This window comes from Vitis riparia, chromosome 11 (genome assembly GCF_004353265.1).
Source record: "Vitis riparia cultivar Riparia Gloire de Montpellier isolate 1030 chromosome 11, EGFV_Vit.rip_1.0, whole genome shotgun sequence".
NCBI classification, from domain to species: Eukaryota; Viridiplantae; Streptophyta; class Magnoliopsida; order Vitales; family Vitaceae; genus Vitis; species Vitis riparia.
Genome location: NC_048441.1, coordinates 6,585,121 through 6,695,047, shown reverse-complemented (window position 1 = coordinate 6,695,047; position 109,927 = coordinate 6,585,121). Strand labels below are relative to the sequence as shown.

General features: G+C 36.7%; 2 protein-coding genes and 2 long non-coding RNA genes across 9 annotated transcripts; 2 read left to right on the top strand and 2 right to left on the bottom strand.

The window, feature by feature from the left end:
- Window positions 1–37,075: 37,075 nt before the first annotated feature.
- LOC117925082 lies at window positions 37,076–40,766 on the bottom strand. Its single transcript, XR_004652938.1, has 2 exons — window positions 40,664–40,766; window positions 37,076–37,418 (listed from the first exon to the last, which is right to left on the bottom strand). It is a non-coding gene; the product is annotated as an uncharacterized LOC117925082 (long non-coding RNA).
- A 10,194-nt stretch (window positions 40,767–50,960) lies between these two features.
- LOC117925079 lies at window positions 50,961–72,466 on the bottom strand. Of its 3 annotated transcripts, XR_004652935.1 has the most exons (4): window positions 71,929–72,463; window positions 68,859–68,980; window positions 68,661–68,742; window positions 68,342–68,539 (listed from the first exon to the last, which is right to left on the bottom strand). XR_004652935.1 is itself a non-coding variant. In XM_034843910.1 (2 exons), exons 1-2 carry the CDS (start codon window positions 72,302–72,304, stop codon window positions 69,502–69,504), a joined length of 486 nt encoding a protein of 161 aa, XP_034699801.1. In that variant the 5' UTR covers window positions 72,305–72,466; the 3' UTR covers window positions 69,042–69,501. The 3 variants fall into 3 exon arrangements, 1 of the variants encoding a protein (XP_034699801.1); XR_004652936.1 differs by lacking the exons at window positions 68,342–68,539; window positions 68,661–68,742; window positions 68,859–68,980; window positions 71,929–72,463 and adding exons at window positions 50,961–55,054; window positions 63,589–63,729; window positions 65,603–65,900; XM_034843910.1 differs by lacking the exons at window positions 68,342–68,539; window positions 68,661–68,742; window positions 68,859–68,980 and adding an exon at window positions 69,042–69,611 and having other exon boundaries at window positions 71,929–72,466.
- A 1,232-nt stretch (window positions 72,467–73,698) lies between these two features.
- On the top strand, window positions 73,699–75,342 carry LOC117925081. The gene is made up of 3 exons (XR_004652937.1): window positions 73,699–73,876; window positions 74,008–74,069; window positions 75,059–75,342. It is a non-coding gene; the product is annotated as an uncharacterized LOC117925081 (long non-coding RNA).
- A 4,709-nt stretch (window positions 75,343–80,051) lies between these two features.
- LOC117925080 (prefoldin subunit 1-like) lies at window positions 80,052–99,992 on the top strand. Of its 4 annotated transcripts, XM_034843915.1 has the most exons (7): window positions 80,052–80,146; window positions 80,452–80,505; window positions 94,811–94,917; window positions 97,761–97,866; window positions 98,676–98,682; window positions 98,792–98,876; window positions 99,727–99,992. In XM_034843915.1, exons 4-7 carry the CDS (start codon window positions 97,773–97,775, stop codon window positions 99,838–99,840), a joined length of 300 nt encoding a protein of 99 aa, XP_034699806.1. In that variant the 5' UTR covers window positions 80,052–80,146; window positions 80,452–80,505; window positions 94,811–94,917; window positions 97,761–97,772; the 3' UTR covers window positions 99,841–99,992. The 4 variants fall into 4 exon arrangements, with proteins under 4 accessions (XP_034699806.1, XP_034699807.1, XP_034699803.1 ...); XM_034843916.1 differs by lacking the exon at window positions 94,811–94,917 and having other exon boundaries at window positions 80,452–80,501; XM_034843912.1 differs by lacking the exon at window positions 94,811–94,917.
- The last annotated feature ends 9,935 nt before the right edge of the window (window positions 99,993–109,927 follow it).

Genomic DNA, 109,927 nt, shown 5'->3' with positions numbered 1-109,927 from the left:
CATGTGGGGTCCACTTAGGGTAGATGAAGTGCTCTAGATGCAATTCCCGAGGTAGAGGAGGCGAAACATCAAAATGGCAGTGGGTGAATTTGAAATTGGTGTCATTTTGAAGTGGATTTCGAATTCATAAGTTGAATAGATGCAATTCCTGAGGTAGAGGAGGTGGAACATCAAAGTGGCAGTGGGTGAATTTGAAATTGGTGTCATTTCGAAGTGGATTTAATTCATAAGTTGAATTTCGAAATCATAAGTTGAATTTCGAAATCATTTCGAAATGACTCTCCAGCTTGGTGCAGTTGTCTTCCAATGGCCATAACTTCTTCATTTTAGCTCCGATTTACACACCGTTTGAAGCGTTGGACTCCTGACTTCCCAAGATTCAAAATTATATATAGTATGTATACAATGGAATCCAGAAAGTTCTCTAAATTTGTCCTCAAAGTCAGAGTATATAATGCCATCAGATTTTTGAGTTTTAAATTTCCATGCAGTTGAATCTTGCTTCATGCCTCATTTCCCATGTTTTCTTGCCTTCTTTCTTACTCCATAATGGTCATTTATCATATGCAAAACTCATGATATCCTCATTTTGCCTTTCCTTACGGTCCATGAGTCTTGACTCACTTATTTTCTCATTTAGCCCTTTCTTGATCTTTCAAAATTTAAAGTGATTCAACTGGCACCATATTTTGGCTCTAATCAACCGTCACAGTTGATCAGTTCACAACCACTGTGGCTTCTATTCAAGAGGTCATAGATAGTCTTAGTCAGAAGGTCAACAATCAGCAGGGTATACACCCATCCCCATCTTCCGAACCATTAGTGCCACAGGCCTCGCCTTTCATGCTATATGGTCAGTCTGAGGTTGCTCCACCCTCTATAGCACATACCACAGTCTCTAAGGATGTACATGCTCTCATAGATCGTCTCAAGCAGTAGATCAGGCATATCAAGATGTTAGATAGTTTAGTCACTTGGGATGATTATGATGGGATACTAGTGGCCAGTTTACCAGCCGAGTTCAGGATGTCGGAGATAGACAGATATACTGGCATCAACTATCCTCGCATTCATATCAAAATATATAGCACCATTATGAGGGCCTATGGATTGGATGAGACCCAATTAATTGTTCTATTCCCATTATCTTTGAGTGGCGCAACCCAACGTTGGTATGCATCATTAGATTCCTCTCACCACAAGACTTGGGAGGACTTAGCTCAGGATTTTATACTACAATTCACTTTTAATATTGTCATAGATGTATCAAGGAGGGAGTTAGACACATTGAGACAGGGGTTTGATGAGTTAGTTTCTTCTTTCATCTCCCGTTGGAGGGAGAAGTTTGTTCAGGTTATTGACCGACCTTTTGAGAGAGAGCAAATACGGATGGTTGTGAGGAGATTACAACCTAAGATTGCCAACATGTGATTGGAGTACCTTTTACAGAGTTTGGATCTTTGGTCATGGTCCTTTTCAATGTAAAGGACGGTCTTGCGAGAGTCTTGTCCCCGACAAACCTGAAAATTCCACCCTTACCCTTATAGAAGGTAGGGAAAGGAGCAGAGATCAAATGTAAAAACGAGAATAAGAAAATTACCTCTTAAGACATAATGTCATTAAAAAGAAATTAAATTATTCTGATACGAAACTAATGAAATGCAATGGACAACGTCACATCAAGCTTTCAAACAAACAAAGAAATCAAGTGACTACCAACTACTCCAACAATTTCCAGGTAAGGATCACTGTCATTTACTCTATTAAAACCTACAAGTCAAGGAATTTCATTAAACCCGTTTTCAATGCCACAATGTTGAAATCTTTGTAGGTGGGGTTTCATGATTTCGTGGCATTGACATGAATCTTGCCATATGATTTGGTACAAAACCAGACTGTTGATGAGATGATCTTATTTTCTACACTTGGACCCCAGATTGAAAACTAGGAGACCTGCTTCTAAGGCCGATGAGAACATTTAATACTTGGACAGTTAATCCCTTTGGAGCTAGCCTGTGCAGCTATCACCTATACTTGAAGCCATAACACCCAATGCTTCAAAGACCATATTGCCATCCATAAAAGCATGAGCATCATGAATTGCATCCATAGAACCTAGAGTTGCATCCATAGAATCAAGATTTGCATCCATAGAACCAAGAGTTGCATCCATCTTGTTAGAATCTGAAGCTGAAATGCCCAAATTTGATGCCAAAACAGATTCCAAGGTGCACTTGGCTTTTCTGGTTCTAGGACTCAGACCTCAAATTCATTTACAGAGTAACTCCGGTGTGGTTCATCAGAGCTCAAATTAAGATAGTGCATTTTAGCAATTGTTTAAAATCCTAATAACACAATCCATGCTCGACATGTTTTTCTCACAATCAATTTCGGAATCCACTCAATTCTTTTCAAATGTTCTTTTATTATTATTGTTTTTGTTGATGATGCCTTTAAGAGGAAAAACAAGATAAATTAACAAAAAAAAAAAAAAAAACTTAGTTTAAAGGGCATAAACCAAGTAAACACAATTTATACAAGATGCAACAAAAACAAGAAAAAACTACCTAACATTCTAATCTACCACTCAAAGCCTATCTACAAAAACAACAAACAAGAGCACATTTCCTACTTCCCCATTATACTATAAAAACGAGGCTTAAAAAAAGAGTTCTTTGCTCCAAAAATCAACTTCTTAATCTCTTCAACAATGGTAACATTTTGCACCATCCAAACATTCCTAAATAAGCATAGGAATCAAGCCCCTAACTATTTTGCCACTATAACCAATAAAAACACATTGCCAACTTTGTAAAACTTCCTTAACTGCTTGAGGTAGCACCTAAGCCACTTTAATTAAATAGAAAAAGAGGGATCAATATGTGGTTTGCAGACTCGACTACTTGCTTGCAAAGGAAATAGTAATTAACTAAATCCAACATCTCATAATCAATAAATCAAGGGTAAATTTTCTTTCACATTACCTCTCAACAAGAAGCTAACCTTAGTTTGCACTACTTTTTAATATAACTTTCACTAACTTGAATTTTGAAAAAAAAATCTTACTTATTTTTCAACATTTTCTTAGACATTAATAAATTTTATTTTATTTTAATTTTAAAGTTAATGATTCTTTAGATCTATTAATCAATTCTCATCATTGTTTTTCTAATTTTAGGAATTTTATCATATTTTGGATTTTAGAGAGCTAACTGGACCATTGAAGTAATCTCATGGGAACATCATAAGTGCACACTCTAGGAATCATCTCCACCATTGATCTTAGGATGTCCAAAACAATGATGTTGTTAGAGGAAACCCCATCAATCGTGCAACATGGGTTGCAAAATATCCAAGTGCCACAAATTCACCTTCTTTGCCAAGGAGCAAAACCAAGTTAGATCCATGGTACTATCCAAAATACATTTCTTGCAAACTATTGATGCTAAACTTTCATATTGATTCTATGCCTACAGTAGCTAACTTTCACAAACACTTATCACATGTTACTGAAGAATGAAGTTCCCTCAAGACACTGATGAACCTTATGTAGGGGAACAAAGAATATCCATGTTGTTGCCAAACAACTTAAGTATTACTTTGCAAGAAATAGTTTTCTTTTGTTTCAATTTTCTCATAAACCATACAAATTATAAGATTTTCAAGTTCGGCATGTGATTTGTTTTTCTACCTATGCAATTGCATGGCTAGATTTATCAATTCAAGTATTAACAACCATTTAAAAGCTTAAAGGAACAATAATTTAATTTCAAGCAAGATGTGAACTTAATCCCTATTATAATGCACACTAATCATTATTCACTTCCTCCTTTGTTTCATCTCCTGATTTCCAAACAATATCTTTCAACAAAGTTGAGAGGTAAGAACTACTACACATAAGACAAATTCAGTGAATGATTGAATTTATAATATTTAGAGAAAAATGGACTACTTTCCTAACATGGAAAAAAAATATTGTGCCAAGGGTGTCAATTCCCTAGGAAATCAATTTAAAATTGGTCTTACACTAAATTTAAGGTCCTTATATCTAGGAGACTCTCATATAGGGATCTAGTTACTTTTGGAATAAATTAGTGACAGCTAGTAGAAGCTTATTTTAGCACAAACATCACTACATTTTATTACTAGATTGTTTACTATGGTGAAGTTTTCTTCCTCAATCATGCTTATCGTTTATAGCTAACGCTCTTAGGCCAATTGAATAACAACTTCCCCAATTTCACTATCCCCACAATTTTGCACCAATGTTCCTCCTGGTCTAATGGAGAGAGACTTGAGAAGAGAAGCAACATTTTTTCAAAGAGAAGCAGAATTGGAAGTCAAGAAGCTTTTGATTCCAAGGGATCTCTAAAATGATTGCATTTTTTCTATATATTGCTTATCAATCTGCTCAGACTGGTCCCTACAGCGGGTTCTTAGTTAAGTTTCAACATCAATACATTTTATAGCACATGCTTTTACATATAAAGGGCATGGGTATAGTATCAAACCAAATATTGGACATCAATATGCCCCAGATAAAAATTCAACAACCATTCTCATTTAATATGACAATTCAATTGAGATGGTATTTACATACTTTGTGAAATTCCAGAGTATCTCCCTTAGATTTTCGAAACTCAACCATGTTTTGGACCCGCATTTTTCATATGCGTCCCCACTCATCGACAAGACTCGCTTTTTAATTGGTGAAAAATTAGTTTTGGAAAAGTCAGAGTCACCACTTTTTTTATTATTTTTTTTAAAATAAATAAAACCCTAAAGAAGTGACTCCAAAGTATAGGAAAAGCATGGCTTCGAAAAGCCCGAGTCTTGGTTTGAGGATCAAGTTACCTGTAAGGAAGGTACCTCAAATAGGTAACACCCCTCTAAGCCCTAAAGAGGTCTCTACTGGCTAGGTCGAAGGAAATGTGACAATTAATCAATTGATTGAAGGTACCTAAATAGACTAAGGTGATTTCAAGATCCTATCAACACTAGCATGCCAAATAAGAAATCAAATCACAATCATAAAAGAAGAGTTGGGATGTGTACTCGGACTGCTTCTTAAGCGCTATCATAAGACATCAAAGTTATGCACTCTTTGAGGAGCTTTCCCTAGAGAATGAGTAACTAAACCTTTTAGTTCCTTGGAGTTAAGGTTGCCGGGAAAGGTTCCAAGTGCAAGAATCAGAAGCTTTGTGGTTTCAGCTATGAATGAAGAGAAAGTGTGTCCCATTAATGGTTTCTATGTTTTTAGTTAACTTAAAACGCCTTGGAGTCACCTGGGCCAACACTTGGTAAGGCAAGTGATCTCTAACCATGGAGATGCACTAGTTTACCCCTTGCAAGCCTCTGGGAGGTGACTTGAAGGTAGGATTTTCTAGAATTGCCAACACTTGGTAAGCTTTTGGACTCTAAGGAGACATCCATTAGTTATCTCTTGCGAGCTTGTGAAAGGAAGTCCAAGGTTAAAGATCACCTTGAATGGTAAAGGCTAAGTGAGAGGCTCGAACCATTGCAAGTTGCATCAGTGAGAGAATTAAAGCTGAAATCCAATTGAGGGATGCATTTGTGCAGCACCTGTTAGAGAATTGACTTTATGTTAATTCTCTAATGCGAGGAAGTGAACCAACTGACCGAAGCTATGCTATTGCATGAGGAACCTCCCTTGTAAACTTGAATCTCCAAGGAATGATTTTCTTCTTAAGTAATTTCCATCACTTGCTGTGTCATTAGTCTAAGTCTAAACCTTTTTCAACCAAAGTTATTGTTTTATTTCTTAAACTAACCTTGAAAAGAAACAGCACCAATTCACTTTGAATTGGTATCATTTTCAGCTTGGAAACCCTTCCCAGTGAACGATCCTAGAGCCACTATGCTATAGTAGCTTTTTCTTTGCTACCCTAGTTCATGGTGTTATAGGTTATAAATTTTGTTGATTACTCCCACCATCAAGGAGCACCAGCTGGACACGAATCAGCTGAGACACCAATTAGGCATGAATCAAATGGCGCCGTTGCCGGGGAAGGTGTCAAGTTATAGTGATACTATTTCAGAGTACTTGTGATTTTCATCACAAGTGAGGTAAAGTTTCTTTAGATTTTAAATTCAGCTTAGTTTTATTTTGTATTTGTAGCCCTGTTTTCTTTTGTTGTCCTTTGTTTTCATTTTAATTTCAGATAGATACTAGTTGTATATGCCAAAGTGGATACGTGGCAGTGGAGGAAGGCTTTTTAAAAGTGATACACCTCATACTAAGGAATTGGAATTGAGCTTGAATATCATGGAAACTACACCTGAAGATCAGCATAGTCACCAAGGTTGTCAAGACAATCTTAATGAATTTAGATCAATGAGGGACTGCATGCATCCACCTCGTATGAGTGCACCATCATGTATAGTGCCTCCTACAGAGCAGCTAGTGATCAGACCATATATTGTTCCACTTCTACCAACTTTCCATGAGATGGAAAGTGAGAATCCCTATGCACATATTAAGGAATTTGAAGATGTTTATAATACATTCCAAGAGGGAGGAGCTTCAATTGATTTGATGAGGCTTAAGTTATTTCCTTTTACTTTAAAGGATAAAGCCAAAATTTGGCTTAATTCTTTAAGGCCAAGGAGTATCCGTACTTGGACTGATTTACAAGCTGAATTCCTTAAGAAATTCTTTCCCACTCATAGAACAAATGGCTTGAAAAGGAAAATTTCAAACTTCTCAGCTCAAGAGAATGAGAAATTCTATGAGTGCTGGGAAAGATATATGGAAGCTATAAATGCTTGTCCTCACCATGGCTTTGATACTTGGCTATTGGTGAGCTATTTTTATGATGGGATGTCATCCTCAATGAAGCAACTTCTGGAAACAATGTGTGGAGGAGATTTCATGAGCAAAAATCCAGAGGAAGCTATGGATTTCTTGAATTATGTAGCTGAATTTTCAAGGGGATGGGATGAACCAACCAAAGGAGAAGTGGGAAAGATGAAATCTCAACTTAGTGCTTTCAATGCTAAGGCTGGGATGTATACCTTGAAAGAGGAGGATGATACGAAAGCAAAGTTTGCAGCTGTGACAAGAAGATTGGAGGAGTTGGAACTCAAAAAGATGCATGAAGTGCAAGCTGTTGCTGAAGCACCAGTGCAAATGAAGCTTTGTCCTAATTGTCAATCCTATGAACATTTGGTGGAGGAATGCCATACAATTTCAGCTGAAAGGGAAATGTTTGGAGAGCAAGCGAATGTTGTTGGACAATTCAAGCCCAATAACAATGCGCCCTATGGAAATACTTACAACTCAAGTTGGAGGAATCATCCAAATTTTTCGTAGAAGCCTAGAGCACCTCAGTACCAACAGCCAGATCAACCATCTCAACAATCTTCAAGTCTTGAACAAGCCATTTTGAATCTCAGCAAGGTAGTGGGAGATTTTGTTGGAGAGCAAAAAGCCATCAATGCTCAACTCAATCAAAGAATTGACAGAGTAGAGAATACTCTGAACAAAAGGATGGATGGAATGCAAAATGATATAACTCAAAGGATAGATAATCTCCAATACTCAATATCAAGGCTCACAAATTTGAATACAGTCCAAGAAAAGGGAAGATTTCCTTCTCAACCTCACCAAAACCCCAAGGCTATCCATGAAGTGGAAAGCCATGAGGAAGAATCATCACAGATGAAAGATGTCAAAGCCTTGATCACTCTAAGGAGTGGTAAGAAAATTGAGCAGCCACCACCTAAGCCACCTGTTGAAGAGGAAGAAACAAGGAAGGAGGAGGAAATGGGAGACAAAAAGGGAAAGATCAGTGAAAAGAAAGAGGACAGTGAGTCAACAATGAATGCAAATCCAGAGAAGGAACTTCTGAAGGAAGAAATGCTGAAGAAATCAACTTCTCCACCTTTTCCTCAAGCATTGCATGGGAAGAAGGGGATTAGAAATGCAGCTGAAATTCTTGAAGTATTGAGACAAGTTAAAGTCAATATCCCACTATTGGATATGATTAAGCAAGTTCCAACATATGCAAAATTCCTAAAGGACTTGTGTACTATCAAAAGAGGGTTGACTGTAAATAAGAAAGCCTTCTTGACTGAGCAAGTAAGTGCAATCTTACAATGTAAGTCTCCTTTGAAGTACAAAGATCCGGGAAGTCCTACCATTTCAGTCATGATTGGAGGAAAAGTGGTGGATAAAGCTTTATTAGACTTGGGAGCTAGTGTGAATTTGCTTCCATATACTGTCTACAAGCAATTGGGACTTGGTGAGTTGAAGCCAACAACAATCACTCTATCTCTAGCAGATAGATCAGTAAAAATTCCCAGAGGAGTAATTGAGGATGTCTTGGTTCAAGTTGATAATTTCTACTATCCAGTGGATTTTATTGTTCTTGATACGGATCCTACTGTAAAGGAAGCTAATTTAGTTCCTATCATCCTGGGAAGGCCATTCCTTGCTACCTCAAATGCAATCATCAACTGTAGGAATGGGCTCATGCAACTCACTTTTGGCAATATGATACTTGATCTCAACATTTTTTATATGTCTAAAAAGCAAATCACTCTGGAAGAAGAAGAGGGTCCAGAGGAAGTGTGTATTATTGACACTCTGGTAGAGGAGCACTGCAATAAGAATATGCAAGATAAGCTGAATGAAAGTTTTACGGATTGTGAGGAAGGTTTGTCTGAACCTCATAATGAGCTAGCTACTTTACAAAGTTGGAGGAGGATAGAAGAGATTCTACCTTTCTTCAATGAAGAAGAGAGAGCAGATGCTGAAAAAGAGGTCCCAAAACTCAATTTGAAGCCTCTACCTGCAGAGCTGAAATACACATTCCTTGAAGACAATAATCAATGTCCTGTTGTAATATCTTCATCTCTGACCAGTGATCAAGAGAAGTGTTTACTGGAAGTTCTCAAGAGATGTAAGAAAGCTATAGGATGGCAAATATCTGATTTGAAGGGCATTAGTCCTTTAATCTGCACGCATCATATATATATGAAGGAGGAAGCTAAGCCAATTCGTCAACTTCAAAGAAGATTGAATCCTCATTTACAAGAGGTTGTGCGAGCTGAGGTGCTGAAGCTACTTCAAGCAGGTCTTATCTACCCTATATCTGATAGCTCTTGGGTGAGTCCTACTCAAGTGGTCCCAAAGAAGTCAGGGATTACTGTGGTTCAGAATGAAGAAGGAGAAGAAATCACTACGCGCCTCACTACAGGGTAGAGGGTGTGTATTGATTATAGAAAGTTGAATGCAGTAACCAGGAAAGATCATTTTCCATTGCCATTTATCGATCAAGTGTTGGAGAGAGTCTCTGGCCATCCGTTCTACTGTTTTTTGGACGGGTATTCAGGGTATTTTCAAATTGAGATTGCTGTGGAAGATCAGGAAAAGACCACTTTTACATGCCCATTTGGAACATATGCTTACAGAAGAATGCCTTTTGGTTTATGCAATGCACCTGCAACATTTCAAAGGTGTATGTTGAGTATCTTCAGTGATATGGTGGAGCGAATTATGGAAGTTTTCATGGATGACATCACCGTATATGGAGGTACATTTGAGGAATGTTTAGTCAATTTGGAAGCAGTTCTTCACAGATGCATTGAAAAAGACTTGGTGCTCAATTGGGAGAAATGTCATTTTATGGTATGTCAAGGAATTGTCCTTGGTCATATCATTTCAGAAAAGGGCATTGAAGTTGATAAAGCAAAGGTGGAGCTCATTTCCAAATTGCCATCCCCAACAACTGTAAAAGGAATAAGGCAGTTCCTTGGCCATGCAGGGTTCTATAGGAGGTTTATCAAAGATTTTTCAAAGCTTTCAAAACCTCTTTGTGAGCTGTTAGCTAAGGATGCTAAGTTTATATGGGATGAGAGATGTCAAGATAGCTTTGATCAACTGAAAAAAATTTTAACAACAACTCCAATAGTGAGGGCCCCTAACTGGCAATTACCTTTCGAACTAATGTATGATGCCAGTGACTTTGCTATAGGAGTTGTGCTTGGTCAAAGAGAAGATGGGAAGCCCTATGTGATCTACTATGCAAGCAAAACATTGAATGAAGCCCAGAGGAACTACACAACTACAGAGAAAGAATTGCTAGCTGTGGTATTTGCCTTAGACAAATTTCGTGCTTATTTAGTAGGGTCTTTCATCATTGTTTTTACTGACCATTCAGCCTTGAAGTATTTATTGACAAAGCAAGATGCAAAAGCAAGGTTGATAAGATGGATTCTTTTGTTACAAGAATTCGATCTCCAAATCAGAGATAAGAAAGGAGTGGAGAATGTGGTAGCTGACCACCTCTCAAGGTTAGCTATAGCACATAATTCTCATGCCTTGCCTATTAATGATGACTTTCCTGAGGAATCACTTATGTTTCTAGTCAAAACTCCTTGGTATGCTCACATTGCGAATTATCTAATAACTGGTGAAATTCCAAGTGAGTGGAATGCACAAGACAGGAAGCACTTCTTTGCAAAAATTCATGCTTATTATTGGGAAGAGCCTTTCCTTTTTAAATATTGTGCAGATCAGATCATAAGGAAATGTGTGCCTGAGGAAGAGCAACAGGGAATTCTAAACCATTGTCATGAGAATGCATGTGGAGGCCACTTTGCCTCTCAGAAAACAGCTATGAAGGTGTTGCAATCAGGGTTTACTTGGCCATCTCTGTTCAAAGATGCCCACATCATGTGTAGAAGTTGTGATAGATGCCAAAGGCCTGACAAGCTGACAAAAAGAAATCAAATGCCTATGAACCCCATTCTAATAGTTGAACTATTTGATGTATGGGGGATTGACTTCATGGGACCTTTTCCAATGTCATTTGGTAATTCTTACATTTTGGTGGGGGTGGATTATGTTTCTAAATGGGTTAAGGCAGTCCCCTGTAAACAAAATGATCATAGAGTGGTTCTCAAGTTTTTGAAAGAGAACATTTTTGCAAGATTCGGAGTGCCCAAAGCTATAATCAGTGATGGAGGTTCTCATTTTTGCAACAAGCCTTTTGAAAGTTTGTTAGCCAAGTATGGAGTGAAGCATAAGGTAGCTACACCTTATCATCCATAGACTTCAGGGCAAGTTGAGCTAGCAAACAGGGAGATAAAGAACATATTGATGAAAGTGGTGAGTACAAGCAGAAAAGATTGGTCTATTAAGCTTCATGACTCATTATGGGCATATAGAACAACTTATAAGACTATTCTTGGCATGTCCCCCTATCGTCTTGTCTATGGAAAAGCATGTCATCTCCCTGTGGAAGTTGAATACAAAGCTTGGTGGGCAATTAAAAAGTTGAATATGGACTTGATCAAAGCAGGAGCAAAGAGGAGCCTAGACCTTAATGAGATGGAGGAATTAAGAAATGATGCTTACATCAACTCCAAAGTTGCAAAACAGAGGATGAAGAGGTGGCATGATCAATTGATTTCTAACAAGGAATTCCAAAAAGGCCAAAAAGTTTTACTCTATGACACAAGACTCCATATCTTTCCTGGAAAGCTCAAGTCAAGATGGATAGGTCCATTCATTATCCATCAAGTACATGTCAATGGGGTAGTGGAATTATTGAATTCCAATGGCAAGGACACTTTTAAAGTTAATGGATATCGTCTCAAGCCATTCATGGAGTCGTTCAAACCAGATAAGGAGGAGATCAACCTCCTTGAGCCTCAAAAAGCCTAAGCAAATAAGGGTTTGATGGACTTGGTTTTACCAAAGTCCAAAATTTTTGTAAATTTTGTAAATTTTAAAGTTTTATCTCTACTTTTGATCTTAGTTTTTGATCTTAAATTGTGTGTTTTTATGTAATTTCATCTTTTTGAATGATCCCAGGTGGGAGAGAATGTAAAGGAAGAAATCGGGAAAAATCGAAGCGAAAACAGAGCAAAAACAGAGCAAAAACAGGGGAGGAAAAGAGCTCTGCGAGATTTCGTAGCCAAAGAGGATTTCTCTGCGAAAACGGCCATTTGTTGCGAAATCAGTTCGCAACACTTTTGAGTCCTCTGCGAAAGTTTTCGCAGTTGCGAATCCAAGAATGGCACACGAGTGCCATTTCGCAGCACAGGAGCCCCCATTTCGCAGCTGCGAAGTGGGCTGCGAACCTCTAAGGTGTGAAAAACCCTAATTCCGCAGCAATATCTCCATTCCGAAGGGTGTTTCGCAACTGCGAAACCGATTTTTGGCACACGAGCGTCATTCCGCAGTACATTGACTCCAATTTCGCATCTGCGAAGTGAGCTACGAAAGTGATTTTCTCCTGCGAAACTCCCAATTTTGCTGCGAAACCCAAAATGACCTTTCATATTTTGTTATTCTTTATAAATACCGGTCATTTGAGTTGTGAAAGCATTTCAAAAAAGGGGAAAAGTCACAGCAATCGTCTGTTCGCCTCCTCTCCATAGCCCGACGCCGCTAGCACCTCCGGTCGTCCCTTCCGATTATCACCGCCGCCCAAACCTCGTCAGTTCGTAATGGCACGAACCAGAGGCGCTAAGTTTTCCTCTCCGTCTAGCCGAAAACCAGCGTCGCGCGAGGCACCTGTGCAAGCTTCAACCTCTGAGCCTCCACGGCCAGAAGTTGCTTCGCCTCCTCAGAAGCTCGCTCCAAAGAAGCGCTCAGCCAAGCCCGTAGTTCAGACGCCTTCGGCGAAACGCTACCTTACCAGGTCAGGGGGCCGTCCTCTACAAAAACGAGCTAGAGTGGAAAGCTCGGAACCCATCGACTTGACAGGGCAGTCCCCTATTCCATCTCTAGAGCCATCTCTGGTGCCATCTCCGACACCGCCGGCGAAGCCTCAAACAAGCCAGCCGCCACCTTCTGAGCCCCAAATTCCGTCTGGACCAGCTCCTGAAGCAATAATCAGGCGTCCAATGCTCACTCAGCCACCAATTGAAGGCAATTTGGACTGCAGAGGTCGGCCATTCCATTCTGAGCTGTGTTTTGACACAGCCGCCTTCCAATTGCGACCAGAGCTTGAAAGGTCATTCCAATTGCTGCGCAGATATCGAATGGAGCAGCTTCTGACCCCACGAGACTTCTTTTACCCTAGAATAGCATTGGATTTTTATCAATCCATGACTACTCAACAGGTCAGAGATCCAACCTTAATTCATTTTACCATTGATGGTAGACATGGCATCTTGGGAGCTCGTCATATAGCTGAGGCCCTGTATATCCCATACGAGCCCAACCATTTTGATGATTTCTGAGCATGGGCTAGCCCTTCTTAGCTGGAGATGGTGCATATCCTGTCCAAGGGAGCTTCCAGAAATCCTCATCTGTTGAGGGGGGAACTTTCTCCAAGGATGTTCCTCATTGATGCACTTTTGCGTCATAATATTTATCCCCTCCAGCATTGGACCCAGAGAAGAGGAGTTTTGTTGGAGGCTTTGTTCAGAATTTCCGAGGGGTACTTTTTGGCCCTCACCACTTAATCATGGCAGCCCTTCTCTACTTTGAAGAGAAGGTGCATAAGAAGAAGTTGCCAAGAGCTGATGCCATTCCACTTCTCTTCCCGAGGCTGCTTTGTCAAATTCTTGAGCATCTGGGATATCCAGCAGAGCCTCAGCTGGAGCGCAAGAGGATATGTAGAGAGGTTTTTACTTTCGAAAAATGGAGCAACATGACAGCTTATAGGATGGAGCAGCCAGAGCTTCCACAGCCAGCTCAGATTCCAGCTGCTAGGAGAGCATCTCCACGTCTTATACCTGAGGGTATACTTGTTGCCTCTCCTTCCATAGCCAGAGCCTCTCCAGTCCCTCCAGTTGCTCCAGCTTCAGCACAGCCTTCCACATCAGTCGAGCCAAGGATGGCCATCCCTATTTCTGAGTATAGGGATTTATGCCAGGCATTGCAGACCTTGACAGCCTCCCAGAGCAGCCTTGCTCAGGAGATGGCAGCCTTGAGAGCTCGCCAGGAGCAGATGATGACCACTCAGGCTCAGCATACTACTATCTTGAGGCAGCTTCAGCATCATCTTGGACTCCCAGCAGCTGATGAGCATCTCACTCCTACCACTGTAGAGCCACACTCTCAGGCACCTCCTGAGCCAGCTGAAGAGGCAGAGCCATCTGCCTAAGGCCATCAGCTCTAGCATCACCCTCCTATCTGAATATATATATATATATATATATAATATATATATATATATATATTATATTTCCCTTGTGTATTTCGTTTTAGTTAGTCATATATGAAATCCCCCACATTTTGATATCTTATATGGGATTACTTGGATTACTTGTATTACTTCTTTTCCAACTGTACTCAAATGATTAAAGTAATACAAAGTCTAGTTTTTTTTGTTAACTCTTAGCATAAATTTATTCTTATTTTCTTTACTCACACCTTTTATTCTTTTTGAAACATGTGGTTTCTCCAATCAATATTCGAAATTGATATCACTCAGGAGGTACCACTTCCTCCCTTTAATTTCAATCACCCATATCACATTGAGGACAATGCTCAGCTCGGTTGGGGGGGGGGGGGGAGAAATGAGGAAGGAAGTTTGCAAAGTTGAAGGAAGTATGCTAAGTTATTTTGATATTTTAGCCTTGTCTAGTAAAGTAGTTGTAGTTTTTTGCTTGTTACTTTAATCTCCATGGTTTATGAGGAAAAATTTTCAAATTAAAATAGGAGAAGCTGAATTTTTGCTTTTCATCTAACTTAGAGTTTGGATTATGCTTGCTAAAGTGGTTCAATTGTTGAAACTTCTATTGAATTCAAGTTTAGTCCTTCCACTTTAAGCTATCCACACACTGTCCACAATAGATTCCGATTATAAGATGAAAAACTATTTCCCTTTTGACTTAGAAAATTTTGGGACTTGGTACCTTTGACCTCATTTTAATGATATTGAGACACCTTATGAAAGGCCAATGAGCCTTTGAAAAAAAAGAGATAAAATAAAATGTTTGCTTGCCTTGAAACCCGAGCAATGTTTGAAGGGTATATGGTGAAAACCTTTAAAACCTGGTGCCCTAAGCTTTAATTGGTTGGGAGTCACCGGCCTCAATGCTCGTTACAAGGGTGGATAGGTGGAGTTAGCATATGGTAGGCAAAAAGGGTATATGAAAAAGTTTGGGGTAAAATCCGAGGAGTTAGTGGTTGAAAGATCTTTAAAACTTGATGCCCTAAACCTTAATTGGTTGGGAGTCATCGATGGAACCCCATTACATGGACAAAACAGAAAAGAATGGCCCTTAAGCCTTTTACCTTAAAAAAAAAAAAAAAAAAAAAAAAAAAAGAAGTGTTCTCTGTCTATTGAATTTGGTCAGTTTGCTAAGTGTTGAAAAGAGATAGGTTGGGGGGAGAGATTAGTTTAGCATGATATATTCGGAAACTATCATCTTACACTTAGATTTTTGTGGAAGAATAAAGTTTGGTTCTTTGGAAGTGAAAATGATTTTAAAACTTCAATTTGCATAATGCATTCCCTTGATCAATGGTATTTAGCAAAGTTTTTGTTAACTCTTGTTGAAATTTGAGGTTATATTCCTTTAATGTTCCATGTGAGAGTTTTTCAGTCATGCCACTTAAATATTCTTTGGAAGTGATTAGCATGATGTTGTAAATTATGGTATTTTTATTTTATTTTTTTTTCTCCTTCATTGCTAAGGGACTAGCAATATGTCAGTTGGGGGGAGTGATTACTACTCAAAAAGTGCTATTTGATAGCTTGTAATTAATCCTTTTAAACACTTTTGAGTAGTAGTTATTGCCTTTTAACCCAATTAACATGTTAAGGCCTCTTGCAATCAATTCTAATCAAATTGCCTTAAGTTTTGGTGTTTTGATAGCTTTTGATCACCAAAGCAATATGAGATTGAGGAGAGTTATTAGGAATCCTTGGCAAAGCAATGGGAAGCTTAGAGGCATGAAGAACCAAAGCTTTGAAGCCCTTTGCCATAAGCAAAGTTGAAATGCAAGGAGGGGAAGCAAAGATAATCCAGTCATGAAGCATTCTTGATGACAGTCATTTCAGCCACTTTTGGAGCACTTCCTGAAGTCCAAATTATGCATGCTATATGTCATTTGAAAGCTTAGGAAGTCAACAATTCAATGCTTCAAACCGTGTACAATTTGGAGCTGAAATGAGGAAGTTACAGCCTTTGGAAGACAACTGCTCCAAGTTGAAGGAAGGATTCAGAAAAGTGCTGCAAAATCACCCTTTTGTTGCGGAACGATTTCGCAGCCTTTTTGCACAGTGCTATGGATTTCCCCTGAAGTTTCACGACGCAATGGAAGCCAAACACCACAAGATGAAAGCCAACTTCGCAGCGCTGCGGAGCCAGCCTTTTGCTGCGAAGTGATTTCGCAGCTCTTCTTGTTTGTCTGCGAAATTTCGTAGACCTCTTTTTCTCTTGCGAAACGGTCCTTAGTGCTTCCCGATATTTGTAACCGACACTTGGAGATATTTTTCATCAGATTTTTGTTGTCTAAATCCCGAAATTCTCCTTGTATCCCACCTATTATAGGATTCCTTAGCTTTTAAGTTAGGAAAATGGCTAAATATCCATGTAATAGCTGTTAATGTAATTTTGGTATAAATATAGCCCGAGGAGCTTGTTCTGAGGGTGTTGAACCTTTTGTAAGTTTCAAAGAAAGTAATATACAGAGCTTGAGCTTTACCTTACCTTCTCACTTTGATTGTATTTTTTATTTAATAAGTTATGCACTCTCTGAGGAGCTTTCCCCAGAGAATAAGTAACTAAACCTTTTAGTTCCTTGGAGTTAAGGTTGCCGAGAAAGGTTCCAAGTGCAAGAATCAGAAGCTTTGTGGTTTCGGCTATGAATGAAGAGAAAGTGTGTCCCATGAATGGTTTCTACGTTTTTAGTTAACTTAAAACGCCTAGGAGTCACCTGGGCCAACACTTGGTAAGGCAAGTGATCTTTAACCATGGAGATGCACTAGTTTACCCCTTGTGAGCCTCTGGGAGGTGACTTGAAGGTAGGATTTTCTAGAATTGCCAACACTTGGTAAGCTTTTGGACTCTAAGGAGACATCCATTAGTTATCTCTTGCGAGCTTGTGAAAGGAAGTCCAAGGTTAAAGATTACCTTGAATGGTAAAGGCTAAGTGAGTGGCTCGAACCATTGCAAGTTGCATCAGTGAGAGAATTAAAGCTGAAATCCAATTGAGGGATGCATTTGTACAGCACCTGTTAGAGAATTGACTTTATGTTAATTCTCTAATGCGAGGAAGTGAACCAACTGACCGAAGCTATGCTATTGCATGAGGAACCTCCCCTGTAAACCTGAATCTCCAAGAAATGCTTTTCTTCTTAAGTAATTTCCATCACTTGCTGTGTCATTAGTCTAAGTCTAAACCTTTTTCAACCAAAGTTATTGTTTTATTTCTTAAACTAACCTTGAAAAGAAACAACACCAATTCACTTTAAATTGGTATCATTTTCAGCTTGGAAACCCTTCCCAATGAACGATCCTAGAGCCACTATGCTATAGTAGCTTTTTCTTTGCTACCCTAGTTCATGGTGTTATAGGTTCTAAATTTTGTTGATTACTCCCGCCATCAAGGAGCACCAGCTGGACACGAATCAGCTGAGACACCAATTAGGCATGAATCAGCTACCTTATGCTTCACTCCATACTTGGCTAATAAACTTTCAAAAGGCTTGTTGCAAAAATGAGAACCTCCATCACTGATTATAGCTTTGGGCACCCCGAATCTTGCAAAAATGTTCTCTTTCAGAAACTTGAGAACCACTCTATGATCATTTTGTTTACAGGGGACTGCCTCAACCCATTTAGAAACATAATCCACCCCCACCAAGATATAGGAATTACCAAAAGACATTGGAAAAGGTCCTATGAAGTCAATGCCCCATACATCAAATAGCTCAACTATTAGAATGGGGTTCATAGGCATTTGATTTCTTTTTGTCAGCTTTCCAAGCCTTTGGCATCTATCACAACTTCTACACATGATGTGGGCATCTTTGAACAGAGATGGCCAAGTAAACCCTGATTGCAACACCTTCACAGCTGTTTTCTGAGAGGCAAAGTGGCCTCCACATGCATTCTCATGACAATGGTTTAGAATTCCCTGTTGCTCTTCTTCAGGCACACACTTCCTTATGATCTGATCTGCACAATATTTAAAAAGGAAAGGCTCTTCCCAATAATAAGCATGAATTTTTGCAAAGAAGTGCTTCCTGTCCTGTGCATTCCACTCTCTTGGAATTTCACCAGTAACTAGATAATTAGCAATGTGAGCATACCAAGGAGTTTTGACTAGAAACATAAGTGATTCCTCAGGAAAATCATCATTAATAGGCAAGGCATGAGAATTATGTGCTATAGCTAACCTTGAGAGGTGGTCAGCTACCACATTCTCCACTCCTTTCTTATCTCTGATTTGGAGATCGAATTCTTGTAACAAAAGAATCCATCTTATCAACCTTGCTTTTGCATCTTGCTTTGTCAATAAATACTTCAAGGCTGAATGGTCAGTAAAAACAATGATGAAAGACCCTACCAGATAAGCACGAAATTTGTCCAAGGCAAATACCACAGCTAACAATTCTTTCTCTGTAGTTGTGTAGTTCCTTTGGGCTTCGTTCAATGTTTTGCTTGCATAGTAGATCACATAGGGCTTCTCATCTTCTCTTTGACTAAGCACAGCTCCTATAGCAAAGTCACTGGCATCACACATTAATTCAAAAGGTAATTGCCAGTTAGGGGCCCTCACTATTGGAGTTGTTGTTAAAAATTTCTTCAGTTGGTCAAAGCTATTTTGACATCTTTCATCCCATATAAACTTAGCATCCTTAGCTAACAGTTCACAAAGAGGTTTTGAAAGCTTTGAAAAATCTTTGATAAACCTCCTATAGAAGCCTGCATGGCCAAGGAACTGCCTTACTCCTTTTACAGTTGTAGGGGATGGCAATTTGGAAATGAGCTCCACCTTTGCTTTATCAACTTCAATGCCCTTTTCGGAGATGATATGGCCAAGGACAATTCCTTGACGTACCATAAAATGGCATTTCTCCCAATTGAGTACCAAGTCTTTTTCAATGCATCTGTGAAGAACCATTTCCAAATTGACTAAGCATTCCTCGAATGTACCTCCATATACGGTGATGTCATCCATGAAAACCTCCATAATTCGTTCCACCATATCACTGAAGATACTCAACATACACCTTTGGAATGTTGTAGGTGCATTGCATAAACCAAAAGACATTCTTCTATAAGCATATGTTCCAAATGGACATGTAAAAGTGGTATTTTCCTGATCTTCCACAGCAATCTCATTTGAAAATACCCTGAATACCCGTCTAAAAAACAGTAGAACGGATGGCCAGAGACTCTCTCCAACACTTGATCGATAAATGGCAGTGAAAAATGATCTTTCCTGGTTACTGCATTCAACTTTCTATAATCAATACACACCCTCCACCCTGAAGTGAGGCGCGTAGTGATTTCTTCTCCTTCTTCATTCTGAACCACAGTAATCCTTGACTTCTTTGGTACCACTTGAGTAGGACTCACCCAAGAGCTATCAGATATAGGGTAGATAATACCTGCTTGAAGTAGCTTCAGCACCTCAGCTCGCACAACCTCTTGTAAATGAGGATTCAATCTTCTTTGAAGTTGACGAATTGGCTTAGCTTCCTCCTCCATATATATATGATGCGTGCAGACTAAAGGACTAATGCCTTTCAAATTAGATATTTGCCATCCTATAGCTTTCTTACACCTCTTGAGAACTTCCAGTAAACACTTCTCTTGATGACTGGTCAGAGATGAAGATATTACGACAGGACATTGATTATTTTCTTCAAGGTATGTATATTTCAGCTCCACGGGTAGAGGCTTCAAATTGAGTTTTGGGTTCTCTTTTTCAGCATCTGCTCCCTCTTCTTTATTGAACAAAGGTAGAATCTCTTCTATCCTCCTCCAACTTTGTAAAGTAGCTAGCACATTAGGGGGTTCAGACAAACCTTCCTCACAATCCGCAAAACTTTCATTCAGCTTGTCTTGCATATTCTGATTGTAGTGCTCCTCTACCAAAGTGTCAATAATACACACTTCCTTTGGACCCTCTTCTTCTTCCGGAGTGATTTGCTTTTTAGACATATAAAAAATGTTGAGATCAAGTGTCATATTGCCAAAAGTGAGTTGCATGAGGCCATTCCTACAGTTGATGATTGCATTTGAGGTAGCAAGGAATGGCCTTCCTAGGATGATAGGAACTAAATTAGCTTCCTTTATAGTGGGGTCCGTATCTAGAACAATAAAATCCACCGGATAGTAGAAATTATCAACTTGAACCTAGTCATCCTCAATTACTCCTCTAGGAATTTTTACTGATCTATCTGCTAGAGATAGAGTGATTGCTGTTGGCTTCAACTCACCAAGTCCCAATGGCTTGTAGACAGTATATGGAAGCAAATTCACACTAGCTCCCAAGTCTAATAAAGCTTTCTCTACTACCTTTCCTCCAATCATGACTGAAATGGTAGGACTTCCCGGATCTTTGTACTTCAAAGGAGACTTACGTTGTAAGATTGCACTTACTTGCTCAGTCAAGAAGGCTTTCTTATTTACAGTCAACCCTCTTTTGATAGTACACAAGTCCTTTAGGAATTTTGCATATGTTGGAAATTGCTTAATCATATCCAACAGTGGGATATTGACTTTAACTTGTCTCAATACTTCAAGAATTTCAGCTGCATTTCTAATCCCCTTATTCCCATGCAATGCTTGAGGAAAAGGTGGAGAAGTTGATTTCTTCAGCATTTCTTCCTTCAGAAATTCCTTTTCTGGATTTGCATTCATTGTTGACTCATTGTCTTTTTTCTTTTCACTGATCTCTCCCCTTTTGTCTTCCATTTCCTCCCCCTTCATTGTCTCTTCCTCTTCAACAGGTGGCTTAGGTGGTGGCTGCTCAATTTTTTTACCACTCCTTTGAGTGATCAAGGCTTTGACATCTTTCATCTGTGATGATTCTCCCTCATGGCTTTCCAGTTCATGGACACCCTTAGGGTTTTGGTGGGGTTGAGAAGGAAATCTTCCCTTTTCTTGCACTGTATTCAAATTTGTAAGCCTTGATATTGAGTATTGGAGATTATCTATCCTTTGAGTTATATCATTTTGCATTCCATCCATCCTTTTGTTCAGAGCATTCTCTATTCTGTCAATTCTTTGATTAAGTTGAGCATTGATGGTTTTTTGTTCTCCAACAAAATCTCCCACTACCTTGCTGAGATTCAAAATGGCTTGTTCAAGACTTGAAGATTGTTGAGATGGTTGATCTGGCTGTTGGTACTGAGGTGCTCTAGGCTTCCATGAAAAATTTGGATGATTCCTCCAACTTGAGTTGTAAGTATTTCCATAGGGTGCATTGTTATTGGACTTAAATTGTCCAACAACATTGGCTTGCTCTCCAAACATTTCCCTTTCAGCTGAAATTGTAGGGCATTCCTCCACCAAGTGTTCATATGATTGACAATTAGGACATAGCTTCACTTGCACTGGTGCTTCAACAACAGCTTGCACTTCATGCATCTTTTTCAATTCCAGATCCTCCAATCTTCTTGTCACAGCTGCAAACTTTGCTTTCGTATCATCCTCTTCTTTCAAGGTATACATCCCAGCCTTAGCATTGAAAGCACTAAGTTGAGATTTCATCTTTCCCACTTCTCCTTTGATCGGTTTATCCCATCCCCTTGAAACTTCAGCTACATAATTCAAGAAATCCATAGCTTCCTCCGGATTTTTGCTCATGAAATCTCCTCCACACATTGTTTCCAGGAGTTGCTTCATTGAGGACGACATCCCATCATAAAAATAGCTCACCAATAGCCAAGTATCAAAGCCATGGTGAGGACAAACATTTATAGCTTCCATATATCTTTCCCAACACTCATAGAATTTCTCATTCTCTTTAGCTGAGAAGTTTGAAATTTGCCTTTTCAAGCCATTTGTTCTATGAGTGGGAAAAAATTTCTTAAGGAATTCAGCTTGTAAGTCAGTCCAAGTACGGATACTCCTCGGCCTTAAAGAATTAAGCCAAATTTTGGCTTTATCCTTTAAAGTAAAAGGAAATAACTTAAGCCTCATCAAATCAATTGAAGCTCCTCCCTCTTGGAATGTATTACAAACATCTTCAAATTCCTTGATATGTGCATAGGGATTCTCACTTTCCATCTCATGGAAAGTTGGTAGAAGTGGAACAATATACGGTCTGATCACTAGCTGCTCTGTAGGAGGCACTATACATGATGGTGCACTCATACGAGGTGGATGCATACGGTCCCTCATTGATCTAAATTCATTGAGATTGTCTTGACGACCTTGGTGACTATGCTGATCTTCAGGTGTAGTTTCCATGATATTCAAGCTCAATTCCAATTCCTTAGTATGAGGTGTATCACTTTTAACAAGCCTTCCTCCACTGCCTCGTATCCACTTTGGCATAAACAACTAGTATCTATCTGTAACTAAAATGAAAATAAAGGACAACAAAAGAAAACAGGGCTACAAAAACAAAATAAAACTAAGCTGAATTTAAAAGCTAAATTTAGATTATGAGTCAGTAAAAAAAAAAAAAAAAGAGAATTAATAAAGCTAAAGAAACTTTACCAAACTTGTGATGAAAATCATAAGTACTCTGAAATAGTATCACTATAGACTTGACACCTTCCCCGGCAACGGCGCCATTTGATTCATGCCTAATTGGTGTCTCAGCTGATTCGTGTCCAGCTGGTGCTCCTTGATGGCGGGAGTAATCAACAAAATTTATAACCTATAACACCATGAACTAGGGTAGCAAAGAAAAAGCTACTATAGCATAGTGGCTATAGGATCGTTCACTGGGAAGGGTTTCCAAGCTGAAAATGATACCAATTCAAAGTGAATTGGTGCTGTTTCATTTTAAGATTAGCTTAAGAAATAAAACACAAACTTTGGTTGAAAAATGTTTGGACTTAGATTAACAACACAACAAGTGATGGAAATTACTTAAGAATAAAAGCATTCCTTGGAGATTCAGGTTTACAGGGGAGGTTCCTCATGCAATAGCATAGCTCCGGTCAGTTGGTTCAATTCCTCACATTAGAGAATTAACATAAAGTCAATTCTATAACAGGTGCTGCACAAATGCATCCCTCAATTGGATTTCAGCTTTAATTCTCTCACTGATGCAACTTGCAATGGTTCGAACCTCTCACTTAGCCTTTACCATTCAAGGTGATCTTTAACCTTGGACTTCCTTTCACAAGCTTGCAAGAGATAACTAATGGATGTCTTTTTAGAGTCCAAAAGCTTACCAAGTGTTGGCAATTCTAGAAAATCCTACCTTCAAGTCACCTCCCAGAGGCTCGCAAGGGGTAAACTAGTGCATCTCCATGGTTAGAGATCACTTGCCTTACCAAGTGTTGGCCCAGTGATTACAACTCAAAAAGTGCTATTTCATAGCTTGTAATTAACTCTTTTAAACACTTTTGAGTAGTAGTTATTGCCTTTTAACCCAATTAACATGTTAAGGACCCGTGCAATCAATTCTAATCAAATTGTGTTAAGTTTTGGTGTTTTGATAGCTTTTTTATCACCAAAGCAATCCAAGATTGAGGAGAGTTATTTGGAATCCATGGCAAAGCAATGGAAAGAGCAGAAGCATGAAGAACCAAAACTTTGAAGTCCTTTTCCATAAGCAAATCCGGAATGCAAGGAGGAGAAGCAAAGAGGAGAAAAGCAAAGAGGAAAACAGAGTGAAGAAAACAGAGGACAACAACTGCAGTCTTCCTTCGCACTTTTGGAGCACTTCCCGAAGTCCATTTTCTACATGCTATATACCATTTCAAAGCTCAGGAAGTCAAGAATCCAATGCTTCAAACGGTGTGCGATTCGGAGTTGAAATGAGGAAGTTACAGCCATTGGAATCCAATCACTCCAAGCTGAAGGAAGAATTTTGCACGGTTGCGAAATCACCCTTTTGTTGCGAAATGATTTCGCAGCCTTTTTGCACATTGCTGTGGAATTCCCCCTGAAGTTTCACGACACATTGGAAGCCAAACACCGCAAGCTGAAAGACCACTTCGCAGCAGTGCGAAATCAGCCGTTTGCTGCGAAGTAATTTCGCAGCCCTTTTTGTGTGTCTACGAAATCTCGCAGACCTCGTTTTTACATGCGAAATGGTCCTTAGTGCTTCCCGATATTTGTGACCGACACTTTGAGATATTTTTCTTCAGATTTTTGTGTCTAAATTTCCATTTGCTCCTTGTATTTAACCACTCATGTAATTCCTTAGCTAGGAAGTATCCAAGGAAGGGTAAATTACCTTCCTATATAAACTCTCTTGTAAACACTAAAAAGGGGGGAGACTCTCGGGGAGCTTTTTCCAGAGGATCCATCATAGATATATATCATATATGTAATCGACGGATAGAGCACTTGCTCTGTTTCTTCTTTATATTCTTGTTTTCTCGTTCTTTTTCTTTCTAGCCAACCAAACTCTGAGGGTTTTTTCTCAGAGGATGAGAGACTAAGCTCATTGTCTCTTGGAGTGAAGAAAGTCGGGTAAGTTTTCTCATGCATAAATTGTAAGTTTTGTTGTTTTAGTTTTTAATGAAGAGAAAGTGTGACCCGTTAATGGTTTTTATCTTTTTAGTTAACTTAAAACGTCTTTAAATCACCTGGGCCAACACTTGGTAAGGCAAGTGATCTCCGTCCATGGAGATTCACTAGTTTACCCCTTGCGAGCCTCTGGGAGGTGACTTGAAGGTAGGATTTTCTAGAATTGCCAACACTTGGTAAGCTTTTGGACTCCAAGGAGACATCCATTAGTTATCTCTTGCAAGCTTTTGACGGATAATCCAAGGTTAAAGATCACCTTGAATGGCAAGTGCTAGGTGAGAGGCATGAGCCATTGCAAGGTGCATCAGTGAGAGGGATTTAGTGTTTGAACCCATTAATGGGAAGCATCTGTACAACACCGGTTGGAGAAGGAACTATATGTTAATTTTCTAATGCGAGGAAAAGAAACAAGTGACCGGAACTCCCTTTTTGTAGGAGGAATCTGAGCCTAGTGATCTAAACTCCAAGAAACACTTTTCTTTGTAAGTAAAATTAGTTACTATTTTTGGTTAGTTTAAAACCAATCTTTGTTCAAACATCTTTATATTTTCTTTTAAAGCTAACCTTGAAATGAAAATGCACCAATTCAACTTTGAATTAATATCAATTGTGAAGTGAAAACCCATCCCAGTGAACGATCCTAGAGCCACTATGCTATAGTAGCTTTATCTTTGCTACCCTAGTATATGGTGTAATAGGTTATAAATTTTGTTGATTAATCCCTCAATCAAGGAGCACCAGCTGGACACGAATCAGCTGAGACATCAATTAGGCATGAATCACCCAGGTGACTCCAAGGCGTTTTAAGTTAACTAAAAACATAGAAACCATTCATGGGACTCACTTTCTCTTCATTCATAGCTGAAACCACAAAGCTTCTGATTCTTGTACTTGGAACCTTTCCCGACAACCTTAACTCCAAGGAACTAAAAGGTTTAGTTACTCATTCTCTAGGGAAAATTCCTCAGAGAGTGCATAACTAAGTAAATGAAAAAAATACAATCAAAGTGAGAAGGTAAGGTAGAGCTCAAGCTCTGTATTTACTTCCTTTGAAACTTTTACAAAAGGTTCATCACCCTCAGAACAGGCTCCTCGGGCTCTATTTATATCAAAATTACAATAATAGCTATTACATGGATATTTAGCCATTTTCCTAACTTAAAAGCTAAGGAATCCTATAATTGGTGGCTTACAAGGAGAATTTGGGGATTTAGGCAACAAAAATCTGAAGAAAAATATCTCCAAGTGTCGGTTACAAATATCAGGAAGCACTAAGGACCATTTCGCAGGTGAAAATGAGGTCTGCGAAATTTCGCAGACGAACAAAAAGGGCTACGAAATCACTTCGCAGCAAATGGCTGATTCCGCAGCCTTGCGAAGTTGGCTTTCATCTTGTGGTGTTTGGCTTCCATCGCGTCGTGAAACTTTAGGGGAAATCCATAGCACTGTGCAAAAAGGCTACGAAATCATTTCGCAACAAAAGGGTGATTTCGTAGCACTTTGCTGAATCCTTCCTTCAACTTGGAGCAGTTGTCTTCCAAAGGCTGTAACTTCCTCATTTCAGCTCCAAATCATACACGGTTTGAAGCATTGGATTGTTGACTTCCTAAGCTTTCAAATGACATATAGCATGCATAAATTGGACATCAGGAAGTGCTCCAAAAGTGGCTGAAATGACTGTCATCAAGAATGCTTCATGGCTGGATTCTCTTTGCTTCCCCTCCTTGCATTTCAACTTTGCTTATGACAAAAGTGCTTCAAAGCTTTGGTTCTTTATGCTTCTGCTCTTTCCATTGCTTTGCCAAGGATTCCAAACAACTCTCTTCAATCTCATATTGCTTTGGTGATAAAAAAACTATCAAAACACCAAAACTTAACACAATTTGATTAGAATTGATTGCAAGAGGCCTTAACATGTTAATTGGGTTAAAAGGCAATAACTACTACTCAAAAGTGTTTAAAATGATTAATTACAAGCTATCAAATAGCACTTTTTGAGTAGTAATCAATTTCCTTTCAATGATATTATGCCTTAAGAGTTAATTTTCTTATTCCAGTTTTTACATTTGATATCTACTCCTTTCGCTACCTTCTATAAGCGTAAGGGTAAAATTTTCAGGTTTCACGAGGAAAAGAGAAGTTTATTGGGAAATACTTGTAAGGTAAGTTTCCTCCGTATCCCCTATTCTCCTCCATTTCGCATTGTTCTTCATTCTTCTCCTTTATGTTTGAGTGTTATTTGTTGACCGCATGTGTGTAGTAGAGAATTAATTTTCAATCCTTTTATTTCTTTGTTTTTTTTCTAAAGCTTGACATTGTGTTTTCTATTCCTCATTTCTTTAGTTTCGTATCAAAATAATTTGATTTACTTTCAAGGACATTGTGATTTTAACATTTGACATCTACTCCTTTCTCTACCTTGCTTTAAGCGTAAGGGTAGAATTTTAAGATTTCCCGTGGTGAACAGAAGTTTATTGGGAATTGGTTCTTGGATAAGTTTCCTCTGTATTCCTTATTCTCTCAAATTTTTCACTGTTTTTCATTTTTATCTTTTATGCTTTTGTGTTATACGTCTACTGTATGTGTGTACTAGAAAATTAATTTTGAATCCGCTAATTTCTTTGTTTGTTTTTTATCTTGATGTTGCGTTGTTTATTCCTTATTTCTTTAGTTTCGTATCAGCAGAATATGATTTCTTTTCAACGATATTGTGCCTTAAGAGTTAATTTTTTTATTCCTTGTTTCTACATTTGATCTCTTCTCCTTTTGCTACCTTCTATAAGCTTAAGGGTAGAATTTCAAGGTTCCTAGAGGAAAAGAGAAGTTTATCGGGAAATACTTGTCAGGTAAATTTCCTTCGTATCCCCTATTCTACCCCATTTCGCATTGTTCTTCATTCTTCTCTTTTATGTTTGAGTGTTATTTGTTGACCGCTTGTGTGTAGTAGAGAATTAATTTTCAATCCTTTGATTTCTTTGTTTTTTTTTAAAAGCTTGATGCTGTGTTTTCTATTCCTCATTTCTTTAGTTTTGTATCAGAATAATTTGATTTACTTTCAAGGACATTGTGGTTTTAACATTTGATATCTACTCCTTTCTCGACCTTCATTTAAGCGAAAAGTTAGAATTTTTAGGTTTCCTGTGGTGAAGAGAAGTTTATTGGGAATTAGTTCTTGGATAAGTTTCCTTCGTATTCCCTATTCTCTCAAATTTTGCACTGTTTTCATTTTTATCTTTTATGTTTTTGTGTTATACGTCTACTGTATGTGTGTACTAGAAATTTAATTTTGAATCCGTTAATTTCTTTATTTGTTTTTTATCTTGATGTTGTGTTCTCTATTCCTCATTTCTTTAGTTTCGTATCAGCAAAATTTGATTTCCTTTAACCGATATTGTGCATTAAGAGTTAATTTTCTTATTCTCATTTATACATTTGATCTCTACTCCTTTCGCTACATTCTATAAGCGTAAGGGTAGAATTTTCAGGTTTCCCGAGGAAAAGAGAAGTTTGTTTGCAAATACTTGTCAGGTAAGTTTTCTCCGTATCCCCTATTCTCTTCCATTTCGTATTGTTCTTCATTCTTCTCTTTTATATTGAGTGTTATTTGTTGACTGTCTGTATGTAGTACAGAATGAATTTTCAATCCTTTGATTTCATTGCTTTTTTTTAGAGCTCTATGTTGTGTTTTCTATTATTCATTTCTTTAGTTTCGTATCAGAATAATTTGATTTACTTTCAAGGACATTGTGGTTTTAACATTTGATCTCTACTTCTTTCTCTACCTATCTTTAAGCGTAATGGTAGAATTTTCAGGTTTCCCGTGGTGAAGAGAAGTTTATTGGGAATTAGTTCTTGGATAAGTTTCCTCCATATTCCATTTTCTCTCAAATTTTGCGATGTTCTTCATATTTATCTTTTATGTTTTCGTGTTATACGTCTACTGTATGTGTATACCAAAAAATTAATTTTGAATCCGTTAATTTCTTTGTTTGTTTTTTATCTTGATGTTGCATTGTCTATTCCTCATTTCTTTAATTTTGTATCAACATAATTTGATTTCCTTTCAACGATATTGTGTCTTAAGAGTTAATTTTCTTATTCTCGTTTCTACATTTGATCTCTACTCCTTTCGCTACCTTCTATAAGCGTAATGGTAGAATTTTTAGGTTTCTTGAGGAAAAGAGAAGTTTATTGGGAAATACTTGTAAAGTAAGTTTCCTCCGTATCCCCTATTCTCCTCCATTTCACATTGTTCTTCATTCTTTTCTTTTATATTTGAGTGTTATTTGTGTACCGCATGTGTGTAGTAGAGAATTAATTTTCAATCCTTTGATTTCTTTGTTCTTTTTTTTTAAAGCTTGATATTGTGTTTTCTATTCCTCATTTCTTTAGTTTTGTATTAGAATAATTTGATTTACTTTCAATAACATTGTGGTTTTAACATTTGATATCTACTCCTTTCTCTACCTTGCTTTAAGCGTAAGGGTAGAATTTTAAGGTTTCCCATGGTGAAAAGAAGATTATTGGGAATTGGTTCTTGGATAAGTTTCTTTCGTATTCCCTATTCTCTCAAATTTTGCACTGTTTTTCATTTTTATCTTTTATGTTTTTGTGTTATACGTCTACTGTATGTGTGTACTAGAAAATTAATTTTGAATCCGTTAATTTCTTTGTTTGTATTTGATCTTGATGTTGCGTTGTCTATTCCTCATTTCTTTAATTTTGTATCAGCATAATTTGAGTTCCTTTCAACAATATTGTACCTTGAGAGTTAATTTTCTTATTCTCGTTTTTACATATGATCTCTACTCCTTTCGCTACCTTCTATAAGAGTAAGGGTAGAATTTTCAAGTTTCCTAAAACTTGTCAGGTAAGTTTCCTCCGTATCCCTTATTCTCCTCCATTTCGCATTGTTCTTCATTCTTCTCTTTTATATTTGAGTGTTATTTGTTGACTGCCTGTATGTAGTACAGAATGAATTTTCAATCCTTTAATTTCATTGCTTTTTTTTAGAGCTCTATGTTTTGTTTTCTATTATTCATTTCTTTAGTTTCGTATCAAAATAATTTTATTTACTCTCAAGGACATTGTGGTTTTAACATTTGATCTATTCTCCTTTCTCTACCTTGATTTAAGCATAAGGGTAGAGTTTTCAAGTTTCCCATGGTCAAGAGAAGTTTATTAGGAATTAGTTCTTCGGTAAGTTTCCTCCATATTCCCTATTCTCTCAAATTTTGCATTGTTCCTCATATTTATCTTTTCGTGTTATATGTTTACTGTAAGTGTGTATTAGATAATTAATTTTATATCCATTAATTTCTTTGTTAGTTTTTTATCTTGATGTTGCATTGTCTATTCCTCATTTCTTTAGTTTCGTATCCGTATAATTTTATTTCCTTTCTACAATATTGTGCCATATGAGTTAATTTTCTTAATCTCGTTTTTACATTTGATCTGTACTCCTTTTGCTACCCTTCTATAAGCGTAAGGGTAGAACTTTTAGGTTTTCCTAGGAAAATAAAAGTTTATTTGGAAATACTTGTCATGTAAGTTTCCTCTACATCCCTTATTCTCCTCCATTTGGTATTGTTGTTCATTCTTCTCTTTTATGTTTAAGTGATATTTGTTGACCGCATGTATGTAGTCAATTAATTTTCAATCCTTTGATTTCTTTGTTTTTTGTAAGAGCTTGATGTTGTGTTTTCTATTCCTCATTTCTTTAGTTTCGTATCAAAATAATTTGATTTACTTTCAAGGATATTGTGGTTTTCACATTTGATCTGTACACCTTTCTCTACCTTTCTTTAAGCATTAGGGTAGCATTTTCAGGTTTCCCGTGATAAAGAGAAGTTTATTGGGAATTAGTTCTTGTATAAGTTTCCTCTGTATTCCCTATTCTCTCAAATTTTACACTGTCTACTGTATGAGTGTACTAGAAAATTACTTTTGAATCCGTTAAAAAAACAAAGAAAGGTTATAGAACTAATTCACAATAAACTTCTCTTGACCTCGGGAAACCTGAAAATTCTATCCTTATGCTTAAATCAACGTAGAAAAATGAGAAGAGATCAAATGTTAGAACCACAATGTCCTTGAGAGTAAATTAAATTCGAATACGAAACTAAAGATATGAGCAATAGAAAACACAACATCAAGCTTTTAAAAAAAAAAACAAAGAAATCAAAGGATTGAAAATTAATTCTCTACTACATACATGCGGTCAAAAAATAACACTCAAACATAAAAGACAAGAATAAAAAACAATGCAATTAAAGAGAATAGGGGATACGGAGGAAACTTACCTGACAAGGATTTCTAAATAAGCTTATCTTTTCCTCGGGACACTTGAAAATTCTACCCTTACGCTTATAGAAAGTAGCGAAAAGAGTAGAGATAAAATGTAAAAACGAGAATAAGAAAATTAACTCTCAAGAGACAATATCGTTGAAATGAAATTAAATTATGCTGATACGAAACTAAAAAAATGAGGAATAGATAACGCAACATCAAGATAAAAAAAACAAAGAAATTAACGGATTCAAAAATAATTTTCTAATACACACATACAGTAGACGTATAACACGAAACCATAAAAGATAACAATGAAAAACAGTGCAAAATTTGAGAGAATAGGGAATACAGAGGAAACTTATCCAAGAACCAATTCCCAATAAACTTTTGTTCACCACGGGAAACCTTAAAATTCTACCCTTACGCTTAAAGCAAGGTAGAGAAAGGAGTAGATATCAAGTGTTAAAACCATAATGTCCTTGAAAGTAAATCAAATTATTCTGATATGAAACTAAAGAAATGAGAAATAGAAAACACAAGATCAAGCTTTAAAAAAAACACAAAGAAATCAAAGGATTGAAAATTAATTCTCTACTACACACATGTGGTCAACAAATAACACTCAAACATAAAAGAGAAGAATGAAGAACAATGCGAAATGGAGGAGAATAGGGGATACATAGGAAACTTACCTGACAAGTATTTCCCCATAAACTTCTTTTTTCCTCGAGAAACCTGAAAATTCTACCTTTACGCTTATAGAAGGTAGCAAAAGGAGTAGAGATCAAATGTAATAATGAGAATAAGAAAATTAACTCTTAAGGCTCAATATTGTTAAAAGGAAATCAAATTCTGCTGATACGAAACTAAAAAAATGAGGAACAGACAACGCAACATCAAGATAAAAAACAAACAAAGAAATTAACGGATTCAAAATTAATATTCTAGAACACACATATAGTAGACATATAACACGAAAACATAAAAGATAAATAAGAAGAACAACGCAAAATTTGAGAGAATATGGAATATGGAGAAAACTTATCGAATAACTAATTCCCAATAAACTTCTCTTGACCAGGGGAAACCTGAAAATTCTACCCTTACGCTTAAAGCAAGGTAGAGAAAGGAATAAAGATCAAATTTTCAAACCACAATGTACTTGAAAATAAATAAAATTATTTTGATAAGAAACTAAAGAAATGAGAAATAGAAAACACAACATAGAGCTATAAAAAAAACAATGAAATCAAAGGATTGAAAATTCATTATCCACTAGATACACGCAGTCTCAAACATAAAAGAGAAGAATGAAGAACAATGCGAAATGGTGGAGAATAGGGGATACAGAGAAAACTTTCTTGACAAATATTTCCAAACAAACGACTCTTTTCCTTGGGAAACAAACGACGCTTATAGAATGTAGCGAAAGGAGTAGAGATCAAAAGTAAAAACGAGAATAAGAAAATAAATTCTTAAAGCGCAATATAGTCTAAAGGAAATCAAATTATGCAAATACGAAACTAAAGAAATGAGGAATAGACAACGCAAGATCAAGATAAAAAACAACCAAAGAAATTAACGGATTCAAAATTAATTTTCTAGTACACAGATATAGTAGACATATAACATGAAAACATACAAGATAAATATGAAGAACAGTGCAAAATTTGAGAGAATAGGGAATACGAAGGAAACTTATCCAAGAACTAATTCCCAATAAACTTTCTTTCACCACGGGAAACCTGAAAATTCTACCCTTATGCTTAAAGCAAGGTACAGAAATGATTAGAGAACAAATGTTAAAACCACAATGTCCTTGAAAGTAAATAAAATTATTTTGATAAGAAACTAAAGAAATGAGTAATAGAAAACACAACATAGAGCTCTAAAAAAAACAAAGAAATCAAATGATTGAAAATTCATTCTCTACTACATACACATAGTCAACAAATAACACTCAAACAAAAAAGAGAAGAATGAAGAACAATGCGAAATGGAGGAGAATAGGGGATACGAAGAAAACTTACTCGACAAGTATTTCCAAAAAAACTACTCTTTTCCTCTGGAAACCTGAAAATTCTACTTTCACGCTAACCTGACAAGTAAGTGTGTACTACAAAATTAATTTTGAATCCGTTAATTTCTTTGTTTGTTTTTTATCTTGATCTTACGTTGTCTATTTCTCATTTCTTTAGTTTCGTATCTGCATAATTTGATTTTCTTTCAACGATATTGTGCCTTAAGAGTTAATTTTCTTATTCTCGTTTTTACATTTGATCTCTATTCCTTTCACTACATTCTATAAGCGTAAGGGTAGAATTTTTAGGTTTCCCGAGGAAAAGAGAAGTTTGTTTGGAAATACTTGCAAGGTAAGTTTTCTCCGTATCCCCTATTCTCCTCCATTCTGCATTGTTTTTCATTCTTCTCTTTAATGTTTAAGTGTTATTTGTTGAATTCGTGTATGTAGTAGAGAATGAATTTTCAATCTTATGATTTCATTGTTTTTTTTTTTTATAACTCTATGTTGTGTTTTCTATTACTCATTTCTTTACTTTCTTATTAAAGTAATTGTATTTACTTGCAAGCACATTGTGGTTTTAACATTTGATGTCTACTCCTTTCTCTACCTTGCTTTAAGTGTAATGGTAGAATTTTCAGGTATCCCGTGGTGAAGAGAAGTTTATTGGGAAGTAGTTATTAGATAAGTTTCCTCCGTATTCCCTATTCTCTCAAATTTTGCATAGTTCTTCATTTTTATCTTTTATGTTTTCGTGTTTTATGTCTACTGTATGTGTGTACTAGGAAATTAATTTTGAATCCATTAATTTCTTTGTTTGTTTTTTATCTTGATGTTGTGTTGTCTATTCCTCATTTCTTTAGTTTCGTATCAGCAAAATTTGATTTCCTTTAACCGATGTTGTGCATGAAGAGTTAATTTCTTATTCTCGTTTTTACATTTCATCTCTACTCTTTTCGCTACATTCTATAAGCATAAGGGTAGAATTTTTAGGTTTTCTGAGGAAAAAAGAAGTTTGTTTGGAAATACTTGTCAAGTAAGTTTTCTCTATATCCCCTATTCTCCTCCATTTCGCATTGTTCTTCATTCTTCTATTTTATATTTGAGTGTTATTTGTTGACTGTCTGTATGTAGTACAGAATGAATTTCAATCCTTTGATTTCATTGCTTTTTTTTAGAGCTCTACGTTTTGTTTTCTATTATTCATTTCTTTAGTTTCAAGTCAAAATAATTTTATTCACTCTCAAGGACATTGTGGTTTTAACATTTCATCTCTTCTCCTTTCTCTACCTTGCTTTAAGCGTAAGGGTAGAATTTTCAGGTTTCCCGTGGCCAAGAGAAGTTTATTGGGAATTAGTTCTTCAGTAAGTTTCCTCCATATTTCGTATTTTCTATAGTTTTGAACTGTTCTTCATATTTATCTTTTCGTGTTATATGTCTACTGTATGTGTGTACTAGAAAATTAATTCTAAATCCGTTAATTTCTTTGTCTATTTTTTATCTTGATGTTGCGTTTTTTATTCCTCATTTCTTTAGTTTCGTATCAGCGTAATTTGATTTCCTTTCAACAATATTGCGCAAGAGTTAATTTTCTTATTCTCGTTTTTACATTTGATCTCTACTCCTTTCACTACATTCTATAAGCGTAAGGGTAGAATTTTAAGGTTTCCCAAGGAAAAGAGAAGTTTCTTTGGAAATACTTGTCAGGTAAGTTTTCTCTGTATCCCTTATTCCCCACCACTTCGCATTGTTCTTCATTCTTCTCTTTTATGTTTGAGTGTTATTTGTTCACTGCGTGTATCTAGTAGAGAATTAATTTTCAATCCTTTGATCTCATTGTTTTTTTTTATAGCTCTATGTTGTGTTTTCTATTCCTCATTTCTTTAGTTTTGTATCAAAATAATTTTAGTTACTTTCAAGTACATTGTGGTTTTAAAATTTGATCTCTACTCCTTTCTCTACCTTGCTTTAAGCGTAAGGGTAGAATTATCAGGTTTCCCCTTATCAAGAGAAGTTTATTGAGAATTAGTTCTTCGATAAGTTTCCTCCATATTCACTATTCTCTCAAATTTTGTGTTGTTCTTCTTATTTATCTTTTATGTTTTCGTGTTATATGTCTACTGTATGTGTGTACTAGATAATTAATTTTATATTCGTTAATTTCTTTGTTTGTTTTTTACCTTGATGTTGCGTTGTCTATTCCTCATTTCTTTAGTTTCGTATCCATATAATTTTATTTCCTTTCTATAAGCGTAATGGTAGAATTTTCAGGTTTCTCGAGGAAAAGAGAAGTTTATGGGGAAATACTTGTCCGATAAGTTTCCTCTATATCCCTTATTCTCCTTCATTTCGCATTGTTCTTCATTGTTCTCTTTTATGTTTGAGTGTTATTTGTTGACCGCATGTATGTTGTAGAGAATTAATTTTCAATCCATTGATTTATTGTCTTTTTCTATTCTTCATTTCTTTAGTTTCTTATCAAAATAATTTTATTTACTTTCAAGGACATTGTGGTTTTCACATTTGATCTCTACTCCTTTCTCTACCTTGCTTTAAGTATAAGGGTAGAATTTTCAGGTTTCCTGTGGTGAAGAGAAGTTTATTGGGAATTAGTTCTTCTCAGATAAATTTCCTCTATATTCCCTATTCTCTCAAATTTTGCACTGTTCTTCATTTTTATCTTGCATGTTTTCGTGTTATATGTCTACTGTATGTGTGTACTAGATAATTAATTTTCAATCCGTTAATTTCTTTGTTTGTTTTTTATCTTATTGTTTATCTATTCCTCATTTATTTAGTTTTGTATCCGTATAATTTTATTTCCTTTCTACAATATTGTGTCATAAGAGTTAATTTTCTTAATCTCGTTTTTACATTTGATCTATACTCCTTTTGCTACCCTTCTATAAGCGTAAGGGTAGAACTTTCAGGTTTCCCTATAGGAAAATAGAAGTTTATTTGGAAATACTTGTCATGTAAGTTTTTTCTGTATCCTCTATTCTCCTCCATTTGGCATTGTTGTTCATTCTTCTCTTTTTATGTTTAAGTGTTATTTGTTGATCGCATGTATGTAGTAGAGAATTAATTTTCAATCTTTTGATTTTTTTTTTTTTTTACGAGCTTGATCTTGTGTTTTCTATTCCTCATTTCTTTAGTTTTGTATCAGAATAATTTGATTTACTCTAAAGGACATTATGGTTTTCACATTTGATCTGTACATCTTTCGCTACCTTTCTTTTAGTATAAGGGTAGAATTTTCAGGTTTCCCGTGGTAAAGAAAAGTTTATTGGGAATTAGTTCTTGGATAAGTTTCCTCCGTATTCCCTATTCTCTAAAATTTTGCACTGTCTACTGTATGAGTGTACGAGAAAATTACTTTTAAACCCATTAAAAAAACAACGAAAGCTGAAAGAACTAATTCCCAATAAACTTCTCTTTACCACGAGAAACCTAAAAATTCTACCCTTACGCTTAAAGCAAGGTAGAGAAAGGAGTAGATATCAAATGTTAAAACCACAATGTCCTTGAGAGTAAATCAAATTATTCTGATACGAAACTAAAGAAATGAGGAATAGAAAACACAACATCAAGCTTTAAAAAAAAAAACAAACAAATCAAAGGATTGAAAATTAATTCTCTAGTACACACAAGCGGTCAGCAAATAACACTCAAACATAAAAGAGAAAAATAAAGAACAATGCGAAATGGAAGAGAATAGAGGATACGAAGGAAACTTACCTGACAAGTATTTCCAAATGAGTTTCTCTTTTCCTCGGATCACTTGAAAATTCTACCCTTACGCTTATAGAAAGTAGCGAAAGGAGTAGAGATCAAATGTAAAAAGGAGAATAAGAAAATTAACTCTCAAGACACAATATCTTTGAAATGAAATTAAATTATGCTGATACGAAACTAAAAAAATGAGGAATTGACAACGCAACATCAAGATAAAAAACAAACAAAGAAATTAACGGATTCAAAAATAATTTTCTAGTACACACATACAGTAGATGTATAACACGAAAACATAAAAGATAAAAATGAAAAACAGTGCAAAATTTGAGAGAATAGAGAATACGGAGGAAACTTATCCAAGAACCAATTCCTAATAAACTTCTATTCACCACGGGAAACCTTAAAATTCTACCCTTACGCTTAAAGCAAGATAGAGAAAAGAGTAGATATCAAATGTAAAAACTAGAGATCAAATGTAAAAACGAGAATTAGAAAATTAACTCTTAAGGCTTAATATGGTTGAAATTTTGCTGATACGAAACTAAACAAATGAGGAATAGACAACGCAACATCAAGATAAAAAAGAAACAAAGAAATTATTGGATTCAATATTAATTTTCTAGAACACACATATAGTAGACATATAACACGAAAACATAAAAGATAAATAAGAATAACAACGCAAAATTTGAGAGAATAGGGAATATGGAGAAAACTTATCGAAGAACTAATTCCCAATAAACTTCTCTTGACCAGGGGAAACCTAAAAATTCTACCCTTACGCTTAAAGCAAGGTAGAGAAAGGAGTAGAGATCAAATTTTAAAACCACAATTTACTTGAAAGTAAATAAAATTATTTTGATAAGAAACTAAAGAAATGAGAAATAGAAAACACAACATAGAAAATTCATTATCTACAAGATACACGCAGTGAACAAATAACACTCAAATATAAAAGAGAAGAATGAAGAACAATGTGAAATGGTGGAGAATAGGGAATACGGAGAAAACTTACTTGACAAATATTTCCAAACAAACTACTCTTTTCCTTAGGAAACCTAAAAAATTCTACCATTACGCTTATATATTGTAGCGAAAAGAGTAGAGATCAAAAGTAAAAACGAGAATAAGAAAATTAATTCTTAAGGCGCAATATAGTTGAAAGGAAATCAAATCATGCAAATACGAAACTAAAGAAATGAGAAATACACAACGCAAGATCAAGATAAAAAACAACCAAAGAAAATTAATTCTTAAGGCGCAATATAGTTGAATCCGTTAATTTCTTTGTTTGTTTTTTATCTTGATCTTGCGTTGTCTATTCCTCATTTCTTTTGTTTCGTATCTGCATAATTTGATTTTCTTTCAACGATATTGTGCCTTAAGAGTTGATTTTCTTAGTCTCGTTTTTACATTTGATCTCTACTCCTTTCGCTACATTCTATAAGCGTAATGGTAGAATTTTCAAATTTCCCGAGGAAAAGAGAAGTTTGTTTGGAAATACTTGTCAGGTAAGTTTTCTTCGTATCCCCTATTCTCCTCCATTTCGCATTGTTCTTCATTCTTTTCTTTTTTGTTTGAGTGTTATTTGTTGACTTCGTGTATGTAGTAGACAATGAATTTTCAATTCTTTGATTTCATTGTTTTTTTTATAGCTCTATGTTGTGTTTTCTATTACTCATTTCTTTACTTTCTTATCAAAATAATTTTATTTTCTTTAAAGTACATTGTGGTTTTACAATTTGATTTTTACTCTTTCTCTACCTTGCTTTAAGAGTAAGGGTAGAATTTTCAGGTTTCCCGTGGTCAAGAGAAGTTTATTGGGAATTAGTTATTCGATAAGTTTCCTCTATATTCCCTATTACCTCAAATTTTGCACGGTTCTTCATATTTATATTTTATGTTTTCATGTTATATGCCTACTGTATGTGTGTATTAGAAAATTAATTTTCAATCCGTTAATTTCATTGCTTGTTTTTTTATCTTGATGTTGCGTTGTCTATTCCTCATTTCCTTAGTTTCGTATATGCATAATTTGATTTCCTTTCAACGATATTGTGCCTTAAGTTTTATATTTCTTAGTCTCGTTTTTACATTTGATTTCTACTCCTTTCCCTACCTTCTATAAGCGTAAGGGCAGAATTTTCAAGTTTCCCGAGGAAAAGAGAAGCTTATTTGGAAATACTTGTCAGGTAAGTTTCCTCCGTATCCCTTATTCTCTTCCATTTCGCATTGTTCTTTGTTCTTCTCTTTTATGTTTGAGTGTTATTTGTTGACCGCATGTATGTAGTGGAGAATTAATTTTCAATCCTTTGATTTCTTTGTTTGTTTTTAAAAGCTTGATGTTGTGCTTTCTATTGCTCATATCTTTAGTTTCGTATCCGAATAATTTTATTTACTCTCAAGGACATTGTGGTTTTAACATTTGATCTCTTCTCCTTTCTCTACCTTGCTTTAAGCAAAAGGGTAGAATTGTCAGGCTTCTCGTGGTCAAGACAAGTTTATTGGGAATTAGTTATTCGATAAGTTTCTTCCATATTCCCTATTCTCTCAAATTTTGCACTATTCTTCATATTAATCTCTTATGTTTTTGTGTTATATGCCTACTGTATGTGTGTAATAGAATATTAATTTTCAATCCATTAATTTCTTTCCTTGTTTTTTTATCTTGATGTTGCGTTGTCTATTCCTCATTTTTTTTGTTTCGTATATACATAATTTGATTTCCTTTCAACGATATTGTGCCTTAATTTTTATATTTCTTAGTCTTGTTTCTACATTTGATTTCCACTCATTTCGCTACCTTCTATAAGCGTAAGGGTAGAATTATCAGGTTTCCCGAGGAAAAGAGAAGCTTATTTGGAAATACTTGTCAGGTAACTTTCCTCCGTATCCCATATTCTCTTCCATTTCGCATTGTTCTTTATTCTTCTATTTTATGTTTAAGTGTTATTTGTTGACCGCATTTATGTAGTAGAGAATTAATTTTCAATCCTTTGATTTCTTTGTTTGTTTTTAAAAGCTTGATGTTGTGTTTTCTATTGCTCAAATCTTTAGTTTCGTATCCGAATAATTTTATTTACTCTCAAGGACATTGTGGTTTTAACATTTGATCTCTACTCTTTTCTCTACCTTGCTTTAAGCATAAGGATAGAATTTTCAGGTTTCCCGTGCTAAAGAGAAGTTTATTGGGAATTAGTTCTTGGATAAGTTTCCTCCGTATTCCCTATTCTCTCAAATTTTGCATTGTCTACTGTATGAGTGTACGAGAAAATTACTTTTGAACCCATTAAAAAAACAACGAAAGGTTAAAGAACTAATTCCCAATAAACTTCTCTTTACCACGGGAAACCTGAAAATTCTACCTTTACGCTTAAAGCAAGGTAGAGAAAGGAGTAGATATCAAATGTTAAAACCACAATGTCCTTGAGAGTAAATCAAATTATTCTGATACGAAACTAAAGAAATAAGGAATAGAAAACACAACATCAAGCTTTTAAAGAAAAACAAACAAATCAACGGATTGAAAATTAATTTTCTACTACACACAAGCAGTCAACAAATAACACTCAAACATAAAAGAGAGTAATGAAGAACAATGCAAAGCGGAGGAGAATAAGGGATACAGAGGAAACTTACCTGACAAGTATTTCCCCATAAACTTCTCTTTACCTCGAGAAACTTGAAAATTCTACCCTTACGCTTATAGAAGGTAGCAAAAGGTGTAGAGATCAAATGTAAAAACGAGAATAAGGAAGTTAACTCTTAAGGCTCAATATGGTTGAAAGGAAATCAAAATCTGCTGATACGAAACTAAAGAAATGAGGAATAGACAATGCAACATCAAGATAAAAAACAAACAAAGAAATTAATGGATTCAATATTAATTTTCTAGAACACACATATAGTAGACATATAACACGAAAACATAAAAAATAAATAAGAAGAACAACGCAAAATTTGAGAGAATAGGGAATATGGAGAAAACTTCTCTTGACTAGGAGAAACCTGAAAATTCTACCATTACGCCTACAGCAAGGTAGAGATCAAATTTTAAAACCACAATGTACTTGAAAGTAAATAAAAAATTTTTGATAAGAAACTAAAGAAATGAGAAATAGAAAACACAACATAAAACTCTAAAAAAAACAATGAAATCAAAGGATTGAAAATTCATTATCTACTACACACATGCGATCAACAAATAATACTCAAACATAAAAGAGAAGAATAAAGAACAATGCAAAATGGTGGAGAATAGGAGATACGAAGAAAACTTACTCGACAAGTATTTCCAAACAAACTACTCTTTTCTTCCGGAAACCTAAAAATTCTACTTTCACGCTTACCTGACAAGTATGTGTGTACTAGAAAATTAATTTTGAATCCGTTAATTTCTTTGTTTGTTTTTTATCTTGATCTTGCGTTGTCCATTCCTCATTTCTTTAGTTTTGTACCTGCATAATTTGATTTTCTTTCAACGAAATTGCGTCTTAAGAGTTAATTTTCTTATTCACATTTTTACATTTGATCTCTACTCCTTTTGCTACATTCTATAAGCGTAAGGGTAGAATTTTCAGGTTTCCCGAGGAAAAGAAAAGTTTGTTTGAAAATACTTGTCAGGTAAGTTTTCTCCGTATCCCCTATTCTCCTCCATTTCGCATTGTTCTTAATTCTTCTCTTTTATGTTTGAGTGTTATTTGTTCACTGCGTGTCTCTTGTAGAGAATTAATTTTCAATCCTTTGATTTCATTGTTTTTTTTTTATAGCTCTATGTTGTGTTTTCTATTACCCATTTATTTAGTTTCATATCAAAATAATTTTAGTTACTTTCAAGTACATTGTGGCTTTAAAATTTGATATCTACTCCTTTCTCTACCTCGCTTTAAGCGTAAGGGTAGAATTTTCAGGTTTCCCCTGGTCAAGAGAAGTTTATAGGGAATTAGTTGTTCGATAAGTTTCCTCCATATTCACTATTCTCTCAAATTTTGCGTTGTTCTTCTTATTTATCTTTTATGTTTCCGTGTTATATATCTACTATATGTGTGTTCTAGAAAATTAATATTGAATCCGTTAATTTCTTTGTTTGTTTTTTATCTTGATGTTGCATTGTCTATTCCTCATTTCGTTAGTTTCGTATTAGCAGAATTTGATTTCCATTCAACCTTATTGAGCCTTAAGAGTTAATTTTCTTATTCTCGTTTTTACATTTGATCTCTACAGCTTTCGCTACCTTTTATAAGCCTAAGGGTAGAATTTTCAAGTTTCTCAAGGTAAAGAGAAGTTTATGGGGAAATACTTGTTAGGTAAGTTTCCTCTGTATCCCCTATTCTCCTCCATTTTGCATTGTTCTTCATTGTTCTCTTTTATGTTTGAGTGTTATTTGTTGACCGCTTGTGTGTAGTAGAGAATTAATTTTCAATCCTTTGATTTGTTTGTTTTTTTTTTAAAGCTTGATGTTGTGTTTTCTATTCCTCATTTCTCTAGTTTCGTATCAGAATAATTTTATTTACTCTCAAGGACATTATGGTTTTAACATTTGATATCTACTTCTTTCTCTAACTTGCTTTAAGCATAAGGGTAGAATTTTCAGGTTTCCCGTGGTAAAAAAGAAGTTTATTGGGAATTAGTTCTTTAACCTTTCTTTTTTTTTTAACGGGTTCAAAAGTAATTTTCTCGTACACTCATACAGTAGACAGTGCAAAATTTGAGAGAATAGGGAATACGAAGGAAACTTATCCAAGACCTAATTCCCAATAAACTTCTCTTTACCACGAGAAACCTGAAAATTCTGCCCTTATGCTTAAAGCAACGTAGAGAAAGGAGTAGAGATCAAATGTTAAAACCACAATGTCCTTGAGAGTAAATCAAATTATTTGGATATGAAACTAAAGAAATGAGGAATAGAAAACACAACATCAAGCTTTAAAAAAAATAATAAAGAAATCAAAGGATTGAAAATTAATTCTCTACTACACACAAGCGGTTAACAAATAACACTCAAACATAAAAGAGAATAATGAAGAACAATGCAAAATGGAGGAGAATAGGGGATACGGAGGAAACTTACCTCACAAGTATTTCCCCATAAACTTCTCTTTACCTCGAGAAACTTGAAAATTCTACCCTTACGCTTATAGAAGGTAGCGAAAGGTGTAGAGATCAAATGTAAAAACGAGAATAAGAAAATTAACTCTTAAGGCTCAATAAGGTTGAAAGGAAGTCAAATTATGCTGATACGAAACTAACTAAATGAGGAATAGACAATGCAACATCAAGATAAAAAACAAACAAAGAAATTAACGGATTCATATTAATTTTCTAGAACACACATATAGTAGACATATAACACGAAAACATAAAAGATATATAAGAAGAACAACGCAAAATTTGATAGAATAGGGAATATAGAGAAAACTTATCGAAGAACTAATTCTCAATAAACTTCTCTTGACTAGGGGAAACCTGAAAATTCTACCCTTACGCCTAAAGCAAAGTAGACAAAGGAGTAGAGATCAAATTTTAAAACCACAATGTACTTGAAAGTAACTAAAATTATTTTGATACGAAACTAAATAAATGAGTAATAGAAAACACAAGATAGAGCTAGAAAAAAAAAAACAATGAAATCAATGGATTGAAAATTAATTCTCTACAAGAGACACGCAGTGAACAAATAACACTCAAACATAAAAGAGAAGAATTAAGAACAATGCGAAATGGAGGAGAATAGGGGATACGGAGAAAACTTACATGACAAGTATTTTCAAACAAACTTCTCTTTTCCTCGGGAAACCTGAAAATTCTACCCTTAAGCTTATAGAATGTAGCAAAAGGAGTAGAGATCAAATGTAAAAATGAGAATAAGAAAATTAACTCTTAAGACACAATATCGTTGAAAGAAAATCAAATTATGCAGGTACAAAACTAAAGAAATGAGGAATAGACAACGCAAGATCATGATAAAAAACGAACAAAGAAATTAACGGATTCAAAATTAATTTTCTAGTACACACATACTTGTCAGGTAACCGTGAAAGTAGAATTTTCAGGTTTCCGGAGGAAAAGAGTAGTTTGTTTGGAAATACTTGTCGAGTAAGTTTTCTTCGTATCTCCTATTCTCCACCATTTTGCATTGTTCTTTATTCTTCTCTTTTATGTTTTGAGTGTTATTTGTTTACTGTGTGTATCTAATAGATAATGAATTTTCAATCCTTTGATTTCATTGTTTTTTTTAGAGCTCTATGTTGTGTTTTCTATTTCTCATTTATTTAGTTTCTTATCAAAAAAATTTTATTTACTTTCAAGTACATTGTGGTTTTAAAATTTGATCTCTACTCCTTTGTCTACTTTGCTTTAGGCGTAAGGGTAGAATTTTCAGGTTTCCCCTAGTCAAGAGAAGTTTATTGAGAATTAGTTCTTCGATAAGTTTTCTCTATATTCCCTATTCTATCAAATTTTGCGTTGTTCTTCTTATATATCTTTTATGTTTTCGTGTTATATGTCTACTATATGTGTGTTCTAGAAAATTAATAATGAATCCGTTAATTTCTTTGTTTGTTTTTTATCTTGATGTTGCATTGTCTATTCCTCATTTAGTTAGTTTCGTATCAGCATAATTTGACTTCCTTTCAACCTTATTGAGCCTTAAGAGTTAATTTTCTTATTCTCGTTTTTACATTTGATCTCTACACCTTTCGCTACCTTCTATAAGCGTAAGGGTAGAATTTTCAAGTTTCTCGAGGTAAAGAGAAGTTTATGGGGAAATACTTGTCAGGTAAGTTTCCTCTGTATCCCCTATTCTCCTCCATTTTGCATTGTTCTTCATTATTCTCTTTTATGTTTGAGTGTTATTTGTTAACCGCTTGTGTGTAGTAGAGAATTAATTTTCAATCCTTTGATTTATTTATTTATTTTTTTTTTAAAGCTTGATGTTGTGTTTTCTATTCCTCATTTCTTTAGTTTCGTATCAGAATAATTTTCTTTACTCTCAAGGACATTGTGGTTTTAACATTTGATCTCTACTCCTTTCTCTACCTTGCTTTAAGCATAAGGGTAGAATTTTCAGGTTTCTCGTGGTAAAGAGAAGTTTATTGGGAATTAGGTCTTGGATAAGTTTCCTTCGTATTCCCTATTCTCTCAAATTTTGCACTGTCTACTGTATGAGTGTACTAGAAAATTACTTTTGAACTCGTTAAAAAAACAAAGAAAGGTTAAAGAACTAATTCCCAATAAACTTCTTTTTTACCACGGGAAACCTGAAAATTCTACCCTTATACTTAAAGCAAGTTAGAGAAAGGAGTAGATATCAAATGTTAAAACCACAATGTCCTTGAGAGTAAATAAAATTATTCTAATACGAAACTATAGAAATGAGGAATAGAAAACACAACATCAAGCTTTTAAAAAAAAAAACAAACAAATCAAAGGATTGAAAATTAATTCTCTACTACACACAAGCGGTCAACAAATAACAGTCAAACATAAAAGAGAATAATGAAGAACAATGCAAAATGGAGGAGAATAGGGGATACGGAGGAAACTTACCTCACAAGTATTTCCCCATAAACTTCTCTTTACCTCGAGAAACTTGAAAATTCTACCCTTACGCTTATAGAAGGTAGCAAAAGGTGTAGAGATCAAATGTAAAAACGAGAATAAGAAAATTAACTCTTAAGGCTCAATAAGGTTGAAAGGAAATCAAATTATGCTGATACGAAAATAACGAAATGAGGAATAGACAATGCAACATCAAGATAAAAAACAAACAAAGAAATTAACGGATTCAATATTAATTTTATAGAACACACATAAAGTAGACATATAACACGAAAACATTAAAGATAAATAAGAAGAAGAACGCAAAATTTGAGAGAATAGGGAATATAGAGAAAACTTATGCAAGAACTAATTCCCAATAAACTTCTCTTGACTAAGGGAAACCTGAAAATTCTACCCTTACGCCTAAAGCAAAGTAGAGAAAGGAGTAGAGATCAAATTTTAAAACCACAATGTACTTGAAAGTAAATAAAATTTTTTTGATAAGAAACGAAATAAATGAGAAATAGAAAACACAACATAGAGCTCTAAAAAAAACAATGAAATCAAAGGATTGAAAATTCATTATCTACTAGATACACGCAGTGAACAAATAACACTCAAACATAAAAGAGAAGAATAAAGAACAATGCGAAATGGAGGAGAATAGGGGATACAGAGAAAACTTACCTGACAAGTATTTTCAAACAAACTTCTCTTTTCCTCGGGAAACCTGAAAATTCTACCCTTACGCTTATAGAATGTAGCAAAAGGAGTAGAGATCAAATGTAAAAATGAGAATTAGAAAATTAACTCTTAAGACACAATATCGTTGAAAGAAAATCAAATTATGCAGGTACAAAACTAAAGAAATGAGGAATAGACAACGCAAGATCAAGATAAAAAACAAACAAAAAAATTAACGGATTCAAAATTAATTTTCTAGTATACACATACTTGTCAAGTAACCGTGAAAGTAGAATTTTCAAGTTTCCGGAGGAAAAGAGTAGTTTGTTTGGAAATACTTGTCGAGTAAGTTTTCTTCGTATCTCCTATTCTCCACCATTTTGCATTGTTCTTTATTCTTCTCTTTTATGTTTTGAGTGTTATTTGTTCACTGCGTGTATCTAGTAGATAATGAATTTTCAATCCTTTGATTTCATTGTTTTTTTTAGAGCTCTATGTTGTGTTTTCTATTTCTCATTTATTTAGTTTCTTATCAAAAAAATTTTATTTACTTTCAAGTACATTGTGGTTTTAAAATTTGATCTCTACTCCTTTCTCTACTTTGCTTTAGGCGTAAGGGTAGAATTTTCAGGTTTCCCCTAGTCAAGAGAAGTTTATTGGGAATTAGTTCTTCGATAAGTTTTCTCTATATTCCCTATTCTCTCAAATTTTGCGTTGTTCTTCTTATTTATCTTTTATGTTTTCGTGTTATATGTCTACTATATGTGTGTTCTAGAAAATTAATATTGAATCCGTTAATTTCTTTGTTTGTTTTTTATCTTGATGTTGCATTGTCTATTTTCATTTCGTTAGTTTCGTATCAGCAGAATTTGATTTCCTTTCAACCTTATTGAGCCTTAAGAGTTAATTTTCTTATTCTCGTTTTTACGTTTGATCGCTACACCTTTCGCTACCTTCTATAAGCGTAAACGTAGAATTTTCAAGTTTCTCGAGATAAAGAGAAGTTTATGGGGAAATACTTGTCAGGTAAGTTTCCTCCGTATCCCCTATTCTCCTCCATTTTGCATTGTTCTTCATTATTCTCTTTTATGTTTGAGTGTTATTTGTTAATCGCTTGTGTGTATTAGAGAATTAATTTTCAATCCTTTGATTTCTTTATTTTTTTTTTTTATAAAGCTTGATGTTGTGTTTTCTATTCCTCAGTTCTTTAGTTTCGTATCCAAATAATTTAATTTACTCTCAAGGACATTGTGGTTTTAACATTTAATTTCTACTCCTTTCTCTACCTTGCTTTAAGCATAAGGGTAGAATTTTCAGGTTTCTCGTGGTAAAGAGAAGTTTATTGGGAATTAGGTCTTGGATAAGTTTCCTTCGTATTCCCTATTCTCTCAAATTTTGCACTATCTACTGTATGAGTGTACGAGAAAATTACTTTTGAACCCGTTAAAAAAACAAAAAAAGGTTAAAGAAATAATTCCCAATAAACTTCTTTTTGACCACGGGAAACCTGAAAATTCTACCCTTATGCTTAAAGCAAGTTAGAGAAAGGAGTAGATATCAAATGTTAAAACCACAATGTCCTTGAGAGTAAATCAAATTATTCTGATACGAAACTAAAGAAATGAGGAATAGAAAACACAACATCAAGCTTTTAAAAAAAAAACAAACAAATCAAAGGATTGAAAATTAATTCTCTACTACACACAAGCGGTCAACAAATAACACTCAAACATAAAAGAGAATAATGAAGAACAATGCAAAATGGAGGAGAATAGGGGATACGGAGGAAACTTACCTAACAAGTATTTCCCCATAAACTTCTCTTTACCTTGAGAAACTTGAAAATTCTACCCTTACGCTTATAGAAGGTAGCGAAAGGTGTAGAGATCAAATGTAAGAATGAGAATAAGAAAATTAACTCTTAAGGCTCAATAAGGTTGAAAGGAAATCAAATTCTGCTAATACGAAACTAACGGAATGAGGAATAGACAATGCAACATCAAGATAAAAAACAAACAAAGAAATTAACGGATTCAATATTAATTTTCTAGAACACACATATAGTAGACATATAACACGAAAACATAAAAGATAAATAAGAAGAACAACGCAAAATTTGAGAGAATAGGGAATATAGAGAAAACTTATCGAAGAACTAGTTCCCAATAAACTTCTCTTGACTAGGGGAAACCTGAAAATTCTACCCTTACGCCTAAAGCAAAGTAGAGAAAGGAGTAGAGATCAAATTTTAAAACCACAATGTACTTGAAAGTAAATAAAATTGTTTTGATAAGAAACTAAATAAATGAGAAATAGAAAACACAACATAGAGCTCTAAAAAAAACAATGAAATCAAAAGATTGAAAATTCATTATCTACTAGATACACGCAGTGAACAAATAACACTCAAAACATAAAAGAGAAGAATAAAGAACAATGCAAAATGGTGGAGAATAGGAGATACGAAGAAAATTTACTCGACAAGTATTTCCAAACAAACTACTCTTTTCCTCCGAAAACCTGAAAATTCTACTTTCACGGTTACCTGACAAGTATGTGCGTACTAGAAAATTAATTTTGAATCCGTTAATTTCTTTGTTTGTTTTTTATCTTGATCTTGCGTTGTCTATTCCTCATTTCTTTAGTTTTGTACCTACATAATTTGATTTTCTTTCAACGATATTGTGTCTTAAGAGTTAATTTTCTTATTCTCATTTTTACATTTGATCTCGACTCCTTTCGCTACATTCTATAAGCATAAAGGTAGAATTTTCAGGTTTCCCGAGGAAAAGAGAAGTTTGTTTGGAAATACTTATCAGGTATGTTTTCTTCGTATCCCCTATTCTCCTTCATTTCGCATTGTTCTTCATTCTTCTCTTTTTTGTTTGAGTGTTATTTGTTGACATCGTGTATGTAGTAGACAATGAATTTTCAATCCTTTGATTTCATTGTTTTTTTTTATAGCTCTATGTTATGTTTTCTATTACTCATTTCTTTAGTTTCTTATCAAAATAATTTTATTTACTTTCGAGGACATTGTGGTTTTAACATTTGATCTCTAATCCTTTCTATACCTTACTTTAAGCGTAAAGGTAGAATTTTCAGGTTTCCCGTGGTGAAGGAAAGTTTATTGGGAATTAGTTCTTGGATAAGGTTCCTCTGTATTCCCTGTTCTCTCAAATTTTGCACCGTTTTTCATATTTATCTTGTATGTTTTCATGTTATATGTCTACTGTATGTGTGTACTAGAAAATTAATTTTGAATCCGATAATGTCTTTGTTTATTTTTTATCTTTATGTTGTGTTGTCTGTTCCTCATTTCTTTAGTTTCATATCAACATAATTTGATTTCCTTTCAACGATATTGTGCATTAAGAGTTAATTTTCTTAATCTCGTTTTTACATTTGATCTCTACTCCTTTCGCTACATTCTATAAGCATAAAGGTAGAATTTTCAGGTTTCCCAAGGAAATGAGAAGTTTTTTTGGAAATACTTGTTAGGTAAGTTTCCTCTGTATCCCCTATTCTCCTCCATTTCGCATTGTTTTTCATTATTTTCTTTTATATTTGAGTGTTATTTGTTGACTGCATGTATGTAATAGAGAATGAATTTTCAATCCTTTGATTTCATTGTTTTTTTTTAGAGCTCTATGTTATGATTTCTATTATTCATTTCTTTAGTTTCGTATCAAATTAATTTTATTTACTCTCAAGGATATTGATGTTTTAACATTTATTATCTACTCCTTTCTCTACCTTGCTTTAAGCGTAAGGGTAGAATTTTCAGGTTTCCCAAGGTGAAGAGAAGTTTATTGGGAATAGTTATTGGATAAGTTTCCTCAGTATTCCTTATTCTCTCAAATTTTGCGTTGTTCTTCATTTTTATCCTGTCAGATTCTTCCGTATCCCCTATTCTCCTCAATTTGGCATTGTTGTTCATTCTTCTCTTTTATGTTTGAGTGTTATTTGTTGACCGCATGTATGTAGTAGAGAATTAATTTTCAATCCTTTAATTTCTTTGTTTGTTTTTAAAAGCTTGATGTTGTGTTCTCTAATGGTCATTTCTTTAGTTTCGTATCCGAATAATTTTATTTACTTTCAAGGACATTGTGGTTTTAACATTTGATCTCTTCTCCTTTCTCTACTTTGCTTTAAGCATAAGGGTAGAATTTTCAGGTTTCGCGTGGTCAAGAGAAGTTTATTGAAAATTAATTCTTCAATAAGTTTCCTCTCTATTCCCTATTCTCTCAAATTTTGTACTGTTTTTCATATTTATCTTTTATGTTTTCGTGTTATATGTCTATTATATGTGTGTACTAGAAATTTAATTTATGAATCCGTTTATTTCTTTGTTTGATTTTTATCTTGATCTTGCATTGTGTATTCCTCATTTATTTAGTTTCGTATCTGCATAATTTGATTTCCTTTAACCGGTATTGTGCCTTAAGAGTTAATTTTCTTATTCTCGTTTTTACATTTGCTATCTACTCCTTTCGCTACCTTCTATAAGCGTAAGGTTAGCATTCTTAGGTTTCCCGAGGAAAAGAGAAGTTTGTTTGGAAATACTTGTCAGGTAAGTTTTCTCTGTATCCCCTATTCTCCTCCATTTTGCATTGTTCTTCATTTTTCTCTTTTATGTTTGATTGTTATTTGTTAACTGCGTGTATGTAGTAGAGAATGAATTTTCAATCATTTGATTCCATTGTTTTTTTTTTAGAGCTCTATATTATGGTTTTTATTACTCATTTCTTTAGTTTCTTATCAAAACAATTTTATTTACTTTCAAGGACAATGTGGTTTTAACATTTAATTTCTACCCTTTTCTCTACCTTGTTTTAAGCGTAAGAGTAAAATTTTTAGGTTTCCATGGTGAAGATAAGTTTATTGGGAATTAGTTCTTGGATAAGTTTCCTCCGTATTCCCTATTCTCTCAAATTTTGCATTGTTCTTCATATTTATCTTGTATGTTTTCGTGTATATGTCTACTGTATGTGTATGCTAGAAAACTAATTTTGATTCTGTTAATTTCTTTGTTTGTTTTTTATCTTTATCTTGCGTTGTCTATTCCTCATTTCTTTAGTTTCGTATCTGCATAATTTGATTTTCTTTCAACGATATTGTGCCTTAAGAGTTAATTTTCTTATTGTCGTTTTTACATTTGATCTCTACTCCTTTTGCTACCTTATATAAGCGTAAGGGTAGAATTTTTAGGTTTCCAAAGAAAAGAGAAGCTTATTAGGAAATACTTGTCAAGTAAGTTTCCTCCGTATCCCCTATTCTCCTTCATTACGCATTGTTCTTCATTCTTCTCTTTTGTGTTTTGAGTATTATTTGTTGATTGCATGTATGTAGTAGAGAATGAATTATCAATCCTTTGATTTCATTGTTTTTTTTTAGATCTCTATTTTGAGTTTTCTATTACTCATTTCTTAAGTTTCTTATCAAAATAATTTTATTTACTCCTAAGAAAATTGTGGTTTTAACATTTGATCTCTACTCCTTTCTCGACCTTCCTTTAAGCGTAACGGTAGAATTTTCATGTTTCCCGTGATGAAGAGAAGCTTTTTGGGAATTAGTTCTTGTATAAGTTTCCTCCGTATTCCCTATTCTCTCAAATTTTGCATTGTTCTTCATATTTATCTTGTATGTTTTCGTGTTATATGTCCACTGCATATGTGTACTAGAAAATTAATTTTGAATCCGTTAATTTCTTTTTTTGTCTTTTATCTATATATTGCGTTGTCTATTCCTCATTTTTTTAGTTTCGTATCAACATAATTTAATTTCCTTTCAAGATATTGTGCCTTGAGAGTTAATTTTCTTATTCTCATTTTAACATTTGATCTCTACTCCTTTCGCTACTTTCTATAAGCGTAAAGGTAGAATTTTCAAATACCCCGAGGAAAAGAGAAGTTTATTTGGAAATACTTGTCAGGTAAGTTTCCTTTGTATCCCCTATTCTCTTCGATTTTGCATTGTTTTTTATTATTCTCTTTTATGTTTGAGTGTTATTTGTTGACTGCATGTATGTAGTAGAGAATTAATTTTCAATCCTTTGATTTCTTTGTTTTTTTTTTAAAGCTTGATGTTGTGTTTTCTATTCCTCATTTCTTTAGTTTCGTATCCGAATAATTTTATTTACTCTCAAGGACATTGTGGTTTTAACATTTGATCTCTTCTCCTTTCTCTAATTTGCTTTAAGCATAAGGTAGAATTTTCAGGTTTCCCGTGGTAAAAAAGAAGTTTATTGGGAATTAGTTCTTTAACATTTTTTTGTTTTTTTAACGGGATCAAAAGTAATTTTCTTGTACACTCATACAGTAGACAGTGCAAAATTTGAGAATACGGAATACGAAGGAAACTTATCCAAGACCTAATTCCCAATAAACTTCTCTTTACCACGGGAAACTTGAAAATTCTGCCCTTATGCTTAAAGCAAGGTAGAGAAAGGAGTAGAGATCAAATATTAAAACCACAATGTCCTTGAGAGTAAATAAAATTATTTGGATACGAAACTAAAGAAATGAGGAATAGAAAACACAACATCAAGCTTTAAAAAAATAAATAAAGAAATCAAAGGATTGAAAATTAATTCTCTATTACATACATGCAGTCAACAAATAACACTCAAACATAAAAGAGAATAATAAAGAACAATGCAAAATCGAAGAGAATAGGGGATACAAAGGATACTTACCTGACAAGTATTTCCAAATAAACTTCTCTTTTCCTCGGGACACTTGAAAATTCTACCTTTACGCTTATAGAAAGTAGCGAAAGGAGTAGAGATCAAATGTTAAAACGAGAATAAGAAAATTAACTCTCAAGGCACAATATCTTGAAAGGAAATTAAATTATGCTAATACGAAACTAAAGAAATAAGTAATAAATAACGCAACATATAGATAAAAGACAAAAAAAGAAATTAACGGATTCAAAATTAATTTTCTAATACACACATATAGTTGATATATAACACGAAAACATACAAGATAAATATGAAGAACAATGCAAAATTTGAGAGAATAGGGAATACAGAGGAAATTTATACAAGAACTAATTCCCAAAAAGCTTCTCTTCACCATGGGAAACCTGAAAATTCTAACGTTACGTTTAAAAGAAGGTTGAGAAAGGAGTAGAGATCAAATATTAAAACCACAATTTTCTTAAGAGTAAATAAAATTATTTTGATAAGAAACTTAATAAATGAGCAATAGAAAACTTAACATAGAGCTCTAAAAAAAAAAACAATGAAATCAAAGGATTGATAATTCATTCTCTACTACATACATGCAATCAACAAATAATACTCAAAACACAAAAGAGAAGAATGAAGAACAATACGTAATGAAGGAGAATAGGGGATACAGAGGAAACTTACCTGACAAGTATTTCCCAATAAACTTCTCTTTTCTTTGGGAAACCTAAAAATTCTACCCTTACGCTTATATAAGGTAACGAAAGAAGTAGAGATCAAAATGTAAAAACGACAATAAGAAAATTAACTCTTAAGGCACAATATCGTTGAAAGAAAATCAAATTATGCAGATACGAAACTAAAGAAATGAGGAATAGACAACGCAAAATAAAGATAAAAAACAAACAAAGAAATTAATATAATCAAAATTAATTTTCTAGCACACACATACAGTAGACATATACACGAAAACATACAAGATAAATATGAAGAACAGTGCAAAATTTGAGAGAATAGGGAATACGAAGGAAACTTATCCAAGAACTAATTCCCAATAAACTTATCTTCACCACGGAAAACCTAAAAATTTTACTCTTACGCTTAAAACAAGGTAGAGAAAAGAGTAGAAATCAAATGTTAAAGCCACATTGTCCTTGAAAGTAAATAAAATTATTTTGATAAGAAACTAAAGAAATGAGTAATAAAAACCACAACATAGAGCTCTAAAAAAAACAATGGAATCAAATGATTGAAAATTCATTCTCTACTACATACACGCAGTTAACAAATAACAATCAAACATAAAAGAGAAGAATGAAGAACAATGCAAAATGGAGGAGAATAGGGGATACGGAGAAAACTTACCTGACAAGTATTTCCAAACAAACTTCTCTTTTCCTCGGGAAACCTAAAAATTCTAACCTTACACTTATAGAAGGTAGCGAAAGGAGTAGATAACAAATGTAAAAACGAAAATAAGAAAATTAACTCTTAAGGATACCGGTTAAAGGAAATCAAATTATGCAGATACGAAACTAAAAAAATGAGGAATACACAATGCAAGATCAAGATAAAAAACAAACAAAGAAATAAACGAATTCATAAATTAAATTTCTAGTACACACATATAGTAGACATATAACACGAAAACATAAAAGATAAATATGAAAAACAGTACAAAATTTGAGAGAATAGGGAATAGGGAGGAAACTTATCAAAAAATTAATTTTCAATAAACTTCTCTTGACCACGCGAAACCTGAAAATTCTACCCTTATGCTTAAAGCAAAGTAAAGAAAGGAGAAGAGATCAAATGTTAAAACCACAGTGTCCTTGAAAGTAAATAAAATTATTCGGATACGAAACTAAAGAAATGACCAATAGAGAACACAACATCAAGCTTTTAAAAACAAACAAAGAAATTAAAGGATTGAAAATTAATTCTCTACTACATACATGCGGTCAACAAATAACACTCAAACATAAAAAAGAAGAATGAACAACAATGCCAAATTGAGGAGAATAGGGGATACGGAGGAAACTGACAAGATAAAAATGAAGAACAACGCAAAATTTGAGAGAATAGGGAATACAGAGGAAACTTATCCAATAACTATTCCCAATAAACTTCTCTTCACCACGGGAAACCTAAAAATTCTACCCTTACGCTTAAAGAAATGTAGAGAAAGGAGTAGAGAATAAATGTTAAAACATCAATGTCCTTGAGAGTAAATAAAATTAATTTGATACGAAACTAAAGAAATGAATAATAGAAAATACAACATAGAGCTCTAAAAAAAACAATGAAATCAAAGGATTGAAAATTAATTCTCTGCTACACACATGCGGTCAACAAATAACACTCATAAACATAAAAGAAAAGAATGAAGAACAATGCAAAATGGAGGAGAATTGGGGATACGGAGGAAACTTACCTGATAAGCATTTCCAAATAAACTTCTCTTTTCCTTCGCAAACCTGAAAATTCTACCCTTACACTTATAGAATGTAGCGGAAGTAGTAAAGATTAAATGTAAAAACGAGCATAAGAAAATTAACTCTTAAGGCACAATATCGTTGAAATGAAATCAAATTATGTTGATACGAAATTAAAGAAATGAGGAATAGATAACGCAACATTAAGATAAAAAACAAACAAAGAAATTAACGGATTCAAAATTAGTTTTCTAGTACACACATTCAATAAACATATAACACGAATTCCGTGCACCACGCGTGCCACCGTCCGTGCACCATGGCGTACCACCTTCCGTGCATCGCGGCGTGCCACCATCCGTGCACCACAGCGTGCCACCGTTCGTGCACCGCAGCGCCACTGTCCGTGCACCGCACACGCAAAGCGCAAGGACTCATGTCACCACGCGTGTAAGGACGCATGCCACCATTTGTGCACCACACACGCAAAGACTCATGCCACCGCGCGTGCAAGGACGCGTGTGGCGCATGCTAAGAGGCATGCTAAGACACCTTCCACCATGCGGTGTTCATGCACCGCACGTGCCACAGTCCATGCGCTACACACACAAGGACTCATGCCACCCCGCATGCAAAGATGAGTGCCACCACACGTGGAAGGACACATGCCACTGTTCGTGCACCGCGTAGGCCACCGTCCGTGCACCGCACATGCAAGGTGCAAGGACGAGTGCCACCGCGCATGCCACCGTCCATGCACCGCATACACAAGACACAAGGACGCATGCCACCGCGCATGCAAAGACGAGTGCCAGCATGCGTGCAAGACCGTGTGTCATCGCGTGCGTGCAAGGACGCGTGCACAGTTCCGTGCACCATACGTGCCACCATCCATGCACCTGTGCATGCCACCATTCGTGCATCACGCAGGCCACCATTCGTGCATCGCGCAAGCCACACCGTCCATGCGGTACAAGGCACAAGGACACATGTCACTGCGCATGCAAGGACAAGTGCCACCGCACATGTCACCGTTCGTGCACCGTACACACAAGACGCAAGGATGCATGCCATTGTGCATGCAAAGACGAGTGCCACCACAAGTGCAAGAACGCGTGCACACGTCCATGCACCACACGTGCCACCATTCGTGCACCGCACATGCAAGGCGCAAGGGCGCATGCCATTGCGAGTGCAAAGGACAATTGCCACCGTGCGTGCAAGGACGCGTGCCACTGCGCATGCAAGGACGAGTGTCATCGCGCATGCAAGGACGAGTGTCATCGCGCATGCAAGGACGTGTCACCACGCGTTCAAGGACGAGTGCCACTACGCATGCAAGGACGAGTGCCACTGCGCATGCAAGGACGAGTGACAACGTGCATTTAGACGAGTGCCACCGTGCATGCCACCATTCGTGCACCGCCAAATGGCACACACAAGGCGCAAGGACGCATGCCATCGCGCATGCAAAGACGAGTGCCACCACACGTGCTACGCGTGTCACCGCGTATGTCACCGTCTGTGCACCGCCCGTGCCACCATTTATGTATCGCCCCTGCCACTGTCCGTGCACCGCCCCTACCACCGTCTGTGCACCATCTGTGCGTGCCATCGTCAGTGCGCCGCGCATGCCATCATCCATGCACCGCGTGTGCCACCGTCCGAGGAACCACGTGTGCCACCGTCCGTGCACCGCTCATGCAAGGCGCAAGGACGCATGCCACTAAGAGTTCAAGGACGCGCGTCACCGCGCATGCAAAGACGTGTGCCACCGCGCATGCAAGGTCCGTACACCATGCGTGCCATCGTTTGTGCGCCACGCATGCGAGATCCATGCACCGCGGGTGCCACCGTTCGAGGAACTGCACGTGCCACCGCGCATGCAAAGGTGTGCCACTGTCCGTGCACCGCCCCTACCACCGTCTGTGCACCGTGCGTGCCATCGTCTGTGCGCCGTGCGTGCCATCATCCGTGCACCGCGTGTGCCACCGTCCGAGGAACCGCGCGTGCCACCGTCCATGCACCGCTCATGCAAGGCACAAGGACGCATGCCACTACGAGTTCAAGGACGCGTGTCACCGCGCATGCAAAGACGTGTGCCACCGCGCATGCACGATCCGTACACCATGCGTGCCATCATCTGTGCGCCGCGCATGCGAGATCCATGCACCGCAGGTACCACCATCCGAGGAACTGCGCGTGCCACCGTCCATGCACCGCACATGCAAGGCGCAAGGACGCATACCACTACGAGTTCAAGGACGCGTGCCACCGCGCATGCAAAGGTGTGCCACTGTCCGTGCACCGCCCCTACCACCGTCTGTGCACCGTGCGTGCCATCGTCTGTGCGCCGCGCATGCCATCATCCGTGCACCGCGTGTGCCACCGTCCGAGGAACCGCGCGTGCCACCGTCCATGCACCGCTCATGCAAGGCACAAGGACGCATGCCACTACGAGTTCAAGGACGCGTGTCACCGCGCATGCAAAGACGTGTGCCACCGCGCATGCACGATCCGTACACCATGCGTGCCATCATCTGTGCGCCGCGCATGCGAGATCCATGCACCGCGGGTGCCACCATCCGAGGAACTGCGCGTGCCACCGTCCATGCACCGCACATGCAAGGCGCAAGGACGCATGCCACTACGAGTTCAAGGACGCGTGCCACCGCGCATGCAAAGGTGTGCCACTGTCCGTGCACCGCCCCTACCACCGTCTGTGCACCATGCGTGCCATCGTCTGTGCGCCGCGCATGCCATCATCCGTGCACCGCGTGTGCCACCGTCCGAGGAACCGCGCGTGCCACCATCCGTGCACCACTCATGCAAGGTGCAAGAACGCATGCCATTACGAGTTCAACGACGCGTGCCACCGCGCATGCAAAGGAGTGCCACTGTCCGTGCACCGCCCCTACCACCGTCTGTGCACCGTGCGTGCCATCGTCTGTGCGCCACGCATGCCATCATCTGTGCACCGCGTGTGCCACCGTCCGAGGAACCGCGTGCCACCGTGGCGCAAGGACGCATGCCACTACGAGTTCAAGGACGCGTGTCACCGCGCATGCAAAGACGTGTGCCACCGCGCATGCACGGTCCGTACACCATGCGTGCCATCGTTTGTGTGCCGCGCATGCGAGATCCATGCACCGCGGGTGCCACCGTTCGAGGAACTGCGCGTGCCACCGTCCGTGCACCGCACATGCAAGGCGCAAGGACGCATGCCACTACGAGTTCAAGGACGCGTGCCCCCGCGCATGCAAAGGTGTGCCACTGTCCGTGCACCGTCCCTACCACCGTCTGTGCACCGTGCGTGCCATCGTCTGTGTGTCGCGCATGCCATCATCCGTGCACCGCGTGTGCCTCCGTCCGTGCACCGCGTGTGCCACCGTCCGTGCACCGCTCATGCAAGGCGCAAGAACGCATACCACTACGAGTTCAAGGACGCGTGCCACCGCGCATGCAAAGACGTGTGCCACCACGCATGCACGGTCCGTGCACCGTGTGTGCCATCGTCTGTGCGCCGCGCATGCCATCATCCGTGCACCGCGTGTGCCACCGTCCGAGGAACCGTGCGTGCCACCGTCCGTGCACTGCACATGCAAGGCGCAAGGACGCATGCCACTACGAGTTCAAGGAAGCGTGCCACCGCGCATGCACGGTCCGTGCACCATGCGTGCCATCGTCTATGCGCCGTGCATGGCACACACGGTGCACCACAGTTCGAGGAACCGCGCATGCCACCGTCCATGCACCGCACATGCAAGGCGCAAGGACGCATGCCACTACGAGTTCAAGGACGCGTGCCACCGCGCATGCAAAGACGTGTGCCACCGTGCATGCACAGTTCGTGCACCGTGCGTGCCATCGTTTGTGCGTCGCGCATGCGAGATCCATGCACCGCGGGTTCCACCATCCGAGGAACTACGCGTGCCACCGTCCGTGCACCGCACATGCAAGGCGCAAGGACGCATGCCACTACGAGTTCAAGGACGCGTGCCACCACGCATGCAAAGGTGTGCCACTGTCCGTGCACCGCCCCTACCACCGTCTGTGCACCGTGTGTGCCATCGTCTGTGCGTCACGCATGCCATCATCCGTGCACCGCGTGTGCCACCGTCCGAGGAACCGCTCGTGCCACCGCTCATGCAAGGCGCAAGAACGCATGCCACTACGAGTTCAAGGACGCGTGCCACCGCGCATGCAAGGACGCGTGCCACCGCGCATGCAAAGACGCGTGCCACCGCGCATGCACGGGTTCATGCACCGTGTGTGCCATCGTCTGTGCGCCGCGCATGCCATCATTCATGCACCGCGTGTGCCACCGTCCGAGGAACCGCGCATGCCACCGTCCGTGCACCGCACATGCAAGGCGCAATGACGCATGCCACTATGAGTTCAAGGACGCGTGCCACCACGCATGCCACCGCGCATGCCACTGTCCATGCACCGTTCGTGCCATGCCACTGCTACACACGCAAGGCGCAAGGACGCATGCCATGACAAATGCAAAGACTAGTGCCACCACACGTCCGTGCACCACGCGTGCCACCGTCCCTACGGTGCAAGGCGCAAGAACGCATGTCACCGCACATGCAAGGATGAGTGTCACCACGCGTCCAAAGACGAGTGCCACCACGCGTGCCACAATCCATGTACCGCACACGCAAGGACACATGCAGTGCGCATGCAAAAATGAGTGCCACCACGCGTGCAAGAACACATGTCACCGCGCGTGCAAGACGCGTGCACACGTCAGTGCACCGCGTGCCACGTCAGCGCACCGCGCGTGCCACCGTCAGCGCACCGTGCCACCGTCAGCGCACCGCGCGTGCCATCGTCCGCGCACCGCGCGTGCCATCGTCCGCACCGCGCATGCCACGTCCGCGCACCGCGCGTGCCATCGTCCGCGCACCGCGCGTGCCACCGTCCGCGCACCGCGCGTGCCACCGTCGCGCACTGCGCATGCAAGGACGAGTGCCACCGCGCGTGCAAGGACGAGTGCCATTGCGCGTGCAAGGACGCGTGCCACCACGCATGCAAGGACGAGTGTCACCATGCGTGCAAGAACGCATGCCGTCGTCCATGCACCGAGTGTGCCACCGTTCGTGCACCGCATATGCAAGGCGCAAGGATGTGTGCCACCACGCGTGCAAGGATGCGTGCCACCATGCGTGTCTTCCACCACACATGCCATTGTTCATGCACCGTGCGTGCCACCATTCGTGCATGTGCATGCCACCGTTTGTGCACTACATAGCAAGGCGTAAGGACGCGTGCCACCACCGCAAATGCAAGGACAAGTGCCACCACGCATGCAAGGATGCGTGTCACCGTGCATGCAAGGACGCGTGCCTTCGCGCGTGCCCTACGTGCAAGGACGCGTGCGCGTGCCAGGACACGTGCCTCCGCGCATGCCAAGACGCGTGCCAGGATGCGTGCCTCCACGCATGCCTTCGCACATGCTAGGATACATGCCCTAGGCATGCCACCGCGCATGCCCGATCCACCTTCCACCGCATATGCCAAGACGCGTGCCACCGTCCGTGCATCGCACATGCAAGGACGGGTGCCACCGCGCGTGCCAGGATGCTTGCCACCATGCAGGACGCATGCCAAGACGCGTGCACCGTTCGTGCACCGCACATGCAAGGACGCATGCAAGGATGGGTGCCACCGTGCATGCCATGACGTCTTCCACCGCGCGTACTAGGACGCATGCCACCATCCGTGAACCGCGCATGCCATCGTCCTTTCGTTGCACGTGCAACCTTACGCCCATTATTTGTGCACCGTGTGTGCCACCGTCCGTGAATCGCGCATGCCATTGTCCTTGCATTGCACGTGCAAGGACGCGTGCCACCACGCATACCAGGACGCGTGCTAGGATGCATGCCAATGTGGAGTCTCATTTCCTCAAGTTTAAGTTATCTCCCAATGTGGGGTATTCTCAAGTTCTTTGAGCTTTTTGCAATGTTTTCCAGGAGCATCACCAAGCAACCAAAATTGGAAGTTATGGGATTCATCTTTGGTTCAATGCACAAAATCTCAAGAATGAGAATTGACAAGCAGCAATGCAAAGCAAAGATTTGCAGCATAGAACACAAAACAAGGTTGCCACCTTGAGTGCCCATTTGTGGTGGGGTGCCTTAAGTGGGATGCCCCTAGGTCAACCTTTTGTGCCTACCTGTGGGGTAGCTGCACCAAGTGGAGATGCATTGGAGCTGTTTAATTTTGTTTGACTCTAACAATCCCACCACCATATGTCATTGAACCTAGGGTTTTTTGTAAAACACATAAAATTTTTCGACAGATTCATGGTGTTGTAGCAACAATTCAGTTCTTTGGTGTTAGCAAGCAAGTGTTCTCATGTTTAGTTTAGTTCTCTTATTATTATTTTTATTTATTTTTATTTTTATTATTTTTTTTTTTAATGTTCAAGTTTGATAAGTCTAAGAATACAAGACAATAATGAAGAGTTTCCAATGCATAAATCGGGCTCTTAAATTAAGATGTAAGTACTTGAGAAGAGTTTTTGAATGAATCTTAATGGAAATCTACCTAAAAATTCAACCAACCAAGAAATCCGAATGAGTAAAGTTATAGGTTTTATTGGTGTCTATTTCATTATGTCACTTAGAAAATCACAACACCTCACATCATTATGACATGTCCTCTTTGTTATCTTTCCACCTCTACTCTAGTTCCAGTGCAGCCTCTACTCTAGTTCCAGTGCAGCCTCTACTCTAGTTCCAGTGCAGCCCTTATGGATCAACACCAGGCTTTAGGGTACATATAATCAATGCAATGTTAAAAAGCAAACGACCACCTCACCTTCTCCCCCCACCCCCTCCACCATTCTCTTTTCCACTATGTTGCCTCCATTCCTTTTCCACCCACCAGTCCACTCTTAGACCATGTTTTCTATAAATTACAATCTAATTTCCTTTTCATACAAACTCAAAAACAATTTGCTATTTTTAATTTTTATCTTTTTGGTTTTCCTCATACTCATAATGCCTTTTAACTCTTTACTGCCCTCTTTCCTTATGGGTCATCCAACCAAGATAATCATGAAATATTTGAAGGAGATGTCTCTACATGGCTCATCATGGATCTGAGTATGTTTAATATTACAATTGCCCAAAATTCAAAACAAAAACCAAAAAGTCCCATATATATTCACTATTAAAGTTTCAAGAATGCTAAAGGGGAGTTATTCTTTCTATTGATCATAAGGCTTGGTATCCTTTGTGCAGTCTTAATTGATTGGAACTGCCCTGTTTTATTGTGAGCTTGTGCCTTGTGGTCGACTGGAGTTCTCCTGGCTCCAATACCATAAACAAAGACAGAGGAAAAAGAAAATAAGTAACAAACTAAAATGACTGTGGAGCTAGGAATACACTCACTCAGAAAGTTTCTCTCTTTAACCCTGTTTTTGTCAAAATTTGTTTCCTTTGTCAGGAAACAACAGAAGCAAACTGACACAGGTTTGCACTGACAGAAGCAAACAGAGGAAGTTTCTCTCTTTAGCCCCCAACTTTCTTTAATCTTGCAACTTACTATCTTCTAAGTTTCTCTTGTAGTTAAAGATTGAGGCTTCCACAGACCGTTTGTATCTATGGCTGCAGCGTCTCTTTAATCATGTAACTTTTTTTTTTTGCCTAGTTTTCTTGTACTTATTTTAACTGGTTTCTTCTTACCATCTCAATGCAGTTCAAGGAAGTTTCTGTCCACAGGAAAACAAGCTTCAAGTGGTCTTATGAGCAGTCACAAGGCAGACCCATTTGCTATGGAGGCTTATTAACTTTGTACCAGAAAGCTAGCAAGAAAGTTGCTACACTCCATCTTTTGGATACCCAATTAAACAAATCTAAAGATTCTGCAGTTCAGCCTGCACAAATAGAACCTACCTACAGTACGGATTTGACTCAGTCACCTCTTGCAACACAATTCAGATCTAATTCAACTCTATGATACAGATATTGAGACAAGGAGAAACTACATTCGCAGTCCAATTTTACACAATGATACAATAGAGAGAACAAAAAAAAACGGTATAAGAGATTAACTAGAAACGCCAAAGAATTCTGCATGCTAAGTTGGTCACAGTAAATCTTAGTAACCTAGTGCATCTGGAAAGGCAAAGACAGGAGAACTATTGAGGGATGAGCCTGACAGTCCCAAGTTCAAAGAAGGGTTTTTTAGTCATGCAATTTTTGGTTTGGGGTTGTTTGATAGGCATGATGCATTCTCTTATGGATTCATCAATAGTTTAGGTTGTTCTTGTATTTTCTCTTTCTTTTCCTGTTTTTCTTTTTCTATTCCATATTTTTGGCATGATAAAGATTCTACTTTCCTTGTGCAAAAGGGTCCATCCCCTTGCTTTCTAACTTGGTTTCACTAAAGTGCACCAGATACATAATTTGGTTTGAATTGAAGGCAGAAAAAGGATGAAAAAGCTTTAGTCAAGGCAGTGAGGAGAAACATCATTTTTAAGGATCTAACAAAGAATATGGCTTGACAACTCAGGTAAATTTCTAAAGCAATAGAAAAGAGGAAAGGATCACAGTCACCTGTTACAGGTTGAAGTGCTGCAAAGGATATTCGTTCAGCCAATGATGGAACAAAAGCTTCATCACAATCCACAAAAGGCTCCTTTTCTGCCCACATTAAGGAGTTGCAATACATGTTTGCAACAATTCCTCCTTAGGAGCCTGTTGACACAAGATAACCATCCAGATATTATACTATTCGTAAACTACTAATTTCATTGAAAAGTTAAACTGTTAGCTAATAGCTGAACAATATATCATGTCAACCATTGACATAAGATAAATGAGCAAAAGCAGTCAATAAATCCTATCAAGCAAAATTACACAAATTGGCAAAGCATAAATGAGCAAAAGTTGCCAACAATCTATATCAAGTTCACTAACACCCGTAACCTAATAGCCTTCTATAAGATCTCAATCTCCTCGCTCGCAGATGGATTTAATAAATAGGAAAATAAAACAAGCATTGAGGCTCAAACTCATTGCCTCCCAAAAAGGAAGGCTCTAAATATCATGTTAAATTATTCATATTTAACTAAAAAACTAAAGTTATTAGGTGATAGACATGCCAATCTGACTAGTGCTTGCATTAAGATCCATAAAAGAAAAAAGGATGGTCCATAGAGCAATAAAATCAAGGACTGAAAAAAAAAATCATTTTCCACCATGAAAAGCATCTCATGGACCACAACTAAAACACAATAACCATATGCAATATGCTTGAAAAGGGAATAGAAATGCTAATATGTATTTGCTTAATAATTGAAGACTTTGGTTGGATAAATTGGAACATGTTTTTCTCAATCAATACTAGGCTAACCTAGAAAGATCTAGATGGTGATTATTGGGATTGTCTCAATTTCCTATTTAGTAGACATAATCCTTTTGGTAAAAAAATATTATTTAGAATATTTCATATATTGATATTTCTTCATAAAATTATATTTTATCTAAAAGGAGGAAAGTATTAGGAATATTTTTATAAATATTTTGTATCATGAGGGGAAAAAGTTCGAGATTGAAACCATCTTTATCAACAAATAAGTGTTAAAAGACCTTTTCCAAACATGAGGCTCCCGCTCCACTCTAAGGAAAACTATTTCCTTAAAAGAAAGAAAATCATTCAAACATCCCATACAAGAAACAAAGAATTTGTCATTTGCAAAAAAACCCACCTGGAAAACAAATAAAACTTATAGCAATCCAATTCTAGATAGTCAAAACATTGCAAAGTAATATGAGAATCACAGCCTTCCTCATGAACAAAGAATTGTTAAGACCAACTTTTTCCAAACCCACTTGGAGTAATATTTTTCTAGGAAAATCATTTTCCAAGAAATTTTCCAAACACCCATCCGGGAAAACAAAGAATATGTCATTGAAACAATTAAAACTTGCAGCAACCCAACTTCAAATAGTAAAACATGGTGAAGAGATGGATCATAGGAGAATCACAACCAACAAAGAATCCTCAAGGCCAACATTTTCCAAACCCTTATGGAAAAAGTATTTCGTTATGAAAAAAAGAATAAAGAAATTTTCCAAACCACATAACAAATCAAATAATAAGTATTATCCCAGAAAAAATTTTCCACAAAACAAACAACTAACAAAGAATCATCAAGACCAACCATTTTCAAACACATTTAGAAAAATTATTTTCTTAAAAAAAAAATTATCCAGCACCATAATAAAACCAATTATTTTTTTGTATACCAGAAAATTCTTTCCACGAAAACAAATAACTCATCAAGATCAATGTTTTCCAATCACGTCTAGAAAAATTATTTCCATAAAAATAAAAAGAAATTCTCCAACCCTCATAATAATAGCAAAATAATTTTCTTATCCCAGACAACATTTTCCAGGAAGACAGACAACCAACAAAAGAATCATCAAGACCAACATTTTCCAAACACGTCTAGCAAAATTATTTCGTAAAAGAAAAGAGAGAGAAGAAATTCTCCAAAAACCCTTTCCCAAAAAGCAAAGAGAGGCGCACGGAAGAGAAAGAAGAATCGGTTCTGAAACTCACCTGGTTTATATCAAATGGGAGGAGCGGAAGATCGGAAAAGCTAGCATGTGGTACTATGAAACAGCATCGTTTAGTCTGTTGATTTCTGAAAGAGTATGTTGGAATTGAGGAAATTTAGGGTTTGGAATTTGGGATTGGGTTAGGGGCAGAGAGGCGGTGAAGAAGGAGGATGAGAAATTGAGATTGAGGCTGCTCATTTGAATTTGTTCTCAGGGTTTTATATCAAAGAAAATAACGTTACCGAAAAGTTGAGTGAAAGCCGTGAAGACTGAAGCCAGCTGCAGGAGTCCCACGGTCGACTGAATTTGTAACGGATAAATAGATGACTCCTGAACAAAGGGATGGTCCACCGTTGATCTCGGATTTAAACGTTTGAATTCAAATTCAAATAATCCCACTGTGTTTAAATCGTAAAAATAAATAAATATTAATTTCAAAAAGTGAGGTTAAAATTATTTTTTCAATAATTATTTATTATTTTTTGAAATATTTAACTCTTAATATTTTTATTTCTGATTTTGATATTACAGAAATTATGAGGGCATAGAAGAGTTTGATTTTGAAAAAACTATATTTTAGAACTTAAATCTTACCTTCTTCTCAAAATAATTATGGAAGTAAATAATTAAGATTTTCTAATTATTATAGGCATAATAAACATTTTTCATACAAAAAATTCTCACATTCTTAGTGCACCCTTTTCCATACTTTATTTTTATTTTTTTCTCTTACATTTTCCAAGAAGTTAATGTAACATTAATTTTAAAGTTAGGAAAGAGGTACTTGATACCATAATGAAGTCAAACTCATTAACTAATAATTTTAGTAGATGTGTACACATATATAGATATATTGACTTTAAAGTGTGAGTTTAAGGTAAAAATAATGCTTTTGAAAAAAAAAAAAAAAATAGATCTCTTCCCAAGATATTTACCGGTCTAACCTTTGTAATCACATATTTATTCATGTTATTTTTCATTTTTCATTTTTTTTTAATGTAAAAAATTGGAGTTGGTGATAGTGATTTTAGCTTTAAATTTAAAACTAGAGTCACTAATAGTGGTTCTAAAGATCGTAGTTCGTAATTGTGGTTTTAAATTTAAATATAAAACTATAGTTACCTACTGTGGTTTTAAAACGAAAAAAATAATAATAAAAAAATTGAACTTGATGTTGTATGGATGCATTACTTTGACAAATATTTTAACGTAGCTTTAGATTGAGAATTTTTTTTAAAAAAAAATAAACGGGTTACTTTGACTAGAAACTCTTAAAGAGTGACTTGATTTCCAAGATAGTTACCTCTTTTGTGTCTATAACATGTTATCATAATTTTGAGTTATAAAAATAAATAATTTATTCACAATGTCTAGTTATAATAATATGATTTTTCTATAACACCAAGTTAAGATTTTTCTTTTTATATCCAATAAATTTTTGTATAACATCAAATTATGGTTCTTTTTCCATATTTGAGAAATTTTTTTGTAACTTACCAATTATGATTTTCAAGAGATTTTTTTAATAACTTAAAGTCATGGTTTTTCTTTTAATATCCAAAATTAACCAAAAAAAAAATTAAACACACAAATTACTAACCATGCTCTAATATCAAAAATTGAAAAAAATTTAATTGGTATATAATATCAAACATTTAAAATATAATGAAAAGAAAAACTTAGTTTGATGCATGATGTTAAACATTAATATAATTTTAAATCTCTTATTAACACCCTTGAATTTTTATGAAAAATGCTTTTGAGTATTAGTAAATAAGAGCATGAAAAATGCTTATGAGAAAATGTAAAAGAATCTAATTTAATCTCTTCAAAACACATGAATGGAAAATAAAAAACAAAAGTACGTTTGTTAAGTTCTTCTACCTAGCAGCTACTGACGCAAAGAAGCAAACCTAAGAGGGGCACCAAACCCTCACACATCCTTGGTAGGAAACTGACATGTTTTCTCTGTAAAAAAGAGGCTACAATAAGATTTCACACAGAACCTTCCATCTTTCACCCTCCTCCAAACCAACTTATCATCCATACTTTTTTTATTTTTTTTTGCAAAGAAACTGCCTAGATGTGTCTTGAACAGCTCCCCACTGTCTCTATCTCCCAAGCACACACTGCCCTTTTGAAACTATGGTTCAAAGGTTCGTGGTTTCTCCCCCACCCAAACACCTGTCACTCTTGAACTTTTATCAAGGGGAATTTCTCTGCATCAACAATCTTGCCAAAATTTAGTCCTATGACCATTACCAACAAGAATTAAAGTTTTGGGTTTATTTCACATAGGTCCTCCATGAGAGAGAATCTATAACACTTCTTGCATTCTTCTTAATCCATATAGACCAAAATGGTGCCATACTTCCTTCACCAAAAACTACAAAACAAATCTCTAATAAAAAGGGAATTTCAGCCGAGGTGCCAACTAATCCTGGCCAAAGCAAACTAATTCTACTATAGACAAAAAGATAGCTCACCATTCCAAACCAACAATAAAGGCAATCAAACAAATCCATAGAAGCTCTAGGTTTATGAATATATTGCATGACAGGAAAACCACAGATATTGAAGAGCTGTAAGGACAGCTTTTATCTGCATTTTTTACCTTATTAATAAACTATGTTCAGTCTATTACACTTTGGGTATTCTATTACTTGCTGCATATTTTCAGTAATTAAACTAAAAAAATAAATGTCACTAGATTGCATATTACTTTCTATCAATTGCAGCAGTGAAACAACCTAATAGTTTAGAAGGAGTTGGTATAAAGCTGGTCTAGAATCCTATTAGAGCAATTCGATCTAATGGCTTAAAGGAAAAAATCAATTAGCTCATCCATATAGCATCAGACCTCAGGGAGTTGCATAATTGCTTGCTGATCAAGTGGAAGAATTTTGTAGGGACCAAATATGTGAGTCTCCACAAGGCCCTTTAGGGAAATAAGGGAGAGTAGAAGTAAGAAGATGAATGATAATTTGGGAATATACTAACATTTGAACAAGAATTGTTATCATAAAATATTACAGGAGAAGATAAAAGAGAAGGGGAACCTGATGACAAGATGCCTTTGTAAATCTTTGTAGTACTTCATACAAAACGGAAGCAATTTCACGTGCATTTGTCAACTTCTCTCTGTGAAAATATATATATTCCACATATTACATAGTCAAAAATTTAAAATATCTATAAAAAAAAAATCTAGACTGAATGCAAGCAAAGTGGAATATCCATAAGGAAGTCTCAATTACCTATTTTCCAAATCCCATGAATCACTATGTTGGCGAATATAGTTCTTATACTAAAGATAAAGATGTCCAAGTTCACGTAGATCAGAATTTTCTTTCCTTTTTGCAATAGTAGTTACTTCATCCTATAAAACCAAAATATGGAAATATAATATGAGATCGTGCATAAAGGAAAAAAGAGATTTAGAAATGCACTACTTGTTAGCTTCAATTGCCTTGACTGTTGGTAGGAAAACACAATAATAAGAGGAAGCTGTCACAATTACAGAACATGATAACACATACAAAAATGAGATCAAGAGATACCTTGTATATTTCAAGAGGTTATGGAAATAAAAGTTTACTGCAATTTAACAAGGAAATTTTTATCACTTCAGTTTTCTGATTCATACAAAACACAAATCACTCTCAGAGTAACAGAGTAGTACAACCTTAATTGCACTCAAGAAAATGAAAGCATCGTCTTTGACCTTCAACTAAGGAGTAAACTTCTTCAACTCACATAACAGAACTAATATGTGGAAGTTTATCAAAGTTTTAAGTTGAGAACAAAACGTACATATAAGAATTAGGGTGTTGTAGTTTATAGGGTGCTGCTATTTTCTTGTAAGTGTTGAATTCAAATCAAATAAAGATAGGGAAATGCTTATAAGTTGTGCTTAGAACTGGACAGTGGACGGGTTGGACATATTTTGAAGTTCTTGTCACAGTCTGAAGGTAGCCACTTTCCCAGGTAAAAACAAGCAATCCTATGGTCTGACATTCAAAAAAAGGATATATTGTCAAATTTCCTAATTAACAAATGGAATATAGCATTTACATTGATCAAACCCCAACTTAGTTTGACCAATTTTGTAACTTAAAAACCAAGGTCTAACCCATACACAAAGATCCAAATTAACTCTCAATACCTACAAATTGAATGGACAAGACCATGTAAATTCAGAAGATGTTATGCCTTAAGTAAAGGACAAAGACAAAAGTATAGCTCCATACTATTTCCAGTTTGACAATAAAAAGTCACATTATTATTTGATAGATGGAGAACTACCTTTGGAAGCCCCTAGAGTAATATTCAGTTGTTGCATATTTTATGTGTTTTTGCAAATTATACTTTTAAAAAAAAATGCATTTCTACAAATTATACTTTTGGTACTCTAAGCATATGAGTTCATTCTTTGGTAAAATCAAAATCAGCCATTAATGGAATAGGAAATCGTCATATTGCGCATTCATTGTTGTGGAAATTTGGAAGGTACAATTATGCATACAGTTGTACCACATAACTGTACCACCAATTGTACCAGCAGCTTTACTGCATATAGTTGTTTCCTAAACTTTATCCCAAAATCAAGGATTAGATTTTTTTTTTTTTTTTTAAGGCAGACACCTCAACCATTCATGTATAAATATCGAAGCAATAATCAGTTTGAATAAGGTGAGAAAAATAAAAACAAGTTCTTTTTTTTTTTTTCCCTCAAATTTCTTCAATGTTTTACTAAAATAATTGTTTCTACGTTCAAACCTTAAGGAGATGTAAACTCTTTTACATGATATAGAAGTATTATAACTTTGAAAAATTCTGCAGGAAATTTGACATTATTCATACGGGAAAATTGCAAAACTAAGTAAAAAGCATATTAAAAGAATACCATCTTCCAATTATGTGTAAGCATACACAACAAGGTGAACTAAAAATGAGCTTGAAAAGATGGAAAACCATATAACCAAAATATAATTACTACATTGAGTAGAAGAATGAATGAATGTATCACTATATTCAAGTGCAAGTACAAAGATCAGGGATTGTTAAATGGGGCATGCTAAAACCAACTATCATATTGCTGTATTAAGCTCATAAATAAATAATACGGTAGGACCACATGTTGGCAAAGTATAAGAAGAAAAAGGACAAGAAGAGGAGGCAATTGCAATGGGAAGAAGATAATACAAACACTAAGGGAAGACGTTGAAAGACATTAGATTCACTTCAGTTCCAAACTCTTCTTAACAAATGCAAGAAGTTACAAACATGGAAGTATGTGACTACTTTGTAGCCAACTTTACTCTATGTATGAAACAGACTTCATTTTCATTGACTACCTGTTCAAGCCACTGAAGAAGAGCAGTTTTAAATTTCCAAACACACCATCCAGTTGAATAGTTATCCTTGATATGTGCCATTTTAAAAGCATGAACACGGCCTGTGTTCCATTTAAACAATAGTAGATGTACACTGTATAACTTCAGATCGAACTTGCATATTGCATTTTAAAAAGAAGGGTTTTCCCAGCCCCATTTCTCAAATTGTTGGATGCAAGGAATAAGTAAGAAAAAAATAATTAAGATTCTTGATATAAGATGCCAAATCATATTTTAAAAAAGAAAAAGAAAAAAGAGTCAAACAAGTATAGTACTACAAACAAAAAGAAAAGATGGATGATTGGAAATCAAAACCCATCTCTCCTATTCCCCTACTCCAAACAAAAAGAATAACATGAAAATGAAGTCAAATTGTAGGCTTGAGGATGGAAATTTATGATAAAAAACCAATAACATATTTCACTTTTGATCATGGTTATTAATCTAATCTGAATCATCCATATCAGTATTACAACAAACCCCAAAATCATAATTGCTAGTGACCTCTGTTTCAAAAGTAAACCAATATCGGCATATTCAAGGAAAAAAGTAAGATTCAGACTGAACCCCAAATTCGGTTGCAAAAATAGTCCGAGAAATCCAAGAATTCAAAGAATTGGAAATCTTTTTATTTTAATACTTTTATCTATTGGGTTTGCAAATTCATATGAATGATCTGGAAAATTGGCAAGATTCCGTAGAATCGACCAAATGATTGATAGAAAAAGGTACAGAGATGAGAAAAATGAACCAATATTTTGGTAATTTGGGGACAAATTCAAGCTGGCATGGTACAGAAACCTAAGAAAACAGCAAAACAATCACACCCTAAAAGTTGCATTTCAGAAACCAGGCGTCCAACCAATCATGAAAAGAGGGAAATAAGGCATGAAGATAAAGTGCGATATGAAAAAAAAAAAAAAACACTCACAGAGATTAGCAATACGAGGGTCATCGGGTTCAACCCGGTTCTCAACACGAAGAAAGCCACGAATGTCAGTTCCTATGGTGACAGGAACTCGCTCACTGTCAAAAGGCTCAGGAGAAGAAGAAGATGGAGTATATGAGGCGGTGGGGGTGCGATTGGTGGGCATGGGGAGGAGGAGGAGGAGGATGGAATTATGAGAATGGCGCAATGGATTGATGAGAATAGGGTATATGAGGCGGTGGGGAGAAGAAGAAGAAGAAGAAGAAGAAGAAGAAGAAGAAGAAGACGACGAAGGAAGAGGAGGAGGAGTAGGAGTAGGAGGAGAATGGATTGATGAGAATAGGGTATATGAGGCGGTGGGGGTGCGATTGGTGGGCATGGGGCGAACGCATTGCTTTCAGCTTTTTGTGGACAACCGTTTTCGTTTTCTTGATGTTGTGGTGAATGGAAAGAGGAAATTGGTGTGATCATTTGCTTTTGCTTTTGGAGGTTGGACAGTCAGGGGTTTTGAGCTCTTTTTTGAATGTATTCGTGTCCCATTATCTTACATTTAACCTGGTTATTTGTACCTTAATCATATTCAATCCCCACAGTTGGAAGAGAGTAGTAAAGAAGTAACAGGCTTGTTTTCATTATTTTCTACTAGTATGTGATAATATGCCACTTGACTGGGAACAACCCACTCCACCTATCCTGCTGCCAGTATTCTGCATCTTTCTCAAAATTTACAGGTCCAACCATTTCTGCTACCCCACAAAACTGCGAACTAGCATTGACCTACACGATTTTGTAATCAAAACCAATAATTAAACCAAAAGCAGCTTCGGTGGACATAAAAACTAATAGAAAACATTAACTATGGAAAATAATTTCTCTACGTATCTAATAATTCGAAAAGAGGTAACAAATAATGCGTCTTATTGAGAGAATGAGTTCAGGGTTCATTCTATTGACAGCTTTAATTCATATACGTATTTTATTTTATTTTATTTTATTTTTACTATATAAAAAAACTTACAATAAACTATATAGAAAAATAGAAAAACGATATATAATACATTTTATGAATTAACAACTTTGGTTAGAATATAATACCATTTTTCCAGCAGTGCATTCTTGTACAACATAATAGTGCTTTGGTATTTTACTGTTAATAGCCACTAGAACAAACAGGAGTGGGATTATGAATATCTGTGATATTTACAACTCTTCATACTAGAGTCTTTTATGACTTTATCTGCTGGATCCCACCAGGTAGGCAGACTTCCCAAAAATATTGAGGCAACTGAGTGAATCCCCTTCTTTCTTTGTTACTATCTTAGGATTTATTTATTGTGTTTTATTTTTATTTTTCATTTTTTGTCTTAAGGGCAGATATTGGGAACTGTAAAAACCTGAAATTCCATAAGTAAAACAGGAAACAATTATTTTATTCATGGTAAACTTATTGCTTATGTTGTATAACTGAAAATGAGCTCACATGAAAAGAAGGGATGAAACTTGGGTTTAACTGTATGCTGTTCTATAAATGGTCTCAAAGTTGCATGATAAAATGTATGTAGTACAGCGGTCTTTCTTCCATTCTCTACAAAGGAAATTTCTTTCTTTTGATCAGCTTAAGTTCTTTTTACTAGAAACTGTTGAAATGTAGCGAGCAATTAGAATTCCAGGGTTCAGCAAGCCTGTATCTGCTAAGATTCTAGGTGTCTGAATGTCTATGATTCAAAACATTGAGCTAAAAAATGAATAAAATGAAATAAAATAAGAAGGGTTCCTTTTGAATTTCTTTCATTGATGCAAGAATTTTTTATTTTATTTATTTATTTAGTTATTTTTTGTCAGCCCGGTCTTCGTTCAATTTGGGAGAAATATTATGAAGAGGCACATGCTGTGGTATATGTAATTGACGCTTCTTGCCCATCATGTTTTGAAGATTCAAAATCAGCACTGAGTGAGTTATTTGCGGTTATTTTGATTTTGTGGAACATAGTGCTCTTTTAATTACTGATCAATTTTACCATTAGTGTGGAGTTTCAAATTGAAATTACAATGATGCATTTACACCTTCAATTTGATTACCAGAAAAAATTCTCCGGCATGAGGATTTGCAAGGAGCTCCTCTTTTAATATTAGCAAACTAGCAGGTGAAATAAATCTTTACCTTTTTGGATCAAAAGAAAGTTATTATGAATCTTTTTCCCCATACAGTTATAAATAATAGTGCATTTGAGCTTCAGTGTGTAATGAGACAAGAATTTGAACCATGTTGAGATTTTATTTTGTGGTGGACCTATCTTCTGTGTGCATGAATCTTGTATGTATGTATGGGTATCCAAGAAGCACCAATATAAGAGGGAAAAAAAAAAGCAACACTCGGACAAAAACAACAAAAACATGAACGACTATCCACAATTTATGTTCTATAAAGAACAATTCTCCTTTCCCAACTGGACTTTAGATCATTCCAAAATTTATTTAATAGAGATCTCCTTCTACTTTTGGTTGGGAAGATCTTGCTCATTGAAGATCTTTCAACTTTGCTGGTGCCACATGCACCAAAACGAGCAAGGGGGAGCCATGCTCAATACCTTCCTCTGTCTTTTATTTGTACCCTTCACCTTCTAGCCTAAGAGGAGCTCTTCCAAAAAATCTGGGAATGCCAACTGTAGTTCGAGTATTGGGAATGACAGCTCCCGCAGCTTTCTAGCTCTAAACTAGTGGATGAGGATGTGATTTAGGCTGCATCTGTTGCTATCATTCATCCTCTCCTTACATAAGGATATCAATGGCTAGGATCTTTCACTGTTTTTTGTGGGTCTCCTCTAGGTACCTTCCATTTTTCTTCCCTCTTGTATAAAAAATGAGTTGATAAAAGGTGCTTTTACACGCTTATAGTAAATGTAATTGTCTTTATTGGGGGCTTTACTTCATTGTTTTGTTGATTTATTTTGATAAATGTATTCTTGGAAGGCATATGATAGTGACTTCAGTACATTCCAATGTTATTCTAAGATGTAAATTATTTTGTAATTAGGATGTGCATTTAAAGATTCTTTTATCAAAGTGTTGAAGACTTGTAGTTCATCTCTATGGCCTGATTTCCAGAATCTGAATTCAATCTCCTGTCTTGTAGCTCTTTGTTATGCAAATATTGAAAGGCAGCAAGCTACCTCACCATCTGTTATCGTCAAAGGTGCTGGTATGGCAGGCAGTGCAGCTGCTCGTGCTCTTCATGATGCCTCATTTCGGGTGTTCAAAAGAGAAAATTTGATTATGATGCATATCATTTTTATACCCCATGCTTGTTATTGTGTCTACACTTGACATGACTAGCTGGTCCAACACTTGTGGGGCATTTGCAGATGCTTCTTTCTTGTTGCCAAGGAAAAGTGTATGATGCATTTTTAGTTAAATTTGTTGGAGACCATGATATATATTATAAATCCAAATCCTAACAACTTGCACTTCTAGAAAACTTGGTTGTTCAAAATGGAATCTGAGCATCTTTAGTAGGAGGCCATATTTATTTCTTCAATTTATTGAGTCCACGTTCAAGCCCAACCATGTATTTATTAAGCCCATATTCAAGCATAAGAGCTTTTAGGAAAATTGGTTATCCAACAAAAATATTGCATAGTTTTTAGTCATTAAATAGTCTGAGTTTCATGTCTGGATTCCTTGGTGGGTGGATTGGTAATGGATCAAATTGATTACAATGTTGCATGTTTCCTTATTTTTTTAAGTATATATGATGCATTGCCACAAGTTTACCCAGATTGTTTATTTTATGGCCAGAATCTTGTTTTTATTGTACACATCAATGAGAAAGTTCGAGCAGGTGTTTGATGCAGAATTAGGTATCATGTGCTTGTCCATATGGGACATGTGTATGTTTTTGTACCAATATGATCTGCTTTTCACTTAATGCGAAAGAGTAGCCTGATCTGTGGATTATAGCTGTTTATCTGTGCTTTTATATTCTTCCTGGATTAGTATTGCTCTAACCTAGTGGCCTTAATTGCAATTCTGGTGGACAGCACCTTGCTGAGATATAGGGAACTAAAACGCCCAAAGTAGCTGTTGTACTCATATTTAGTTAATTTTAGCTTGACTTAAAGCTTAGGGATGGGCTGGATTTTTCTCTCCTTAAGGCAAACAAAAAACGAGCTCCATGTTGGAGTCAACTAGCAAGCACAGACAAACTTAACTTTTTGTCAAGTATCATCTACTTTATAAAGATGCAAAACACAATATCAGCACAATTTTAAAGCTGGTTTGTAATAAGGAAAAGTGTAAACCAGGTTTCAACACTTGCTTTTTTGTGCAGGTGAAATAACTTGTAATAATTTTGTTTTCAGCCAGTATGCTTGTCTGTTCACGAATTTTAAAAGCAACCATTATTACTTTTTGGAGATGTCCATAGTTTCTAATACATAACATGCTTGAGACAGGAATGTTTCAGTTATTTGTTTGGTAACATAACATTTATCTTTGAGTGTGTCAGCCTGAGCTTCTGTTAAACATCCAATTACATTGTTTCTTATTCTAGACTATGAATTGCTTGTATTAGAGGAAGGGTTCCATTTGAAAGTTGGTGTTGGTAATTTATATGTCCTAGCCTCCATCTTTATTTTTATAACCTTTTCAACTCTTACAGGGATGAAGAATAAGATCGGGCCAAGAGGAAGAAAGTACGGAGCTCTAAAGGTGGCTTTGGTGAACCTAATACTTTTCAAGAAATTACGTCCAAGAAGGCACATTTTAAAAAGGCAACGTTGGATCAGTCCAGCTCCGTAAACCAACCATTCAGGAGATGAAGAAATACAATATACATGAATGGTTGAGGAAGGTTTACCACCTGTTTCCCTGCTGTTATATGTCCATGTGGTTGACCATTGCAATGCTGTGCTGATCTGGGGCAGTCTTGTTGAGGGTTCTCCATTTGGTTGTATTTTTACATCAATTTTGGGATGTTCATTTATATTTGCATCTCACATTTGTGAAGATTATACTAATGCTGAACGGCACAAAAACCTCATAACATGAGGGTTACTTAAGTAATGGAACTGACACAACTGCATATCACAAGTATAATCTGAATACGTAAAGACAATTTGATCATGCAACTCCTTAGTTTAAAACCCTTTTGAGCGTGCACCTCTTGCATATTGGCAAAAAATCAGGTACATAAATACACTGCTGAAGGACCTCATAATGTCAATAATTTGGCAGGGCAAACAATCGAAATGTGGATATCACCCTAATGTCCCAGTGCCATGACATTCCTGTAAAATGATGTACCTAAAACACATCCAATTGCAAGGATCTGCAGCTGGTTGATCTGTACAGCATCCTGGAGTGGATTTCATCATCCGTTAACCACAGGAACGTAAATCATGTGTTATAGGTAACCCAGGGAATCCCCTCTTGACCCCAAAACAGAACAAATTACACTATACCATGAACCATAAGCCCATGCAGAATATGCCAACCCGATTTCATATCTGATACCATTTTCGCCCTTCCATTGCCTTGACAAGCTCGTTTGCCAATTATGCAAAGTCCTGTGCTCCACTTTGCAGCTCTTCGGTGCGCTTACTAATTCTCTGATGAAGAAAAGGAAATAAAAGAGAGAGAGAGAGAGAACAAACTTGTTATTTACTGGTCCAATGTTCAATGGTATGAATACAAGGATACAAGTTGACAGTTTATCAAAGCATTTCATGACCTGACATGATTAAAAAGTCCCATATCAAAAGATATTCTAATGTAAAAGAAGATGCATTTTTTAACTGTAGGTGATAATGATCTCACAACATTCTGACATGTCCAGGTGGAAGATATATAGGCTACTTAACACTTAAATATTTCATAAAAAACAGTCACTAAATAAGTGTTGTAAATACTAGATAGAACTGAGGTGTGAAACATTTTCATCACAAAATTGGAGCTGCATTCTAAAGATCATGTATATCTGTCTTCAATGCTCTGTCGAGTTCCGAGCAAAGGACGGGGAAAGAAGAGAAAATCCCCCAAAGGGACTTTTCTCTTAGTTTAGCTGTTCCAAGAAAATTATGAGCATCAATATCACAATGTGTTATGCGCAAAATGGTTGAGTTAGCATTTTCAGTTTAACAAAGATGATAATAATAATCACAGAGGTCCTTGTTCGCACTACGACAAATATAGTACTACACATTGATATTCATAACACATTTGTAGCACCTATGTTAAGCTAAATATTACAATATGCATAAAACATGCTATAAAGAAGCCAACAAAGAAAGATATTACATATGGATATGAAATAATTTGGAAGAAATGTTGAGCATGAATTGGAAGTTCAAACTTTGGTTTGGCAGCTACTGAACTTTCATCACTTCTCTTCCATCTAAGGTAGATCCCAACTTTAGCTAAGATAGTACCTAGGGTCCCTTAAGGTAGTACCTAAGGGCTCTTAAGGTAGTACCTAAGGTACAGTCCCTAAAAAGCATTGGTGGACCACTTGAGCACTCAAGAGAACCACACAATGGCATGGTATAAAGGTAAGAGAGGAAGACTCGAGGCTTGGGAGAGGTTGAGTTGAAGTTTAACTAAGGTAGTACCTAAGGGTCCTTAAGATAGTACCTAAAGGCCACTAAGGTAGTACCTGAAGACCACTAAGGTAGTACCTAAGGTACAGTCCCTAAAAAGCACTCGTAGACCACTTGAGCACTCAAGAGAAGCACATAATGGGATGGTGTAAGGGTAAGAGAGGAAGACTCGAGGCTTGGGAGAGGTTGAGTTAAGGTTTAGCTAAGGTAGTACCTAGGGGCCCTTAAGGTAGTACCTAAAGGCCACTAAGGTAGTACCTGAAGGTCACTAAGGTAGTACCTAAGGTACATGCCCTAAAAAACACTTGTGGACCACTTGAGAACTTAAGAGAAGAACATAATGGGATGGTGTAAGGGTAAGAGAGGAAGGCTCGAGGCTTGGGAGAGGTTGAGTCGAGGTTTAGCTAAGGTAGTACCTAGGGGCCCTTAAGGTAGTACCTAAAGGCCACTAAGGTAATACGTGAAGGCCACTAAGGTAGTACCTAAGGTACAGGCCCTAAAAAGCACTTATGGACCACTTGAGAACTGAAGAGAAAAACATAATGGGATGGTGTAAGGGTAAGAGAGGAAGACCCGATGCTTGGAAAAGGTTGAGTTGAGGTTAGCTAAGGTAGTACCTAGGGGCCCTTAAGGTAGTACTTAAGGTACAGTCCCTAAAAAGCACTCATGGACCACTTAAGCACTCAAGAGAAGCACATAATGGGATGGTATAAGGGTAAGAGAGGAAGGCCCGAGGCTTGGTAGAGGTTGAGTTGAGGTTTAGCTAAGGTAGTACCTAGGGGCCCTTAAGGTAGTACCTAAATGCCACTAAGTAGTACCTAAAGGCCACTAAGGTAGTACTTAAGGTACAGTCCCTAAAAAGCACTCGTGGACCACTTAAGCACTCAAGAGAAGGCTGGGTGATCGAGTGAGTGAGACAGTGATTTTTTTGGTTTTGTAGGCTTTCTGATGTGGACGTTGAAGTGGCTGAAGAGAAAGGGCAATTTCGGAATGAAATAACACCTCATAGTAGAGTGCATGAAATCCCTAATTTTTTTGTCATCAGTGTAGTTTTTTTTTTTTTTTGTGCAAAGTTGGGTTTCGAAAATGTTATTATTTTGGGATGGGAAGCCCAAAGCATAACTTTCCCATGAATTAATATAGATATTCATAGATCACCTTAAGTCCATTTGATACCAAGGCCAATTCTCAAAACATGGCCAAGGAGGAGGGTATTTTGGTAAATGAGGACATGCATAAGGGCAGTTACGGCATTGCGCCAATCCCGTTTAACCGCGTCGCTTCACTTCTTTGTTGTTTTCTACTTTTCTTCAACCACTGCCTTTTTTTTTTCCTCACTATTTTCCACTTATCTTTTTAATTTTTAAAAATTTTCTGAGCTCCGTAAGATAATTGTTCTTTGAACCGTTTGTATCGGACTTTTTTTTGTGTTTGACCACTGGTCGGTTGGTCAACGCGCTTCATCTAGAGTACCACGCACGAGCAAACAGAATAGCAAACCCGTTACCCCAACCCGGCCCTTTTTTTTAGAACACATAAAATGGGTCGATTCTTTCGGTTAGGGTTTCAGACTCTTGAATTTGCTATTAAGGTTTCTCAGGAAAATGGCCGATGAAGCTAACAGAACTGTAAGAAAAATTCTCCACTTTTGTTTCAAAATGCTCCTTTTGGTTGCTGATAAAATCTGGGAAAACTAAAGAAATGGCAAAGTTTTTTTTTTTTTTTCTTCAAAATTCTCTTCTGCTTCCTTAGCAGACAAATGAGGGAAATTGTAGAATTAGTCATTGATCAAATTAAGATTTAGATGTTTGAAGTGAGTATCGGTTCGTGTGGGCGAGTTTCTTGCTTTTGATTTATTGCTAAGACAATAGCTGAGAGTTAAATCTGATATACTTCTGTTTGTTTTGTGTTGATGGGGTTTGGAAATTCATAGGCATTTATGGAGATTCAAGGTCACATGATCGAAACTACTGGAAAATTGAAGTAGGTGAGTGCTTTGGATTTCGTTATAGAGTTACTATTTCAATTAATTTTACAAAACTCACATTATTCGTTTTTGGAAAGAGTCGAGTGTCTTTCAGTGACTGTTAACTTCGATGGATATTGTTGAACGCTTTAATGTGAAGCAAATAGGAAAATAAATTATGACTGTCATTTCAAGATTAAAATATAAGAGAGAATGATAGAGCATATAGTCTACTGGCACTCAATGGATACATCTTGTATCTTGTGGTTTGGTTGTATATGAATGAGAGATAGGTCGTACTAGCTTGAAGAGGCTGGATCTAACTTTGAATGGTGCCGAGTGAATAGAGAAAAGAATTTTTTGGGTTCTGTTCTGTCCATCCAGGGACTGTATTGGGCAGTGGGAATCCGACCTTAATTTAATTTTCTATTTTGAGACTTTTCATCTTGTTTCTCATTAGGTTCGAGCTTGCTCTCTCTAAGCCAATCCCTTATTTTGGGCCCTTGTGTGAGCTCGGTATTAAAGCTAGTTCTTTGTTAGATTAGTATTGAAGCCAGTTCCTCAGTGTTGTAGTAATAACAAACATGATAGATTAATTAAAGAAGGAATGCACAAAATCAAAGATTAAAATGACCTTGTCTTTCAAGGCAAAGGAAATATAGGTAAATTTATGAATTTTATTTGTGAAACAGTGGGTAAAATTGTCTTCTGAAGTATTTTAATTTGCATTCCTATGATATGTATAGCACACTGATGTCCATTCATATTTTGGTGTGCTATGTTTTATAAACCTACATCATTCTGATTTTCCCCCTTCCAAAATGAGCAAAAAATTTGAGACCTCCAAGGAGATTGCATGTTGCCTGAATTGTAAACCAAAACCAACTCTGTCCATCTTGGAGAAGGTGCAACAAGTGTGAAGGTTACTTATGTCTAAGTTTGCATCATCTAGACATGCAATATTTGTCAAGCTTCACAGTCCTATGATATTATTGTTGGGCATTCTACACTCTTGGGTATGTATATGAGATGAATGACTAATAGTTAGAGAATTAGTTAGTTAATTTAGCAGTTTTTTTACGATCAAAGCTCATTTGCCAAAAGCCTTAATATCACTTTCCTGGTCCTAATCCCAAAGAAGGGAGGTGTTAAGGACCTTGGGGATTTTCGGCCTAAGCCTGTTAGGGGGACTGTATAAACTATTGGCTAAGGTGTTGGCAAACAGGCTGAAGAAGGTTTTAGGAAAAGTGGTTTCTTTGGATCAAAATGCTTTTGTGGTGGCTAGATAGATCTTGGATGCTTTGCTTATAGCTAATGAGGTGATTGATGCCTGACAAAAACGAAAAGAGAAAGGGCTGATCTGTAAATTGGATATTGAAAAAGCTTATGATAACATCAATTGGAACTTCCTAATGAGGGTTATGCAAAAGATGGGCTTTGGGACAAGGTGGATGGAGTGGATGTGGAGATGCATTTCAACAGCTAAATTCTCTGTCCTGGTTAATGGGGTGCCAGCAGGCTTTTTTTCGAGCTCCAAGGGGCTGCGTCAAGGAGACCCTTTATCTCCTTACCTTTTTGTTATGGGAATGGAAGTGCTGAGTACTCTCATAAGAAGGGCTGTTGATGGGGGATTTATCTCAGGGTGCAGAATTCGGGGAAGAGGCAGGATGGAGATGAATATATCCCATTTACTATTTGCTGATGATACAATTGTCTTTTGTGAGGCAAAGAAAGAACATCTTACCTATTTAAGCTGGATTTTGTTTTGGTTTAAGGTTGCGTCCGGCTTAAGAATCAACTTGGCTAAAAGTGAAATCTTTCCAGTTGGTGAGGTGGAAGAGATTGAGGAAATGGCAGTGGAATTAAGGTGTAGGGTGGGGTCTCTACCATCATCTTACTTGGGGCTGCCCTTAGGAGCCCATCACAAGACTCTTTCTATGTGGGATGGGGTGGAAGAGAGAATGCGGAGAAGATTAGCTCTTTGGAAAAGACAATATATTTCCAAAGGCGGGAGAATTGCCCTCATCAAGAGCATGTTGGCTAGTATGCCTCTTTACCAACTGTCCTTCTTTTGAATGCCCAAGATAGTTGCAAGAAGACTAGAAAAATTACAAAGAGATTTCCTTTGGGGAGGGGGAAATTTGGAGAGGAAAGTCCATTTAATCAAGTGGGAGGTGGTGTGTGCTCAAAAGGAGAAGGGTGGTCTAGGCATAAGGAAACTTGATCTCTTGAACAAGGCCTTGCTTGGTAAATGGATATGGAGATTTGCCCATGAAAAAGACAATCTTTGGAAGAAGGTGATTTTGGTGAAGTATGGCCAAGAGGGCTTTGGGTGGAGGACTAATGAGGCTAGTGGGACGTTTGGAAGGAGGCAAACTGGTGTTGGGAAAATATAGAGTTTAAAGTGGGTAAAGGTACTAAAGTCAATTTCTGGATTGATCGTTGGTGTGGTAATGCAGCGCTGTCCCAAAGCTTCCCCCAATTATACGCCTTGGCTGTACATAGGAATGCAACGGTGGACGAAGTGTGGGATTCGAATGTTGGTCGGGGAGGTTGGAACCTAAGTTTCACTAGAGGCTTTAATGATTGGGAGTTGGATTTGATAGGAGACTTGCTTACTATGTTGAGGGACTATAGGATATCTTCAAAGGAGGATTCAGTTATTTGGAAGGGTGGGGGAAATGGAAAATTTGGTGTTAAGGAAGTGTATAACTTGTTGATTGCTCCCATTGAAATTGCCTTCCCGAAAAAGTGCATTTGGGTGGACAAAGTCCCAACCAAAGTTGCCTTCTTTGCGTGGGAGGCCACGTGGGGGAAGATTCTTACCCTAGATAGGCTTAAAAGACGAGGGTGGCAGCTCCCTAATCGTTGTTTTTTATGTGGTTGTGAAGAAGAAATTGTAAATTATATTCTTTTACATTGTATAGTGGTCAGAGTCCTCTGGGAGATTGTCCTTGCCTTGTTTGGCATTCAGTGGGTGTTCCCAGAAACAGTAAAAGAGGTGTTATTTAGTTGGAGGGGCCCTTTTGTGGGGAAAAAAAGGAAAAAGATTTGGAATTCCATACCGTAGTGTATTTTTTGGACGGTTTGGAAGGAAATGAATAGATTAGCTTTTAGGGGGGGTCCTTAGCAATACAAAAACTAAAAAATTCTTTTGTATGTAACTTGTGGAGTTGGGCTAGAGTGTATATTGGAGAGGTGTCCTCTTCTCTTATAGGCTTTTTGGAGTGGTTAGCATCCACTTAAGGGCTGGTGAGGTCTTTGTTTCCTTCTTTTGCTCTTTGAGGTTTAGGCTACCTTGTATACTTCCTGTATGCTTTGTGGCTTTTTGCCTTTTGATAATATATTTTGTGTTTATTTATCAAAAAAAAAAAAAAAAAAAAAAATTTAACAGTTTTTTGATTAGTTACAAATTGGCTACATTGTTAACTATGTCGTAACTAACTATTGTAATATCAGTTTTATGGAGCTCAAAATTTGATTCTTTGGAGTTTTCCCAAAATATCTTTTTTTCCTTAACTTTCATGGTATTAGAGCCATTCTTCCTCTCCTAATTTCTCTTTGTTTCTTCTCCATTGTTCTACCTGATCTTTCTTTCTTTCTTTTTCTTCAATGGCTTCTTTGTTGGTTTTTGCAACTTCAAGTCCTTTCGCTGAGCAAGCTGCTGGTCCCAATCTAACCTTAATTGTTTCAAATCCTCCGTTTTTTCCACTCAGTCAAGGTTTGAACCATGCTTTCCTGGTGAAGCTTGATAAAGGAAATTTCTTCATTTCAAAAGTACAAATGGAAAATGTGATTATGTGGAATTGAAGATTTTCTCGACGGAACCTATGTGTGTCCTCCTAAATTTCTTGATGCGTTGTTTGTGTGAATCCAAAATTTGTTCAATGGAGACACAAAGATTGCTTGATTCTTAGTTGGATCTTTTTGTCTTTGAATCCTAAAATTATTAGACAAATTATTGGTTATACTTCTTCTGCTTCAACTTGGGGAGCTCTTCAACGTGTGTTTGATGGAGCATCAAAGGCATGCATTATGCAATAGTGATTGCAACTTCAAACTGTGAAGAAAGGTGCCTTGTCAATGATAGAGTATATTCTTAAAGTGAAAGGTTATACTGATTCACTGTGATTTCTGAGTCAATTTCAGAAAAGGACCAAATTCTATATCTTTGTGGTGGCCTAGGATCTGATTACAACTTCTTTGTGGTCTTAGTTACTTCAAATACAAATTTTGTGACTTTTGATGGTGTTGTTAGTATTTTAACGGTACATGAGAGTTGTCTTGAACAACAACAAACAATTGATGAAATGATTAAAGTATGTCTCTATCTACTAATGTTGCTAATTTTCAATTCAAGAATAACAGGAAAGTTTTCAAGAATTTGAACTCATCACAGTAGAATCAATTTTATCCAAATAATTAGCTGCAGTTGCTTGTATTCAATCATGGCCACAGTGGTTTCAATGGAGGCCATGGTTAGTTTTAGAGGGGATGCAATACTGCATTTCCGAAGCCACACTTAGATTTGCAGTAACTTTGGTCATATTGCTATGTCTTGCTATCAATGGTTTGATATCAATTTTTAAGGTTCACAAACCAATCCCATGACTGCTATGCTGGCCACTCCTATGATGACTAATGAAGGTTGGTTACTTGATTCGGGTGCCACCCATCATCTTACTCCGAATACAAATACAGATCTCAATCTTCAAGTCCTTTTCTTTGCAATGACAAAGTGACAGTTGGGAACAATAAACCACTTTCTCTTTTGTATAAGTTCTATTTCACTTCCTTTGTCTTCCTCAATCTTTTCTCTTCGTAATGTCTTTCATGTCCTTGATTTTTCCTCTAATTTAGTTAATGTGTCAAAATTCTGTGCTGACAATAAAATTTTTGTTGAGTTTTATTCTGGTTTCTTTCCTGTTAAGGACTTGTCCTTAAAGAAGGTCCTCAAGCTTGAGCATGATCTCTACAAGTTTCAAGCTATGTCTTAGAAGCATTTTATCTCTCTTGTTACTGGTTGTGTTGCATCTTTTACTACTAATTCAGATTTGCTATCTGCTTCTAGTTCTAAGTCAAATGATAGTTCTGTTTTAAACTTGAAACCTATTAGTTTTTCTATCATTTCTAATCTTTTGGATGTATGGCATGCTTATTTAGGACATGCTAATTCAATTATTGTAAATCATGTTCTCAAACTTTGTAATGTTTCCATTTTCTATGATAAAAATTATGTTTGTGCTTCCTGTCAATTTGCCAAGAGTCATCTCCTTCCTTTTTCTTTGTTATGTTTTCATGCTATTCAACCTCTTGAATTAATTCATGCTGATTTGTGGGGACCTGCCCCTATGTTGTCTACATATGGTTCTTGTTATGTTGTTCTTTTCATTGATGACTATTCTAGATTTTCTTGGTTAGCCTCTACAAACTAAAGAAAAGCCTTAAATGCCTTTTGAAAATTCAAAACAATGGCTGAAAATCAGTTTTCCTCTACCATTAAATTTTTTCACAGTGATGATGGCGGTGAATTTCATTCTTTTGTTTGTTTTCTCAATTCTTGTGGTATTCAAGTTTGTAAGTCTTGTCCTTATATGCCTCAACAAAATGGATGAGTTGAAAGAAAACGTTATCATGTTGTGGAAATGGGCTTCACTATGCTTGCTCATGCTTCCTTACATCTTAAATATTGGTTGTTAGCTTCTTGTGCTGTAGTATTAATCAACTTCAATCCCCTTTCCAGGTTCTATGTCTAAAAATCTTGATTATACTAGGGAAGGGAACTTGTGGGTGCCTTTGTTTTCCTTACATTTAACAATATAATCATGACAAATTACAGTTTTATTAAATGCTTTTTCTGGGGTATTGCACTTAGCACAAAGGCTATCTTTGCCTATATTGTTTATTGGTCATTTATACATGTCTCGTCATGTTGTCTTTGATGAAGGTATATTTCCTCATTCTTCTATTTCTTCTACTTTGCATCATTCTTCCTCTTCTCATGATGTCTCTGTTGTTACTCCTGTTGTCTTGCCTCTTCCCTTTATTGAGTTGCTTCCTTCTCTTACTCTGGTGTCTTTTTCTTCTTTGCCTGCTTCTGTATCATCTGTTTTTGCAAACCAACATAGTCCTGCCACTGATTTGGCTGTTCCAACTCCAACCATAACTAATTGCCATCCTATGGTGATTCATTCAAAAGCCAGAATTTATAACTCAAAAGTGCTTATTGCTACAGACTATTCTATTTCAGTTGAACCAACTACTCATAAGGAAGCTTTAAAAGTGTTGAAATTTGGCATTCAAAGTTAGGGTTTTTTAATTTAGGAAAGTATTTTAGGAATAAAGAAGGAGAGATCATTTAGGATGATTCAGTTTCCTAATTTTAGGAGAGAATCAAGCTAGATTGATTTTTCTTATTCAATCAGTTATGTATATATATGTGTATGGTGTGTACCTAAAAAATCAATAAAGGAATTCAGAAATTCTTCATGGTATCAGAGCCAGTTTTCTGAAACCCTAATCCCTTCTGGCCACCTCGTATTCAGGCCATCATTCATTCCGGCCAAATCTCTCTGGCCATCTCTCAATCCGACCATCTCTCATTCCGGTCATCAGTCCCTGTTCTCAGAGCCAAGGGAGAAAACGCTTTCCAATCGGTAATCGTCGTCAGAAAAACATTCACCGCCGGCGAACTTTTCCGGCGAACTTTTCCGGCGAACTTTTCCGGCGACGGTTTTTTTTCACACCGCAAGGAGCGTCTGGAGGAGATCTACAACTTTTCCAAAAACACCGGAGCCAGAAAACCATCCACGCGCCGCCCACGCGCGTTTTTCCGGCCGGCGACTGCATCTCACGCGCCGGCGCGTGAGGGCGCGTGATCCACTTTCCGGCGACGCGCTTCCTACTCCAAGCTCGCCTGACGCCGACCAGCCACCCTACGTACCTGTTTCTGCCATCCAAGCCCTGCACGTGCCTCTTTTGGGGTCTTTTTGCCTCCGCGAGCCCTCCGATCAGCTTTTCCGACGTCCTCCGGCTATTTTTCCTCAACTCCAATCCCTGCACGTGCCTTGGGAAGTGTTCTTCTACCTTTCCGGTCCATGACGAAATACGGAATGGCATCATCACAAGTATCCAGCGTCACGTCACCAGAATTAGGAGGCAGATCTGAAATTCCAAACCTTGGTGGTAGTGATTCCTCTCCTATTCTCATCACAGGACACAAATTAAATGGCCATAACTACTTACAGTGGTCACAATCTGTGTTGCTGTTCATTTGCGGTAAAGGAAAGGATGAGTACCTCACTGGAGAAGCAGTCATGCCAGAAACTACAGAACCGGGTTTCAGGAAGTGGAAGATTGAAAACAGCATGATCATGTCATGGCTTATCAATTCCATGAATAATGACATAGGTGAAAATTTCTTGCTGTTTAGGACTGCAAAGGACATATGGGATGCAGCCAAAGAAACTTACTCAAGTTCTGAAAATATTTCAGAACTTTTTCAGGTTGAATCAGCCCTACATGACTTCCGCCAAGGAGAGCAGACAGTTACTCAGTATTACAACACACTCACAAGGTATTGGCAGCACCTTGACTTATTCGAGACTCACTCATGGAAATGTCCTGATGATGCAGCAACATACAGGAAAATTGTGGAACAAAAGAGACTGTTCAAGTTTTTCCTAGGACTAAACAGGGAATTGGATGATGTTAGAGGCCGAATCATGGGCATTAAACCCCTGCCAAGTCTCAGGGAGGCTTTTTCAGAGGTTAGGCGTGAAGAAAGTAGAAAGAAAGTGATGATGGGATCCAAAGAGCAACCTGCCCCAACATTGGATGCCTCTGCCCTTGCGACTCGGTCATTTAATAGTAGTGGTGGAGATCGTCAGAAACGGGATAGGCCTTGGTGTGATTATTGTAAGAAACCAGGCCATTATAAGGAGACTTGCTGGAAGCTTCATGGCAAACCAGCTGATTGGAAACCAAAGCCACGGTCTGACAGAGATGGCAGAGCACACGTGGCTGCCAACTCTGAGAGCACCTCTGTTCCCGAGCCGAGTCCATTCAACAAAGAGCAGATGGAGATGCTACAGAAACTATTAAGCCAGGTTGGCAGTGGCAGTACTACCGGTGTAGCCTTCACTGCTAATCGAGGAGGAATGAAGTCGTGGATAGTGGACACAGGTGCTTCTGATCACATGACAGGAGATGCTACCATTCTTCAAAATTACAAGCCAAGTAATGGTCATTCATCCGTCCATATTGCTGATGGTTCAAAGTCAAAAATTGCCGGGACAGGTTCTATAAAACTTACTAAAGACTTGTATCTTGACTCTGTTCTCCATGTTCCAAACTTGGATTGTAATCTTTTGTCCATTAGCAAATTGGCCCGTGATCTCCAATGTGTTACTAAATTTTATCCAAACTTGTGTGTTTTTCAGGACTTGAAATCGGGGAAGATGATTGGCAGTGCTGAACTGTGTTCCGGGCTCTACCTCCTCTCATGTGGTCAATTCTCAAACCAAGTTTCTCAAGCAAGTTGCGTACAGTCTCAGAGTATGTTAGAGTCTTTCAATTCTGTGTCAAATTCTAAGGTCAATAAAGATAGTGAGATTATAATGTTACACTATCGCCTTGGTCATCCTAGCTTTGTTTACCTTGCAAAATTGTTTCCCAAATTATTTATCAATAAAAATCCAGCATCTTATCACTGTGAAATTTGTCAGTTTGCAAAGCATACTCGAACAGTCTATCCTCAAATCCCATACAAACCTTCGACTGTTTTCTCTCTTGTACATAGTGATGTGTGGGGTCCCTCCCGGATAAAAAATATTTCTGGCACTCGATGGTTTGTGACATTCGTTGATGATCATACACGGGTAACATGGGTTTTCCTTATGAAAGAAAAGTCAGAGGTCGGGCACATTTTTCAAACCTTCCATCTTATGGTTCAAAATCAATTCAATTCCAAAATTCAAGTCCTCAAGTCAGATAATGCAAAGGAATACTTTACTAGTAGTCTCAGTACTTATCTTCAAAATCACGGCATTATCCACATAAGTTCTTGCGTTGACACCCCACAACAAAATGGGGTGGCTGAACGCAAGAATAGACATCTCTTGGAGGTTGCCCGGTGTCTTATGTTTTCCTCTAATGTTCCAAACTATTTCTGGGGGGAAGCTATTCTCACAGCTACTTATTTGATTAACCGTATGCCATCCAGAGTGCTTACCTTTCAATCCCCACGTCAACTTTTCTTAAAACAATTTCCTCACACCCGTGTAGCCTCTTCTGATTTACCACTCAAAGTATTTGGTTGCACGGCATTCATTCATGTGTATCCTCAAAATCGTAGCAAATTTGCTCCTCGAGCGAATAAGTGCATTTTCCTAGGGTATTCTCCAACCCAAAAAGGGTACAAATGCTATTCTCCAACCACCAAAAGATTTTACACCACCATGGACGTCTCTTTCTTTGAACATGTATTCTTCTATCCCAAATCTCATGTTCAGGGGGAGAGCATGAATGAACATCAAGTTTGGGAGTCTCTTCTTGAGGGTGTACCTTCTTTTCACTCAGAGTCACCAAATCCTTTTCAATTCGCGCCCACTGAGTTGTCCACACCCATACCGTCATCAGTCCAGCCATCTCCTATGACCATCCAGTCTCCCATGCCTATTCAACCTATAGCCCCACAACTTGCTAATGAGAACTTACAAGTTTACATCAGGAGGAGGAAAAGACAGGAATTAGAGCACGGATCACAGTCAACATGTGGCCAATATATTGACTCCAATTCAAGTCTTCCTGAAGAGAACATAGGTGAGGATAGGGCTGGAGAGGTGTTAATTCCCAGCATTGATGATTCTACTTTGCCGATTGCATTGAGGAAGGGTGTTAGGAGATGTACAGATCACCCAATTGGGAATTATGTTACATATGAAGGGCTATCACCATCTTACAGAGCATTTGCTACTTCTCTTGATGATACTCAGGTTCCCAACACAATACAAGAGGCATTAAAAATTTCAGAATGGAAGAAGGCAGTACAAGATGAGATTGATGCACTTGAGAAGAATGGGACGTGGACTATCACAGATTTGCCGGTTGGGAAGAGGCCCGTGGGGTGCAAGTGGATTTTCACCATAAAATACAAAGCAGATGGATCAGTCGAGAGATTCAAGGCTCGTTTGGTAGCTAGAGGGTTTACGCAATCCTATGGGATAGACTATCAGGAGACTTTTGCTCCTGTTGCAAAACTGAACACTATCAGGATTCTTCTCTCATTGGCTGTCAATCAAGATTGGTGCTTGCAACAACTGGACATAAAAAATGCGTTTCTAAATGGTGACCTAGAAGAGGAAGTCTACATGGAAATACCACCTGGTTTCGAAGGAAGTATGGCAAAGAATCAGGTTTGCAAACTCCAAAAATCCTTGTACGGCCTTAAACAATCTCCCCGAGCCTGGTTTGATAGATTCACAAAAGCAGTCCTGAAGCTGGGCTACAAACAAGGTCAGGCTGATCATACTCTATTTGTCAAGAAGTCTCATGCCGGGAAAATGGCCATATTGATAGTCTATGTTGATGATATTATTCTATCTGGGAATGATATGGAGGAATTACAGAATTTGAAGAAGTATTTGTCAGAGGAGTTTGAAGTTAAAGACCTTGGAAATTTGAAATATTTCCTTGGCATGGAAGTGGCTAGATCAAGGAAGGGAATTGTAGTCTCTCAAAGAAAATACATACTCGATCTTCTTAAGGAGACCGGTATGCTTGGATGCAAACCAATTGATACTCCTATGGATAGTCAGAAGAAACTTGGTATCGAGAAAGAAAGTACACCGGTAGATAGGGGGAGATATCAGCGGCTCGTCGGGCGCTTGATTTATCTCACACACACTCGGCCAGATATTGGCTTTGCAGTGAGTGCTGTAAGTCAATTCATGCACAGCCCCACTGAGGAACACATGGAAGCAGTCTACAGGATTCTTAGATATTTAAAAATGACACCAGGGAAAGGTCTATTCTTCAGAAAGACAGAGAACCGTGACACTGAAGTATACTCAGATGCGGATTGGGCAGGAAACATCATTGACAGGCGGTCCACTTCTGGATATTGTTCTTTTGTTTGGGGAAATCTTGTTACCTGGAGGAGTAAGAAGCAATCCGTTGTAGCCAGAAGTAGTGCAGAAGCTGAGTACAGAGCTCTTGCACAGGGAATCTGTGAAGGGATTTGGATAAAAAGGGTTCTTAGTGAACTGGGGCAAACGAGTTCATCTCCAATTCTGATGATGTGTGATAATCAGGCAGCTATAAGCATAGCAAAGAACCCCGTGCATCATGACAGGACCAAGCACGTTGAGATTGACAGACACTTCATCACAGAGAAGGTGACTAGTGAGACGGTTAGATTGAACTATGTTCCTACCAAGCACCAAACCGCAGACATCCTCACCAAAGCTTTACCTAGGCCTAACTTTGAAGACTTAACTTGCAAGCTGGGATTATATGATATATATTCTCCAGCTTGAGGGGGAGTGTTGAAATTTGGCATTCAAAGTTAGGGTTTTTTAATTTAGGAAAGTATTTTAGGAATAAAGAAGGAGAGATCATTTAGGATGATTCAGTTTCCTAATTTTAGGAGAGAATCAAGCTAGATTGATTTTTCTTATTCAATCAGTTATGTATATATATGTGTATGGTGTGTACCTAAAAAATCAATAAAGGAATTCAGAAATTCTTCAAAAAGATCCAACTTTTTTTTTTTTTTTTGATAGGCAAAGGATGATTGAATTAATAAATGCCTAAAAATAGGGGGCACACCCTATGTATACAGACAGTATACAAACAAAACCCAACCAGATTGTGGAAAGGAGAAACAAGACCTACAATAGGGAGGCTAATCTCCATTAAGGACACCAAAAAATTCAAAAAAAGAGGGATTGTCTAACCCTTGACCTGTTGAGACCACTCTAATAGTGAACAGGTAAAGAGCTTCCTCAGACTTTGGTCAAACATCTCTTCCTGGAAAGTCCTTCAATTTTGTTTTTCCCAAGTACACCAAAAAAGACAAATCGGAGTCGATCTCCACATAGCTCTTTTCTTCTTCCTCAACCCCTTAACTTTCCATTCTAAAAGAAGATTTCTCATTGAATTCGGGAACACCCATACCAGTCCGAAAGAAGTTAACAACACAGTTCAAAGCATTTTTGTCTTGTCGCAATGAATCAAAATGTGGTTAGCCGACTCCTCATTGTCTTTACAAAGGCTGCACCTATTGCCATGGACCATCCCCTCTTCATTAACATGTCTACCGTTAAGATTTTTCCCCAAATTGCTTCCCAAGCAAAAAACGACTTCTAAGAGGAGCACACAAACCCCAGATCTCATTGGCAGGGAATAAAAAATTGCTTTCAGCCCTTAACGACTTATAATATGATTTGACACTAAACTTTCCCCTTCCATCATTCTTCCAAGCTAATGAATCCTCCCCTTCTTGAACCTTTAGCACAAAAATATGTTCTAAAAAACGAGTTGCCTCCTCCAATTCTTAATCTTGGAAAGATCTTCTAAAATGCACCTCCCAACAACCGCCTCCATCCCCTTGCCTCCCCCAAAGGTTTGCCACTGTAGCAAATTTGTGGGCTGCAATCCTGAATAGAGAAGAAAAAACATCCTTCAATTTAGAATCCTCAACCAATTATCCCACAAAAAACTCGTGTGTCTACCATTTCCAATACGGATACTAGTTCTAAGAATGAACTCTTCACACTTTTTTCTAATGTCTTTCCAAAGGCTCAGCCCAAAAAGAATCCCTCTCCTCTCTAGTGGTCCAAACCCCCTCCACCTCCCCAAATTTTCCTCTAATGACTCTCCTCCAAAAGCTCTCCCTCTTAAGGGAAAATTTCCACAACCATTTGCCTAACAAAGCTTGATTGAGCCCCTCCAAGTGCCTCAACCCGCTCCTCAATGGTTCTTATCTTTACAAATAACCAACCAACTTACCAAGTGTATCTTCCTCCTTTCCTCCATATCACCCCGCAAAAACTCCGTTTGAATTATTTCTAATGTGATTCTTACTTTCCTTGGAATTACAAAAAAACGACAAAGTAGATCGAGAGGTTTGAAAGAGTGCACTTAATAAGGGTGAGTCTTCCTCCTTTGGACAAGTATTGTTTCTTCCAAGTAGCCAATTTCCTCTTGAATCTCTCCTCTATTACGTCTCAAACTCCATACGACTTATGAGGGACTGCAAGGGGTAAGCCTAGATAAAAAGTAGGGAGTTTCCCTACTTTATATCCAAATAGAGCAACTGCTCTTTCCATGTCCTCCGTGCCCCCCACTAGAATAATTTCACTTTTCTGCAAGTTTATTTTCAGACTTGATACCAATTCGAAGCAAGTAACAATCCTCTTCCAAAACTTCAACTAATCCTCATTATCCTCACAAAAAAGAAGATTGTCGTCTGCAAACAACAAGTGAGAGACATGAACCCCTTCTCCATCTCTCCCCACTACTTTGAAACCCGTAATGAAGCTTCCCTCTTCAGCCTTAGCAATTATACCACTATAAGCTTCCATAATCAGCACAAACAAATGAGGTGACAATGGGTCCCCTTGCCTTAGGCCTCTATGTGTCGAGAAGAAATCAGTAAGGGTACCATTGACTAAGACTACCATTCTTATAATAGCAATGCAGAAAAAAATCCACTGATGCCACTTGGGCTCGAAACCCATCTTCTCCAAAACTGAAAGAAGGAAGTTCTAATTTACATGATTGTAAGCTTTTTCAATATTCAATTTACAAACTAAACTCGCATTTGAACTTCGTTTCCTCTAGTTGATCGCCTCATTAGCTACCAAGGCTGTATCCAGAATCTGTCTTCCACCCACAAAGATGTTCTGGCTGTTCAATACCACTTTGCCAATCACACTTTTCAGCCTTTTAGCTCGGACTTTTGCAAGAATTTTATAAAGGCTTCCTACAAGACTAATAGGCCTGAAATCCTACACATCACTTGCCCCTCCTTTCTTTGGGATATGAGCTAAAAAGGTTGCGTTATGACTTGCATCACTTCTCCACCCACTATAGGCTAGTAGAACTTCCAAAAACAATAATACTAGTAGCTTGTTCCTCCACCATATGTTGCTAATCTTATTGGTTGTAAGTGGGTGTTTAAATTGAAGTTCAAGTCAAATGGGCCTATTGAGTGTTATAAGCCTCATCATGTTACTAAGGATTTAATCAAACACATGGTTTGGATTATTTTGAGACTTTTAGCCTATTGTTAAGGCAATCACCAGTTGAGTTGTTTTGACAGTTGCTTGGTCTCGATATTGGGAGGTTCAACAATTAGACATTCATAATGCTTTCTTGAATGGTGTTTAATGGAGCAAGTTATGCCTCAGCCACCTGTTTGCAAGCTAAGTAAGGCACTTTATGCTCTTAAGCAAGTCTTGCTTTCCTGGTTTACTAAACTGAGTAATGCCTTACTGCAGTGGGGTTTAGTGTTCCAAAATTGATACTTCTTTGTTAATTTCCAAATCTGCTACTTCCATGCTTATCATCTAAATTTATGTTGATGACATATTGGTAATTGGTGATTACATCTCACATATTACTAGTTTGATTCAATCTCTTAATTTTTTTAATTATTTTATTATTTTTTATTATTTATTTTTGATAGGTAAAGAAAATTCGTATATTTATGTGTAGAGGAGACACAAAAAACAGTGCCCTCAAAGTATACATGAATTATACAAAAGAAGCATAAAGACTCAAACCAGAGGGGGAGGGAAAGAAATAAAAAACATCACCTGCCCTTACTTAGAGTCTAACCAATCAATGAAGCTTACAAGAGAAATAAGGTTCATATTTACAGATCACATGCAAAAGAATTTTTCAATCTTTAGATCGATAACTTTTCATTGTCAAACGCTAACAAATTCTTTTCCTTCCACACTGTCCAAAATATACATAAAGGGGTCACTTGCCAAGCCTTTTTACGAGCTTTACGCACAAACGACCCATGCCACCTAAGAAGAGTTTCCTCCACTGAACAAGAAAGAATCCAAGACACACCAAAGAGGGAGAAAAAAAGATTCCAAAGAACTCGAGTCTTTGCATAGTGAAGAAGGTGATCAACCATCTCTGCTTTAGAGAGGCAAAGGAAACACCTATTTGCCAAAAAGTTTCCCCTCCTTTGGAGTTGGTCTAGAGCTAAGACTTTCCCCCAAAATGCCTTCCAAGTAAAGAAAGCTACCTTAGGAGGCACGCTTGATCTCCAAATACTACCACTAGGGAACAAAGGAGAATCTTCGGGCTCCAAGATAGAATAGAGAGATTTGATCGAAAAGGTCCCACACCTCGAAGCAGTCCAAATCACTCTTTATCATCCACATCCTTGTGAACCCTAATTGCTTGAATATTTTGTAGAAAATGCTCCAACAAATCTAACTCCCAATCATTAAAGGCCCTAGAGAAAAGAGGGGTCCATCCACCCCCTTCACCTTCAAGGTTCCAAACATCTGCCACCCAAGCTTCCTTAGATGAAGAAAGGGTAAATAAGGAGGGAAGGACTCACAAAGTGACTCATCTCCACACCACTTGTCCATCCAAAATCTCACTCTTTGCCCATTGCCCACTTGGAAGGCCAACCTGCCACTCAAAAAATTCCACTCCTTCCTAATAGCTTTCCACAACCCCAGACCAAACCTCTCACTTACCTCGTGGGAATGCCACCCCCCATCATCTTCACCATACTTTTGACTGATGACTTGCTTCCAAAGGGCCTCTCTTTAATTCTCAACTTGCTTTACAAGATCTTGGTCTTGTTACTTCCTTGGTGTTGAGGTTTGTTTTCAATCTCAACAACTTCATTTGAGTCAAATCTAGTATATTTGGGATCTTTTACTCAAGATATATGCTTGATGCTAAACCTGTAGCTACTCTCGGTGTTATTGGTAAATTGCAGTCCAAGTGATGGTGCTTTCTTGGATGATCCGACTCTATATAGAGGTAGAGTGGGTGCTCTTCAATATGTTACAATCAATCAAACAAAGCTTGCTTTTGCTGTCAACAAGGCTTGTCAATTTATGTAGAACCTGACTATAGAGCTTTGTCACTATGTCTAAAGAATTTTACGCTATCTCTGTGGCTTGATGACTCATGGTCTTACACTGTGGGCTTCTTCATTTCTTCATCTGTTTGCATTTACAAATGCAGATTAGGAATCTTAGCCTGATGATTGACGTAGCATAGGAGGATTCTGTGTCTTTTTTGGAGATAGTTTGGTCTCTTGGTCTTCATCTAAACAATGTGTTGTATCTCAAGTAGTATGAAGTCAGAATATTGAGCATTGGCTAATGTTGCTGCTGAACTTTCATGGTTTCAGTCTTCTTTTTGTGGGTTGCATCTTGTTTGGCCTTCCATACCAGTGTTCTGGTGTGATAATATTGGTGGTACTCAACTTGCTTCTAACCCAGTGTTTCATAGTAGAATGAAACATGTTGAGATGGATTTTCATTTTATTTAGAGTATGGTTCTTTGTAAGGATTTGGTGATACAATATGTTCCTTTTTTAGATCAGCTTGTGGATATTTTGACAAAGCATCTTCCTTCTTTTCGGTTTATAGAACTCAGCAAGCTGACTGTTCTCCCAAGACAGTTCATCTTGAGGTCAGGTGGAAGACTAACTAATAGTTAGAGAATTATTTCGTTAGTTTAACAGGATTTTGATTAGCTACAGATTAGTTAAGTTGTTAACTTTGTTGTAAACAGTTATTACAAATATAAGTTTTACGAAGCTTGGAATTTTATTTGTTTGAATTTTTCCAAAATATCTGTGTTTCTCTCTGTTTTCTGAGCTTTCTTGGGATATTTGGGCAATGCTTCCAATTTTTTCTATTTAAAAATAAGTGGAGTTCACATTGGACATTCAATTTCATAGATACCTCATTTTGCCTAAGGATGATACATTGGAAACTTCTACAATTAGCTATTCCTTATGCCCTAAATTTTTTTATTAGATGTATTTGACTATTAGACACATCCTGGACCTGTCCTTACCCGGAACCATGTAGTTTGTCAATAAAGAGGAGGAAAAATGTAGAACCATTTTATCGTGTTTCTTTAAGATTTTGGTTTAGGGCTCTAGAGTGTGGTTACCTTGCTTGTTGGTTTGATCACTAAATTTATTTCTAACAGTGAAGGAGTATATTTTAAGATTTATTAGTATTCGGAAATAAAATAGGGAATCCCCTGGATTTCAGGTGCAGAACCAGATGCGGAACAAAGAAGGAGAAAAGAAGCGTGCTTTCTTAACCTTGGAAGAACTGCGCCAATTGTCTGATGATACAAACACATACAAGTCTATAGGTATGTAAATGGAACCATAATCTCATATTGACAGAGAATTTTCATGTTATTGTCACATATTAGTGTGTGTTTAGTTTAATATATCTGTTTTATCTAGTTGGCAGCTCCCTAATCGGTATTTTTTGTGTGCTTGCGAAGCGGAAAGTGTGAATCACATTCTTATTCATTGTACAGTGGCCAGAGTGTTATGGGACTTAGTGTTGGGTTTAGTTGGGGTCAAGTGGGTGTTCCCTAATACTGTAATGGAGGTTTTATATAGCTTGGGGGGGGGGGGGGGGGGGGGGCGCTTTTGTGGGAAAAAAAAGGAAAAAGTTTTGGAATTCCATTCCGTTATTCATTTTTTGGATGGTTTGGAAGGAAAGGAATAGATTAGCCTTTAGGGGGGGTTTAGCAATTCAGAGGTTTAAATATTCTTTTGTATGTAATATTTGGGGTTGGGCTAAATTGTATATGGAAGAGGAGCCGCAGTCCCTTTTAGATTTCCTGGAGTGGCTTGCCTCTAGTTAAGGGGTGGTTTGTTTTTTGGCTTTTTGCTTGTTTGGCCTTTGCTGCCTTGTATACGCCTTGTATACTTTGGGGCTCTTTAGCCTCTTCTTAATGAATTGTGCTTGCTTATCAAAAAAAATATATATATATATATATCTGTTTTATCTAAGAAAATGAATATCCATCTTCATGGTTTTATTTTATCAGTTGCCCAATATATTCATGAATAGTCTTGGCAGGGTATCAATGACACATCATTTTATTGATTTTAATCCACACAGGCCATTTTACCCATTTAGATGACGTCTTCTTTTGTTTTGCAGGGAGAACGTGAGTTCTGGATAATCTTTTATGGACTCCCAATGATATATGATATGCTGATGAACTTGCTTTTTTATTTCTTCCCCCTTCCTTTTCACTTTATTTCTAATGTGAGCAGGTTTGTCTTAGAGCCAAAATCGGCCTTAATGAGTGAACAGGAACAGAAGCTCAAGGATAGTGAAGCCGCAATTGCTGGTTTACAGGTCTGCTTTTCTGCTTTCTTCCTCTCTATGTAGTGTTTCACATGATCACATGAAGGCAGAAGTTATGAGATTAATCCTGCCTTTTATTTATTTATTCCTTTTTAGTTTTCTTCAAATTTGTTTAAAGTGTGGGTGAGCTTGGAGAACACTTTTACTTATGACCAAAATGGATAGTGATGGAACTGGAAATATTGAAGATTACAAGAGCCAAATCGGTTTTAAGTTGCAGTAGTCTTAACAGGTTTTTGAATTGTTAACCATGGTTATTGATGAATTAGAAGCAGCTTTTTCCACAAAATTGTATTACTTAAGGAGTGTCTTTAGAAAAGGTTTACTGAATTAATGGAGGAGATTGCAAAATTAAAAAACTTAGGAGAGGATTTGCCTAATTGCTTAGGAGGAGATTTCAACAGCTTTTGTCCCCTTTTCCTTCCCAGGGATATGCCGAATATTGGGTTTGTTTTCTGCTAATGCAGATTGTTACCGCCATGAAATTTCCAATTAGGGTTGTAGAAAGGCCTAGCTAACCCATTCTTTTCTAACTTAGTTTAACCTCAACCCAGGCTTCTACCCGTCTTGTTGTTTGTCAGGCTTGTGTTCAGGCTTTTCTCCAATCACTTAAGTTTGATTGTCCGGGGCTTGGCTTAAGCCTCAAGCCTCAAGCCTCAAGCTCTAACAGTTTGTAACATACAACGATCATGCAAGCAACCCTACCTTACTCGAGTTTGTTACTCTAATTGAACACCTTTTGGGGCTTGAGTTTGGATCTCACAAGCTACAGTCTACAACCACAAACTTGTATCTCTGGTGAAAATTTGATTGAAACTAAGATTTGTTGCACGTTGGACAGACTTCCAAGGAATACTTAGAGAAGCAGATGGCAGAGGTAGAGAACAACCTGAGGGAGCTGCTGCAGCAAGATCCAGGTCTTGCTCGTCAAATCATGTCGATGACTGTAATGTAAACCTTTTCTGAAAATTCCTCATATCTTCATTGTCTTACGCGCAAATCAAAAGCTGGATGTTTGTGATATTGCTTGTATAATCAGCTTGCCTACTCCTTTGATCATGATCATAATTTTTGTCTGAAACATTACATTTCATTTGTGGTAGTTGACATGGTATGAATGGTATGAGTTAGGAACCTACCGTTGCAAACTTTTGTGACCACTGCAGTGGGGTGAAGGAGCCATGAATATCCTGTTGGGATTATAGGACCACAGGAGGTCATTGTGTTCTGTTATTGGCTTTTTTTTACATGATTTTGTTTTCTTTTTCTTTTTTGGAAAAAAGAGAGCATTTTACAATCTATTCATGTCAACGACTGTGGACGTCCATGATAGTGACACCACACTTGGCTAGGTTGCAGACCATGACCTGCTTAGCTTGGAGGAGCCAACTCCAACCCTAGGATACGGTTAGAGAGCAATGGATGGGTTACATGTTAATATGAAATGCATTTGTTGCTCATGAGCCTCCTCCTGGTGGGGTTGGAAAAGACCCCACCATCAAGATATGGCAGGAGTGAGCAGTGGCATTACTGATTGATTCTGGATCCTTTGTTCCCCATTATTTCCTTCTGCTTAAATGTATCTTTCCTTTTCTATGGCTGATCATTCTAAAATGTGAAAATATTAGCTAAATATTACTCAAATAAATGATGCTCTCACATGAGTTGGTCCCACCAACTACTTGATTTCTGATAAGTAGCTGGGTGTTCAGTTTGTTTCATCAATTGTAGGGACTAAACTGTTTAACACCAATTCGATTTTTCCAAAAGGCTTCATATCATTGGTGGCCAAAGATTTCTCACAAGGGCTGGAGAAAGTTTGATGGGTCTTTTTTTTTATTTTTTATTTTTATTTTTATTTTTTTAGAAAGAAGAGGAGTGAACTTAACACTCATGTCTGTTCACTCTAGTTTTTAGGAAAGGGAATGGAAGGCAATTGAAAAAAAAAAAGAAAAAAGAAAAAAAAATAGGATAGGGAATAGAAGAAAGGGAATCTGAGTCATTAATTTGATTATTCCTTTTGAAGCCTTTACATGTTGGGAATGAAATGGAATGAGATTATTATTTTATCATAATATCTCATCCATTTTATTTGGAAATTTATGATTGTGAATAAAAGAAATATGTTCAATAATTATTTGAATAATTATGAAAAGATATGGAAGTTGTTTTAAATATGAAAATTTGTTTTGGATTTCCAACTAGATTTCGAACAAAAATCAAAATTGACGACGTATAGAATTTTTGATTTAGCGACTAAATCCAAATTGGTTAGATGAATTTCAATTTTGTAATTCTATTTAATTTATCATATTTCTTTTCATAGTTTTGTTTGATTAAATAAATTTAAGATAGAAAAATTCTTATTTTTTAAAATGTTTTTTTTTTTCAAATTATAGATTTTAAAATTATTTGTGTATATTTTTAATAAGAAAAATTATTGGGGACATTTATGATCCAAACTTAAGAATATCATTTATTATCAATACGAATTATAGAAAATTATTATCTTTTTCTATTTTTAAAAACAGAAAAAATGAGACAAATACTACACAAATTTCATCAACATCAGAATACTTATTATGCTTTTGGAAAAAGCGAAAGCTTCAGGTAGTCTAGTCGGGCTGGAGGCAAGCCTTAATTTCAAATTTCAAAGATCGGTGAAGTTTTTTTATTGAGTTCATGAGCTAAATTTACATTCATGAATAATCTCCCTTAATACCTGATTTTTCTAGATACATATTTATTTTGTATAAAAAAACTAGTTAAAATTTGGTTTGATTATTGGTTTAAAGAACAATGACTGGACAAGTTGGAATGATACAATTAGGGATGGCAACGGGGCGGGGCGCCCCCCTCCCAACTCCGCCCCGTTTATTTAAAGGAATTCCCATCCCCGTCCCATTTAAAAAACTAAACGGGTCGGGGCGGGTGTGGGCGGGTATGCTATATTCCCATACCCGCCCCGTTTAACTTTTTATTTAATTTTAATTTTAATTTTTTTTTAAATTACTTTTAAAATTTTTAATTATATTAAAATAAATATATTTTATAAATAATTAAATTATTATATTTTTTATAACTTATTTTATTAAAAATAATTTATTATTATCTATATATTAAAAATAATAAAATAAAAATTAAATTAAATTAATTTTAAATTTTAAATTAAAATTTAATTTAATTTTAATTTTATGTATAATCGGGGTGGGGCAATACCCGAATCCGCCCCGAACCCGCCCCGGGTTTAAAAAAAAATCCCAAACCCGTCCCATACCCGTTTAGGAAAATAATATCCCATCCCATTAGGGGCGGGCGGGGCGGGGCGGGTACCCGAAATGACCTACCCCATTGCCATCCCTAGATACAATGGGAAGAGAAAATTGGGGAATTACTCTTTTGACCAAAGATGATACGGGTAATTGCACAATAAAAGTTTTTGTGAATGATTCAAGGAATGGTTAGAATTTGAGCCCTCATTGATGATATTAAAGTTTTAAGATGAAATTAGCCCAATAGTGAAGGCCCAACAAACAACTCAGAAGGCCATATTCTTGGGCCTTTTCAAGGCCCAAGTACTAAGGGCAATGCTCACTAATTTAGCCACAAGACCACCTAAGTTTTATTTTCTAAACTTTAATTTATTCAAGATTGTAGAATCAATTAAAAGAAAATAAAAAAGTAAGGCCCTAAGTTAACTCCATGCTGTTTGATATCATCCCCTTTTTTATACTGTAACATGTCATTTCTTTGATTATCATCTATTATTTATACATATACTACTTTTATCCATCAATTTCTAACCCTTTTCAACTTTTTACATGAAAATCTATATTTTAAATATATTTTCTAAGAGTAGAAAATTTCAAACAATAACTTATTGTATGAAATGGGTATTATATATATATATATAAACTTTGATATAATATACAAAAACTTTTATATGTTTATATTGAAAAAGTAACGGATTAAAAATTTTGAGGTATAGAAAAAGAAAAAATTTACTACCTTAATTTTTAAAATTTTTGAAAATGATTTTTAAAGACAATAAGACAAATTTATAATTTTATACAAGATGTTTTACACTTTATATAAAAGCTTTTAATTTAAAAAAGGAAAAAAGAAAATAAGATGTGCACACCCAAGCGGACGCTAACTAACTACATTTAAAGACATTAATATTTTTTTTTCCCAATTATTGAAGTAGGATTACAATAATAAAATTACTAAAAATGATTTTTTTTTTTTTTTAATGAAGTCGAATTTATTTTATTTCATTTTGATTGAATTCCTTTAACATAGTGTTAAACTTTTAGTTTTTTTTTTTTGGAACTATTTTCTAATAATATCAAATATCAATAAAATATAATTACACTCCTATGACTGCCTTGGATGGATGCCATGTCCTCAAATAGCATAATATTGTTCAAACCCTACCCCATCTTCCTATTGAATGCCCATGCCACTTGTCTCACAAGTAGTTTGAATATGAAAAATTAATTTTTCTAAAATTGTAATAAAGGGAAACATTTTCTAGTATAATCTAAGAGATTATATCACATCTAGAGTTTTCGAAAACATTTTTTGAAAATGATTTTTTTATGTTTTATAAAATAAAAGTTTGTTGAAGAATTTGAAATGTTCGTTAACTTGTTTTTGATAAATGTTGTAAAGAAAGAGAACAAAGAGAGAGAGAGAGAGAGAGATTTCCAAATTTTTTTTTTGCCTTTTATACGTACTTTGATTTGTACATATATATATATATATATATATATATATATATATATATATATATATATATAGTTTTAACAACTATAAAATGTTCTCTTTCTAATAGACAAAGAGCACCTTAACAACTCTAATTGTTCTTTACTTATCCTACACATACAACACCTTCCTTGAACTTTCTTGAAGTGGGTTTCACATGATTTTGTTGTTGCATGTAGTCTGCAGCTAAGAGTGCTGAAGGCATCCCCTTAACATGCCTCTTTAAGTTGAACGTAGACTTTTCTGGAGCGTTTATTGAAGAACCACTTTTGACTTTTTTTTGCATGGATATTTTATGCCATTTCAAATGTGAGAGAGAGGTGATGTGAAGCTTGCTACGAAGATGTTGGAAGTACGGGACAAGGAGTGGTTTAGTGAATATATCTGTCACTTGCTCAAGAGAGGGAACATGTTGGATGGAGAGTTGATGGTTTAGGACCTTTTCACAAATGAAATGGACATCAAGCTTAATATGTTTAGTGTGAGCATGGAACATGGGATTGTTGGCAAGGGCAATAGAACCTTGGTTATCACACCAGAACATTGGATGGTGTGGAGGAAAAACATGTAACTCTTGAAGAAATTATTGAACCCGAGTCAGTTTTGCTGTTGTAGTTGCAAGACATTGGTATTCTACCTCTGTAGAAGAATGGGAGACTATGTGTGGACCCTGCATTTTTAGCTTGATGCGTTCCCACCCGATGTCGCGACTCACTTTTAATTTATTTGGTGAAAATATATCATTTTTAGAAAAGACTTAGAGTCGCCACTTATTTTTGTTTTTTTTTTTTTTTTAAGAGAGAACAAAATAAGAAAGAAAACCCTAAGTGTGACTCCTTATTTGGAAAAAACGGTATGTGAAAAACTAAACCTGGGTTCGGGGATCAGGTTACTTATTGGGAAGGTATGGTTAAGACTGTAACACCCCTTTAAGCCCCTAAAAATGGGTCTCTACTAAATAAGATGAAACAGACATGACAATTAACTAGGAGATCAATGGATATCAAAATGATCATAGTTCAAAAAACAAGTTATGATAACGAAACAATAAACAAAGTGAGGGTGAGAGTGTATCTTGGTAGCAGGTAATAAAGCGTTGTTATGAAAACAAGGTTAGTATATAATGACAAGTGTAAAAAATCTCACACAAAACCAAATCAAAATCAAACAAAATCAATCATGCAATTCACTTGAATTATTTTCGAAAGAAATGTTATGAATATTGGGCCCCCACCAAAGCCCAATTTATTTTTTTATGAATTAATTCTCATAAATTCCATTATTTTGGAATTATGAAAACTTATTCATTTAAAAAAAAAATTGAAAATGGAAGTTTTGAAAGTTAAATTTGAAATTTGGGATTTTAAAAAATTATTTGAAGATGACATTTAAAAAAAAAATAAATTTGGAAATTGGAATTCTTGAAAATTTATTTGAGAATGATATTTTAAAAAATAAGTTTGGAATTTTGGAAAATTTATTTGAAAATGGTATTTTAAAAAATTAAGTTTGGAATTTCGGAATTTTGGAAAATTTATTTGAAGATAGTATTTTAAAAAATTAAATTTGGAAATTTGGAAAATTTATTTGAAGATAGTATTTTAAAAAATTAAATTTCGAATTTTGGAAAATTTATTTGAAGAAGGTATTTTAAAAATTGGAATTTTAGAATTTTGAAAAATTTATTTGAAGATAGTATTTTTTTTTTAAAAAAATGGAATTTTGGAAAATTTATATGAAGATGGTATTTTAAAAATTGGAATTTTGGAAATTTGGAAAATTTATTTGAAGATAGTATTTAAAAAAAAAAAAAAAGGAATTTTGGGAAGATGGTATTTTAAAAATTGGAATTTTGGAAAATTTATTTGAGAATGATTTTTTTTTTTGAAATTTAAATTTTGGAAAACTATTTAGAAAATTACTTGAGAAAAATAAATTTGAAATTTTGGCATTTTGGAAATTATCTGAGAATGATATTTAAAAAATTTTTTTTTTTGACTTTTTTTTGGAGTTTTGGAAATTATTTGGAAATGGTATTTTAAAAAAATTAAATTAAAATTTTTAGAATTTTGGAAAATTTGGAAAACTATTTGAGAATAGTATTTTAAAATTTTATTTTGAAATTTTTGGAATTTTGGAAATTATTTGGAAATGGTATCTTAAAAAAATTAATTTTTTTTTTTATAAAAAAAGGAATTTTAAAGAGTAATTTGAGAAATAAAAAAAGAATAAATAAAATAGATAAATAAATAAATAAAATTTAACATTAAAAGAATAAAAAAAACAAAAAGAATGTGGGTACTCCATGGTGTGCTGAAGGATGGCCGGATTGCCATCATCGGTGAGGTTCACATCATAAAAAACCTACCTCAAACCTAGGGTGGTCTCGGCAAGGGTGGCCGAAGGTGTGCCGCCCATGCCGTGGTAGAAAGGGGAGCCGTCGCATCCGCCAGTGGGGCAGTAGTCCCGATCGGCGTCAACGGAGCAGTTGTGACAGCTCCAGAGTATGGCTGAACCATGCTGCTGGGATGTGGAAGAAGAGAGCTTTGGTTGGGGGTGTCAACCAAGCTGTAATTGGGATTAATCTAAAACAAAGAAACATCTGGCATGCCTGATGTTTCAAAATCATATTGCACCATCACATTCCCCGACAACTTGGCCATGCTTTCGACCAAGAGAATGGTTAAACCAGTTTCACCAAGCGGCGCAAGCGGCGACAAGAAAGATCCAGATAACGAAAATATCTCCAACCTTCCATGCAGCGTAAGAAACGCCCCAATGGGCGCCGACTGTCTGAGGCTCACTTTCATCTCCAATCCACTCCCACTTAGAACACCAATCCCACTTAGAACACCAATCCCCCGCTGCCCCTGACAGACATAGGTGGCCACACAGTCGAATACATCACAACCATTATGCACCTTTAGAATCTAAGCTCAAAGTGTGCTTGCACCATTTGGGATTGTACCCTCAAATGGTGATACTTTAGCCAAAACATTCCACAATTTGATACATAGGAATAGAGGAATACAAAGAAGAAAAGTTACTAAAAAAAACAGAGCATTAGTGGGAAATTTGAAGATATACATAGCAAAGCCATGTTTCATGAGTTATCAACGGCTTGAGGTGTACTTGAATGAAAGCAAATGGATTTTAAATAGAAATCAAAACATGATTATAAGCATATCATACGAAATCCCGAAATAGAGCCAAGGAAATAGGTGCGAAATCAAACATTAAATACATTCAAACAAATTCGGATTCTATAAGAATATGAAATAGTGCCCAAAACTCGCATTTAGACATCAAAATGGAATCCCAACATACACAGAAAGCTTGATGGAACTCATGAAAATGAAAGAACCTAGTAGTTTATAGAAATCATACCCGTGTTCTTCCCTTCCCAACTCATTTTCCTCGTTTTTCCTCTTTCTTCACCTAGCTCTTTCTTTTCCCTACTTTCCTCTTAGCCCTCCTCTCACTGTTTTTCTTTTTCACATTTTTTTCTCACAACCTCCGCTGAAGACCTCTCCTCTTCCTCTCCTCTTAAAAAGCCTCTTCCCCATTCAACCATCCTCTCCCTCCTCACTTCTTTCTAGTCAGAAATTTCTCTTTCCCATGCAACCCGATTTCCCGTTATGCCACTCAAGTTCCCATGGTGTGGTTACCCTCCTTTCATCTTCTTTCCTTGGTAGCCTTCTTGTTTCCTTCCAAAATGGTATGGGTGTTATCTTTAGAACGTATCCTCTCTACCTAATGTAAAATCCTTTCCTTCTATGTAAGCAATCGTGTTGATCCCTCATTTTTTGCCAAATATATATATATATATTTTGCTTGTCAGTCCACCTTTCCTTTGTTTTCTTTCCATGTGACACCCATGTGTGTGTAGATCTTCTTATTGAAAAATCTCATATAAAAATCCAAGAAATATGAGTTAGAAACTTGTAACATAATAAAATAAAATAAATAGAAATCATGCAAATTTAAAAAAAGAAAATATTTCATTGCAAATTAAAAATAAAGTTACCAATCTCAAGTAATTTTCTGAAAATAAATAAGTAGATGAATAAATAAATAAAACAAGAAAATAAATAAATATCAAATGCATATAATCAATAATCTAAATATTAAACAAAGACATAATAAAAAATGAAAAACAAAATATCAAACTAACACAATTAAATATCGAAAATTCATCTCAAGCAATCAAAAATCAAAATCAAACCAAATACTCACCTAATCTCAAAAAACCAAGCAATCAAGAAATCAAACCTAAGGGGATTAAGCCCAAAAAAGCATCTAAGTGACCTAGGTGAAAAATGACGAAGTGACGTAAGTGGAAAGTGCCAAGGTGAACTAGGTGGAAATTAAACTAAGGAGGTGTCTAAGTGAGCTAAGTGGGAACACAACTAAGTGAAACCTAACCTAAGCTCGAAAGGTGGCCAAGGTCACAGTGAAAGTCTAAATGAGCCTAAATGGATCAGGTGTACCTAAATGGGCTTAAGTGATAAAAAAATGTGCTAACTGACCTAGAAAGTTTAGAAAAGTGCCTAAATGATGTAGGGTGATCAGAAATATGTCAAGTGACCTTAGGTGTGTCTAAATGTCCTAAAAGTGTACCTAAATGAGCTATCCTAAAAGGAAAAAAAAGAAAAACTTAAATATAACTCGGGGTTGCCAAAGTCATAGTGAGGGTATGGATAAACCCTCAACAAAAGGTTCCAAAAAGTGGCTCAGAAGGAGTAAACTGTATGAATGTCAATAGTCCACCAAGGGTTGACTACGAGAGAGAAACACAAAAAGATACCTAGTGTCACATGTGCTAAGAGGAAAATTGGAGGGTATACACTATGACTTACTTCTTAGCACTCCAAGTGATAAGGTTGGTCCCTAAGAAGAGGCAGTAGCCACTAGTTGATTTGTGATCATCAGGATTGGAGACCCAATCTGCATCAAAGAATGCTACTAATTTAAGAGATGAATATGAGTTGAATAGGATTCCATGATCACTGGTGCCTCATAGGTAACAAAGGATGTGCTTCACGGCTTTCCAATGGAATTACACGAGGTGTTGCATGAATTGAGAAACTCGATTGAAAGCAAACGTGATCTTTGGATGGGTAATGGTGGCATATTGAAGGTTTCTAATAATGCAATGATAAAGGTGAGGATCATCAAAGGGAGCTCCAACATATGCTGAGAGAGAGAGATGCCTTTGACCATGGGAGTAGGTGTTGGATTAGTTTCATCCATACAAGCTTTGTGGAGGATTTCAGTGATGTATTTTTGTTGTGATAAGAGAACACCTTGGGGAGTGGTATTTAGTTCAAGTCTAAGGAAATAGGATGGGTTGCCGAGGTCTTTCAAGGCAAAGGAAGCTTGTAGTTGATATACAAATTGCTTCACGTGAGTGAGAGAGCTTCTTGTGATGAGAATATCATCCACATAGATAAGGATATAGAGAGAGTGACTGATTACTACCAAAAAGTGCTATTTTGTAGACCTAATTATAATGGTTTTAAGCACTTTTGTGTAGTAATCATATTCATTTAACCCAATTAATTCATTAAGGTCCTTAGTAATTGGTTTTAACCATTTTGTGGCAAGTTTACATGTTTTTATCAGCTTATGAATCAATTCAAGCATGCCAAATGATGGAGGAGCTACTTGGACAAGTTAAAGGAAGGATTTTGGAAGTTTACAGGCTTGAATTTCAAGTGGAAACACGAGCACAAACAAGAACAATGGCGAAGAGGAAAACAGAGTGAAGAAAACAGAGGACAACAACTGCAGTCTTTTTTCGCACTTTTGGAGCACTTCACAAAGTCCATTTTCTACATGCCATATACCATTTCAAATCTCAGGAAGTCAAGAATCCAACACTTCAAACCGTGTACGATTTGGAGCTGAAATGAGGAAGATATGGCATTCGGAAGACAAATGCATCAAAATGGGAACGCCATTTCGCAAGGAGATTTTCTTCATGGTGCGAAATTTGGCCATTTCGCACCATGAAGAACCACCTTGCGAAATTTCGCAAGGTGGCTTTTTACCTTGCGAAAATTTCGCAAGGTAACCTTTTACCTTGCCAAATTTCCTCTGTTTCTCCACGCACACACCACCGACTTCCCAGATATTTTTAGCTTGATATTTTCTCGTGTAAATTCCTTTTGTAACCTTGTATTCAGCCGACATAAGGCTTTATCTTGTAATTTTGCTATATATAGAGGTGCACAACGCCTCCAGGAAAGATATTTAGAAAGATGAAAAATTGG

Bases quoted from the DNA above. Each gene is read 5' to 3' on its own strand.
- LOC117925079 (XM_034843910.1), bottom strand. From the start codon at position 72,304: ATGCCCACCAATCGCACCCCCACCGCCTCATATACCCTATTCTCATCA. The intron at 69,612-71,928 runs GTGAGTGTTTTT...TTTGAATGTCAG, and splicing joins CCCTCGTATTGCTAATCTCT to ACCATAGGATTGCTTGTTTT.
- LOC117925080 (XM_034843911.1), top strand. From the start codon at position 80,123: ATGGCCGATGAAGCTAACAGAACT. The intron at 80,147-97,760 runs GTAAGAAAAATT...CCTGGATTTCAG, and splicing joins CCGATGAAGCTAACAGAACT to GTGCAGAACCAGATGCGGAA. The intron at 98,877-99,726 runs GTCTGCTTTTCT...CACGTTGGACAG, and splicing joins CCGCAATTGCTGGTTTACAG to ACTTCCAAGGAATACTTAGA.